Below are 103,222 nucleotides of genomic sequence, written 5' to 3'. Positions count from 1 at the left end.
GGTTTGTCAGGATGTATTTTGTTAGCTTGCTCCCCTCAATTGAACACTGATTGTTGTCATTCAAAGTCTAGTTAAAGTGAAATCCTAATCCATGTCACACACCTATTTCATGTCTATTGTGCAGTCAAAGAAGAAATTACAGACTTCTGGGGACTGGGATACAAAATAGCCTTAAAAAATTGAGTTTTGCAACTCCCGCATCCAAGAGTAGTGTCTTAGACCATTCAGCCATCCTGACTTGTTTGGATGCACAGAGAGCTTACTTGCAATTTTGCTACCCTGAATTTGAATAAGTCATCTGTAAAACTATTACTGGTAACATGTTTGGATGACGTGTACCATCCGTCAAACCATCTGGAAGGTTGTTAAGGGCACAGTGCACTTCTACATTATCTAGGCAACGTCAGTGAAACAGTTGTCATTCATACAATCACATCCAAACTAAGTTTAGAACATCTCACAAGGAAAGGGGTTATAAAATAAGAGGCACATATTATATAAAATTAGTTTTATTAATATTATAAAAAAGATGACTACTAAATATCGCTCATTTAGTTTCTTATACGCAAAAACCACTCCGAAACACTCTCTGACTAAATCATAATTTAGCAAATCTAATGTCTTTGGGAAAATCTACTAAATTGCAAAAGAATTCTTAAGTTAATGACTAAGTAATTTCACAAGGGCATTTACTGCTTACATCACAACCTAGCAACTGGTGATAGTTTGCATTTACCATTTACAATTTTAATTCTTCTTTCACAGCTATTCTACAAATAAATAATTTTAAGTATTTACTATACAATACAAATCATGGGAATTTAAAATATATTATAGAATAAATTATTGATACTTCAAACAGAGGTTATAAAAAACAAATTATAAACTATTAATAAACAACTAAATTTCTTAGATGGAATTAATATGCTTTTTGAGATATACAAAGAGAAGTGCAAATAAGATTAGAACTCGCCTGGACTTAATAAATTAACGATTGTACACAAAAATTCCACACGTTCAAACACACACTTTTAGCCATACCATAGATTTCTTTACAGTTATGAATAATTATCATATCTTGTTGAATTAAAAAAAATACTTTGAATTCAACTACATATATTTTATCACAAAAATTAATTTAAAATATTTGCCTTTAAATTACTGTTGTTGAAAAAAAGAAACTATTTCATAACCAGTTATAAAAAATAAACTAATTTACTGTGTAGTTAAACTGATTGTTGTAACTAACAGCTGAAATTACTTATTGATTATTGGCATTGTTGAATAATTTTATTAAATTTGCTTGGTTGCATTATATACTGTATTGTCACCAAATACCAGTTTACATACCTTTCATTAACTGAGTTTTCAGTTGATTATTACATTTAAAAGCTTAAATTAATAACTATCTAATTAATCTAAATTAATTAACAATCTCATTAACAATAAGAACATCATACAATAATGAAACTATGTTAATTAGTTAATTCTATGTAATAACTGGTATTTAGTTGAAGCACATAAACAAAACTAAATTTAAAGATCAATTCAGGAAAACTACACTACTGCATCCAAACAAATTTCATAACGAGTGTACAAATTGCCAACATTGAGTAAGAAATTTCAGCTGTTAACTGCAAAAGTTAGTTGATTATTAATCAGCAGTTATATAACATTAAGAACTCCATAAGTGTATTAAGTGAGGGATGGCGCTCAGTAAAATCTTTTCTATTCCATTATTATTTATCATCACAGAACAAACTTGGTATCAAAACGTTCACATGGAAGTAACCCCTATTTTACAATCTTTATTAATTTTTAATAGAACACCCGCTTTGAATTATTACAAATTGACATGGCCGCCATTAAAACCTGATACCATAATTTTCAGATTTTTTAAAAACAGGTTTTAATTAGACTTAACATTTTGAAAACTTTCAACTTTATATTTTGTATTCAATATAAAGATATAATTCTTTCCTAAAAAACACAAACAAACAGACAGACGGTAAGCTAAGCAAGATAGAACTATACTTTATATGACACTTCTTACTTATTTTGACTTGACAAATAACATTGTGAAGTTTAATAGAATAATTTGAGGGCACCTTGTATAGTGGACATTGTTGAATTTAAATTGTCAAAAAAAGTATAAAAGTTTGAAACAATGTTTTCGCAGTTGAAAAAATAAATTTTTAGTGATATTGTTATTTTTATTATTGAGTACATACAATTTTTTACTAAAAATTGAATAATAATTAGATTTATGTAATACAAATTCCAAATACTTTTTGTTTAATGATTTTTTTATAGTCCAAGTGATGAATTTTTTGAGCAGATGCCATATTGAAACTGTCTGAGAGTTTCTTTTAAATATTACAATGATTTGAAATAGTTTTACTACCCTGTACAACACAAAGTTTATTATTTTTTATTTTATTATTATTTTTATTATTCACCAGATCCTGAATAATTTTGAAATGTTTGCCTTTGCATCTTTTTTTGTAGCAATGATGATTTCATTGTTGATAATAGTTAAATAACTAACCAAGTAACCCATGTTTTGTTTATTTTGCTGTTGGCTAAAAGGTTAAACCTCACTATTCTTTTTGACAATTATTGGGATATTGCAATTAATTGTTATTAAGGATCTTATTACTCAATACGATACGAGATGCTGCATGCGGATATAACCATACACACGTGAACGATTCTTCTAATTTTTAAATCTGTAGGCATTAACATTTTTTAAATTTATTCTTCCAAGAAACATAAATAAATTTAACTATGGGAAAACAGAATTTAAACAAAATCTCTAATGAATGATAGTTGAATCGAGAACAAAATTTCTTCAGCGATTTATAGGTTTGGTTTTTTTTAAGGAGAACCATTTTATGCTTATTTTACCCATCCTCATGGTTCACTCTCATGAGGGAAGACTAAGTACAGTTCAATGTCAATGGTACTGACAAAAAGTGCTTTCGTCACAGATCTCAAACTCACTGACGTCTTTTTAATGTGGCTACCTGTTCTCCCAATATTTTAAAAATGTATTCAGTAATAGAAATTTTAAAAATAATCAATAATGCCCTTCAATTGAAAACACACCCCGTGCCTTCTCTCCATATTATGTAACAACAGAAAAACTATCTGTGTAAATTAATTTAGGTTTGGGTAGGTAATGACTATTTAAAATATATTATTGACATACTACATAAACAAACAGTTTGAGATAGCAGCATTATTTTACTAGCATAAAATCTAAAAAGTTAATATTTATTTCTATAAGTGGCAACCAATATATTTTTTCGGTAATGCATTGCATTTTTCTGTTTAAGATGGGATGTTCAAACTGTTCCTAACTAACTGCAAACTCCTGACAAAATGAGATTCTGAGTTTTTATTTTCATACATAAAGCTACTAAGCGGATTTTCATAGGTTTTAATCATAAGTAAAAATAAAAAATTGTTGAGCATTTTCCAAAAACCCGACAAAAATTATCATTTTGGTTTTTGGGATGAAATTTACAACAAAATGAAAATTTTGATACAAAGGTAATTGAATATTAATTATTATTGTAAAACACATTTTCAGTTCTTAGCCTTACTTTTTATGTTACTATAAAATCATTCTAACATTGTTCTAATAAATCTTTACATACCCCACATTACATATAGATGAAACTGTCAACCATAGTTAAAAAAACAAGAATAATAAATAAAGATACTCAACACAACAAAATATGCATGTATGCTTTTTATATTTTCTTAATAAATTATTTATTAACTGTTATTACAGTGTATTAATAAATAACCAAATATATTCCCACCACAAAACTTTGAAACTAGTTAAAAATATATTTTATGGTACTAAAATCAGTATCTATTTGGAAGTACAATTAAATGTAATTTACAGACTACTTCTACAAAACATTATCCTTCTGAAATTTGCCAATTAAGCACAGCGAATTGAAGGCTAAGCCAAAGGCAAAAAGACTTGGAACTGCTACATACTTGAATAATTTCTTTTGTTTACAATTTTTTCAAAAAGAAGTTTTTACATCTATTTATAGCTAAAAGTTTGTGAGATATAAGCAGAAAAGAGTTATTTTCAACTGGCCAAGTATGTTAGTAGTGACAGTTAAATTATTAACTATACTTGAATAAATTTGTAAAGATATTATGCCAGCTTAGGATTCCATGACTTCTTCTAGATTTATAATCTTAATTAAATAATAACAATAAATGACAACAGAGAGTATCAAAGATTTAAAATGCAGGATATCGAGACCCCTATCACACTGATGAAACTAACCATAAGTAACAAGTGGATCCATTAACAGCATAACCTCACTTAATTCAGAGAACAGTGCAAATTTGTAATTTTATCATTGGGTGAGAATAACAATATTACTTATGTACCCATCAAAAGTTAATCTACACTTTCAGTATTACATTAATCTTGGAAATTTATTGTGAACAAAGTATCCTGCATAAAACCTACACATCCTTTATCTTATAGACAAAGCTACAGAAAAAACCCTATAAATATCCAGGAAGAGCACATCACTAACCGCAAATGTCCTTGAATGTATAGAGTCCACTATCCCTCCTCATGGGATCTAAACAAGAGGCAACTGTTAGATCCCAAATTTACTCACCCTGAAAATCCTATGACTTCGGGAGCAAACACAAAGATACTTGTAGGATAAGTGCAATGAGGTGATTCCTCAGTTTCTTGTCAAACGAAAAAATCCCTGGCACTGAGACATCACTTTCAATGTGTTTGTAATTAATTTCAAATAGAGTGTAATTAGAGTGAATTGTAAGTGTTTTACCCATTACTGAAAACACTATAAAAATGTAATGTATTATTTCATTTAATAGTGCCCTTTGTTACCTTGCTTCCTTACAATTCATTGTGCAAATTTATTAACCAATTGTTATCTACTACAGCCAGAAACGTTTCACATTGTTGTTGACAAGCTCCACATAATTAATAGTTACTATGAGAACCCTTGGCCTGCTTCGAATTCTAACTCTGGCTTCCCGTGATTACTTGTTTCTCTACTTTCAACATTGCAAAATTTCTTACTTGAAGGTTGCTATACAATTTTTATTCTGAGGTCATAAACATATCACACAAGAAGACTAAAGACATATTAATATCATTCCTAGATTAGAGTCCGAGCTTTGTTAAAACTTGTGTGAATCAATATATTACAAAATCTGTTCATCACCAAAAGTTCAGGAAATTTTATAAGCATTTCAAACCACTTTTTATTTTTTCCCTACGTCATCATGTCAAACTGTCCAATTGAACTTAGAAGAGATATTTTATAAGATCAATTTTTGTACTAAGTTTCAACCTGTTTGGCTTTTGTTAGTTATTTATATTTTCCACAAGCCGAATTATACAGCACAGGTACATTACAGATATATAAAACAGGGATGGAACAGGGCATGGTTTTGGGCTCTGGGATTTCTGTTTGGTGGAGTTATGTAACATTTTTCCTTAAGAGCTACCATGTAAACAATTGAAATTGGCTGATTTTCTAAACAAAATCTACCTAAGAATAATGATCACGTGTTTGAGGTTAAAGCGAACAAGGTCAATGTTATATGTTTTATATGTATGATCATTAATTCCCTCAATATTAATTTACAGATCTCTATCAATTTGGTATTAGTAAAAGTTTGATTACATTGTACATTCTACTATAAATACTTTGTGAATATTATTATAAGAAAGCATGGAGTTATTGAGAAATTTGATATCAAAGCTTACGAGAATCACAAATAGCATTCTCTGAGATACTCATATGAACTTTAGTTTACAACACAAGTTCACAAAACTACAGAAATCTCATACTTATAAGTATTTACTTCACTTTCCCCATTTATTACTGTTAATATTGCTTGTAACAAAACAAACCTCATGCTAACTAAATTCTGTAAACTGTGATATGTAAGTTTAAATTTGCAAAGGTTTTGATCCCTTCATTAGTTTTGATACTTTCATGACTAGATGACATCAAACCGTTTCATGGTCACTTAATATCAATTATTCATCATACCAAGTCACGCAGAATTGATCACTACTTGCTGGTTTATACCTTCTAGTTGAACCCACCACTAGGCACAGTAAAAACTGATGTGTCACTTAAATCTGGGCAACCTTATAGATGTCCAGGAGCGGTATGTCACTGACCGCAAATGTTGAGATTCTGGGGTTCATGGGCAATTTGATAGGTCTAGTCTACTGTGGGAGATCATTGTTGAAGTTGGTTCAGGTTTATTCCCTAACCTCAAGAGGTTCTTGCTAGCCTCAACAAGGGAGTGCGACCCTCTGCCTACTTTGACTGGAGAAGCTGGCCTCCCCTTCTTCCGGGGAGACATGACTTTGAGATGTAGTGCCCTAATTCTTCCTCATGGATCTAGATAGGAGGCGGCCCCTACTCTCTAACCTTACCCATCCTGAATATCCTGTCACTCCGGAAGCAGCGCAAAGGTTCTTACAGGACTAAGTGCAATTTATAAGCTTCCTGCCCTGAGAAAAAAAACAAAAAAAAAAACAATGGTACCAAGTCTACTAACATCTGACAGGTGTGATGTTACTTTCTAAAGAAAGACAATAAAATAGTTAAAACTCGAAAGTTGATTTTCAATGTAAATATTGAGTTTAGCTTCTTCAGATCATCTTCCTCTTAGTGTAGTGTCTGGAATCTGACTGATGAGTCCATCCTTCCCACCATATCTATGTTATGTATAGAAAACTTGGTTATTTAACCGTGGTTAGAGATTGTGTATAAAAAATCGTAGTTCACTCAACTGTGCACCCGATGAGACAATGAAAACACCTCTTCACCTAGATTACACTATATTTTGTTGTTTTGGTGTTTCTAAAGATGAAATGATGTAAAAAGTTCATTCTGAGCTTCTTCGTCACCAAGTTTTTTAATCTCTTCAGACGAACATGACTCCAGATTCCAAGAATTAAGTCAGTGTTCTGTGTCAAGTTCTAAGAGGAAGGTGAACTGGAGCTAAACTCAACATTCACATTGATTTTTAATTCCAAACATTTACGTAAACACAACCCACAAACAAGTATACTTGTTGGCTGAGTGTTTGCGAAGGTTGTCACTTGACGGACTAGAACAAAAATTAATTTCTGTCTATCTGCACGATATCTCAAGAACTATATAGACTTGAAATTTTGTATGAAGCTAAATTTCTATATAAGCAACATTAAGTTCATGGTAGGTGGTGCATGTCACTCTATGGGATTTGGCTGAGCATTAGCGAACACTGGTCTTATGGGCAACAAGAAAATTGTAGAAAAAATAAATTTGTAAACAGTCTGAGTAAAATCAAATGACATTTTAACATGTGGCAAATTAATCCATGTAGGCTAAATATCCGTAACATATCTAGAGAAAGATTTCACTGGTAGACTTTAAATTTTGCAAAAAACTTGATTTCTGTGTATGCAAGAGTTCTATGGTGGTACATTTCCATCCATAGACTAGGAGCATCATTGAAGCCTATCAGTCAGTAGACTGCCACAATTTCTGTTGTGTCCATCAGGAGTGATGTAAAAATCTATTTTCTGAATGACTGACTGTCTGTCTATCTGTCTGCAAGACATCTTAAGAATGATATGACCTAGGATTCACAAAATATTGACCTAAAATTTTGCATACAACCTCAGTGACACCTGGTGTGTTGTACTCCTACCTTATATTCCAACAGGAGTCTTAGTTGGCTGATTGTACTGAAATTAAGTTTAGAACAGTGGATATGTAGAAGTAACTGAAGGAATGTCATCCAGGTAAGAGGAAGTTCATCAAGTCCTATGTTGTTATTGTGTTCCATATCTGAGTATAATTGATAATGTTCACTAACTGTAAAAGACCAAAGATTCCTCTGTTTTTAAAGTTGGTAAGAGCGGCTTCCCTTTTTCTAAAACACGCTTTATGCCTATCTCTTCTTTCTGAAGAGTTGCAAATCAGAAATCTGTCCCAGAGGAAAAAGTGCAGTAGTAATCTTACATTCCAATTTACAACTGTATTCTGTGTTGTAATAATTATACAGATAAATATAACATAAAAACTTATCCACTTTCCACCAGTAGTTATTAATTATACTATACACACAACATCTCGGTTTACAATACACAACAGATCGAGAGGTGAGTTGTTTTTACGTTGTTTAGCAACACTATTCAATAAATAACTCCATGGGCATATCTGGTGTACATGAATTTTTAACTTAATTGTTTATGCGTTTTTTTTTTTTTAAATAATATACTACTATGGCTTTCCAAGTATTTCGTTTATCAGCGCGTACAATAATACATCTGAAAGTAAGTCGTAATATTCTTCATATAAGTCTTACTGCAATTCATTAGCCTCACCAGTACACAATTTTGGAAACACAATTCATGCACTAATTTATAATTTATCTATAACATTTTATAGTACAGTATAATGCTAAACATTACTTAATCTTACTTGGAAATGTGTAATGCAGTATGAGTTCATGTAAGTTATAATTTAAACGTTCATACATAAATAAAGGATGAATGGATAAAAAAGAAGAGCATCAATGTTTACACAAATGAGCTCGCTTGTCAGCTGTGAGATTCCACAACTCAATAATCAAATCCAAATCTCTGTCTTCGTTCAAGACACAATTATATATACAAGTTCAGAAAAACATTTAGATTTGGGTTCAGTTTGCATCAATCTCACCCGGTTAGATTCATAACTAGATATAAACTGGTAATATTACGGCTTTTTCTTAAATCTAAAATAATATTGTTTGTTTGGATTTGATTATTTTACAGTAGAAGACACAATTTTTTATTTAATTTGAAACTAATTTAGAAGTTACTTATTTATTCCTATTTTGTATACATTTCATTTGTATCTGTTATACATAATGGATGTAGATTCAAATGGAAAAATCAAACAATTCTCACAGACTTTTGTTGTTTTGCAAGAAAGATTAATTTGGATTTGATTCCTCCTTTGGGTGTAGCTATGAGTTACTTATTACAATTTTACTGGAACTTTCAGGTAATGATGTTCTCAAAACTGGCTTTAACGTTTATATATCAGTCAAATGCTTTATGCCACTCCAGACTGACAAGTCATTGCATGCTTTCAGACCTTTACAAATTCTATGACTGTGACAGCTAATAACTTTTGCTGAGACATTTTTTATGAAGTATTTTACTAATACAGTATACTTTCCTTGCCTTATGTTTGCATGTAAGCAGCACAGACAGAAGACTTAATTTGTTAAAAGGTTACATACCTTTACTTGCTGAAATAGAACAGATTTGTATGCATACATTCTATATTACATATTTGTTGATAGGTATTTGGTCTTAAAACCAAACATTACAGTTTTAAAAATATCTCTATTTTGGCACTCAAAACCAAAATAAAAATATTGCATACACTCTAGGTGTCCTTGTACTGATTACTTGATGCACAGAATGACACACCTAGGTCAAAGGTAGTTACAATTGATTAAGAAATTTTCAGGAAAAGTTCATATAAGTATACACATTTGAGAGATATATTATAAATTAGCCACTGTTCATAAATACAAGCGGGCACTCTCTAGGTCTGTCAAGGGTTCAAAATTCTAACGTCACAATTATTTGCACACTCCAAACTGAACTATGTATATACTTTTTAAATTAGATAATAAATTTGAATAGGAAAATATTTTAATAAAAGTAGAAAATTGGCCATTGACAGCTACAAATATTAATTCTCTGCTTTAAGTATCCATTAAGGATACTTTTATGAAAATCTTTAAAATTTCATTTAAATATCTTTGGGTAAATATTTAATGTTTTACACAAATTCAACACTTTTGGTGCCTTTGGAGTCCATAAGATCTTTTTTAATTCCTTAAAACCTATTTTGACTATCACCACAGAGATTTCAACAAAAACCTTAACAGTATTTAAAATTTTGAAGTAATTTCAGAAATTAATGTCACATCAAAGTGTCAGAAAAGTTAAGTTTTTGGTTAAATATTGAAAAAATGAGTAAATTGAAACACTCTCAGAACAACTTAATTCCGAAACATAGCTAACAATTAAAACTAATTCATAATGTATATAAATGCATGTCATGGTTTAACTCATAGCCAAACAATTTTAGAATTTTAATATGTGGCTGTTAAAATTTGTGACTTTCCAAAGTGTTTTTAAGTTTTTTACATATTTAATAAAAAATCCAAATTTATGAAAGAGAAATATATAAACCACTATAAAGAAATTACTATTCACTATTCCTATTACTATAGGATATAATAGTTTGAATAGCAGCATTTTTCACTTTAAAATAATAATTTCTAGGATTAAATTCAAAAATATTATTTTTTATTAACAAGGAGTGTTTGAAAAATTGTTTGAAGCATAGGGAAATGAAACAGTCAAAGAATAAAAACAAATAAGAAAAAATAATGCATACAAAACTGTTTCAACTTCCTAAATAATTCCATATAATATTATTGCAACATTTATTTACCAAACTATAAGAGATAGGAAACGTTTAACCTTACAAAAATAAAAACTGATTGTTACACTATTAAAAAATCAAAAGCTTTAACACAGTGTCATCAACATAGTGTATTGGATACTTTGGTTTTTATGGATAAAATCCATCAACACAGCCATCGACAATCTCCATACAAAAACATTATAATCATATAACACAACTAGCAACAACAAGCAGACCGTAACAAATATATGTACGTATTCCTTTGTACAGTACCTAATGATAATAATATTTACATGATATTTGATTACTGATCTCTATTAACTATTACTAAATCAGTCTGTTGACGATAAGGCATTCAGTACATGTGGACGCTTGACGTATTGTATCTGTAACAAAACAATTATGTTACTTTACACAATTGCACAACCTGACTGAAGGAATAAATAATATAAGATATAAATACTTAGACATGAGAGGTCACACAAAGGCAATTTGCTCAGCCTTACTTTTTCATTATATTTGATTTTCCTTCAATAGGAATTTTCTAAAAAAAGAACCTGTTATTAGTTTCACTAACTGTGTCTCAGAATATACTACTTTAAATTATCTGCAAGTAAAACTGTCAGTGTAAAAAATATCAACTACTGTATAATTTGCCATAAAACGTTAACCACACAGGATGTTGCACATACTGTATAAGCAAATTACTCCATTTAATTTTTTAAGCATGTAAATAAAAAGTTTGTTTGTACTTCACTTTTTATTAACCCTGGAAATGGCAATCAACATTATAAGGTAGATCTGAATTGATTCTCAAGTGGCAGACGACGTTATAATGTTGATCTGACACGCACCCGTTTTGACAGTTCATACAGTACATAAGTCAACACTATCACCACTATTTATATACCATTTCAAACAAAAGAATTGTGTATTTAAATGCTTAAATTTGTTTTGCTGTTTTAGCAACATTGATGTCACAGTGACGCCATAAACTTTTCAGAACGATTGACTTCATTTAGCCATTTTGAAGCACGTGTCTATTTGTGTGGATATTTTAAAATCAATACGAAGTGTTTTTTTAAGTCATTTCATGGTTTTATATGTTGTAATAAATAAACCTAGGCTATTGTGCAAAGCAGTGAAAGTGTTTAGGAGCTACAATATTAGTGATATATCATGGGTATGGCTTATTATATTGATTTATAGTTTGTTATAGCTTCCTTTCAGGCTCTCATTTCAATAATGTCCCAAAATTTTACTAATTTTTGACATAAGAGAACTTGTTGACCTGTCAGACTCAAACAAACCTAAGCCTTGGCAGTAACACCTAGATTTCACTTTAAGCTTTCTGGAATCCCAAACTAAGCCAATATTTTAGCAAAAGTTCAGAATTATTATTTATTGTAAAATTAATGTAATCAATAAAATATTTCCATATCAAACGAACCTTTTTAATTTTAATTGCTTTTTAAATGATCAACAATATAGTAACAAATCAAGGTACAACACACCACTTTTCAAATCTAAAAATTAAAGAATTAATAAATTGGTTAATTTATTTATTGTTTTGGAGTGAATGTAGTAATTCTCTAAATTTTGGTATATTTTGGAAACATTATTAGTGTAATAATTATATTTTTGTAGTACAAAAAATTGCCATAATTAATAATAAGAAATAATTACCATAGTTACAAATTTAGCTTTTCGCTTACCATTTGTGATTTTTACAATATATTTTATTTTTCTTCAACACAGCCTGGATACCTTTATATATATTCTGGAACTAGTTAAAATTAAGAATAAATTGGTTATCTCAGATGCTAATATTTATTACATAATCACACCTTACCCGATGCACTGAACTTTTGCCTTAATAAAAAATTAGACTTTTGTTTGGTAGTCATATTGTTTTAATGGTTTATGCACAGAGTTTTTACAACATAGTTATCTGTACATTCTCCTGAAAAAATAATGTATAACACATACATTAGAGGTTTATAGTAAAAATCTATTTCTTACCAAAGTTTTTAAGGGTACAAAACACTAAAAAATGGCCTGCCATATGAAGAAAAAATTAGTGCCAGTTCCTGGGTTAAAAGTAAATATAGTGCTTCAAGACATCAAAAATGAATAAATTCATCACCATAAATTAACTCTTCCAGTAAAATATTCATTTTGAGCATTTTTTGTCTCCTGAATACTTCAAGGGATGCTTTATTTAGAATGACGAAATGTAACTTGAATTTATAACAAGTGAGTGATTGTATTTATAAATTTAAATGTTTGTACCAGGGAATATTCACACATTGGGTGCAGGAGAAAACAAGATTTTCATTATTTTAAAAACAAAGTGAGTAAAAGATTAACATGACATGGATTTTGTGAAGAAATATATGAGAAAATATAAGACGAGTTCCCATATGCTGCTGATATTGTTAATCATTATAATACTACTAAATTTAGAAAATTACGTGAAACTGGAGTGGGTGCAACCTCTTACACGTTAAGAGTGATTTCTAAATGAGATTATTGGTATTTTAGCTCAGGTTCAAGTAATTTTAAAATCTTAACTAAATAATGACTACCTCATTGATAAAATTAATTCCTGGCTATACATATAATCAAAACTTTCTTTACCTAAACCTCTATTTGCCTTTACCTAAACCTCATGACAACCTGATGGAAAATTGTCTAGTGATAAGAGAACACCTGCTGTCTACATTCCCAATATTCTGATGGCATCAGTTGAGTAATGCATGTGACGACCTACCGTGTTATACTTCAGCACCCAAATCCACGACTCCCGCCTCAGCAATCGGCACGTATCTGTCCTCTATCTTTACTAACAAGATAGTCCGGTCAACGTGCGACCTCCTGTTGGGGTCTCGATGAGACGGCACCCACCGGTGAACTACCTACAATCACAATTTCACCAATTTTTTATGTTCAAAATTAAGTGACTTACAATACTCAAACACAATTAGTTACAAGAAAAATCAACTAAAATTGTTTTAAATAATTTTAACATCAAATTACAACAGAAAAATTTGACCTATGTAATTATTCCTCTATATCGTAATAATGGCTATATGCCTCTCTCTTGTATTTGTTAAAGTATGAAATACAAACTTTTCAACATGATTGTGGAACCATTGGAAACATCAGATTATAAGCTATTGCTTGCTACATTTTTCTTCTCTGTTGGCGTTCATGTTATGATGGCACCAGCCAACAAAATTCAACTTTGTTCTTGTCATGCACAGCTTGGTTGCCAGCAAGTATTGTATAATTTCTAGTAACACAAAGAGTAATCCATTAATACTAGTTGTAATGATTCATTGGGAAGGTAATTTCTCTTTTTCTCCCTTTTCTTTATGTCTCTATGACACAGAAGAGAAATACCTTCCAGTCTGGTAAAGCCTGCCCTTCCTTTTCTATATAAATTGTTAAGTTATTACATAATAATTAATAATATTAAGTTATTATTTGTACACAAATCAGTATCGAAATTAGAATCAAGAATCGTAACCACAATTATATTAGTATCAGAAACGGAATTGGTGTTAACCCATCATTAGTTATTATTGTTGAAAAATTATTATTTTTACTCATTGTTGTGTATGCAACAATAAAGAAAAAGAAACTAACATAAAAGATATGTAATTTCTAAAGAGAATTTTTTTCAAGTTTATATGAACAGTATTAACTAATTAACTATACAGTATTATATTGAAAACAAAATCTTGTAAATAATTTATTTAAAGATTATATATAACTGTTCTAGTACCTGGCCTTCCATGCCTTTCTCCGGCAGCCAGTCCCGCCAGTGGGAGCGACCGCCACGAGCTCTCATCCGCTCATCTGGCCAACTCACGTCGATGCGGCGTCCCAGATTGATGGCATCATACACTTGGTTAGGGTCCACTATCTGAACACAAAACCATAATAAGTTACAAACAAATGGATAAAACACGACTCTTACATATCTACATATTGAAAAATACTAACACTGATATATTTTTAATTGAATAAGAAATCCATAAAACCGATTTTGAAATAGTTCATAAAGTACAGTATAAGAACTACTTTATGTATAACACTTATTGTAAACCTATTATAAACAAAATTTATTGTAACCTAAAATCATTTAATTATTACTTTTTTTAGGGAAATAATTGGAGTAGAAACATGTTCTTTTAAATAAGGACAGAAGGAATCTTTTTATTATCCCTTTTTAAGTAAGAAAGCTCAAAACCACGGATATCCCCAAAAACTTTGTACAGTGCCTCAAACCAAAAACAATGTTACCGAACCAGAACCTTTCTGTGCATGATAAACCACAATATAAATATATACTGTGAGAGGTATAAGGAAATACAAAGATTTAATCATCTCTTAAGCAGCCTCCAGCTTACAACATTAAAACTGACTGAACAAGGGTAAAGCTCAGAAACTCTGCTCTTAACAAAAGTTAATGGTTACAACATACTAACAGAGTTTAACAGAGAACGAGATAAACTAGGAGAGGTTACTATCTACACCATTGAAACAACAGATAACAATTTAGAAATGTTGGACATAGAAACCGACTGCATAGAACTTCTTTGTGGGGCTGTACAAAGCAATGTTCCTTAAATTTACTTGACTTTTATTGATCACCAGGAGGAAACACCAAATAAGCTGTAGAGAGCATATCATTATTTATGTCTACACATCAGGCAGATGTAGAACGACCCAGTGTAATGGATGATGTTAATTTTAAACTATTGACAGGAAACCATGATAACATGTTTTTGAGGAAAACTATCAACATTTGGCATCAGACGTTGACTCCCTTTTCCAAGAATAACCAGTACCTCTGTAACATCAATTGATAGACTGCATCTGCACTAATGTACCTGAGGACAATAAAATAATAATAATAACTAATAATAATAAAATAAATAATAATAACAATATAATATAATATTCCATAATTTCACTATTGTACAATGTGGAATATCTGACTAAACAGGTAAACTTTACAATGAGCAATATTAAGGGAACAAGGATAAAAAATTGGATAGCACATTCAGGGGATTCAGTAAAAAAATCTAGACCATCTAAAAATGGAACTTGTCACAAAGAGCTGGAACAGTGTATACAACGCCTCAGATATCAAAGAAATACATAACTCATTTCAATCTATTATAAAGAGAACTTTAGATATCATATGTTCTCTCTCAAAATCAATGGCATACCAATGGATAACAAAATCAACCTGAGATAACTTCCTCCCTTCATCAGGCTAACAGTTTCTTATAGATATAGAATACAGTACTCAATACAGTACCAACAGGTTACACAGTGTCTAGAAAAAGTGAATTGGCAACCCTGCTTCCCGTATTGACTCTGGAATCCAAAGTTGACAGATAACTAGAATTCTCTCTACTGGTTGAGAAGATTGCAGTGAATTGAAAATTTCTAAATATGTGTAGTTTTATTATGTCTTCCTTTCAGATCAGTCGACCGTAGAAGGAAGTTTTCAAGGTAAGCCTGCTGATTTACCAATCCATTAATAATAGTACGTAGACGTTTCTTTTATAAATGTTGATGCCGGACCCTAGTTGTAGTTGTTTTGATTTATTCATTGTTTATTGGAAGTATGATGCCAAAAAAACCATACGATACATAAAAGACCCTTACTTAAAAACACCACTTGTATATTTAATAATAGACTTACATTTTATTCAAACAACAAAAAAGATGTTAACAATACTTAATTGGAAAAAATACAATAAATGGAGTATATTTATATATAGATAATTTAGACTTACATTTTAATCAATTAACTGTCAACAGAGCTGGCAATGAATAACAGAGTAACACTCGGTTGGGTACCGGGTCATGAAGGCATTCATGGAAATGAAAAAGCAGACATCCTCGCCAAAAAGGGAGTGGAATCCACAATGGTGGGACCTGAGCCAGGTTGCGGGATAGCCTTCTCCAACATTAAAGCTCTGGTCAAAGATTGGGAAAATAGGCTAAGAAGCATTAATTGGAGTAGAGCCTCGGATTAAGACTATCCAAAATGTTGATCTCTCCTTACGTTAAAGGGTGGACAGCTCTCTTAGATCAGAGTAAGGAGGATATAAGACTAATATTAGGAATGTTGACAAGACATTGCCCCCTAAGGAAACATCTTATGAAGGTGAGCCTTAGCCAGACTAACGAATGTAGACTCTGTGAAGAAGAGGAGGGATCAATCAGCAGAGCACATTTGGTTAGATTGTCCTGCCATCTTAGAAACTCGGAAAAGATATCTGGGAAGTAACTCATGCTTATACATAATACTTACCCTAACCCTCTGCAGCACCTGCTCTTTCTCTTCCTGTTTTTCTGCTGCGGTGAGAAGTCCTGCCAGGGAAGCGAGTGTGGATGACGACGGCTTGCCCGCACTCGCTATACTACCTCGGTTGCCACTCCTGCCTAGTGAGCCACCTCGCCCCATTGTCCCCTCAATGGATTGGCTGCCCGTATGTCCATAACCTACAGTTTAATCCATTTCGATTTTAGAAAGCAGCATAAGGACTATTTTAGTAGTAAATTTCAAAGACCTAATACTAAAAGCGATCTAATTGTCGATTCATATATTGATTACAGAGTGCTATTTATTTCACTTTTTACTGAATCATGATCGATAAGAGTTCTCATGGTGTTGTTTGATCATTCCTATTATCAGAGTTTTGTTATTCATAACTAATATATCACCTACTACATTATTCAAATTCTATGTATATAAGAAAACTTTAATACCTAGAATCAAGTGCAAATGTTAAGTATATAGGATAGTACCAGAGTGAATGTTGTACGTTGTCATCGCGTAAACTCCCTCATGGCCAAAGCCTCCCTCATCATGAGGTACTGAACCACCACTTGAGCAGCCTTCCACACACCTCCGCCTCACCCTGTACAAACATTATATGAATAATTATTTACAATTCCAGCTCTATTTCTTGATGATTTATCTGATATTAAATTCGTACACAGAGCGAGAAATATTCTTCTTTACATTCTCAGAGCTCACTATATTTGACTATCTGATCACAGTTTTGAGTGAGACAGAATAGTAATGAAACAAACAGTTGGTTTAACTACTGTAATGGTAATTTGAAGTTCTAGAATTTTAAACACAATAGTGTATTATGTTTGCTGGATTTAATACACATGGATTATCATAAAATGCACACACAAAAATCATTTTTCAATAGTAATAGCTAAGAGTGATTTTACAAAGATTATGTTTACAATCTTTTGGGGAGAAGAGGTCCAGTATATTAGATCAAACAATAATATATAATATTTAGATCTATTTAATAGTTCTTAATTCATTTTTTGAATCAGACTTGTTAGTTGTAATTAAAAATAATGTAACTTGTTATTATCTAGTATTCAAATTAAAAAAAGCCATTTATTACACTTTTAAAATATTTTTTTCTGCAAGTGTTTCACAAAAAGTTTACTTGGTAAATTAAGAAGTATTGATTACTAAATTATTTTAGCTTTTCTTGATACGTACAAGTTTTTAAGTGACATACAATTAGCTTCCATTTCCATATTTACCAGAGGTATGTAGCAATTTAGAGACCAATTCCGCTATTCTGCCTTTTCCTTTTTTGTTAAAGTGTTCCTTTTTTGTAATCAGAGGCATAAAGATGTTTGGGAAGAAGATGAAGAGGGAGAAGTTTTAGATTTGGGAGTTTCGCTACTATTTCTTCAATTTTTGAATTAACTGTGGAAATTTTGAGGTCAAGGTTTGGCTGGTCATATCTCATGGGTATTGTGCTCTAATTCTGAGCAAAAAATTGAAGAAATAGTAGCGAAACTCCCAAATCTAAAACTACTCCCTCTTCATCTTCTTCCCAAACATCTTTATGCTTCTGATAGTATCCACTTTAACAAAAAAGGAAAAGGCAGAATAGCGGAATTGGTCACTAAATTGCTACATACCAATAAAGGTCATTTGAAGAAAACAGTTCTTACTACAAAAGATGTATCTGCTAGTGGATCTTCTGTTTTTCAGACTGCTATTACTGTTGTTGAAGACAATATGAGTAAAATCTTTGAACAATACAAGAATAATACAACAGTTGGCTTGGCACATACTGTGTCCCGTGACTTCCATATGTCGGCAGGTGTGGCGGTTAAATTTCGTGATAAATTTGGCCGCCCATGTGAATCTGACCTCATCTACAAAAACTTAGCACACCAGAAAATCAACAATGGCCCATCTGTGTACAGCTTGGTGACTAAGGAGGTGTACTGGGGCAAACCAACTAAGGAAGACTATAATGAAGCTTTCCGTCAACTAGAATTGGACTTTCAAACCAAGAACTTAAAAATATTGGTGTGCTCTGCAATGGGCTGTGTTAGAGACTTAATCCAGCCACATCACTTTGTAGAAAATATAACTAAGTTTCAGAAAGCCACAGGAGCAAAAGTGTACGTAGTGTCCTATGATCAAACAGCAAGACGGAAGCTCTGGAGTGGACTAACTCACAATGAATTTGTTAGGCTACTAAGGGACTTGATAGCAGCTGCTCAACTCCAACCACAAGAGGACAGCATAGCAGTGCAAGAAACTCGGCAGGAGGACCAGTCAACAAGATCTGACACCTACACCCCCACTACCAGTGTTGAGCTGCAATCACCTGCTGCCCTCTCTGGGTGTGCAAACAGTGTTGTGCAGTGTGAAAATGGTCATTCTGTTATCGAAAGTGCTACCCAAGAAAATAGTGTCCAGGAGGAAAGTTTGTCTTTGCATGATTGCCCTAAAAATAATACTAATGTTCAACTATATGTAACACAACAAAAATCACTTATACAAAATTTAAACTCCAACAAATGTAACCTTAATGTTAATGACCCCAGTTTTTTAGAATAATAGACAACACAACTGTAAAAAAACCTTTAAAAATCCTTCAACTCAATATACAAAGCATTAGAAATAAACTTTTAGAATTAGAAAAATTTTGCAACATTGAAAATATTGATATTATTTGTATTTCTGAACACTGGTTGCTTTCTGATGAGGTATATCTGTACACACCACAGGAATTTGTGTCAGCTAGCTTTTACTGTAGGAGTAATAAAAAAAATGGGGGTACGGGGATTTTTATCAGACCAAACATTAAATTTAAAGTAGTACAGTTTGAAAAATTTAGCAATGAAGTAGATTGTGAAATTTGCTGTATAAAATTGGTGGAACAAAATATTGTTATTGTTAGTTTGTACAGATCACCTCAAGGTAATATTGATATATTTTTTCAAAAATTTGAACAGGCAATAAAACACGTATCAAGTAATGATACACTGATAACTGTTTCAGGAGACTTTAATAATGGAAAGATACCGATGACAAGCATTTTGAGGACTCCAATGCCAGACAAATCCCAACCACAACACTGCACCAACACTGTACCATTCCTACTCCTCACACTATAAATGAAGCCATTGACGACATAACTATTCACTATCCACAGGCAAGCTCTCATAATACAATACCTCAAGCAAACTACAAACAACCACCAATAACTGCCACTAAATGGGAAGAAGGACAAACATATGAAAACTTGTTACCCCCAACTTCCACGATTGGAAACTTCACGGCGACAGATACCAAAGCCTTACAGCAAAGTTACAGGCGAAACAAGATCTACAATGACACACAAAAACCAAATTCACAGGCAACCAAGACTAGAGAACTTTTTTTAGGCCAGGTCAACCAAAAAATAAGCAAGTTCAAAACCAGAATATTCATAAACTCGACTTTAAAAAAATCACAAATACTCAGCTAACAGTTCTACATCAAAACATCTGTGGTTTAGGAAAAAAGGTAGACCGCCTAAACCATATCCTTAATGAAACACAACCAAACTTAGTCATATTAACGGAGCACGGACTAAAAAAGGAGCATCTGAGGAGCACCCAAATTGAAAACTACTCATTAATAGCGGAATTCAGTCGGCAAAACCACAAACTAGGTGGGGTCGCTATCTATGTCAAACAGCCCCTGGTACAAAGTGCCCTAGCCATTGATGTCTCCCACTTATGTCAGGAGCTCTGTTGTGAAGCGGCAATGACCAAAGTTAAATGCATGGAGGAAACCATTTACTTTCTTGGAATCTATCGTTCCCCAAAAGAGAGTGCCAAATCCTGTATAAACAGCCTATCAAATATCCTTGACCACATAGAAGCCCATAACAAACCTGTAGTGATCATGGGAGATATAAATATAGACGACATGAAAGACACCACAGAAAACACCCTACTTAAGGATGAACTAATTACACACAACATCCGAAGGCTTCTCCTACCTGCAACACGCATTACGCATGAAACAGCCACTTCCATTGACTTCATATGTACTAATCTACCTGACGGCAATGACACAAACATTATTATGACAGGTCTATCAGATCACACGGCACAAGTACTTAAAATAAACATTTGCAAAATTAACAACAGTTCACAGACCACGTTTAGAAGAGTTTTTAGCCAAGCCAACCTAAACAATCTGAAATCCCTCTTGTCAAACAAAAACTGGGACAACATCCACTATGCCCCTAATACAGACGTAGCCTACAACATTTTTACCAATACCCTTCAAATAGCTCTTGACATTGCCTGTCCCAAGAAAAAAATAGAGCAGAGAAAGAAACAGGTAAAATCACACTATGACTCCGAGGCTAAAGAGCTAAAAGACATTTTTCTCAGAGCCTTGAGTAAATTTATAATGACAGGGAATAACTTAGACAAAGAAGACATGGCAAGAAAGAAAAAGAACTACGATATCAAACTTCGAGATCTAAAAAAACAAGCGAATTCAAAACTAATTGACTCAGCTAGTAACAAAAGTAAAGCCCTATGGCACATTATAAACAAAGAGAGGAAAATTAAAAAGGATCACCCAGATGAACTCTGCATATCAATAAATGAAGAGAATACAAACAACCCCTCTATAGTTGCAGGACACTTAAATAAATTTTTCACTGAAATAGCTGAGCTGACACTAAAACAAAACAACAACCGCCAACCAACCAACGACAATAACCAAGCAGACCACACTTCAAGAAAAAACATAAACAACCCACTAATTCTACAACTGACTAATAACAAAGAGGTAACATCCATTATAAATTCCCTTAAGGTAAAGTCCTCCAGTGGAGTAGACGAGTACTCTTCAAAAATAGTGAAGCACTGTGTAAATGAACTCACACCACCACTAGTCAGTATAATTAATAAATCTTTCACCCTTGGTGAATTCCCGTCAGCACTAAAACTATCAAAAGTATACCCTAAACATAAAAAAGGACAAACTACAGATGTGAAAAACTACCGCCCCATTTCTTTGATCTCGACATTCTCAAAAATTATAGAAAAAGTAGTCCTAAATAGACTCATGGCACATCTAAACCACCAAAAGCTCATAAATAACAGCCAACACGGGTTTCTAAAAGAAAGGTCAACTTCGTCTGCTATAATCAGCCTTGTTGAATTTATTACTACTCAAATTGACAAAGAACAATATGTTACTGCCCTGCTACTTGACTACAGCAAGGCATTCGATTGCTTAGGACATGACATAATTGCAAGAAAGCTAACATCTTTGGGTATAGTAGGAGGAGCAAAAAACTGGTTCATGAACTATTTAACAGGCCGCTCTCAGATTGTCGAGGTGCAAACCACAAGCTGCGGTGTAAAAACCACAGTCAAGTCCAACCCACTGCCTGTCAACCGTGGTGTACCTCAGGGATCGGTCCTTGGCCCCGTCCTCTTTGTGCTCTTTGTTAACGATTTCCCCGAACATGTTCAAGACCAACACACCACCTGTGTTATGTATGCAGATGACACAACACTCCTGGTCAAAAATGACACCGCCAGGGGAATCCACGCAACAGCTACAAACGCACTTAATAAAGCACTCAATTATTGTAACAGTAACGACCTAGCAATAAACCCCTCCAAAACAATTCAAGTAAATTTCAGCAGAAAAAAAGACCCTATCCCTAACATACTTGATATATCAACAAAAAATTCTGTTACATTTTTGGGAGTTGTTCTGGATAACAAACTTACGTGGACAGAACATGTGGATAATCTATGCAAGAGAATCAGTACTGGAATCTATGCCTTAAGGCGAATCAAATGGGTTAGTGATCTGGAAGCTGCCAAAACAACGTACCACGCTCTTGTAGAATCGCATTTAAGGTATGGAATTGCTGTGTGGGGTGGATCCTCAGCCAATAACAATAACAGACTTCTTCTTCTACAGAAAAAAGCTATACGAATTCTTGCTGAGCTCGGACCTCAAGAAAGCTGCAGACAAGCTTTTAAAACTCTAGGAATCTTAACAGTCACATCATTATACATTTTACACATTATCTTATACGTTGACAAGCTAAATCTACAGACCAATGAAGACTACCACAAATATAACACAAGAAACTCCAAAAACTATGTCCTGCCAATACATCGCACAACCCTGTATGGAAAAAGTCCAAGCTACAATGGCCGTAAACTGTGGAACATTCTTCCAACACCAATAAAGCAACTCAAAGGAGCAGCTCTCAAGAAGCGACTCCATGACTTCCTTGTGAGCAGGCCAACCTACACGCTGGAAGAATTTATAACTGCAAGAGAAGATGACCTGAGGCGCAGCCATGTTCATTGACACTGACAACATAATATTTGTTGTACTTGTATTTCATGACCCTATTTCTGTTCTTAATGAACACGTAATAAAGAAATTTGTCTATTGTCTATTGTCTAATATTGAAATGGTTTTATTACGGGATCATAAAGCTATAACCTTTTCCAACTTACTTAAGTCACTAAATTTAAAATGTACTGTTCAGGTTCCCACACACTGTACATCTTGTATAGACAATATCTTAGTTAATTTTACAGAGAATTTGTATACAATTGAGTCTTTTCAAGGATGTTTTGCTGACCATAACTCTCATGTGCTAGAGGTTTATTCTAATAAATATCGCCATAAATCTTCAAATATTAGTGCAGGCAATAAAACTTTTGTGCGCAAGCAGTCAGAAAATGAAATTAATTTATTTATTGATCTTTTAAAAACTGAAAATTGGGAAATGGTTGATGACTTTAATTGTGATAGAATAACAGTAGAAGAACTATGCAACAACTTTTTAAAATGCTATATAAATCTTTGGCATTTCTGTTCTCCACTTATTAGTAAAAAAAGTAAAGGTAAAATTAAAAAAGTGCAATGGTACAACCAGAGTTTAGCACAAGAGAGAAATTATATGCTTAATTTATACAATATTTATAAAAGTTTAAGAAACAGTAGCTCAGAGGGTTGGGAATTAGCTTATAGGACCTACCGTCAATGTAAAGGAAATTATAGAAATAATTTAAAGCGTGCCAAGAGACGAGCATGTGAAAGATACATAGAAAAAGCCCTAATAAATGTAAAGCCGCCTGGGATATCATCAAGCAAGAAAGTAATTCCAGTACACAACACACAGTTACACTTGAACCAACAGAATTGAACAACTTTTTCCTAAATTCTGTCTCTGAACTTTCAAACAGCATCCCATCCACTAACGTTTTATTCTCTGACCTTCTAAGAAATAATCCAGCCCCTCCTAACACTTTTAATTGGCAAACCGTTACTGTGGACCAGGTAGTAAATGTTGAATCAAATTTCTCCAACTCCAAAAGTACGGATTTATATTGGATTTCAAATTTTTTAGTAAAAAAAACTATTCATATTATCAAAGAACCATTAGCATTTATTCTTAGCAAATGTTTCGAGTTTGGTTACTTTCCTGAGTTGCTTAAAACCTCAAAAATTGTTCCAGTTTATAAGAAGGGCGATAGGCTATTGCCTCAAAATTATCGACCCATATCCATTGTTCCAATATTTTCTAAAATATTAGAGTCACTAATGCATAAACAGCTATCCCATTACTTTGAACGATTCAATCTTCTATCTGATTCCCAATTTGGTTTCCGGGAAGGTCGCTCAACTATAAACGCGGTCATGGAAGTAGTAAATTACTCTCTTAATGCCTTTGAAAATAAAGAATCAGTAGCCCTTTCGATGATGGATTTAAGTAAAGCATTTGACTGTGTCCCCTTTAATATTATCATAGAGAAATTGAAATTTTATGGAATTATCTAATCTAATTCAGTCTTACTTAACTAATAGAAAGCAATATGTTTCAATTGGGGGTAATAATGCTTCTGTAAAACCAGTGAAAATGGGTGTCCCCCAAGGCTCAGTACTTGGCCCCTTTTTCTTTACTATTATAATAAATGATCTACCAAATAATTTGAATGTTAGTTCAGTAGTCTACGCAGACGACACTTCCCTTTTTGCAAGTAATAAGAACCTCCCTTATTTACTCACTAAAATGAAACAAGCTGAAAATGAAGCTTTAAAATGGTTTTCCTCTAACAAATTGCTATGTAACCAAGAAAAAACTCAAAATATTATTCTTAGCTTATCCAATAACACTCAAGATGTCCAATCCGCAAAATTACTCGGTATTCACATTGATTCTAAACTAAACTGGTCCCATCACATTAATAACTTATGCAGTAGACTCTCGCGAGTAAGTTATCTTTTTTGGAAACTAAGAGTTGTTGTTTCTATTGAATACTTGAGGACAGCATACTTTGGTTTATTTCAGTCTCATATTTCTTATGGATTTATACTTTGGGGTCATTCTTCTCACGTTAAAGATATTTTGATAATACAAAAGAGGGTTTTACGAACAATCTGTAGAGCTGAATTCTTAGAACATTGTAAACCACTTTTTATTAGTTTAAAAATTCTCACAATTATAAACCTATACATCTTCCATCTATTATTACATGTAAAAACTAATCTGCACTCGTTCACACTTAGAGAGAATTTGCATTCGTATAATACTAGAAATCGTGATAAGCTTGATATACCCCAGCACAGGCTGGCCAAAACAGGTTCATCTCACATGGTGAACAGCATTGTTTTCTTTAATAAACTTAATGTAACAGCTTGGACTGCCTCAACTGGGGTGTTTAAGAGTAAGGTATTGCATTGGTTACAACAAAATCCATTTTATAATCTAGAGGATTTTCTAAATCATGATGTGGATGTAGAATTTTAATTCTGAATAACTAAATAGTGCCAGAGTAGTAATTAAACTCATACATTGTAAAACCGCAATTGTAAAATTGTACTGTAAATTTTACGTGTCTAATTTTAAACATATTTTATCTATTATGTCTATTATTATTAATACATGACTATGCCTATTTCATTATATGTAAAATGTGATCAATGGCAATAAAAATTATGATTATGATTATGAGGGGCTTTCACGATTCACAATTAGTTGCATGCTTAACTATATACTACTATATTCTATTAATACCTGAAATGGATAAAACTACATTGTTTATGAGCTTACCGAGTCCAGAACTGAAGGACAGCACGTTTGATTGTGCCGAGACTTATGGGCCCACCCACAATTCCACACAACTGCTCGTTAGTGTCCGCGTACGACGTGGTCAGTGGTGAGACGAAGATGGGGTAGCCAATAGGCTGATCACATGAAGAGTTGATTATGTTTCTCAGAGCCTAACAGTTCAACATTATTGTTAACTACTGTATACTATCATTGGCATCACACCATTGTCATCACTATGACTAATATATAGGCTAATTATACAAGAGAGTATTATTTTTTACAGGTTGTAAATACATTATCTGTACAACTGTGTATATAGTATTGCGACTGTAACGACTAAAGACATTTAATACACAATACCAAACTGTTGTCATACACTATTTTAACTGACTAGACATGGTGTATTAACTCACCATACATGCACAAGTATGATTATTTTATCAAACTTCACCATCTGATTTGTCAAAATAAGAAAGAAATTTATGTATAGACTAATCTTGCTTAGTTTACTGTCTGTTTTTCTTGTTTTTTTTTCAAGTCTTTGAATTGAATAAAGGTATAAAATTCATAACAGAACTATTGTTATTAATTTAATTAAACAACAAGACACATCAGTATGAATTATAATCATGGTGCACCACAATAGTCTCACTGCTTCCACTATAACAGGAATTGTTCTCGTTGCTGTACCTGCTTGGCATTCTGTATGCTGCCTCGCTCCGGGTTCCGGTTCCTGAGGTAAACCAGCTCCTGTTGCTGGCCAGCCCACAGACCTCGCACACATTCCCGGTTCATCTTGATCACTCGGAAACTCAGGTACCGTTTGTTCAGCATGATAATCTTGTACTCGTCTCCACTGTCGTCCAGTACATGCCTAGACCAATAATGATTATACAATAAATATATGTGGTTTATCAATATTTATCCTGTTATATACCAACTAATAATGACTAATCATGTACAACTAAACGTAGTAATGAAACACTCATGTTACATTACTGTACTGTTACTGCCCATTAAAAATTCCAAATTAATCCACCTTACAAATGAGGTTCCTTTTAGGGAGTTTTTTAAATCAATAAAATAATCTGTCTTTTTCGGCTCCTTTAACATTGAGTTTCGGAGCTTCAAGGCCGAATAATATGTTTCCTGTTCATACAATTTCAGTCGATGAATGGGTTATTGAAAAAATAATATGTCTTGTCTGATAAGCAGTTTAAATTAATTTATAATTCTTTGCTGAATTTAAAAACATGCTTTGAATCAACTAAGTTGCCTAAAACACCACCCCATATATCACGTATGAAAATGTGTACACATCTTGTAATAGACTGATGCTGCTACAATTTTAATAGCAAAAGAAGCAGAACTTAACTTGCCAGCCAAATACAAGGTACGATCTTTCCATTTTAGACCATTATACAACATCACGCATAAAAATCTTGCAGACATTACCTTTTCTATGTCTCCATATACTCACAACACAATTTACTTTATATAAAAACCAATGATTAAATTCTTTTGTAGTTAACTCTAAATTAACATTTAGTTCAATACATTAAAATTGGTACTGCTTATATGATTTGTGTATACAGAACTTAAAATACACTCCAGTTCTAATACTTCAGTAGAAGAAAAAGAAGCAAATGCTATTTACCTGAGTGCTAGGAGTGAAGGAGTGCCGGCGAGGACAGCATTGCGCCATACAGGGTCGCCCTCATGGGAGATGACCAACTTTTGGTGGTGTAGAGAGATGGCATTGTACAATGCTGAGAGATCTTCGTACTCATCAGGAGACATGAAGTGATCCTAAACATCAACTGATACTTTAGCCCTTTTCAGGCAAATATCGGAAGTTTATTAGTTATTAGTGTCAATTGTTTCTAACTACCAACTTACTGATGAATATGTCAAACATTTACAATATTTTACATGTAACGTAGCTATGGTGGGAAAGGTTTATTCAATGCGAATGTTGAGTTCTCCATTTTGGGAAAACGTAGTGCACTCAATTGTGCACCTGGTGAGACAATGAGAATACCTCTCCATCCAGATTACAGTTAATATTGTAGCAGTTTTATATGCCAAATGACTTTGCTTGGCTTTTCAACAATCCTAGATATTATTGTTACTGCTTCTGTCCAAATTACTGGTAGATTATAGTTGTATGAAACACACCCCAGCTATGACCAGCCTCAGGCAAAATGACTTTGCTGGGCAGTTCAACCATCCTAGATATTACTGTTCTAATACAATTGCAATATTGCAATACAGGAATGTGCCTCAATAATCCTAGAGAAGGAGGTGAGTGTTTGTAAATCAATATCATGTCAGACAGTCAAGCAGTGTTAAAGTCTATTATGTACCTGTGAGTCGAAAACTGTGTTGGATTACATGAACACGGAAAATGCTGGTAAGAGACAAACATATAAACATAGCATGTGTTCCAGGTCATGTAGATATAGAAGGGAACGAGAAGGCTAAAGCTTTAGTCAAGCTTTCTAAAGCTAGATCTTTTCTCCCATTAATAGGCCAAGAGCTGTTTCTTGGTATATCTAAAAGCCATCTAATGATGGAAATTAGACAGTGAGAAGATAATAACAAGAACAAGGTCTAGAAAAATACACCAGGCAACAGACAAGCAAAACTGTTCATCAGGTACTTGCACAAAAGAACCCTGCAACTCCCAGTGCCTGACAATCCTCTTCACTGGACATTGTGGTCTCAATCATCATCAATATAAGATAGAAAGTGCTGAGAATAACATATGCCACACCTGTGAGGAGGCAGCAGCACACATTCTTTGCTCATGCAAAACGACCTCTCGTAAAAGGTTCAGGACTCTGGTAAAGTTACTATGCTATCTAAAGAAATTGCAAGCCTGAGCCTTAAAAGTATCTTGCTCTATTTTGAGTCATAAACTCTTTTAGAAAGTTTAGTAGGGTTATATTACAATAGACCAATATTGGTCGCAGTGATGGGCAAGTTGTAGAGCTTCGTGATCCCTTTTTCATAATAATATTTGAGACTATGTATTTGAAATTAAAGAAATATGTTTATTTGATTCTTGCCTTGTAATTAATAGACTAATACAACATGAAAAATAAATTAAAACAAATAACAGCTTGAACGAGAGTGTGTTATTTGAACTTAGGACCAATTTAATTTAATTAATTTTTTTTATCATACAGACAAATAGAAATCTTCAAAACAATTAAATTTTAAAGACTACAATATTCTATGGTTCTTTGGGTATTAAGTTCAAGGTCTACAAAAGCTGCTACAAATAGTACCTGGTGAAGTTTGAGAGACATCCTAACTCCAGGAGCAACCACTTTTTTCAGCAAATCCATGTCAGAGAAAATCCATTCATCCCGTACTGAAGTGATGCGAAAATCCCCCTTGAAGAGTGCATGTAGTCCATACAGGAAGAAGTCTACACTGCATTCCAAAATCAAAATAACATCACCACATATATTCTTTGATGATTTAAAAGTTTTATAGATTTAGAGAAAAACCTGTTTTTAGTATAAAGAATAAAAAAAAGAAAGCATTTTACAGAGAAAATGTATTCAAAGAGTCAGGGGAAAGTTTAATCAATGACTCAGCCTTAGGAGAAAATTAACTCGAATTCTTTAAGATGAGCAATAAATTACGAGAATACTACGTAAGTATGCAGGGTAGTTACTCAAAACCCTTTTTCAAATTCCTGGTTTTTTCCGGTTGAAAATTTCCAATTTTCTTGTCCATTATCAGAGCCAATTATAAACAACTGTAATAGTATATATTTAGCTCTTACGCATCAGTAACGGTTTCTCATTGCAAGCTGTATTTAGAGAAAATGCCACAAGTTATGGTTGCTTAGCAAATTTCGTTGTTAGCGGTATAAGTGAGACATTCGGTGACGATTCATCGCTATTACTTATTCTAAGCTCCTTTGTTTAAATCTGTCTTTAAATGTGTTGACATAACATTATGTATATACCTAATAATTTTTTTCTGTGATGTTTGGAAAAGGGTCAATCCATTTCAAATCACCCAATAAAAATAAAATTTGTTGCTCAACATTTTTAATTTGCCTAATTTTTTTATTATGAGTTCCCTATGGGTAGACAATCACAAAACACTATTTGAAAAAATTTTACAAGCCATAGTTTTTTCCTGGCGGCCATTTTAAAATGGCGGTTTTGCACATTTTAGTAAAATACGCGGTTTGCAAAAAGTTAAATTGCCAAGCTATTTTAAAATATTCCTCAGATACTAACATATATTTTTACATCATGTATTTTATAAAATGTATTTAATAATATTATATTTTAGAACATAAATTGAAATGCATATACATTTTGACAGTATAATAGATCTAAGCAAATTATTTTTCCTAAAGTGCGCAAGTGGTATTTTGTGGTTATGAGTATTGTTTATTTATACCATTATTTTCTGGTTTTAAATAATTTTTATTGTAAATCCTAAGTAGGTTTAAATAAGGAATATAATTTTTTGAGCATTAAATATAAGTTTATTGTTAACATAATGATTTAAACAAGCCCTTGTTTGCTAACTTGGTACCGCAAAAGCAAGAAAAAGGGTAGCGCTTTTAACTGAAATTCAATGCTGTATATCTCTAAATGTAGTTAAGTCTCAGTCATAATTTTTTTAGGAGATATTCCTATTTGTATAAAGAACATTCTGTAAAATTTTCATTTATTTTCATTCAGTCCCTTTTTAGTTATTAACCCTAGAAAATTGACATTATTAGGCTTTCGGCCATTTTTGAAAAGCTCTAGAAAAAAAAGGAGAGCATTCTCAGGGCTAAAACTTTTTCAGTAGGTAGTTATATTAGTTTTCAACAAAGAAATAAAATATTAGTAGCAAGTCTCTTTTCCTTCTTAAACTTTTATGGTCTTAAAAAGTAACAATTGATGATTTTCTTCCGAGATTTTGCAGAACAACTTTGACTGACCTTCTTGCACAAAAGAAACATTATTATAATGTCAAATTGAAGTTCATTTTATGCTGAACACACTGGTTTTTGGATTATTCTGATATCTTTAAAAATAGCTTGGCAATTTAACTTTTTGCAAACCGCGTATTTTACTAAAATCTGCAAAACCGCCATTTTAAAATGGCCGCCATGAAAAAACTATGGCTTGTAAAATTTTTTCAAATAGTGTTTTGTGATTGTCTACCCATAGGGAACTCATAATAAAAAAATTAGGCAAATTAAAAATGTTGAGCAACATGACCTGGGTGATTTGAAATGGATTGACCCAAAATGCATGTACCCAATTTGTAAAAATAAAAAGAACAAATACCAACCAGCACTACCATGGGCCCAGACAGTCTATTATTGCGGGTCAGAGGTCTGCGGTGCAAAAAACTTTCAGTATAAGACCACAAGTTTGCCGGCACACAAGGTCGATTCGATACAACCAAAAATAAACCAAGTAACTTTTATCTGAATTCTACTTTTAACTTTGTTTATCCTTTTGGAAAAATAAAAGAATAAGAATGCCAAACTATTTCGAAAAAATGTACATGAATAGATGTGGCAAACTTGCAACGATGCACAAAAATAAATATAGAATATACAAATTATAACAAAAATTTTATTTGTTGAACTACAGTAATTTGTTTATATATCTAAATCTTTTCATACAGAAAGTACAACATATTTTATATGTTAGAAATTGGTAGTTTCCATACTAACGAGTTGCTGTCACCCACGAATAGACTATTTCGATTTGAGATTCAGAGCCATAGCATAGAGTATTGGAATCGATCAATCCCTAGTAAACATTCCGGTTGCCCGTCATGTTGCAGGGAAGTAATTTGACAATTAGTTGATTAGAGAAATGGTGGGATTTCCACCAGTCATCATCTAACCAATGCTGTTTAATATTATATTAAATATATTAAATAATAAATATAATATTTATTAAATTTAATAATATATTAAATTTAATAAATTTAATGTGGAAGTATATAAAAAATGTCTTTTCCATTATAACCAATGCTGCTCTAACAAAGAAAGGTGACTGTGTGGGAAATTCGGCCACCAATCGTCTGCAGACTGGCAAAAATAATAGTTCAGACGAGGTTTCGACATGACCCTGATATCAATACAAAACCTCACTTACTTGGTTTTAATCTATGTAATCTGACGACCAATCAGACTATGATGAGGAGCAACTGGTCACAGGCCAAACTAAAGCGATCGGTCGGCCGACTACAATCATCCAATGGCTCATTACATATTATGCGACATAGATAGAACTAACCAAGATAAACTCCACTACACTAGTGGAGTTAACCTTGGATTAACCGGTGTCAGGTAGGATTCGTGTACACATCATCAATCACACACACACACACACAGTTCACTTACTCTGTAAACAAATCGGAGACATCATCATCCACATGTCGTAGATTTTCATTCATAGTTTCACAGATAATGTCACATGAAAAACAATCTTTGGGATTACTCAACTTCAAATTCATGGAGCTGTTAAATTATTTCTTGATTAAGTTTTAATAAGTTCTAATAGAGAAAAATATTGTTTTCAAGACTTTTCCTGTTCTACAAAAAATTCCAATTTTTAACAGATGTGTAAAATTCCTGGCTTATTCTCAGTTTTTCCAGTTGGGTGGCCACCCGGGCATCATAATAAGTACCCTGCCAAAATACTGATTGAATCAAACATTGAACATTGAATCAAAGTTACTTCTAGTAAGAAATATCAAAGTGCATTGATCAAGTAATTTTAACATTTATTATCAATTTACAATGGATTAAAAATAAGACATTGAACGTTAATATATTTTAAATAAAAACAAATCTTGGATGGGTAATAAATTTAATTGGTCTCAATATTAAAAAAGAGTAAAATTAATTGACCGTTTTAAGAACAATGCCTGATCTCTCAGATGTTTTTAGAATATTTACATTTAACTAACAATATTTTTGTAATAATTATAATATCTATGTGTTATTTAATAACAATCGTATCTCTATATATGAATATATTCAATTAATATACAGCTGATTATGGGATATATAAATAACTTCACTCATCATCAGCTGTTGTCAAAAATTATGGTTCTGTTCCAGTTAACGATGTTGGTTGTTTGTGGCTTAATAAGTTGCTTATTTGTTAGTTTAGTTATGTTCTAATGCTGATACATTATGTGTTTACTTTACAATGAGTAACCAAACCATGCAAAATGTCTCAAAGAGCCTAGTTTCTTTTACTACCAAGTCAAATTTTTGGACGATTTCCTAAATTCATGCACTCTTACGTTCTTATTGTTTATCTCAACAATATGGGATATGACGCATTTTAAAGATAAACCAACACAAGTTTTTAGGTAAATTTTGCATATAAATTTATAAATAATAATAAAAATAATACAATCGCTCTCACGGTAGCAGAAATATTTTTTAACTGAGCTAAACACAGTTCGACAGGCAGTAGCAGGTATAAAGGGACGGGTCTCGGAACATCTGCCAGTGGAGGTCATTTGTATTATATATAGTAGAAAACCTCTATAATATAAGTATATTTGTCACAAAACACCCGAGTAGAAGTTAGAAGTTTTAAGAAAACTTAAATACATTGATAAAAAGCAATAGAGTTGACGCCTTATATGTTTACGGTATATGATACCCTATGTGAGTGCATTCTACTCGCTTTCTCAGCACTCTAGTCCAAAAACGGTTGACTTTACAGAAAAATGCAGGAGACAGTTTTTGTAGATAATCGTATGAGGAATAATCTTTATACTGATCTTTATTGACCTCCAAGCCATAGGTCGCGAGATATTTGCGAAAAACTTATTTTCGTGAACTTTTTGACCCTTATAACATTTTTAGCCGGCACGATATCAATGTTGATTTTTCACATCTTCATTAAAACGCCATAATGTATCTCATACAGTTTTCTACATGTTGAGTATATGTAAATCTTATAAGAATACATTAATAATAAGGTTGTCACAAAATGTACCTACTTCTGACTGAGCTGGAAGGCCTATTTAATTTTTGTGTGTGTCCTACTTCTGACTGAGCTGGAAGGACTATTTAATTTTTGTGTGTGTATGTTTTCTGAATTTTTAAACAATGAAGTACAAAAGAGTTTGTGATTTTGTGTGTGAATAAGCTGTAAAAACATATAAAAATTAAAAAGCATTTGCATGTGTATAAATGGTATATCTTCAAAATGAGACCATAATTTACTATTAACAAGATTTTGTAAAAGTGCATGAGATTTAACACTGTTCTTATGGAGGTACAATCAAGATGGCTTGCCAGTAGAGTCGGCTCTTAAAAGGAGTCTGATCTATTGTTGGTATGTGTTAGTTAGGAATTGAGGAAACTTGTAATGATGTGTAACAATTAATTGGAATACTTCTTTTATCATGACTTCAAAAGAAACCTTGTAACAGGAGCTGAGATTCCCCACTTATTTGCAGTGCATGTGGGTTCCATTGTAACAGAATCCAGATATTGAAGATAAGTTGTAAAAGAGACTAATTTTGGGGAGAAAAAGGATCGTACATTACCTTGCCAAATATCAAGAATAGATGAAGTACTAACTACCAAGTGCTGTGACACAAATAAATACAAAACAAACAATACATTGCAAGGTATGGCTAACAAAGTTGCTTAGTCTATTATGAACAAGTTTTCTGTTGGTTTTTAGAGAAAATTAAGTCATAAAAAGCTTGGACTCTCCCTTAAAATGTAATTAAACAGAAAGGAAAATTTATCTGATTTATATTTAACAACAAATAAACTGAAAACTATACTAGGAAGAATATGTTACCTGGAGAGAGTATTGTGCGAGGCTGCCCCAAGAGTGCGCCTTCCAAGTAAACTCAGAGCAAAACAAAGAGAGACAACAGCTGACTCCTTGCTTTTGTCACTTATTGCCTGTTTGGACACACCATTCATTTAGCGATAAGATTAACACTAAACAATAAATTTCTGAAAATAAAAATGTACACAATTATTAACTAACTATTATTTATGTAATTAAAAGCTTTATGTATCAGTTTAAGAGTCTACAATTAATTTATGCTTTTGCTATGTAATAAAATATAATATTAATCTTCCAGAACTCACATCGCAGAAGTTACCTCTATGTTTAAGTGCATTTCTTAATTTTTCTAAGAAGCCTGCGTTCAGCCGTGCTGATTTTCTAGTCACTTCACGAGCCTTTTTCCTACAATAATATTTCTCCCTCCTGTTATGTTACCCCGCTTTGTGTTAGCCTGGCAGAAGGTTCCATATGCCAGTCTTTACATGGCATGAAACCTGAAGTTTGCTTCCATGTGCAAGTGTCCGTGTCATTCAAATTACAAATGTGCAAGTTTGTATTAGTTTTTTTTTTTTTTTTGCTTCTTTAAAATATTTTATTGGACTTGCTAAAATAAACATATACAGTGATCGTACAGCAAGGCTATTAGCCAATGTTAAAAGGGGAAGAGTTAGCCACGATTCAACAACATGGAACAATAAGAGACACTTATTTTTTATGAAGGAGGAGACAGCAAAAACATTAATGGCAAAGAAGATATGGGGAAGACTACAGATGAAGCTTGTTGCCAAAATGACGGAGGGGAAGAAAATGGAGAATCAGACAATGAGAATTATGAAGAAATCCCAGTAGGTATTTCAATAAATGAATTTGAAGATTTGGAAAATATGCCTTTAATTGTCAAATAACATAGCAAATTGGGAGATGCTCCAGAAGACTCATACAAATAAGGACAACAGGATTAAAATACTTGATACTTTCTGATAGTCAGGCTGCACTAAAGGTACTTGATGCCTGTTCGTTTGACTTGAAAGCAGTCTGGGAATGTAAGAATGCTCTAGCTGAGCTGGCAACGAATAACACAGTAACACTTGGTTGAGTGCTGGGTCATGAGGGCATTCATGGAAATGAAAAAGCAGACATCCTCGCCAAAAAGGGAACAGAGTCCATAATGGTGGGGCCTGTGCCAGGTTGCAGGATAGCTTTCTCTAATGGCAAAGCTCTTGTTAAAGATTGGGAAAAGAGGATAAGAAACATTAATTGGAGTAGAGCCTAAGGATTAAGACTATCAAAAATGTTTATCTCTTCTTATGCTAAAGGGTGGGCAGCTCTCTTGGATAAGATATTTATTTACTTGTTAATTCATTTATTTATTTGTTAATTTGTATATTTAAATTTCTTATTAACTGATCATTGTTATTATAATATATTTAAATTTCATATTGAATAACATTGGTTGGTTCTTAGTTGTACTATGCTATTTGTAATTAGTTGTTATAATTCTGTGAAGATACATTTAAGAACATTTGTAAATTGTGTTAGCTGTAGAGAAAAATAGCTACATAGGTATTCACATAATCAAATGCCAACTGATTATTTCATAAGTATGTTTTATTATAACAATTATTCCACGCAAGTTCAACAGAACTCACGGAATATGTATTTTTTTCTGTATTTCAATAAAATAAAAGTTTTTTTAACTTTGAACTTTGAACATTGTTCCATTCACATTTTAGCCAAAACATTGAGAGAATATTTTTCAACTTATATTTCTTCATAGTATAACTAAAAGTGCTGAACATAGACTACCTTGTCTCGCTTGTCAGCACAGAACTGTATCCAGTCCAAATAGATGTGACAGAAGGAGTTGCGAGTTATGCCTGCAGCTCGGAAATCATAATCCTCGTCAATGTTCATATTGAAGACAGGATCCAGGTCAACAAAGTTACGGTCACAGTAGGGCTGCAATGCCTCCATGATCACAGGTGATGACAGCCACGTCTCCAGGCATGGAGAGCCCACCGCATAGAATATGATACTCTGGAATGTTTAGTCACATAGTACAATAAACGATTCAAAGACAGAAAGGAAAATTGAACTTAAAATAAATAAATATTATTCATATATAATGTAATTTTTTTTAATTAACGAAATGGATAAAAAAAATAATAATATTATAAATTATGCCGCTAGCCAAAAAATGGCATCGAGGTTATATAACTTATGTTCGAATTATATAAACATACAGAAACAATTACAGAGAAATTCTGGTAAAAGAGAGCAAAATTTTATGGACACTTACTTACACAGGATGAAGGATAACAGATTAACTACTATAACAGGAAAAGATATAGAACATAGAAAGAAATTCAGACTCATGAATAAAGAAAGGAAACTTAAACAGCAAATGGAGAAAAAATGAATGAAATGGACAGAAGAGAGAAAGGAAGAACACAGTTAGTTGAAGAATTTTTGTAAATGAAGAAAAAGGAAAAGAGAATAAAACCATAATAAATTTTATGTTAGCATGCTCTTTAAATGGAGAATAATTTGAAATAAAAATAGTACATAAACAGCGTTAGAAAATATTTGTAACGCTTTAGTAAACTTTAAACCATGTCAGATAAAATCAATACGTTTTGCAGTGTCATACAGCTGTCATAAATAGGATGCAATACATTTTTTAATGTAATTCTCCTACACTAAGAGGGAGGTATATAGAAAGTATCACAGAAATCTTAAATTTGAGTATGGATACCTTATCTTAAAAGTTGAGTTGAATTAAATGCTGCAAATCAAAGGTTGATCCAATCAGAAGTAGCAACAATTAGAAAAAAAATAATTAACATAAAATTATCATGGAAAACTTTTTTATCCCTAGATTTTAGTGGCAATGAGACCCAGTGAATGGTTAAATGAAATAAATAATCTAAATTTTGCCGCTTAAAAAAGTTAGTGTAAAATTAAGTATTATTGCTTAAGACCAGCCAACGCTGTGAGAATATATAATTCAGGATGAGCGTGTTGATGTTCTTACCTTGACATAGTAGGTGACTAAAACCTTCCTGAAGTCAAAGACCTGCAGCATTGAGACTGCCGAGTTGTCTGATATGCTGTAACCTTCCAGGACATACTTGGTGGCTGTGACCTCCCAGGCCAGCCAACGCTGTGAGAATGCAGAGTTCAGACTGAGCATGTTAGGCAGGTGTCCTGGCTCACAGCAGCAACATCCTAAAGCACAAAGAACTTTGTCTCAAGTTAAACACTATATCATGTAACAGGCCAGGAGATAAGTAAATAAATAAAAAAAGACACAGCACATAGAATCTAGGTGTATGTAGGAGTTCTTTAGACAAATCTTTTAGTTAGCTACTAAAACTACTCTTGGTATACAAAAGGTAACTGCCAAACTCTCTCATACAAATTTTGTTTTATACTGATTATTACATATTGTATTCTATGCTGCCAAAAAAGCACACTTTGCTTGTGATAAAGCACATTTTCACAAATGTGTTTTTACAAAGTACTGTATTTTATTCTATTCACTAGTTACAGTATATAAGGTGTATTAAAAATTTTCTTCTAATGACTTCTAATAAAATTGCATAGAAGTTAACATTAAAATTGTGGATTTCTTTATTTCCAGCTTCAATAATAAAACAACATTTTAATATAATCCATAATAAACTATATTAAAATAAAAAATGAACTTACCCTCGTTATCTTCCACACCTTCAGAGATGGCCTCCACCTCTCTCTGCTGACAATAGGTGCCACGGAACTCTAGTCCTCGCATCTGGAAGGTGACCAGGCCATTGCCAAGCTCGATGATGTGGACCAAACAATTGAGATAGTCTGAGGCCAATACGAAACAGTCCCCTTGTGCCACAGCTCCCCACCGACCTGAACAGATATATTAATCAGAAGAATTCAACCAAGTATAGAGATCAAAGCTACTATAGAACGAGACATATCAATGCAAGCCTGGGTTGTGGCATAATGTTGCCAGCTGTAACAGAACAATAACTAGTGATGAGGTAATCAATTGAATTGAACAATAGAGCAATCATTACTACTTATTTTTAATTCCCATCCGTCTTCCTGAAACCTTTACCTTCATGATTTAAATCAACATGAGTTTACACTATGACACAGAATGTGAGCATGAATGACATAATAAAGTAAACACGTGCAGAATAATCGAATGCTGAGGAACAAAATGGATGTACACCACCAGATCGAAGTCGTCGTGTCACCTCGTATTGCGAATCAGCTGATATGACAATGTTGCAAGGTGAGGGGGAAGTGGAGACTAGTAACTGCCCATACAGCCAGGTTTGTAATGATGTGTCTCGTACAAGATGATGTGGACCATACAACTGAGATAGTCAGGAGCCAACATGAATACCACATGCAGTCCCCTATGCCACAGCTCCCTACCAACCTGACCAGATGTATACAGTCAGAAATCTGTTATAAAGATCTGTTATAAAGATCAAAGCTACTAAAATCATGTGGATCAGTCTAAGATGATAAGAGGTGATTGATGACCCACATTATATGTCCTTGTCTCCCCAGTAATGTTTTTGGGACCAGCATAGTTGGGTTGGTCACTATAGTCCTGCCAGATGACTACCCTACACAAAACAGCAAATTAAATGCTTAACCCCACTTTTTTCCTTCTATAGTCTTCTTTCGATGTACATACTATGCTGTTCGAATTAATTGGGACAAACATGTTTTTCTGGTCTTTGTTAGTTTGTGATAACTGGTGATGTCCCAGACCGCTTCAAACCGGTTATAACTGCATAGAAGTAGTGTGCTGGGTTGACCTTGACTGTAAAAAAACTTGTTTGACTGGTTTTGGAGTGTCATTCCTTCAGTTGTGAGCCTTTCTTTGTGGCGGTCGGTGGTTGTGGTACTGTGTTCCGTTTATTACGTGCTTCTTCAAAGATGGATATAACACCTAGGAAGCGTGCTAAAGTTGTTGCTCTTAATGAACACACGTCTATGACTGTGAGAGATATAGCTACAGCAGTTGGTGTGGGAAAATCTAGTGTTTCCAGAATTTTAAAAACATATCAAGATTCCGGATCATTGTCTCCAAAAAGAAAAGGAAAATGTGGGCGCAAACGTAAAACAACTCCAAGAACTGACAAAATTCTAATAAGAAATAGCAAAATAAATCCAAGAAAGACAAGCACAGACCTTCGAAGGGATTTGTTGGATTCTGGTATTGAAGTGAGTACTTCAACTGTAAGGAAAAGAGACTTCTGGAAGTTGGTCGAAAGGCAAGAAAACCGAAGAAAAAACAATTTCTTACTAAGAAAATGATGCAAAAACGTTTAGTATGGGCTAAGAAATACCGATCATGGACTGTAGATGACTGGAAAAAAGTTATTTTCAGTGATGAATCACATTTATTTGTGCAGGGATATCTATCAAGTGTTGTTAGGCGGAGTGAAGGTGAACCTTTGCGAGAAGGTCATATCCAACAGACTGTTAAACATCCTTCTAAACAGATGTTTTGGGGTTTTTTTACCACAAATGGTACTGGGAGCTTAGTTCCCATCAATGGGATGATGAATTCAGCCAAATACATCGACATACTACGCAGTCGGATAGTTCCATTTATGGAAACATTTGATGGAACATTTCAACATGACTTAGCCCCTTGCCACAATTCAAAATTGGTCAAGACTTTTATGCGGGAAAACAAAGTAAAAGTGCTTGATTGGCCTGGTAACTCACCCGACCTAAATCCGATTGAGAACTTATGGCATATTCTCAAGAAACGTTTAGCTAAGATGGATTGCACTACAAAAGAAAAAAATGATAACAAGTGCTATACAAGTTTGGTTTCACGATGATGAAGTCAAGAACATGTGTGCTAAACTAGTGGAGTCAATGCCAAGACGTGTAGGTGAGGTCATTTCTGCTAAAGGAGGACATACTTCATACTAATGTATTGATTGTTCAATCTAAATAAGGTATCTAATGATTAAAAACTAATGTTTTAGGAAAAAATTGGTTTTTTTCATTTGTCCCAATTAATTCGAACAGCATAGTACTTTGTCTTAACAAAAGTAATGAATTGATTTTGTAAAAAGGTTTACAAAATTAAAAACATGAAATACATAAATAAAAAAATACTATCTTAAAAAATAAATAAACAAATCTATAAAAATGACTTCTCAGACACGATCACTGTACCAGATGAAGTGGACATCAGACGTAATGTGCTGCGACTGGCAAGTCACTGTTTTCCAACCTTGTGCTGAATAAGACCCTCGCAATGAGCTTGTGGTCTGTTACTAATTTATTACATTGTTATTTAGGTTACCATTCTCTAAAAGTTTAAGGTACATAAAAGCTTAAAAAGAGAATACAAAATGTGATGTAATCATAGTTTATTGATGATAATGGCTTTTTACACTATTTTATTTATGACGTCTACCATGTCCTTAGCTTGGAGAGGATACATACTGTTTTTTTATTAATTCAATTTTAAACACGATTCCACTGAAAAAGCCAATTTCACTTAATAATGACAAAAATATCCTACCAGTTTAGCTTAATACTTAATATCAAATTGATTTAGAAGCAGCTGCAAACAATGTTTAAATAGTTGAAAATGTGAGATTATCTGATGCTCTAAGTGCTCACCTAGTATAAGATCTCCACACAAAGAGTGCTGCAAGGACCGAGTGAGGTGTTCATAGAAGATTGAGTTGAGGTTGTTGTCGTCAGCCCCGAGGTTGCGCTCCAGGTGACTTGAGAGTCGAGTGTTGGAGTGGTCCACACGACGAGTGTTATAGTCCCGCTCCCAGAACTTGACTGGCCTGACGTATGATGTCAAAAACACAGCACTCCCTACATAAAAAAAAACATTTCATTACACCAAGTAAATTCAAATTTTACAGTTATTTTTACATTTTATGTTTATGATAAATTTTAAGGCAATTAAATTGGAATAAAAATAGGTAGTTAGTAAAATTGCTGTCTGTACATAGAGATTACTTGTTTTGGAATCTTACTTGAAATTTTTAATAACTATAAATATATTTTTAATTTTATTTGAGTTGAAATCAATGTGACATCTAACTATTTTACATAAATTATCGATTTAAATATATGTAGTAATTCATATACTTACAAAATGCAAAGTTCAGAAAAATTTTGATTAACACAGAATCTGATTAGTTTGAATCTTGAATGACTCTCAACAATTTTTTAGGACCAATCAATAATCTATCTAAATTGCTTATTGTTGTTCCTCCCTATATAATAATTTCATAAGCTAAATGTGATTGGCTCAAAAGGAAATATATTAGGAAATGTATTATATTACTCTTCTTGTCAAAAGAATCCTTAACCCTACATAAACCAATATATGATGAAATTTCAATATTTTCATACCTCTAACCAGAAAACAAAACATTGCTGTAAGTGAAATCTAATTTTTATTTTATAGAAAACAGGTGCATGATACATTATTATTGCTAATTCTTTCTGTATACAATTTTCAATTAATAATTATTGAATGAATTAGTTTTAATGAAGAGAATTCAAAGTGAATCATAATAATTCAATTCGTTCCTTTGTAAAACACAATCCTATTATTATGGATAACACAAACATAGTAAATTTCAGGTAAGCATAAATACTCAGTGAATCATTCTTAGCATCACTATACACTTTGCATGCTCATTAGTTTGATCATTTATAAGATGGAATATTTGAGGTGTTAATAAATAGCATTACTTCTACATGAAACAATGTAAATTAAGGCGTTTTGAAAAGATTATTCACAATGGAATCTTGGATTTTTAAAAATAAATAGAAAGATGGTTTTTTTTTTGTTTGTTTTAAAAAAAAGGAGAGACCGATCCCCTTTTAAGCCTTATTCTGTCCGTCCTCATGGGCCACTGGCCTGTGCGAGGATCTTATCAAACAGAATAAGGGGGAGAGTCGATACAGTACAAGGTTGATGGTACTGATAAAAAGTGCAACGGTCACAGACAGGATTTGAACCTGCGCTATCTCTAACTCAGACCCAAAGTCCAACGACTTAGACCGCTCGGCCATCGACACTCCCTGAATGGAATGGAATCATCACTGAGAATTACCAAGGAAAGGGTTGAGTGGAGCGGAGAGCGCGGCAGAGATAGCTGCTTGCAGGAACATCATGGCAGAGTGAGGCACGGAGAACGGCTGAGCGAAGGCATGGAATGCAGAGCCCCAGGTTATCTGCCAGGGAGCGATGTAGGTCACAACAAACTGTACCTGAACCAAAAATAAATTTTGTTAGTTTATATGAAAAATTATTTTACTTGCGTAAAACTTTACAGTAGTATGTCACCTAGAGGAATTTGGAACACTTTGACCGTAGCTCACTTAAAAATTAACTGGAAAGGAAGGTATGATATTTTTAACCCTTTAAGTGCCAACGTCCGTATATACGGACGTCAGCAATTTGTGCATAGAGTGCCAACGTCCGTATATACGGACGCCGGCCGTTTGTGCATAGAGTGCCAACGTCCGTATATACGGACGCCGGCCGTTTGTGCATAAAGTGCCAACGTCCGTATATACGGACGTCTCGTTTTAGGTTTTTTTCTTGCCTTGTGTATCAACCAATCAGGTTATACTTTTCCTTGTTGTAAAGCGGAACATCTGTTTTACAATGAGGACATATCGATTTTATTCGATATATCGAATGTTATATCGGTAATTACATCTGAACGTCTGTGCTGTGAAGAGAAGCAGGACAGCTGACAGCACTGGTGCGTCTAATACATCAGTTGGTTTTCATGGTTATGTTTGTTGTCAGTTTGCGTTTATTTTACTTAGACGTGTTTTTCATTAGTTTAATTTGTTTGTAATTGTTTATTTTTTCATTTGAAAATGAACAGAGAAACACCGAAATCGCCAGTAAGTGAAGGGACAGTTAGGCAACTTCTTGAAGAGGATTATATAAGTGATGATTTCGTGTCTGATGTTGAAAACATTGAGAGTGACGATAACAGCAGTGATATTTTTGCTGATGACACTGATGTTGACCCGGACTATGTCCCTGAAGATTCATTTGATCAACCCGGCCCTTCCCACACCGTATTAGGTAATCCTAGACTAACACTTAAGCCGCTTTACCCGACCCCCTGTGTCGTCATCTAGCGATGATGAGGCTGATCCTAGGCCTAGTCCTACTCCACCACAATCTAGGCCTAGGGGAAGACCTAGGAAAAGACCTAGGAAATGTACCAACTGATCAATCCAGTTCTGAAAGTGACTCAGAGGATGGTTCTGGGTGGGTAGATGTCGATGAAATAAATGACCAAGGATTCCAAAAGCCATTTGCCTTCGGAGAGGTTCCTGGGATCAAACATGCACCCCCAAGAAACTCTTCTCCCATGACATACTGGCAATTATTTTTCACTGTAGGATTGTTAGATATTTTTGTAAAATACACAAATCAATATGCAAAAAAATTTTTTAGCCTACCATCAACAGTCCCCTAAAACCCCACAGTCGTGCCCAAAAACTGGAAACCCGTTAGCTTATTGGAAATTCAGGCTTTCATTGCTGTTTTGATAAATATGGGCCTAAAGAAACAACCAACAATTTATAGTTACTGGTGGACAAGCTCTTTGCAATACATACCATATTTTTCAAGGATGTTCAAACGAAACAGATTTCAGGCAATTTTACAGTTTTTCCATATGGTTGACACAACTAATCTCGCTAAACCTGGCCAACCAAATTACAATCCTTGTGCTAGATTCGACCCCTTAGTTGACCATGTAAACCGTTTATTCAAAACATTATTTTACCCCTGATAAAAATATTTCTATTGATGAAAGCATCATTGCTTCTAAAGGCTCACACACAACTTAGACAATACATGCCGAAAAAACACCACAGATGGGGTATTAAACTTTGGATGCTTTGTGACGCAATGACATACTATTGCTACAATTTTTTTGTTTACAGAGGATCGAAAGGAAGTGACAAAGACACTATTATGGAGAAAGGTTTAGGTTATTATGTTGCGGTGAAATTGTTGGAAATGGGAAATTTATTGAAACAAGGGCTATCACATATTTATAGACAATTTTTTCACCTCACTCAAACTTGCAAAGTATTTATATACAAAATGTACAGCCCTAACAGGAACTGTTCGTTCCAACCGAAAAGGAATACCAAAAGATTTACTGCTAAAATTTGAAGTAGGAAAAACTAAATATAAGAGGAAAGATCATATGCTGATGGTTGGGTTTAGAGAAAAGCAGTCGCAAAAAAAAAACAAGTGATTCTATTGTCTACAGATGACAAAGCAGGAAAAAAACTCAAAAAACCAAGAGGCGCGGCACAACATTAGTTATTAGCAATAAACCAAACATAATCAGGAACTACAATGCATTCATGGGAGGTGTAGATGGCAATGACCAAATGTTATATGTTCCTATATGGATGACCGTAAGTCAATAAAGTACTGGAAAAAAGTTACCTTCAGTATTTTCAACCGTATTATTTTAAATGCATATATTTTATACAAGTTGAATACCGATAAACCATTGACCAGAATTTTATTTACTGTAAAATTAGTTGAAGAGTTATCGAAAGATTGGCTTCTACAGAAGGAAGGGAGAAAATTTCACACCTCCTGAAACTCCAAGAACGGCCCAAGGTGGTGGTGGTGGTGACGCAAGCACACTGACCCCAGAGTCTTTTTTGAAAAACTACCTCAAAAAAAAAGAAAAAAACTGTTGTATATGCAGTAAAGCCAGTACGCAAGTTGGTGGCAAAAGGAAAAAAAGTACTTTTATTTGTAAAAAATGTAAAAAGGGGGTGCACCCTTTGGCTACCCGTTGCACTCCTGCTAAAGCTTGCAGTTTTGAAACTTTTGTATATACTGTACATAGACCTGAAAATATATATATTAGATATTTTTCTTCTCTAAAGTAACAATAAATATCACAAAACCAGCTGAAAAAAATATTTTTGGTTGCTACAGAAAAAAAATTGTTTACATAGTGGCTCAGTGATTGTGAAAACCAAAAAAAACTTATGAAACGGAGACTTTTAAAAAAATAATTATAATTTCTTTGTTTACGAATCAAATTGAGTGTGTGTTTTTTTTAATTGTTCACAAATAGATAGACTTTGATATAAAGTGATTTACAACTGTTCTGAGATTTTTTTTGTGAGGAGTTTTTTCAGACCAAAGTTGGGAAAATTCGAAAAAAAAATAAACCAAATTTCTAAAGGTGAGTTTTTTCAAAAGTTTAATAAAAAGATAATTAGGCCCGGCACTTCTAACATACACATATGAAAAATACCCTGGCACTCTATGCATGGCAAAAAAATAAAGACCTGGCACTGAAAGGGTTAAGACAAATTTTGTACATCTTGTCATAACTTTAAAACATAAATATTTTTGTATTACATAAATAAACTGTCAAAAATTTACAGATAATAAATAAATAATGTTGCTAGAGAGAGAAAAAGTAAAAAGTGCATTTTTGGACAGTATATCAAAGCATTAGTTTATGTTTCAAATAGTACATGTTTGAACAGCCTACATAATTGAACAATAAAATATATATATAACAATTTATTAAACAATATGTGTTAAGAAGAACATACAGTTGTATTACTTGTAAATTCCATTTAACAGTTTTGATGAAATATGAGGTATGATGGGAAAGGTAACTCTGTTAAATAAAGGAGATCGAGGAAAAGTACCTACCTTCAAAAGAAATTCATGGGTTTTACTGAATGCGATGGCGGTAACAAAATAATCAATGAGGAAGGTTTCGCTGGCAGCAGCATAGTCTAGTTGAAAGAAGAGACAGGCAAAGGCGAGAATAAGATACTGTGAAGGAGGGTGAGAGAACGCACAGCGCAGACACTTGAGGGCACAGATAGTGATGACGATGGATGCCGCGTATGGGCCAACCTTGCGTACTATGGCAGGAGACTCTGATGTCAGGCATGCCAGAAACACCACAGGATAAAGGATGTTCCTCTCAAAACAACACAGGTACACATACAACTGCAACAAAAATACACTAATTAATAATACTCAACACATAATTAATTAACTTAAATATTTTGCATTCATGTGTTTTAATAACGGAACTCTCCTTCCATATTGAACTTCAGCCAATGACATCTGACCAGTAAAACTAACTAAATTATGTGTCAAGATCCAAGTATGCTTACTTGACAAAAAATACGTCTAAGTATACAGACGCATACATTAACAGATATATATATATATATATATATATATATATATATATATATACACATACCAACAGACATATGTGAGATTAAATACAAGTAGCAACAAAATGTAAGTTACATTAAATTTAAATTAGCAATATTTATAATACGTGTTGTAAGTTAATTATTAACAATGACATCCAAACTTAGAATTTAAAAATATTTTACTGTCCTTTTATGGATTTCAAGAGTTTTGGTGAAGAAATACAAAGAATAGATCAATTATTATTATTATTGTCAATGGATGATTTGAAAGAATAACTATGAATGGAATGAATGAATGGAACATTGGATATCCATACCATTTATTTATCCTAAACATTCACCGAGATAAATTTTAAAAACTAATTCTAAATATTTAAATTTAAGAAAATTGCTGTAACAATTTAATTTACCTTTTCAAACCACATGACCCTTGCAGCACCTTTTACTTCATACTGAGAATGTTCATGAGAGCGCAGCACAGGTCTGGCGATGCACAGCCAAGGCAATTGTTTTCGTAGCTGCGGCATAATGTAGTGCAGCAGTAGACCCACACAACCCGCTACACTCCACAGAACCTAGGTAACAATAGTTCTTACAACTTTATACCACCATATTCTGATCTTACACATAGTGAGAATTCCGTTACAATGATAGGCTACTAGAGAAATTGACAAGTAGGAATAGAACATTTTCCGATACTGATTAGATCATATTCACAACTGAAATGTGTGATTAGGGTCACAATATTATAGGGGCATACACATCTCTTGTAGCACGCAAATGAGATAAACATAATCGCACAATATGACTTTAAAAAAATACATAAGATGGACACTGCTCACTGAAGTGATGGAAGGTAGCATATCATTATAGAAAATATGTTTTGGTTCTAGAATATTAACAGCGTATTGAAGTTATGACACTTTCATTTCCTTAACTATAATAAAGGGATAGAATAGCATGGAGGCTGTATCTGAAAATTACTGATGCTGTGTGATAAAGTGACATCTTGGCTGGTGGTAAACATCCTACACATTGTTTTAATTTATATTTTTTAACATGCTTTAAACTTATATGTTATTACTTTCAAACTGAAACACTGGCAAAGCTGAAAAATTTTGCGAGTAATATGGTGAAACAAAGAATAAAAATTTAAGATATAAACTTTGGTATCAGCTGGTTTAATTTTATCTAAATTTAAATTTTATACTCCTTGATATATTATAACAAGTTGCTAGACTTACAGGATTGATCTCGGGTTGAAGTGCGGTGAACACTGTACTGCAATGGATTCCAAAGACAAACACTGCTGTCACCATGCAGATGATGAGGTCAGATTTGAGGCGACAGTTGACTGTGCGCTGGAGCTTAGTCGGCAGTGGATCTACCAAATCTGTCTCTTGGTCCCCATTGGTTCCTTCTGGGGTTTCTTTCTTTTCCGTTGGTGCGATGTTAACAGTATGAGATTGACTCTTAATCTCTTGCTTTTTCTCGTGTTTATCACGCATACATTGTTTTCTTTTTTCACTTTTCCGCATCTGTGCCTCTTGCAGCTCCTCCTCTACCGGCCACAAATGAGTCTTAAGGATGTTCCAAATCGGCACTGGATCACTACAACTCCGACTCAGATGATAAGAAGTGGCTATTAAGAGTCCACAGTAAATTGAAAATAAAATGTGTTGAGTGGATTTTGTTTCACTCAGTCCTCCATACGCAAAACCGTGTAGGACGATTACGGCAAGACAACTGCGAAATACACAATACACAGCTGCTGTAAGTGACGAGGCCGCATTACCCCCGAACAGGTGCATGTCTACTTGTTCCAAAAGATACATTGAAAATGTATTCACTTGGGGAAATAATCCTAAACTGAACAGCAACGGAAACCAGAGAATGAGAGTCACAAAACAGTCCCTCATAAAGTTGAGCAAGTCATTACTTTTGACATAAACACCATAGAGAGTGAACTCTCTCTTCGTAGACAATGCTGAATAGTGAAGCAAAAGCACCAAGGCACTACACAAACAAAAGTAAACAGGCCTCGAGAACGCCACGATCCTGTTAAACCCATGCGTAGGTGAGGCAGCATCAGGTTGGACACTCTTGATCAGAGAGTACTGACAACTAGCGATAACAAAACAAAATATAAATGCGGGTATATCTCTATAAAATCCTAAGTTTAACAAAATTGATCCTAAGCATGAAACTAGAATGGCAAGGAACAGAGAGAGTAACGTTTCAGTCATTGTTAAATTTCTATCTAAAAGAGCTAAGAGAGCTAACCGATCTAGTCTTATTTTAAAGTACGAACAAGGAGATATTTTATATTTGTAATATCTTCTAGGAGTCTTTGGACACTCGGGTAGGCCTATATCAACAGAGTCCATAAACCTAAACCTATTTCTTGTTAGAGTAATATCAGTATCTGTTTCTCCTTGAGAACTAGAAGGTGGAGGCACAGGAATAATAGGGTTGGGTTCATCGAATGAATTCATTCCTGGATCATAGTAAGGATTCATCGACAGTGTCATCGCACCAATGTTGTAATGGTGCATACCAGTTCGTGGCGGAACATTCCGTTCAGCCATTGCCTCGGAAAACATCTGATGGAAAGCTCTTCGGTTTGGATTGTTCAGGATGTGTGTCGCAACAGTCTCTAACAAGTACATTCCGTTACTGTTCTGCTGCAGTTGATGAAGTTGAGAATGTGAGGCGGAGGACTGTGAGGGTATCAAAGTCAGCGGTAAAGGTCTGACAGGAGAAGGGCCTGACTGAGTCGTAGCAGGACTTGACACGTTCTGTTGACCACAGTCAACTGAAGCGGTAGAGTTGCTGAGAGACTCCGGACACTGCCACTCCCAGTTGTCCAGCCAGTTGTTCTCCGACTGACTGTTATGTCTACGGAGGATAGAGTGCAGGAGTTTTCTAGTCCCCGGTGCTGGCCGACTCGAGTTAGCAGTCCCGAGACCCTTCTCGTCGAATGTGTAGGTCATCCAGTGGCCATTCTCATCTCTGAACACGTGGACCGCACCGTCTGAGGTGTCGTCATGGGATGAGGCCAGGTGTGTGCCTCCGATGAGAGCCGCTAGCTGGATAGACGTGCTGGCCGGCGGCTGAGTTGATGAAGTGGACGGTAGACTCTGTCTCTCCCTCAATCGAGACATCCTGTACAATGTATCCACATACAAATCAGCAACATAAATTTGATTGTTAAGGAAGCATGAGTCAAACTGCCTAGAAGTACTAAAATTCTGTCACAACTTACTCATAACGGACATGGTACTAACAGATTATTTTTTTATCCAAATCTAGCTTTTAGCAAAAGCCCTCAGTTGAGGTTTTTTGAGCTTAGCTAAAGATTTAAGATTTTTGTTATAGTTTACTCTACATTTAAATCTTTGTAGTTATATAATAAAACATTATAATCTATTATATACTCCCTTGGAATCCATTTATTATATTTGGTAAAATGTACTAAGACAAAACCTTCAAAAAATTAGGGGGTTTCTATTGATCCAAGGAACAACACAACTGATTTTTTGGTGAAAATGTCAATATTAAAGATAAAAAAATATAATTCTAACTTTTCTACATTAGCTTTGTAGTTAACGATGTTAGCAACAAGAAAGTTGCGGACTATGAATAAATAAGGTTACATAATGTTTCCGTTGTAAATCTAACTTTTTTAACTAAATGGCTACTTTTGGGAATGCTGCATTACTGTTAAACCAGGTATTCAAACTATTCTAAACTGAATATATAGTCAAGATTAAAAGAACAATACAGCACAAATAAATAAACACACACCTACAAAAACACTCCACTTGAATAGAATCACCCTCACTGCAAGTCTATACTGAGTGAGACCGATTACTCTCACTCTGACCTTGTGCCATCATGCATCTGCCACAGTTAACATGTTTAACTACTGTACAATAACACTCTCTTGCTATAATAGATGTAGCTAACAACCTCACTGTAGACTTATTCCCCTATTTTCTGCTTTAGTTGTCCTGAGGTTGTCAACCACAGGAGGGGAGACAGAACCCCTCCCAGGGGGTAACTTTTCTGGGCCGTACAAGTGACTGATTCATCCCTGATCTTGGCTATAAATTGACTACTTTATAGGACCACTATCCACTTGACAGCATCTGGGGGAACTCCAAACCATTCCAGAACTGCCTACATGGATTGATATGCTACTCGGTTGAAAGCTACTTCAATATCCATGAAGACTAGAACTTCCTTTTCCTTGAAGGTGTCCTCCACCTCTTCCATCTTCCACTAAGCTATGGAAAACGGTGGTAGATGACTTACCTTCCATGTATGCATGTTGATATAGACCGAGTGGGTGTACCTGTAAGGTTTCGTCTCTTGTATGTCTATTAATTATTTTTTTCCATAGTTTTTACCATGAAGGAGGTTAAGCTTATAGGTCTATACGAGTTGGGCTGAGAAGGATCCCTGTTCTTTTTTCCGCACAAACACCACAAGTGCCATCCTCCAGTTCTTTTGAAAAAGTCCTAGGGCATAAATACTCAAGTGTTTAGTTGAATATCAAACCTTTCTTGGAGAAGAGCCGGAAAACTCCATCCACTCCAGGAGATTTAAATAGCTTATAGGATATTATTGCCAGTTTAATCCTTTTAGATGAAAATATTCTTTTGACCGTTGTCTGGATTTAATAACCTCCTAACCAGTTCTCTCTCCAGATAGAGAATAAAAATCCTCATTTCGAGCCAAGAAACTCTCCAGCAACAGTTCTATACTCTCTTTCTTGTTTACCCTAAGGCCTCCATTGGCCTTTACTGAGGACCCTAATGGGTTAGAAGTCTACAATTCAATGCTGATGACCTGATGCTTATGGTCAAAGGGAAAAATAAAGGCACGCTGGAATGCCTCATTCAAGAAGCCATAAAGCAATGGTGTCATGGGGAAGGTCTACGAATTAACCCATCAAAAACAAATATGATTATTTTTAAAAAGTAAAAGAAAGTTCTAGCTTGTATAAGCTGTTCTGGATGATATCAGGATAAAACACTCTGCACAGTCAAGTATCTAGGTGTTGTCCTGGATGGGAGGTTGACTTGGAATCCACATATTGAGAACAATATCTAAAGTAACAAAGGCCCTTGGAGCTTGTAAAAGACTCTTTGGATTGAAATGAGGACTGAAACCCAAAATGATTTATTAGAAGTTATTATAAAACCAATGGTCACATATGCTGCATTAATGTGGTGGCCAAAAGTAGAACAAAAAACAGCTGCCAAGAGGCTACAGAGTCTTCAAAGGCTAGCTTGCATAAGCATCACAGGAGCAATGAGCTCCTGTCCAACCCTGGGAAAAACTTGCCAGTCTTCCAAACAGAAGTCATGGCAATAGAATCATGTGCCAGAAGACATACAAATGAGGCCAAAATGAGCATAATACTTAATAATCTCTGACAGCCAGGCTGCACTAAAGGCACCTGTTCTTTTGATTCAAAAGCAGTTTGGGAAATGTTATTTTTTAAGATAACTTAGAAAGTAAGTGATTAGTATTTTGAAATTATTATCAAAAGTATGTTTTTAAATGACAAATGTAATTACATTTCATATCACGATAAAAACAAAAAATTTATATATTTGTGTACTGATCTTTTATAATAGATTTTGCCGATATACAAACTATAGTAACATTCCTTACCGATATCGGTGGGTGTGGCTGGAGCGTTTAAATCTACGATGGCGGTTGCGGCTGCTACGGCCGTCGGCTCGACTGGGAGTGTCAGGGTCAGGTGGAAGGGGAGGTGGGGGTGGAGGCGGCGGTACCGACTGTCGTGTGGACAGGAACAGAGCCAATAGAGGAGTGGCAGGAGGAGGTAGCAGAGAGCTAAGTTCTGTGTTGGACCCGGATGAGGAGCTGTTCTGTCGCCCGAACTGGTTTTCCTTGTTGTTGTTAATATCATCTGGCTTCGTACTGCCAGATGCCACATCTAGACCCTCCCCTAAGCCAAAATCAATTTGTAACATATTACATCTTAAAGTCACTGTATTTCTCATTTAGTCATTTACTCACTTGCTCAAAATTTCAAAATAAAACAATTTATGCACATTAATTAAATACATATTTCTATCAGAATATAAATCCATATACAGATGTATAAAAGTAAACAGAGAAAGAATTACTCTTTCTTAATATTTTAAACTTTGTTAGAGCATTAAATTTAACAAGCACTGGACAAAACCTTCAAACAATTTTTATACTGATCGATATTGATACCATAAAATTGGTACAATACTCTAATGTAAATTGAAGTTTTAAGAGTAATGTACCCATCTCATTATTATTTTCTCAATTTACGGAGATATATATATATGGAAACTTATAATAATTGGATAATTTTCATAAATGTTATTATTTATATCTGGATTACATTTATTGGTGACAGGAAATTGGAAGGATTTAAAATACTAGTCTTATTGAACTAATTATCTTACTGAGTTTCAAATCTACACTTGAAAATTGATTGATGAGTACATATATGTTAAATTCAATCTTTCAAAAACATTTATACAACTTATGCCATTAAGTAGATTAATAGAATATACATACATACTTATACAAATCTTAAACACACACATACAATTTTGAACAATTACACAAATTTTTACAAAAAGATATTTTTATAAGCCAATTTTGTACTTGAAGTAAAAACGCAGATTAATCTAAACAACCCCATCATATAATGAAAATGACATCAGGTCTAAAAAATTTACAATTACCTTTTTCCATGTCCTGGCTTCGTTTAGATCTTCTTTTATCTTCTCCTCTGGCAGTATCTCCACTGTGTTTCCTCTTCTCACAACCATCCTCTAAAAATGGTATAAATTGCATTACTAAAAGAATCATTGATTAGGATGGATGATGGTATATGTACTCACTTCATCATCATCATCATACGCAAAGATGCATATTTGTCTTAAACCTCAACGTCTTGAGTGTTGACTATATTGCATAGATACATGCGAGAAATGCCACTATTTTTTGCCACAACATATGGCTTTACTCAAAATACTATACATTTTTATTTTTTAAGATATCAAGTGAATTTTTTGTCATGTGACTTCAATTTGACTGTATATCCATGAGTGAACTCAAAACTATATTTTCTTTACAAAAATAAATAAATAAATAAAAATTTATTAATGTTTTCTTTGCATTATCTAAAAATCTTCAGTAAAAAAAATCTAGTACAAGTCTAATTAGTATACTATTCTACATCTACTTTTAAATATATACAAAGATATTTACAACCTATCTTTCTTTTAAAAGTGAAGATACAGCAAATTTAAATGTTTTATAACATTTTGTTATAATATGGCTTGGTTTTGTTTTATATATACATATTATGTTGATGTATAAGTACTTAGACATTTAAAATATTTGTTTTATATATATTTGCACAAAAAGTAACTCAAACACTATACATAAATAGTGTTTACATAGTCTATAAAATGAAAAACATCAATTATGAGCACACAAGCAAGTTGGGTATACTCCCTTTTCACATTTCCTGCAGATGTACCTAGCTTTCCTCCCAATTTTTAGATATTAATTATTGAATATAACATAACATAATAAAAAAATAGTGTGTAATTGTAACCTAGAATCAGGTTATAATTACACAAAACGCAAACAAACACAGACCATATGCAGTGATGCTAGATAGAATTACTTGAGCTTTATTATGCAAGGCTACAGAAATATGAAATGAAAACAAACAATACATCAATAAAAAATAAGACTATCAAACGTTGCATCATCCAAATATGAGACATTTTGGTTAACCATACAGCTTGTAAGCTTGATAAAACTAAGAGTCCATACTTTATGGATGATAGTATTTCTAGGAAATCTGCTGAATTTCATACTTTACTGCATGTCAGTTTATGGAGAATACTGACTCAGTGATTTCAGTATAAATTTAATTTTGATAGTGTCAACATTAATAGCACATTTATATGCAATAACAACTTTATAACACAGAGTTTTAGTATGAAAAAGATCATTTCCTTTCATACCTGATTTCTTGTTATGTTTCTCTAACAGTTTGGCCCCTTCATTCTCTACACTAGCTGTTGTATTTGTAGAACTGCCCGAGTCATCTCTCCTCTTGGATCTAGACTCTACAAGAGAGCAAATCATATTCAAATTAGAAGACTTTTAATGTCACACTTTTACAATTGATATATGATATCATATAAACAATTAAATATTATAAAACAACAAATATAGTGAAATTAAACCTTAAATTTCAAGCTGAGCTGACTCTTGTCTGATCTAAGATTAAATATTTCAAGATTTGTGTCAATAATGTTTTAATTATAAATCACCTTTTAGTCAATTTATGAAAATAGTATTGGTTAATCCAAACCAAAAATTCTGTAGTAGTCAAAGTTACAATTATTAGTTTAATAATGACATGAATGAAAATAAATTATATATTCACTTAACCAAAAGATAAAAAATATAAAATAATTACGAATATAAATTGAATAGTGTCATCAAATTTGCAGCTAGAAAAAATCATTGTTTTGCAATTAATTATTAGTACATGAATATTGTTGTTGAATTAATTAGTAGATTGTTCTGTTTTGTAAATGAAAAATATGTTCACTATGCAATGAACATAATGTAAGGATGACTGTTGGATTTATGACAAGTGGTAGGTTAATGTGTTTATATGTAAGCTGACCAATATACAGTGGACTAACGGTAAGGATGACTGTTGGATGTGTGACACAGTGGAAGGTAAATGTTTGTATGTATATTTTGACCAGTATACAGTAGACTTACGGTAAGGATGACTGTTGGGGGTTTGACACAGTGGAAGGTAAATGTTTGTATGAAGGATCTGACCAGTATGAAATTGACTTACGGTAAGGTGGACTGTTGGAGGTGTCTGACGTGGTGTCGTCTGACAGTGTTTCTGATACCCCAAGGGTGTAGTGCCAGTGAGAGACAGGAGCAGGTACTACTTCATTCAGCAGTCCTGTCAAAATGTATTTATTCAGATGTAAACATTCACTTAATATTGAACTGATTAGTTAAAAAAGGTGTATGTTGATTTCAACACATGAAATTCTAATGCAATACCTGACTTTAACTAATAGGTTAAAATAAAAAGGAGATTAAAAACAGTTAACTAAGCTAATTACAAAATTTCATAACACAGATTAACTGTGATTTTAAGAAATTACAAAATTTGTATTCCATACAAACTTAATATTGTAGATATTATCTCAAGGCTTGTCAATAACTCTGTATTCAATACTACAATAACTCATTACTTGCGGCAGCCTTGGAGTTCTCTGTATCACTGTCTGTGTGCTCAAACAGCCAGTTAAGCCCTAGTAGGCTCGGGACCTCCGGGGAGGGTTGGCTGTCACTTCCACCCTCCTTATCTGGACTTCTCTCATTTGGTTGTTGCTTCATTCCTGCACAGAGAGACAACTCTGTTATGACAGTCCTTCGGAAATTATCATTTCATCACTCACTTCGCCATTCGATGATACACCCTACATTTGAGACATAATACATCAAAATGCAAATTAAGTTCACCAAAATAAATATATCATTGTGCAAATACCACATGAATAGTAGGAGTATTAGTCTCAGGAGTATTAAAATCTAAAATACCAATCCACTTTTAGAATAAACAGCAATATCTACTGCAAGAAATTTGCTAAAGTAAACCACGTTAAAAATTAGATTTAATAAATAAATACAATACAAATTATTATTTTATTTATTTTGTTTCTAAAACTATAAATTATTTACTTTTTATGTTAGTTGAAATGAACAAAAATCTATGCCAAAAACTTGTACTTTGTAAAAAAGTGGAAGTAATACAGCAGTTTACACATCCTGAGTAAGCACAACACGTTCAGATACTGCCATAACAATATTATAACACTGAAAACATCAATGATGCTCTAGAATGTGTTATACATGTAGAATAGAGAAATTGGTAGAGTGCACTATATCTATCATTCTACGAGGTGTGTCGAAAAAGTATCCGACCTTGACGTCTGGCATGAACTGACGTTACTCGGCGGCAACGGCAATCTGGTCTCCTTCAAAGTACTCCCCTCCACAAGCCACTACCTTATTCCAACGCTCCTTCCACTTCCGGAAACACTCCTTAAATTCATTTTGCGGAATGGCTAACAGGTCCTTCGTCGCATTTTGTTTTATTTGTTCAACATCGTCAAATCTTTTCCCTTTCAAAGGAGTTTTTATTTCGGAAATAGCCAGAAGTCACAAGGAGCTATGTCAGGACTGTAGGGAGGCTGTCGTAGTTGGTTGATGTTGTGTTTGACCAAAAAACGCTGAATAAGATTTGAGGAATGAGTTGGCGCGTTGTCGTGGTGCAGGATCCAGTCACGGCTTGTCCACAGTTCATGTCATTTCCTTCGCACTGCATCTCGTAGCTGCCTTAGGACCTCAAGATAATACTCCTTATTCACTGTCTGGCCTCTTGGAGCATATTCGTGATGAACAACGCTGTCGTGGTCAAAAAAACTGTCATCATTGTCTTGACATTGCTTCGACTTTGACTTGCTTTTTTCGGTCGTTGCTCTTCACGAGTTTTCCACTGTGAAGATTGAGCCTTTGTTTCAGGGTCGTAGCCATAAACCCATGACTCATCACCAGTAATAACTTTTTTTAAAAGCCCTGGGTCAGTTTTTATCAAATCCAGATTGTCCTGTGCGATTTCAAGTTGACAGTTCTTTTGGTCTTCTGTCAGCAGCCAAGGAACCAATTTTGCTGAAAACACGGTTCATTTTTTAATCTTTGTGTAAAATGTTACAAACTGACGATTTTGGAATTCCTAAATCTTCTTCCAGCTCTCAGACAGTCAATCGACGGTTTTCATTACTTGCTGCAAGAACACGTTCAACATTTTCAGTGTTTCTGGCCGTTGAAGGCCTGCCAGATCGGTCATTACTCTCCACTGATATGCGGCCATTTTTAAACCGCCTAAACCACTCTTTTATTTGTGTATCGCCCATAGACACGTGACCATAAACTTTCCGTATCATAGTAATCATCTTTGATGCTGAATTGCCAAGTTTTTGGCAAAATTTAATACAAATGCTGCTCAACTCGTTCAGTAATATTGAAATGCGACGCACATACACGGCAGTACTGTACGGAACAGAGCGCTGTGACTCAGTAAGTGACTGGATCGTATTCAATGCCTAATATGGGAAGGAGTAGGCTCGCCCCTCCCTTCCAATAACCAGTTCGAGCCGGTCGGTTACGTAAAAAAAGATTGGACTTAAGATCTGAGTTAGAGAAAGCACAGGTTCAAATCTTGTCTGTGACTGCAACACTTTTATCAGTACCATCAGCCTTGAACTTTATTAATTCTCTCCTTTATTCTGTTTGATAAGATCCTCACACAGGCCAGTGGTCCATAAGTGGCCATAAGACTTAAAAGTGAATCAGCGCCTTAAAAAATCATTATTTTAAAAAACATCTTCTGGTTTTTTCCTGAACATCTACAACCTCAGATTTATAAATAAAATTTAAAAAGTATTTGTGGAATTTGCACACTTTACGATTGTCAAATGTTAAGAAAAATATTTTGCTTTGAATAAAAATGCTTTTGAAAGTAAATAAGTCTTCATTTTTTTAGTGCAGGTCAATTTTAAAGGTGGGATTACAGAGGTAGAGTTGACGTGATAGTACTTTAGTATGTAATTATTCACCCATATAAACATCAAGTAGATTAGCCAGTAGAGTTGACAGTAAGTGGAAGAATGTGTGTGATTTTTTTGTGGCAGAGAAAGTGTAAAAAATTAACGAATGCTTGAACGATTAGCCTTACCATAACAAAATGAACAAGTGTGAGGCTCTCTGACAGGGTGATTCCTGAAGGCGTACCCGCTAAATTGTGCTTTGTGTTAATAAATAGGCTAATGGTCTTATTGTAAGTAGACTAAATTAATCAACAAAGTATCGAGATTTTGTGAACAGTACTTCACTTGCAGTTTGTATTTTCTATGTTTATGTTTGTGCAATGCCACGCATCTGCTATGTCTATGCGCAGATGTTAGCCGCTTGCCAGAAGCAGAGAGACAATTCCTAATTTCTATTACTTCACAATTTTTGGAGTTGTATAAATATTTCCACTATAGAATATATTATTTTAATATTTTTTATCATGATCAGGAGTGTTTTGAAATGTTTAAAAGTTTTACGATTAAAATATATTTTATAAGTAAAATAAATATACACCTATTGAAACTTAAAGGCATAGATTCTGGAAGTTCATATTAAGGTATTCTTGGATTACTTTTTTTATTACTGGACAGTCTCCAAAGGGATAAGGTTTACAGAAATTGGATTGGTGAAGATAAAAAAACCATACTTAGGCTAAAAAATCTATTTCTCAAAAATTGTTTCTGGTTCTCATTCTTCTCATAACAACATATAGAAAAACACAACATTTATAAATTATAGTAACTGTTTCTAAAACTACACTTCATATGAAAACGTGATTTGCTACAATATCTATATTAAAAAGGTTTAGTATTTTTTACAGATTTTTTAAAAAAACCTTACAACAAGCACAAAAACTGGACCCCATCTTAAAGGTTTAGCATGGCTGAAATGCTACGGTTAATTCGATTTAACAATAGCAAAAAGATAAATCTGTTGACCTACATTTTCATATTTCTTTTAAAGCCCAGTGTATTTCTAACCAGATAGTTAAATTGGATTAAAAAATAGAGATACCACAGAATTTTTCCTAAAACTTTACAGTTTGCAATAGATTGGCACGGTACTTTTTGCACAGAAATTGTGATGAAATGGGAAGGCACAAAAAAGGTATTCCATATTAAAAACTGCAAAAACCGAACTAGAAGGGAGAGGTGAGGAGGACAGGGTACAGGTAAGGAGTATATTACAATGATTTTTGACTGTAAAAAGAAAATTTACATTTTTACCGACAAAAATCATGCAATAGAAAAATAATTCCAAATAAAAATTATAACCCATCTATGAAATACTAAATATTTACCATCCTCTGTTGCCTGACCAAACAAAGACAATTTGGAGGGAGACAATTTGTAAAGGACAAAGGCTACCTGAAAGATTTTTGCACCCTCCTTCCAGCCGTCTTTTCTTGCTCCTAGTCCGATGTGCCCCGTCCCACTCCCCCTCACTGCTCACTATATCCTCCTCCCTCTCTCTAGTCCTGTCACATTCACTCTCGCTCACTTGTACCTCTCCCTCACTACCAAAGTGCTTCTGGAACACCGTCTGGTACACCTTCTCCAGGCTGCTGGTGCTACTAGGTCCACGTACTAGCAGTGGTGACTGGCTACCTGTAACAACACAACAAATATGTTAAACACCATACCATACATTAGTATCACTCTTTTAATTTTTGTCTCAAGAAATGGAAAATTGATATGAAAATTATTCTTCCAACATGGGATAACAAATCACATAGTGAAAGTAATGTAGATCTGGTGGTCACTCATTCTGCAGCAAATTTTTAGAAATACTATGCCACGTTGATATACAAAACTGTTAAGTATCAGTACCATTTTATGCATACATTGTCACAAGAATATATGAGCAAATAGCGTGCTCACAATAAGCGTGAGCAAATAGCCTCATTTGTACGACCTCTTGTGTCCAGAAAATGGGGGCAATCTTTCAAGTGTTAATTTTAACATTTAAATCATAAGAGAGAGTAACACATCTGATGGTACATCCTTACCTGCTGGTTCGTCCTCACTATCCATAGCATGTGAAGGCTCGTCACTTTGTTCTGCAATAGGATATACAATCTCACTGCCGTATCCGTAGTATGGGCAGAGCAGACGGTTACGCAAAACCATACTGTTTCCTTCCCCATTGTTGCGCCAGCCGTTACCACTCGGCCGCTGTTTCCAATACACTAATCCTGGCAACAGTAAACAATACAAGCTTAGTGCCATACCCGTCTTGTGGGCAAAGCAGATGGTTGCGCAAAACCATATTGTTCCCTTTCTCATTGTTGCACCAGCCATTGCTAATTGGTCATTTTAAAATCTGGTGTATTTATAACTTAAGAGAACACTCTTTAGTTATAAATATTCAAAGTAAAATTCAAAATAAAAATGTATTTATTTTCAGAAAAGAATTGAATAAATTGCAGTATATGTATAACTATATCTAATCCTCTTTATTTGAGAGAGAAAATTTGATTAAAGCAATGATTTTTTATTATATTAAACATACTTTACATGCATATTGTTTTACATAAATACATCTACATTAATGTTAATTCCGTTAATTCAGAAATAAATAATTCTTATAATAATAAACAAGTTTAAATAATTTATAGGTATTAAACATATTTCTTCTTACAATAAAAAATACAGAAATTCATTTTCTTTGAAATTGAAGAAAAAATTGGAGTGGTAGATTAATATTAAAAAATGACTATAAAATTATTAGAAATAAAATTGGACATTTTAAATTTTAATAGAGTGGAAATTCGTTCTCCAAAACCATTGTGAGTGACCTTTGCCTGCCTGTACTTTTAAAGAGAAAGTTGCCTATGGTTGTATAGTTGTATATTAACTAACAATCTAATATACAGAGTGTCCATAAAGTCTCGCACTGGCTCAATATTTTCTGAATGATTACAGATAAAGCTTCAGTTCACCTTCCTTTTATTGCAGTACCTGGTATTTGACGCTGTCTCAGACTTCACTCCTGGATTCTGGAGTCATGTTCATGTGAAGAGATCCAAACAAAGTCGGCGACAAATAAGCTCAAAATGAACCTTTACATCGTTTTAACGCCTATAAATAGGTGAAGTGGCAGTCTCATTGTCTTATCAGGAGCATAATTATACTTTCTTAGGATCCATTCATACAAACATAACTCCAGATTCCAGGAGTAAGGTCTGAGACAGCGCTACAATAAAAGCATGGTGAACTGGAGCTAAATTCAACATTCAAATTGAATCAACCCTTCCCACCATAACTACATTATGTACAGATAAAGCTTGGTATATCATTACTACACCTAAAATTATACTTTTTGAAGTAAATATCAGTTTTCTGTCATATGAAGGAGACAGACAGGCTTGCATGGGGTCAGAACAAAATCTAAAATGAGAGCAAAGGTCAAGTAGTAAATCTAAATAGGAGAACAAAATACCACCAATCTGACCTTAAACGTCACCCTTTAAAAATGGTGCTGGTTTACAGTTTCAAAAAGTTACAATGGAGGTCCTGTTATAGTCAGCTTAATATTTTTTACTTGGCCCAAGTTAGGACAGTTAACCTTAATAAATGCATACTAGACCTAAGATATTTTTTAGGGTAGTTAGTGACTTCACATCCAATGGAGGATGTACCACAATGAGTTTGACGAAGATATTAAACATAAGGATAAGTTAAGATGTTCATAATAATTTTAATGGATTTGTTGAGCAGAAATGAATACTGCAGACAGTACTTAAAAATTTGATTCAGTAAAAGGTGGTAGATGATCTAAGATTTAACTTGGTGTAGGAAGAAACTTTATAGTAGCCATCTGCGATCATGTCAACACACGCATATTCATTGAAAATACCACAGACGATTTATATTTAAGTGTTGACAGCAAAGATTAAGTTGCTAGAACAAAAATTGAGAACAATTAAAGAACTGAAAAGTCATTTAAAATTAGTTTTGATGACTCTAAAATACATCCAAGTTTTCTTTATCTAGTAATTTCCAATCTTGTTACATGGTTTCAGATGCATTCTGTATATAACAGCATATTTGTCACTGAACAAAAATTGTATTTTAACAAAGACTTTCACTTTTAACTTCATACAAACACGTCCCGTTTGTAGTTAATTATTAACTCACTATTTGGCTACATACAAATCTTACCTTTATGGATAGTGGGGAGAGAGTCATTATGTGTGAGACCCAGTTCGAGGGAACCGGTGGGTTTGATCGGTCCGCTGCCAGAAGCCTCATTCTCCACCGCTCCTAGTAGGAAACCAGCTCCCGAACTGTTGGAGTAGTGACGCCGGTTTGAGAGTCGTCCCCGCACACATTCCTACAACACATTAATCAAAGCAATATAATTTAATTCTAGGAGTGAAAGTAGCGCTAAGAAAACTGCTTAACAGCATTCAAATTCCATTTCCTCTAACCCTCTCCCGCTCACAAGGCATGAATCGGCACGGCCACCACATAGCCACTGCAGCTTAAACGGCACAGATCGGCACACACTGCTTTATCTACTAGAGCCAATAAGTGCTGCTCTCGAGTAGCAATATGTTGTACTACTACGGGTTGTTTGCTATCAGGAGACCATTCACTTTACTTTTACAGTAGATTTATTCCATTATTTTGCTCATTGTATTAGTTTTGCAGAAACAATGGCGGGTTGTAGTCGTACACTTTGTGACAGTGAAATCGATCTCGTTATTAGTAGTGATTGCGACGATTCAAGTGAGTGTAGTGATGTACCAGAGCCTTGTGAAATGGTTGGTGGCATTGAGAATGTAGTTCGGAGTGATCACAGTGGCAGTGACGGCGAGCCAGACAATGACCTTCACCAAGTAACTGTGCAACAAACAATCCCGTGCCACCGGCGCCCAGCTGTCCGTGTGCCCCCTCCCTGGTCTCGTACAGTCAACTTCATTGAACCAATATATAGTAAAATAATTAATATATATAATAATTATAGTTAATTACAATGACAGAACGTGTGTAAGTTAAGGCGCCGCATAAGTCTTTTTACCGAACGTGACCGGCAGAGCGAATTAATTGAGGTTAGAAGCACCATGAGCGCCTGGAAACAATGCGAGCGGGAGAGGGTTAATTGAATTTAAATTTTAAAATTTTAGGAAAATTAGAGTTAATGCATTACTGTATACATAAAAATGTATGAGATTGTTCATAATATAACAATTAACAACTCTATAGCATAGATTAACCTATATATTTATCAATTTTTCTAATAATTTAAATTTATAAATATTTCAACATTCTAAAATTGCACAAATTAAAATGTATCAAACTCTAATTATTATTTTTATATACAATAATTAGCATATGAAATAATTTTATATGTAAGAGTTTATTTTACAATTGATTTAGATTGCCATCAGACATAACACTTTATTTAGAAACATACAAGTATAAAAATATTACATTATTATGAAGAAATAGGTTAACGTTTTTGTGTATGCACACCGCATTTGTCAAGTATTGAAGAGGCCACAACTTATAATATCTGCTGATAAAAGTTACAAACGCTAAATTGTGCCTCAAGTCACATTATATCAGTAAGAATGTTAGTTCTCAGTGCAAGCTTGCGTGTTCCCTCATATGGAACCAAAGAACAATAATTGTTATATGCACTCATTTAGTTATCCTTGGACACACTAGTTAACAGGTTACGTAGAAATTGCTATAATTGATAATTCTATTTTATGTGACTCTGCCTGAAGTATGCTCACTCAACAATGTCTGAAGACATAGTGAAACAATTTAACAGTAGAATGCATGCTCTGTATTACTTCTTATACGTTCTTTAAAACTTATAAGCTTTTAATTTTTAACATTGTTTGCCTTTGTTAGCTCGTTGACTGAGCATTAACGAAAACTATTACTTAAGAAGCTGGAAAAGTTTCAATTCTGTCTCTGTTTGTTCTCATGATATCTCAAAGGAGAACTTACTGATAGACTTGAAATTTTGCATGCAGTTTCATTTCTATACGACGGATATCGAGTTTAATGTTGGTGCATGTCACTCAATGGGATTCGGCTGAGTACTAACGAATATTTTTGCATTGCTCTTATGGGTAACCACAATCCTAACAAGAATATCATAGAATAAACAAATTTGTAAACTGACTTCAGTACAATAATATAAAATGTTAACATGTGATATTGATGGAATGGTTGGTAAGACTTTTGTTGCATTATAATAATGGGTTGATATTATACTACTTTATTTGTGTATAAACTAGATAAACTTTCCCCCCCATGGAATTTGGGTTACCGGTTAGCAAAGCCTATGACTCAAGAGTGATACCTCGAAAATGAATTGAGCTATAAACTTAACATTTAGTATATTTTTCTTAACTATAACTAAGGGTTCTAACAAAATTCCTATTCTGTCTGTCTGTCTGTCTAGGGTTCAGAGTTTACTGAAAAGGACTACTTTGATAAGCAGTATAACACCAAAGTCTTCACAATCAGAACTGACCACAGCTGCTAGTGTTGTGTCTCCTGGTGAATCTATAGAGTTGTGTCTGGAAGTGCGACGTCTCACACCTCCACTGGGGGCCTCGGCAGCTGTGTTTATTGCTTCCACTTTATTCTCCCGCTGGCTCCCCCGTCTACTCTCTGTCACCAACCAAACATTTATTACATCAACAGGAGCATAACATTTTAAAAAATAAACAAAATTTACTTTGAAAATCCATTGATTCTACAAATTTAGCTGAATATGTTCCACATATACATAAAAATCAACTAATAACTAAAATCTATTATTGCAGGATAATAGTGTAATTACAATTTCTGTCTCTTTGCAGATAAAATATGAAAATAGGAAATGTTTCCAATTCTTCACAATCCAATTTTTGGCATAATCCAACTCTCAGGAGATTGTCTCTCTCACCTCCTGAAGCAGGAAGAGTCTACAACAATTTTTAAATAGTAATATACCTCTTTGTGATACATTTTTGAAAATGACAAATAAAAAACCATAATCTTTGTGAAAACTATAGGTTTTATCATTAATTATTTTTTATATATTTGAGGCAAAATTTAGAGTTGAACCTATTTAGAAAATTATGGAAGGTCTTACTTATAATCAATTTATGTTCACAACTTTAGAAGCAATATAAGTAAAAGATACATTTTGAAAAACCTAAAACAAGCTGCTCCCGATAGAAATGGCAATCTCCATGCTACTCAAATTGTTAAAAACAGAATATAGTTCTTACACTCAAAAGATTTAAAATTCTAATTATCTTCAACTCATAATAATATAACTTTTCAGTTGGTTTGAGATGGAGGGCTAAAGGTTAAATCCAAAAAGGATATCCTGCCTGTTTATTCTGTCTAAGCACATGTAATGCTTATAATAAATTGAAAGTTAAGAAAAACACTATGTTTAGGTTTCTGCTAATCTCCCATATGACATTCATCAATATATTTTTCCCCAATAAAAATGCCTTAGCTGGGGCCAAACTTTGTGGCACTCAAAGCTTTGAATAAATTGTCAAATTGAAATTATATTTTAAATGCTAGTTCCTTGATTTTATTACTACAATTGTAACAGGATTTAGAAGTGGGTTTATTTTTATTTGAAATGATATATTTTTTTACTTTTTAGTGGCTTAGCTTTTTTAACGTATACTGTAATTAGGAAAAGAGATGAAGATGTTCAGGCACTAGCACCTGAAGTTTAGTGACTCCAATTAGTAGATATTATTTCATAGGAGCCCATGCCAATTCCACTGGGTCATTCCTTTCCTTCATTGGCCTTCTTTGATGAAACCATCTTGCCATTAGCTCTATGCACTGTGAAATACTTTGATAAGACCATCTCACCACCAAGTAGTTAGCCATTTTCTCGCAAGATATCGGCACTATTCAATATTACTTTCTTTTCTATGTTTTATGGAATAATGGGAATGGATTAAAAGGATAACAGGATTTCTGACATTTATCATTGTTACATGTTACAAAGGTATAACACAACACAAGAATTGGAATCTATTCTTTTCATTAGTTGGGGGTGGGGGAGTATAAATAAATACAAAAATAAAGACCAAAAAGAAGAAAATAAGGGAAAGAAAAGGGTTCATACTCAAAAGCTGATTGGATTTCAGTCCCTTTCATGAATGTTTGAACCATTTTCTTTCCCTCCTTTTCTTCTTTCTGTTCTTTATTTTTGTATGTATGTATACTTCCCCTACCTGACGAAGAGGACAGATTCCAATCCTTCAATTTACAATCCTTGAAACATTGTGTTATACCTATTGTAACAAATAACGATGCCAAATGTCCGAAATCCTGTTATCTTTTTTGAACTTTCTATTGTCAATAACTAACTTTAAACAAAGGGAATGGAATAATTTTACTTTACAAACTGGCAACACTGCAGTTGGGGAAGGGGATAACAAATAGATGAACAAAACAACTGGATGAGGCTGAGAAACAAACTGTGGCGAAATCATCTGACGAGACACCATCTGCAATGCTATCAACTCTTTCAACAGGAACAAACAGCAGTGAGACGCAAGTACTAACAACTCACTGGAAAGGCAATGAAGAGGAAACTTAATTCGTGGTTATTGGAACATCCTATCTACACTGTTCAAGAATTCACTGAAGAGATCAGCCAGACTTTAGACTAAAACTCAATCAACCATAAATGACAATCATGTATTATGACATATGTATATTCTGACGCATAACTGTTCTCAATGTCCATGTTAATAGAGAGATTGTGATTCTGATTCTATCATAAAAAGTGAAATATTTCTTGGCATTGATGGCCCTTGCTAGAAAATTACATCTTAGTAAGTTATTCTGTTTCATTACCCCTTGTCATGTTTCGTAGGCATCGTAGAGAAATCCTGACACAAATTTAAAAATGTCCTGTAGTGACCCTGGAGTAAGCTGTGTTAATTTATGCCCTCGCTTTCATTTGACTGCTTTATGATAGATTCAACAATAACAGGAACATAATTCGGAACATGAAAGCAAACAATGAAATGTTTCCTATCATCTGTGAGGTAAGTCACTACCTTGAAAAAACTACATCTTGGCAATGTAATGTCTCGTCACTCCATGTATATCTCAAACACTCTACAGAATCATCATCTGGAACTCAGATGTAAACTAGGAAGCTTCCCACAGCACATCTGAGTTAACTTAATTTGAAAATTTCTAATCTCTGCTTTCTGCCATATCCTGTTGCTCCAGGATGGATTTTTTATATAGCCTCCAATATAAAACAGAATCCCGAAGCAAAACATATAATTCAAACCTAACAACAGAAATCTGTGAACAACTGTGATACCTTTCATGACACACACATTTATCACACACACAGAATTTTTATTAATACTAAAATTACCATTAGGGTCCCACATGAGTCCTATACATATGCTCAAGACAAGTTTTTGTATTTGTTTTCAAAATCAGACATGAGAACTCTGGAAAACCACCTTACTATCCATGTTAACTCAACACACTTTTCAAATATTAGACACCAAAGGCTTGAAATATGGATTGAAAATATTTGCTTACAATGATGAATGTAATGGTGCTTAATATATCCATATCTGAACACAAGATTACAGGCCTGGTGTAGTGGGGAGAGTTACCGTGCAAAAACAGCATATTATTCTAATGACTACAGATTTTACCAATGTTTGGAAACAGGTTGATGCCAATGTAAATACTTAAATCCTACAGGAACAGCAATGGGTCTTACCTAAACATGTTATTAATTTTGAATCTTGATTGAAAGAAAGTAAAACTCTGCAGTGGTTCTCCTAGTCCTCAAAAGGATTGGTAGAACAAATTTACAGCTACTCATTGTAACAAATTTTTTGTAACCAAACAAACTCATGTTATGATAAACTACCTTTAGTTTCGGCTGGTAGACTGGGCTGTTGTTTCTCCACTACAGCGCTTACACCTTCACTGCTCTCAGAACTATTCTTACGATGTACATCCACTTTTAAGTCTACAACAAAAACAATAAACTTCAACTAACACCCTTTATAAATTCATATTAAAGTTTGATTTCAATACAGAGGTGTTATTTTAGGGAAAGAATTTATAGTGACATAGTGACTATTTAGTAACTTCACTTTAAAAAAACTATGAAATACTGTGTATATGTTTTTTTTTACATTACAATTATTTAAAGTAATTCTTTGTTTGAAGATTATTTTTGACGATGGAAGGATTGTGAAGGAAACAGGATTTTTCTGAACTGCCATTGTTCAGTGAAACAAGAAATCAGTAGGCCTAACACTTGTTCCATTTGAAGTAACTTAATCTAAACACTAATACCAGTTAAACACATTAGATTCCTATGCAAATATATCATAAAGAATCAAGTTATATTTGAAGAGATGGACTAAGTAGCTGATAGGAAGTACCAAAGTCTGATTTGTTGTATGGATAAATGTCTCAGGGAACCTGATTCCTTAAAGTTCTTAGATATGCATCAAGATCAATAAGAAATTCATGTTGACAATGTCTCTGTAATGGTTACTTCTTATATTGATCACTTGCTTATTCTTTCTAAATTCTACTTCCCAGAAATGTTTAAATAGTTTCTTATGATTTAATAAGAAGCAGTTTTTAAGTATCATTTTGAAATCCCATCACTGCAGCGCTGTGGTAACACTTATATTGCATCTGTTATACAGCAATAGCTACAATTACAGAAACAGTTAACTGTTTAAATGAAAATTTGGTGCAGAAACCTGATAAAAAAATAAAAAAAAGAACAGACAAATGTCAAGATGTGTTTGCTCACACTGAGGACAAAACTGACTTACTAGTGCACAAATACACATGTTTTGTACATTGAGTTTCTTTTGAGTATTGCATCAACGGATGTGATGATTTTTTTCTAAGTTAAAGATGTTGTGATAAAAGGCAAGCATGCAGAGTGTGCAGAGTGAGGGGATTACTTTGCTCAAAGGCAATGATACGAGCTCGTCAAGCAAAGAAAATCTTGCCAGTTCCAAGCTAGTGCCCAGTGTATATCACTTGAAATAAAATTTAAATCATCTTTATTCAGAGTTGCAGGCACTTACAAAGAATGGTATAAGTATTAAATTTACTTAATCTAATTAAATTAATCTCAAGATGTGTATAGTAGCAGTTGAAAAATGTTATTAAACAATTTTAAAGTTAAATTAATTACAAAATGGTTAAACATTTTTTTCAGACACACACATACACATAAAGACATTATATATAAACAAATTGTCAAATCAGCACATAAATAATGTATTATATATATATATCTTATAAATAAAAATGAATCACAAAATGTGTTGGTAAGCGCTATCTCTAAAACGGCTGGACCAATTCAGTTAATTCCTTTTGTAAAATGTTCGTTGAAATCGATGGAAGGTTTTTATGAAGCAAAATATAAGAAAAGTTACCTTGAATATTTTCAAACTCAGAAAAGAAATAGTTTTTACATTTCATAATCCAAATTAAACTGGCACTAAACAGCTGTTCACACCTTCAGTTTTATGTTGACAAATTGGCTGAAACATCTGTTTACATTTAAAATTGATCAAATATTAAGTAAACAAGTGCTTGATCAGTAGTGCAATGGAGATAGTAAATATGAAGTTAATATATAAATTTTAATCCAGATTGCGCCAGTGATGGATTTAAATAATCTAATGCATTTTAAATATTATTTAAACACTGTTATGTAACCAACCTTAATGAACAAAGTTATGAATGTTTTCACATGAGTTACTTTAAACTGATGGGCTTCCTTGAAATTGTGATATGGCATTTTAACAGTGGCTTATGAAAAAAAGAATGTGAACACTAACATGCCTCAACGATTTTTTCTTTCCCGACTTAAGTAAAAAAGAAACAAGACTTATATGACACAAAACCTTGATAATGATTATTTCGGAATGTTGCATAACCTTAATAAGGATTTCCCCCTTACAGGTATACCTAAAGTACATAGGAAGTAGGTAGGACTTCCTCCTATGCGGTAATATGCTTCTTGGTCCTACTTATGTGTGTATATTTTCTTCATCAGGACAAGGCAAACTCAACTATGTCTCTGGGAATATTTTAGACTGAAAGTACATTAGAAGCCGATAGTAGACGATTTTGATGAAAGCAGATTTCCGAGAACTGCATAATCAAACTTACATAGTATTTTGATCGAGGCAATATGGGAAGCTAAACTGTGACATAGTAAGTGAATTGAAACGGTCTGAAGTAGGCACTTTTTAACAGAAGTATCCTTCTCGACTATACGTAAGTATATATTTTTGCTTCGTAAGGACAACAAGGCAAATTCTACCATAGTACTGGAAATATCTTAGACCTGAAATATATGTACCACACTAGGCAACCTGCAACGGGTCCTAATACACCAAAAGAGAGCAATTCGGATCCTTGCAAGCCTACGCACAAGAGAATCATGCAGGCAAGCCTTTCAAGAACTGAAGATTCTCACTGTGATCAACCTATACATCCTAGAAGCTGTGACCTACGTACACCTGAAATCACCCGATGAAGTGATGACTGGAGCACAGCAACATGACTACAACACTCGGCATGCTGCAAACTACCATCTTCCAGCTCACCGCCTAGCGCCCACGGAGAAGAAGCCAACATATGTCGGAGCAAAGCTGTGGAACGCCCTCCCACTAGAACTGAAGAGGAGAGACCGGCTGCAGTTTGGACACAAACTAAAACTCTGGCTTCAAGACCATCCATTTTACACGATAAATGAATTTTTAAATTGTACTGTTCTCTAAGAATATGTTCAATAAAGAATTTACAATTTATGATAAAGGCTAGAAATATACGCTTTTTAACCTTTTTGATCAGGGTAACAATGCAGACTCAGCTGGGACGTATACATATATGTATTATAATTATACGTATATAATTAGAACCAGAAATGCTCCTACACGTACAGAACATGATATACGAATTAAGTTAAACTCTGTTACTATTTACATTGAACGTAAATAATATCTGCCATCAGCATGCCTACTTACATTTTAAAATTTCCATTGGACTCCCATCATATTACATCATAAGTGCTTTTATTAAGTAATATAAGGACTTCGGTTTTGAAAATTGTGTGCGAAGCCGCGGGTAACAGTTAGTATATATAATAGTTATTACACATAACACTTATTGCTAGAGTAAAATTCGGGCTTGATTGGTGGTGATGGCAACCCTTTAGGGCAACCTGGAAAGTTATCACCAATTTTAATTTGTAATCTTCGTCATCTAAGCGTGAGATTGATGAATTTAAACTCAATGGGATTGTTATACACAATCTCAAAGAAATTTTTATAGTTTTAAATACTAATTTTATCCACAACTCTGCTACATTATAATCTAAATCATTTTATTCCAGTAAACAGATCAGTCTTACCAATATTCAACGTAAATCTTTAAACTTTCCAATTTTTAATATATTTCATTCAATTGAACTTCCACAAAATCCAGTTATTTGAATCTCTGGATGCATTCAGCTCTTTAAATACAGTATTACAACTGATTTTTGTATGTGTCTTCCTCACTAGTCAAACAATATGTTTTTGAGCTTTTCCCTTACTTGACTGTTTTGTTCAAAACCTCAAACACTCAGGTATTTTCACAACTGATTTAAAGATTATTAAAGTTATACTAATCCTAAATAGTTGAAATTTTAACCTTGATGATTGAGGCCAATATAAATTACTCCAATTTTGTGAAAATATTTTAGAAAATAATACATTTCTGCACAAAATAAATTAACTGTGCATTACTGTAATGTAATACTTTCTTGCAACCAGTAACAGAGTGCCCAGTGATGACCAAATCTAAAATTCAAGTACATTTCAAGGTTTTCAAGGCTCAAAATTATAAAATTCAAGGCTATAGTTGTGGTTTACTTTTGGCTCTTTATCGGTAACTAACAACTTTACAAGCCAAAATCATGTCACGAAACAGTGTTCACTTTCCATGTAAAAATAAAGATTTCTCAAATATTTAAGGCTTAATAACAACATTGTGATATTTTTAAATAACTGTTTAAAAGAATACATACCTTTATTTTAGATGATGCTCAAAGATAGTAGGCCCTCTGTTTAAATTATTAATGTCCTTATACATTATTAACAACATTTTATAATTCGTTGTTGAAAAATCTACAGTAAATGAGGTTTTTTCATATGCTATAACTTATAATTGAACTTCCATGTGTTCAAAAAACTTTAACACATTCGAGTCTACGCTCGAGCCAGACTCGAGCGCCATTGTTTAAACCCCCGGCCGGCGCTCGAGCGTGACTCGAGCACAGCTTTTGCCGATTGATATACGGAGTTGCTCGAGTGATATTCGAGTGCCGTCTGCTGCATTAGAAAGCCAGCGTTAATGGTTAGTTCAGAACAATTCCGCTAGGCGCTACTACGTCATACCCGCTTGAGGCTTTTGTTTATCCACTGACGTGGCCTGGCGCGTCGTCAGTCTGTCTACGACAACAATAATTTTTTTAGCATTTGAAATTTTTTTGGCAATTAAAATAATTATTTGTAAATATGTATATAGTAAATGCCTTTAAAAAAATTGAAATTACTTGTTTTATTTATTCAAAAGTTAGTTTTCAAGTAACACCAGACATGCGGGAGTTTTTATTTTTCTTCAAAAAATGTAAGTTTTGAAATTTTTTAAAAAATTAATTAGATTTTATAGGAATACAGTTTAACATATCATTTTAAAAAGGAAAGATAGAACTTTCAAGAAAATATAATATTTTATACATAATATTTAACAGTTTTCTAAAAAAAAAATCTGAAAACCAATTAATTTATGCAGACCGGGTTATAAAAACAGCAAATAGCGAGCCAGACTCCAATGTGTTAAACTGTTAATCGTACCTATAAAATATGTTAATTTAATTATTTAAATAATACTAAGCTATTTATGTGGCATTTAATTTGGTTCAAAAATGAATTTCAGTGTAATGTTACTATTAAAAAAATAGCAAAAAAACATTGTAGACCTATACAAAATTATGATGAAGCACCAAAGCCTAATTTAATGTTTATATTGTGACAGTTTGTTACAAATACATTTTAATATCCAAATAGGTAAATGATTTAGATTTTTTATTTGAAGTCTGAAAAAACCCTCAAAAACACAGGATAGTAAAGAAACAGTTTTACTTTAAAAGATCAAGAACAATCTTTTATTGATAGAAATACACAAATAATATTTACATATATACATGGAACAGCTTTTAGTAAATTATTTGATCAAATTTTCAATTTCTTGACCAATGCTTTCACATTCCTTTAGGGCATCTTCAAGAATTTTCCTTTTCTTTAGTTCCAATTCCAGTACTAAGATTTGATTCCTTTTCCTACTTTCCTTTTCTGCAGTCTCTTGTGTGGTCTTCTTCATTTCCTCTAACAAGTGTTCTTTGTACATGGAGTATGAATTAGAGGCAGAGAGAAGAATCTTCTTTCAAATGGGCACCTTCTCCACCCCACCATATACACTTACAGCATTAAAAATTGTTCTTGCTGCTACTAATGAGTCTTCATTCATATTTTCAATCAAACACTCATTGTTGATTGAAAACCCTCGCTCTACCTCAGCGTTGCCATGCGAGAGGATCAAAACAAGTTTTATAATAGTCTTAATAGACTGATAGTCAGAACAATATTTCCTGACCAATCTGATCCAGAAATGGTCTAGTCTTCTGAGTTCCTTTTTCTGGCACCCACTCCTTTCCTGTACGTCTTCAACTCTCTTGAAACTTTTCATTTCTTGGATGACATCTTTATTTAAGCACAACTTTTAAAACTCTTCTTGAGCTCTCTCTGCCGTTTGTGTGCTAATCAGATTGTTCTGAGTCAGAAGGATTATTAATTTTTCAAACCTCTCCTGCCCTACTTTATTATGTGCTATGTTGGGGTCAAGCGAAGTAAGAAATCTTGTGGCTTCATGAATAAGTGGGGATCGATCCAATAATCTTTCCAACAGGCATTTCAGTGCTTTTCAGCAGTCATCCTTGAACAGAGTCACTTCTTTTAAACTAATCTTCTCATGACATTTCCCCAATTCACATTTTGCTCCAATTCCAATGTTTATCTTGGAAAGTGGAAGTAAATTTTCAGATTTCATGAAGATTTTAATAGATGGAGAAACTTTCTCTGGTAGAACAAAGCGTTCCATCTCTTTCATCACTAAGTTTCTGAGACAAGTGTACAAAAAAGGGGCAAGGGGCAAATTGCTTTCGAACTCTGTAAGAAGGAGTTGTAAATCAGAGGACAGAGTTTAAAAGAAAGCTAGCTGAGCACCCAATAAGTGGTTTTTAAGACACTCTTCTATGATAGAAAAACTTCTGGTGTTGGGTTTAGACTTCACTTGGTCCAGAGATTGAACATATTTCCTTAAATCAGGTAGAATGTTTATGGCTCTTTCTGCCACATCTACATTTTCCAGCCATCTAACAGCACAAAACTTTAGAGGAAATTTCGTTGAACCCGTGTGTTTGGTAAAATTACCACGGCGAGCTGGCTGGTCCTTGAAAAAGTTGTAAAGGGCACGCAGAAAGGGAACTATATTCCAGCCAATAGAATTCACTGCAGCCTTGAATGCACAATGAAGGGTATGCAATCCACAGGTACCCAAATCTATCATTTTTGTTTCTAGACACAAATATGTTTCAAGATAATCTCTTAGATCAAAGACAAACTTCTTATTTATGTTTGGACCATCTATCGAAACTTGAATGAGCTTTTTCATTTTAACGCAGTTCAAGGCAGCAAGAAATGCTCTCAGAAGATCTGCACCAGTAGTCTTCTTTAAAAAAATCTGATGTTAGATATCGAGTACAAACTTCGTTTTTCTCTGCACTCCAAAATCTTACAACTAAATCCATTTGTTGGCTCTGGCTGATTTTATTTAAAGATTCATCAAAGCTTATAACCAAATGGCTAGATTGATTTAGTTCTTTTAACAATTCATTTTTTTTAAACGGAGCAAGCCCAAAGACTGAAAGATATCCAACTTTGGTCCTTTCAAGTTTCATTTTACTTAAAACTTCATTTTCAGGAAACACGTGCCTTAAAATATGAATATCTTTGGCTGCTGCCCTATTGGAGCGATGACTGAAAACACTGTTCAAACACAATATTATTTCAGCCCTTGAATCTTTTTCATTTAAAATGATTTTGTTCGTGATAAGAGTTTTTTTTATCAACTAACATTGGCACTGAAGACTTTGGAAGAGAAACTTGAGGTAAGTTAGGTCCACTTTCATTAATCATTGATGACTTTGAAGTTGTAGGCACATCTTCATTACTCACTGATGACTTTAAAGTTGTAGGCACATTTGGATTGATCATTGATGACTTTGAATTAGTGGCTAACTCAGATTCCCTTACCTTAGTTCTTAAATAAGCTCCAATGTTGGGCTGTTTCATCTCTGCATTGGCCTTTGACATATGTTTTTTTTGACTTTGAATGACTCACAAGAGCCTGTCTTCCCACTGTAGATACGGATATTAGCGTCCCAGGACAAAATAAGCATGTAGCTGAATAGATGTCTCCTGCAGCTCTTCTAACCCAATTCTTGCAGTGCGGGTCCAAAAGCCAGTGATCCTGGAAACTCGTCTTCCCATGCCTCACCATCTTGAAAAAAATAACTGTGTTAATTGTTTTCCCAAAACATTTGATTTAGACCAACCTTAATTTAACTTTAAAATTTCTGAAAAAATTATATTTAACAATAACAACTTTACATATAGTGTTAAGTGGACTGGCAAGGATATGGTCTAAAATAACTTACTCCACATTTAACAAAATCAATGATATCCGTATTACATTGTACTTAAAAGTTTATAATAATTTAAGGTACATTATTATTAAATAGAACCAAGTTTTAATAAATTAATTCATTGCCTGTGATTCTGACCTATATAATTTAATTTACTGTTTTAATGTAATGTAATTTTTTACATTAAAGTTATACATTGTAAAGTTATTTGTTTTTATTTATTTATATAATTGTCCATACTTTTAAAAACTGTGACATAATAAAAATAAAGTTAGGTCTAAGTATTGACAGCTAAGCAGCAGGTTTAGATAAGATTTATAATGACAACAGGTACTTTTTTTAACACAGTGAGAAGAAAAGAAAACAATCCAATAAAAATTTGTTTAACTGGCCAAGGCCTTTCAATGTCCATAACATTATTATCATATGTCGTCTTTAATGGTGTCATGGACATCCAAAGACCTCTGCAAATTAAAAATAATTTTTTATTGTATTATTTTTTCCTTTTCCATTATAAAATGAATCTCCTTAAAAGAAAATAAACGGTTTTTTAACTCATTTGTCATCATCAGTCACCATATCAATTTGATTTCAGCCCCTTAAAGAAAAATACATAGGCCTACTAGAACTAAATATTTTTTACAAGCTCGGCACATCAATTTATATTTAGTAAATGTTGTAAAAAATAAATACGGTAGGCCTAAATATTTTTTTAGGTTGCCCAGGTTAACCACAGTTATGCCAAACCTATAACTAATAAGGTTAACCCTCGAGAGGTTTCTTATTATAACACGAGAGGGCGCATACGGAGGTTTATTCCACATCACATAATTACAAAAATGTATTCTATTTGCTTGGTTTTGTTACGTAACTTTTCAGGTAAGTGCTACCTGAAGTTATTAGGAACTAATTTTATTGTTAATTTTGTACATTTTTTAACAGCTTACAAGCAATATTAAAAAAAATCATGAGTAATTTAATAGGTAAAACCAGTTATATTTAATAGGTAAACTATTCATTAAGCAGTTTTATTTTAATAAAAAGTTAACGTGCGGAGATAACCTCCGCCTGCAACTAGCAAATCCCCGAAGGTTAAGATAAAATAAATTATATACTTTTCTGGTGGCAAAAAATATAGCCTAATTAAAAAACTTAATACTTAAACAAAAAGTTTGTAAAAAATATATATTTTTCCTATTTGTTAACAAAAAAAAGTAAAAAATGTTAGTATTAAGCTTTATTAGAAAACTAAACCCAATACTATTCTAAACCAGTTGAGGGTTAGGTTAGTTTTAGATTAATTAAGTTTCATAATAACAAAATAACTGTTAAAATAAATAAAAATATAGTAATATTCATTTTGTAAAAAAAGGATTAAACTCAAAAAGTCGAAAACATAAGACTATTAATATTAAAATGTTGAACCCTTTTTACAATTTATTTTGTGTTAAAAAAAATTGTCACAGAAAGTTTTACTCTCTTTAGAAAACATGTGTGAAAGTAATAAAACTCTTTGAATTACTAACAATGTACTGCACCTTTACTCATAGCATAAATTAATTTAAACAAATAAGAAGGCTATTAACAATAAGTTCAATGATAACAACCATTAATAGTATAGCACGGGTAAATAAACACCTAGATTACTAAAAAATGTGTTGTTTTAATTAGATATCTCAAACAAATTTAAAATGAATCCTATAGGCATCCATTTGTACACCAGAATTGATCACATGACCACGTTTTTGGATGGGCATGTTAATGTAAACAATTACCTTAAATTGAAACATTTAATATTCATCACCATATTTCAAAGAATTGGGGAACCTCTTCAACAGGTGAATATTATAAACACAATATATAGTCGCATAGGTTGTTCGCTTCTCTTGGGTTGAGAACGGAAGAAAATTTTAATAAACATTTATTTCAAAAGACAAGAATAAAATTAGTTTTATAATACGTAAAATTGTATATAACTTACCTTACACTTGTTCAAAACTTGACAAATGTCCACAATAACCAACTACTAACCAACAACTGACCGGCACTGAAAACAAATTACTTTAAGTAATCATCAAATCAACATCAACTTTCTCTCGTCACTGAGTCACGTCCACATCTATGCCTATTGTTCATGAATTGCACGAAAATGAAACAAAGATAAAATGGAGTAAACGGTTTTAGTTCAAGATATTTATAAAAATACGTTGTCTAAAAAAATCAAAACTCCTGATTTTCTACAAAATACAAGCATAATTCCCGCCCTATTCAAGGCAGGTAAAATTCAAGCATAATTCCCGCTCTTCCCGATTTTCTAGGCTGCTGGACACCTGAGTAATACAGCATGTTCATCTCAATCTGGGTTCCATTATAGTCTCTCTACAATTTCTACTGTTTTTGTATTTGTTCACAAAGCAGTGAACTCTGTTTGGTCAATGAGAACAGTTTTACTTTTGTTCGATTTTATAATGTTTTTGACTTTATAGACCATGAGACTCTCAGGGTGGTATAAGGGGAAATATTTAAGCCTGTGCAGAGGTACCTCTTCACCTAGATTACACTATATATTGTAGTCTAGGTGTCTCTGATGTAGAAACAGTGCAAAGAGTTCATTTTCAGCTTCTTCATCATTGACCTTTCTATAGGATCTCTTCAGATGAATTCCAGATTCCACGAATCAAATCTGTGACAGCGTCAGGTTCCAGACGTTGCAATAAGAGGAAGGTGAACTGGAGCTAATCTTAATATTCATAACAACCAAATATTCTCACCGTTAGTCATAGACCTCACTTAACAGTGATATTCACTACAAATGTAATTTGAGTGAGACAAGATTTGCTAGTGAGCAGCATTGCATAGATCTGATAGGTTGTCTGTGGTGTATAAGTTTTATTAATTTTATAAAATATTGGCTATTGAAACTACAGTAGTATTATAACAAACAAACCAATAGTTGGAGGATCTGTGCCAGTCGCCTGGTTGTAATCTGTAGACTCGTTGCTATCTTCGGAGCCAATGGTAGCCTCAATAGAAGAGGTGCGAGGACTACCGTGAGATGTCTTTAACACCTGCAGTTCTATGTTTTCTTCTGGCCTGCCACTGCTGTAACATAATATTCAGTATTACAAAAACAAACCATAAGAAATGTATTATTTAAGAACAATTTTCTTGATTCATTGAATAAACTTGTGTTTGAAAACCCTATACCCAATTTATTGAGACTGAGTACAGAGATTAAGCAGTATCCCTAAATAAAACATTATACAACCATTGTAGAGGTTATAGTTCATTATTCAGGATGAACCAAAGTGGTATCACTGAGTCAGTGCAAGGATGTTGAAAATAAATCCTGAATAAGAACCTGTATTTAACTAGAGATAAATTTCAAATGCGAACCAATTTTCTGCAGCATTCTAGAGATTACAAATTAGCATCAAATATTTCAATTATTATCAGTCAGCAAGAGCTGTCTATACAATATTACAGACATGTGTAACTATGTATTTCTTGAAGTTATGATGCCTTATTTCAATTATACAACACTTGACACATGAAGTTTGGCCATTGTGGGCAGTAAAAAAATCAATTTTGCTAGTATTTCAAATAAAATACACAACATAAAATAAAATTATTGTATCTATTCAAAATTGCTTTTATCTTTCATTAAAGGGACTCCTTAATTTGTGCAGATTAAAATGTTTCTAGCTATAGTCAAGACATTACAGAGTGCATATGACAGTCAACAGTTGTACTTTAAGTATGAAAATACATGAATCACATAACTGACATCGGTCATATTATAACCATTAACTAATGGATAAAACTATCTATCAAACAAACGTTTCAGACAGTACACCTTACTCTGAAATATTCTGTAGTACAAATGTAATATCAGTGCAAGCTAAAGTACTGGATAGAGATAGACTACCTGGCACTGCTGAGCGGTTGTCTCCTTCGCTCACATTCTGGCCTGTCATCCTCCTCTTCCACGATATACTCTGAGGTGTCATACATGTGATGTAGAGACAGATTGACACACTTGAGTATCGTGAAGAACACACCCACGGTGACACAATACGCTGTCCAGACATATACGCTAGATGCCACATACTGTAACAACAGATGTCACATCAATTGAAGAAATAAATTAAAAGTTTAAAAAATGTAAAACATTACAGAAAAATAAAGGAATACAAACATGAACTTTTGGTTGTGCCATGTATATTACAAAATATTATAATAATTATTTTTAGTCATTTTATGTTTATACCAATAAAATGTAATTACACACACATGCACGCACATACGCCAGAAAAATGTGCGGTTGTCATAGAAATGCTTCTTGCGCAATATATTAATACAGACAACAGAATAAAACAGGTACAATATAATGATGTATAATATTACATCAGTAGCACAATTTTTAAGCGATAGCAATGAACATAATATTTCGTCACAACCGTGAAGACATCATAACACCTTCCTGTTGTCCTCAAGGACAACACCGCACAGGACACCAGATAGTGTTTTATTTGGGCTTGGAACATTTTTTTATTTATTCATAAATTTAGTGTTTCTGGGAGGCTATTAATGAGCTTGATCCCAGCCTGAGAAGCAAATGCTGCTGTTGAGCTTGAAAGCACTCCCAAGCTCTTTCCTTGTATATATTCCTTGTATATCACTGTCCTGTGTCAATATACATTTAAATCGACAAGTGCAATTTCTAAAATATACAAGCTGGATAGAGTTAGCAAGATTAAGTCCCTGAATGCAATCTTACAAGAATCTCTATTATTCAATTTTATGATGATTTGAATAGCTTTTTCTGTATTCTGAATACTCTTTCTAAGTTTCCTATCCTACAGAAAAATTATGTGGAACACATATTGAAATATTAATCCATTAAGTCATCATTAAAATACCTGAGCTACAAAGCATTCATGAAGTTCGAAGGACAAAATTTTTATACACTTTCAATGTGTATGACTTGACAGGTTAACTCCTTATTGGCTGAGCTTTAGCGAAGCCTATCACTTGAGAGGCTGAAAAGATTTCATTTCTGTCTGTCTATCTGCATATCTTGAAAATGAAGTGACCTACAGACTTTAAATTTTCCATGAAACTTCATTTCTACATAGACAAGAATGTGATCTATAATGGTGAATTTCCAACCATGCATAAATTTGGCTGAGCATAATATTTTGTGTCAATTTCTTTTGTCTGCCTATCTACACGCATAATATCTTGAGAATTATATGAGTTATAGATTAGGAATTTGCATGTAACCTCAGCAAAGCATGTAATGGTGTACTCCTACATTGTCTAGGTGTATTCTTAGACATTTATTAGAATAAGTTTCTTCCGGAACAATGTCATCCGTTATTACTGTTTTTTATCATTAGAATTCAATCCACGTACAGAAAGATTGATGTAATTTGTCATGGTTTGTTTTGCAATTATTTACCAAGAAATTAAATGCACAAATTAAGATTGATGAAGAGTTGAACCTTAAAAGAAGTCAGATATTTAACCCGGAAATAGAGAGTAGTATCATCAGCGTACTAAATAATTTCCCCATTTAAGGCTGACACACAGGTTTTATTCACATCTGTGTATGAGTGGAGCCACTGGTATGACATCCCATGTACACTACAGCCTTCAAAATTTTGTAGTAGTATACCAGGTCAGTTAAAAAAATATCGTGACTTTTTCATTTCCGCGGGTTACGTATATTTGTTTTTTAAATTTGTTTGTGAAGTTATGTTGGTGCACATGCCTCTGACTTATACCAACAAGTTCGGCCAAGTTCAATGTTCAGTTAATTATTGTTAACAACTGATTTGCTTGCATGTTTCTTGGCTTGTCTTCGATTTGGGCCTCTTAAAAAATCCATCAAAGATCTGTACCAAATTTTGTGTTAAAAACTAAATTAAGTGCGCGTACGCATTCCGAATGTTAACTGTGGCTTATGGAGAAGCAACAACCTTGGACCAAAGCAACGTTTATCGGTGGTACAAAACGTTCTCACAAGGCCAAGACCTGAATGACAAAGAATGTGCCAGACGCCTGAGCACACCAAGAATAGATAAAAACACTGATAAAGTGAAGAAAATAGTATTGACAAATCGTCAAATCACCATTACAGAAGTTGCAGAGAACCTGAATATATCGATTGGCTCGTGCCATTCAATTTTTACCAATGATTTGGGCATGAGACGGGTTACCACGGAATTTGTATTAAAATTAGTTAGTTGTGACCAAAAATAGTAGTGCATTACCATTGCTAATGAGCTGTTGGACTCTGTCCGCGATGACACAAATTCGCTCCAGAGGGTCATAACCGGTGATGAATCATGGGTTTATGGTTATGACGTAGAAACCAAAGCTCAATCCACCCAATGGAAGCTGCCATACGAGCTAAGACCGAAAAAAGCACACCAAGTTCGGTTGAGTGTGAAAGTTGTGCTTACAGTTTTTTTTATTGCAGGGGTGTGGGCATCATGAGTTCCTGCCACAGAGTTTAACTGTCAATGAGGAAAAACTGGCTGTTGCACCACAATAACGCCCCTGCTCACACATTGATACTTGTGCACAATTTTTTGGCAAAAACAAACACACTAATGATGACGCAGCAACTGTATTACCCAGATATGGCCCCATGTGACTTTTTCTTGTTCCCGATGACTTTTTCTTGTTCCTGAGACTGAAGAGACCCTTATAAGGACGACACTATACTATGATTGACGAGAAAAGACAGCATCGAAGGATAAGCTGAACAGGATCACAAAAAATGACTTATTGAAGTGCTACAAGGATTGGAAGAATCGTTGGCACAGGTGTATAATATCTAATTGGGATTACTTTGAAGGAGACAAAATTAAGATTGATAAAATAATAAATAATTTTGGATAAAACTAAACTTGCGATATTTTTTGAACGGACCATGAGTAACAGAACCAAATCCTTTTGAAAGATCAAGAAAGATATTGAGTGTCCGTAAATGAGTCTTTACTATATAAAAGCTTTCTATAGTCAGATATAAAAGTTGTTTGATTGATGCAACAATTAAACCTTTGACAGGTGGGGTTTTTCTCTGTAAGAGTGCCCTGAGAAGTGAGATTATTGTTTTAACATTTTTTTAGTGTTTCTTGTGTTTGCTGAAGAAGTATTATAAAGACACTAAATTTAATATTTTTGGGGTAGTTTTACAGAAATTATTATAATTATGTATAACAGTTATTCTATTTACAAAATAAAAATGTATAATACAATGTTTTCTTAAAAACAATACTAAGGTGAACCAGAAATGTAAAAATATGGTTACAACATAATATCAGATATATAACAACAGAACTATACACAAACAGAAATAGAATCAGCTGATTCCTTGAAACAACTGACTGAATACCATTATACGGAGATAAAATAGAATGGAAAAAAATAAACAAAAGAGTAACAGGGATGTAGTGGGAATGATGGAAACTACTTGAAAGTGTTTCATATCTATTCTGCTAGATCGCATACATATTCAGGTGAGAGGTTATTCGTCAAGAGACATTATTGTAAAAACTGTTTATCACCATAGCACTTCCCTCACGGCTATCAGGATTACTGCAGTTAGCTCGTAGTGGGCTCCTGAACTTGTTGGGATTACTATTCAAAGGGTTAATTTTCCTTGTCTGAAACCAAATTTTTCATCACACAAAATTTTGTTTTTGAAAAAAAATTCAGAAGTCTGACCAGAAATAGTTTTTTCAACAATTAATTATGCTGAAAGCAAGTAAAATATTGATTGTTGATAGTTACTGGCAACGATTAAATTACCATTTTTGGAAATGGCCACGACTTTTCCCGATTGAAGTACAGACGGGAAAGTGCCAGTTTCAAAAGAAACATTTATGATTTTTGTCAAAGGTGCTGATAACATTGTTTTATACATTGATATATATGTTTATACATTCACGTCATTACAAGATTTAGCAGAAAAACTTCATATAATATGTCCCAAGCTTCGTCTTCACACACTGGAACCAAAACTATAGATGAAGCAGAGGTAGGTGTGGTGATGATTTCAAGTTCTAATCTATAACCAGAATTAAGAGGTTACCTGCTGAAGAAAAAATTTTGTTAAGTTGTTAAAATATTACATTTGGATTAATTAGTTTTATACTATCAAATTCACGCTAAATCAATTTTAAAAAAAATTATTTGTTGAGTTTTTAATAAGTAATGATAATAATATATAGTAAAAACGAATCACTTTAAACTTTTACACCTAAGCACTTTACACATTTGCTGTTTTTACATTGGCTAATTTGTAATAAGACTAATAACTTTGGAGAGTATAAATATAAGGTACAAAAGTACAATACAAAAGGCCAAACAAAATAGGATATACAGTATACTATTAGTCCAATGTGGTACAAGACTAGGCCAATTACTGTACTAACTGATGTGGCATAGGGATGATACAGTCAGAACAATAACCTTGACACAACCAAAATAGATTTGTAAAACAAAGGAGCACACAAGGAAATGCCAAATACATTCTCCTCCACCTAACCATCACAATAAGCATTCCTACCTCTCTGTGTTACTGCACATATTACGCTTATACTTGTGCTCATTTCAAGTAGGCTACACTATACTGACATACAGTATTGTTTAACATCAAGATAAGCATCGCTCAAACTTATTGATTTTTGGCCTTTACAACCAATTACAAAGATTCAAAGTTTTAAGTAATTTAAAACTAACCTTCTTAAGAACATTTTTGTATATTTTTTCATGAATTAACATTCCCTAAGGATTTTTATGAACACCATGTATTACATTTTTATATTGTCATATTACAATTTTACACTTCTAGCAAAGCTATAAAACAATGCAGACATTGTCTACTGAACTAAAAACCTAATACCAAAACTTAACTTAAGATAATACAACAAATTAGTTAATATCAAGCAATACTGTCTCAAAAATGTATTATATTACATTTTTATACAGTAAAATAACAAGTACATCAATAAAGAAACTAAATATGCAAATTAAAAACTTGTTATACTAAAACTAAATTTAAATTATTAAAATTAATCATTTAATAAACATCTCAAAAGCATATTACAGCTTTACATTTTTATTCAATACAACGTTGTATAACCTGTCATTTCCACTGTGCGCGACCTCTCGCGGTATCTAAAATTGTGATTGTTCTGTGTAGTGTATTATTGTTCGTTATTTTCATTTTGATGTCAATATTAATAGAAATGAAGAAGAGAGACTTGTGAATTTGTTAAACAGTGTCGAAAGGGAAGAAAAACAAGAGGAGGAAAGACTTGTAAATCCAGGTGCTATAAGAAGACAACTTTTTCTTGATGAGCCCGTTGTAGCTCCTATTGATGAACTGGATTCCGATGATGAAGATGAAGATCATGTATCAGTGCAGGAAGAAGACACAGCGTCAGAACAATCAGGAAAGGAAGCGGAAGTACCGTTTTTGGAAGCATCTCCAGAATATACAGGTAAAGATGGAGTAACTAAATGGAGTGTTCACTGTTCTAGACAGAATGTGCGAACACATGCTGCTAATTTAGTTCGGCGATTACCAGGTGTAAGACAAAACTTTGATGTTCAAAACCCTGTTGCTGCTTGGAGGTTGTTTTTTACCGATGAGGTGATAGATAGCATTGGAACCTGCACCAACCTGCGTATACGAAAAGTTCGTCCTGGTTACACTCGTGAGCGTGATGCAGCTGACACATCCAGAGATGAAATAGAAGCATTCACAGGACTTCTTTATATGGCAGGAATCCTTCGTGCTTCTCATTTGAATCTATATGATTTATGGGCAACAGATGGTACAGGCGTGGAGTTTTTCCGCAACTGTATGAACTTGAGAAGGTTCAAGTTCATGATCAGAGTGTTGAGATTTGACGATGCTGATACTAGGAGGCGTCGGAAGAGGCTTGATAGGCTTGCAAACATTCGAGATCTGTTTGAATTATTGGTAGAAAAGTGCAAAACAAATTTTTCTGTTTCTGAGTATCTTACAGTTGACGAGATGCTCGAATCTTTTCGAGGTCGTTGTAAGTTTCGGCAGTTTATAAAAAACAAGCCTGCAAATATGGTCTGAAAATTCATGCTATGACCTGTGCAAAAACATTTTATACCATGAATTTAGAGGTTTATGCTGGCAAGCAACCACAGGGTCCCTTTCAAATACAAAATTCTGGTCTTGCTGTAGTTTCCAGACTCGTCCAGCCTGTGAGTGGTACTGGAAGAAACATTACCATGGATAATTGGTATACATCCATACCCCTCGCCGAGACTCTCAAGAACGATTACAATTTGACATTAGTGGGTACCCTGCAAAAAAATAAAAAAGAGAAATACCACTTGATGTAATAGATACAATGAATCGTCCTATATCCAGCAGCATGTTTGCCTTCAAAGATGGAAAAACTCTGCTATCGTACTGCCCGAAGAAAAAAAAAGTTGTTCTCTACTGTCTACCATGCACCACAGTGACGAAATTGACCCTCAGTCTGGAGATGCTAAAAAGCCTTTCATTTTGACCTTTTATATTCAAGATTCAAGATTCAAACATTCTTTATTCATATTATGTACAAAGGTACAATAAATAGCGTCAAATTACAAATGGTCAAGACTTAATACTAGATAGGACTTTAATATAGATTTTATTTATATTAAAATATATTATGTTATACCAAACATAGAATGGGCTACAGTACTTTGCCAATTGTCTCAGAGCAAATAAGCCTGTTGACATTTTGCCTACCACATGATCAGTGTGCTTGTCCCAACTTAGGTTTTCGTCAATTAAAAGCCCTAAAAATTTTGTTACTTCAACTTGTTCTATTATTTCGTTATTTATAGCTACTTGTGGGTTTATTTTATTCCTTGTTTGTTTTGTACAAAATGATATAAAATTAGATTTACTTGAGTTTAGTAGAAGATTTTTATGATCCAAAAATTCTTTGACAATTGACAAAGTAATAAATGATGAAACTTCAACATTTTCTTTAGTGTCTCCTGATATTGTTATATTCGAAACGTCAGCAAACAAACAAATAGTACTACCAACAGGGATCGCTCCAGGTAAACCCTTCAAGTAGCAAAGAAACAAGAGAGGTCCCAGGACAGACCCCTGCGGCACACACCATGTTTAATTATTCGTCTCTGGGAATTGAACTTGCGGATGTAATTGTATTTTTCTGAAAATTCTGATATTGAATGTTCAATCTATAATTCAACTAAAGGAGGGGTGGATGTTGTTGATGAGTATAAGGCACGGTATTCAGTTGCGAGAACAAGCAATCGTTGGCCGCTTACTATCTTTTTCAGTCTTCTAAATACCATTGGGCTAAATAGTTATATTGTGTACAAACACAAAAGAGGAGACTTTGACATTGTCCGAAGGGAATTCCTGAAGGATCTCGCCAAAGATCTTTGTATTAATTATTTGGTAGCTCGTCATGGGGAAAAAAAGACTTTCAAGGCAGCTAAAAAGAAGCATCACACAAATGCTGGGACTTCAAGAGGAGGAGAGGCCGCAGCCTGCAGCAAATCTTGAGGGACGTTGTGGTATCTGCAACTGGAGAAAAAACCGGAAAAGTAAAACTATGTGTCACATCTGTCACAAGTACATTTGCAGGGAGCACACCGTGTTTACTTGTTCTCAGTGTGCAGAAGAAGATGGTGATGATTCCACAAGTGACTAATAGCAACTAATATAAAGCTAATTTCTTACAGGTTGTAAGATTTTTTTACAATATTTTCATATAATAAAATATCATTTATTACATTATTTTTATACTAGAAGTACATGTTTCTATACTTAAATTACATTATTTAAGTATTGTTACCTAATATTAATGTACAAGTATTTTTACCACAGTACTTCATTCTGTTACAATTTTGAAGTTTGTTTTGATAAATACAATACTTTTACAAATATTTTTACGATTTTACAATAGTAATAATACTTTAAAATAAAGTTTACATATTACTCAACATGTTAAATGTAAGTTTGTACAATAAAACTGTAAAATGGGTTCGTTTCATATTTTTTTTATGAACCTGATGGAATCCACCATGCACGACCTCTTACGTAACTGTTAGTGACGCGACCTCTGTAGGGTTAAATATCAATAAAGGACACTAAACATACAAATTTCTACATTTTTATCACTTAGAAATGTATTACAGAATAATACATTATCTCTCAAATAAATTTCTTTTTTTAGCGGTTTGTCACACTTGAATAGTTTTATTCCTATGTATTGAGGTATTTTCTTGTAGAGTTGCAAACAATATTTTGAACATTTGAAATTAAAGTTATACAAGATTGAATTATCATGATTAATTTGTGTATTACACATAAAGAATCAAAATTTTATTTACTAACAGTAACATTTAAAAATGTAAATACAAAGTACTGTTAATATTTGTAAATCCTGGAAAGGAGTTTACAAGACTTTTTCAGTAAATAAAATGTTGTTGATCTAATATATTTCTTTTTAAAAACTGTTTGCTTCTGAGATGATGTCCCATAGTTAAATACTATTTTACATAAAAGATATAAATAAACCATATCAAAACACTAATTTAGTTTTTGAACTACAAATTATGTACAATTATTATTTGGAAACATGCTGAATGTAGTTCTATAAATTTTATTAATGTAATTTTACATTTCACAAACAATCAGCAAATGTTTTTTTTTATGTCACACCAAATTTGTTTTAACTATACTCCAGCAAGCTTCCCTTTTTCATCAACTTTTTTTATTACATATTATATACAAGAATCAAAAATGTTCTTAGGACAATTACACATAGTTAAAACAAGTTATTGTGTAATCTAACATACATAAGAAAATTCTTATATTGAGACTGTTTAAACCAGCTTAACAGGTTCTCTTTTTTCCTATTAGAAACTTTAACTCCTTAAGTAATCCAATTTTAGAATTTGTTAAAATTGAAAAAGATTTTTAGAATGAAACTTCATTGGTAAAAGTACTAAAACAACGTTTTATATTCATCTAAAAAATGAATTGAAATTTGATTGACATTTTTGCGTGTAAATAATAAACGAACATACGTTTTTTTTTTTTATTGTTCTTGTCTACAAGGAGTACATGGTAGAATAAATATTAATACATTTTTTATCTCGTAAGTTTATTTAATTGTTCATTTATCTGTGATCTGAAATTACACTTTCCATATTTATTTAATATTTGTTGTAATATTTTTTATTCAAACCTTTAGTAAGAATGTTATCAATGCAGGTTTTGATTGTTCGAGAGAAACTTTTTGGTCTAAAGAAAATCAGCAGAAAAGCCATAAGGTTATTATTAAACTTATAAATATATTCTTCTGTCCCAGTTTCTTTGGCATTTTCAGATATATCAAAAATTAAAGTCTCCTACTATATAAATGTTCTTAAATCTAGTTTTCTTCTTTATATAATCAAGATAATTAACATTCAACCTTTAATATAAAGCGATGATAGCTTTTTCATTAGGTGGCCAATAGTTTAAGACAACTGTAATATTTAAATTATAGTAACTCGACATACGGAACCCCAAAAACAGGATATTTATTAGAAACACATAAATAATAAATTGTAGAAAATGGTATTTAAACTATTGTTTAACAATATACAGAAATTTCAATATCCATTTTCTTCTCCCTATACTAATATGCAGCAAATAACAACTATAAATGCCTTAAAGTACAAATATATTACCTTTAGTAAGCCAGTGCCTAATTAACACGTTCGCTGCTAAAAATTAAGTAATGTATGTTGCTAGAGGCTAATTTTTTTTTATTAGTATTCACTTACCAATTTAGTTGTTGTGACACGGGTTGGTACAGAAAGGTCATCAAACACCAAAAGAGCCGAATTTCGCCATTTTGAAAACGTGCAGTAGATCTACCGCACACGCCCACACGCTCCTGGGGCCAGTCTCTCTTCGAAGCGCGCACCGTTTTCCTTATTGTTTTTGAAAAACAGACCACTAACGATTGTTTATAATAATACTGGGAACAAATCACTTAGTATAACTAAAAATATATTGATAAAAAACACTAAAAACTACTATTTACAACCCAACCATCCTCCCCAAGGTACGCTTCATTAGTCATGGAATTGGTCAAAACAATGTGGGACACACAACCCAGGCTGTCCATCACATTCTAAACACTGCCACATCACGTATTTCTTTCTGCCATTTGCATAGCAAACTCTGCACCTCTTTTTGTATACTTCTCTTTCCCACAAGCCACTTTTTTCTGTAATCCGTGAGGGTACATGGGGGGACGCGGGCGGCGCTTCAGAGGTCGAGGTGGCTCGGGAACGTCCGGGAGTAGCTTGTCAATAACCTCCAGACGGAAGTCGTACAATGGCATTTTGTTTTCTCCACTTGATGTGCGAACTTCGTTATAGAGATAGTGTGCATTCACTAACATCATCTGAATTACGTGGACAAAATTCTTTTTATACCACCGCAGTGTTTTTCCTTTCGCAAGGATAATATGACATCATTTGGTCACTGCGGTCCACGCCTTTCATAACATGGTTGTATTGAACAATTGGTAGTGGTTTTAGTCTCTCCAAACCACCCTCGATTAATTGAATTCACCATGTCATTTTTCAAATTCAGTGGATATGTAAGAGACAACGCGTTTGTCTTTCCATTTGGCGACAACACACACTTTCGGCGTAGCGGGCGATGGTTTCACCCTTTTTCAGGGTTGCCGATTTGACTTCAGGAGATACGTATTTTCTGTCCAGCCGAAGAGTTCCAGTTGCAATATGTATTCCTACGGAGCAGGCTTGAGGCAAGAGTAAAACTATTATAATAATTATCCATAAAATAAACTGTGGCCACAATTGAGTTTCCCTTGCATCAGCTTCAATACAACATTGGCTGCATGCCCCTTACCACCGTAATCATCTAAAACTCCTCCGCAATACATAAAAAAAAAACGAAGTATTAGGCCATGGGGGTCACACAAACTGTACAGTTTGATGCCGTACTTATGGCGTTTCCCTTTTATATATTGCCTAAAGTACAACCGTCCCTCCATAAAACCATTCCCTCGTCAATGCACAACTTTTTTTGAGGATAATAAATTGAGTCCATTTTATTGTTGAAGTAGTCAATTAGAAACTGTACTTTAGAAGCTCTGTTGTTTGGGTTAGGGTACCTTTCAAAATTAATGCATCGCAAAATAAGCATGAATTTGTCCCTGGCCATGAATTTGGGGAAGCACGTTGAAAACAGCTTACAAGTTTTCCAATAGTCCTGGTAATATATATGGTATTCGGGGTAATTGTAATATTCCCATGTGCAGCAATAGACCAATTAAAACATTTGAGATCCTCCACGGTAATGTCTTTCCATTTATGGATTCGTGAGCCTGGGTTGTAGTAGGTCCACAGAATAACTCCAACGCGTATCTATTCGTAGTAGCCACAATGCCCTCCAAAAAAATCACATCCACCAGCAACAAGAAAAAATTGATTGGTGGTAATCTCATTAGGCAAAGGGACTAAAAACTTTTCCTCTTTTGTAAAACGGTACATCTTTCATACCTATAGTTTGAGGACTCCATTGTGTGGTGGTCTTACGTCATAGTCTGGGTCTTCGACCTCTGACTCATCAGTCTCGTATTGTTCATCGTCGAGGTCCGGAGCATAACCAGGGACACCAGGGTCGTCTTCATAATCAGAATTCACTATTAGCCACAAACTGACGTCTATTCTGGATTCCACTAGTTCCAGGAGGCAAATCCATGTCTATTGTATTATAAGAATAACACTAAACACACAACAAAAACGGTAAAATTTGAAGTAGTCTAAAAACTAACCACAAAACGCTAACTGAGAACGGCGACCACAAAAACGCGGGAAAAGTATATCCCCGACGAGCGGCAAAACGGGACAACCATACACGACGAGTGCTGAGAGCACACTGCCTGGGTTTCTAAACAATGGCGCTGTGCAGTAGATCTACGTCATGCGCGCCTGGCGCGAGGCAGCCGTGCAGTAGATCTACCGCAACCGCATTGAACGTGTTAAGTAAACAACCAACATTTTCATTCAAAAACAACTAAAAATCTTTAATTTTTTATAATTAATCCTTGTTGGATGTTGAGGTACATTATTAATTCAAAATATTTACAATAATCAAGCTCCCTACCCACTGTGCTAAAGTGTGATATTATTCATGAGTTGATTAGATTAGGATACAATGAATGAATGGTTGATTACTTTTTTTGAGAATAAAAAATAACATAATGAAAACATTATATTTGTGAATCCCCACTATAGTGGAGAAAAGGAGGTGGATAAAGAGTAACAAAAAATAATAATTGAGTAAAAAGAATGAAACATGATAAGTCACAAATGAAAAAGTTAGATATCAAGGGATAGATTTTAAACTGATAGCCATGAGTGAATCATTTACAAGATCAGTGAATGAGTTGTTCCAATATTTAGTTTGAAAACAACCTATAAAAATATATTCAACTCTACAACACACGAGGGGATACCAAAAAAAAAACCGGAATTCTGTTTTAAATATACATGTATTTATTTTATTTACAAAACAAACTTATCACCTTCAAAGTACTCTCCATTGCACTTTATACACTTATCCCATCGTTGTTTCCCGTGTTTGAAACATGTTCTGTACTCCTCGTCAGTGATGCCTGCCAGTTCCCCTGTTTTTTTTATTGACGTCATCCACGCTGTCAAATTGGAGACCTTTCATGCCCCTTTTCATTTGTGGGAATAAAAACAAGTCGCATGGAGCAAGATCTGGTGAGTAAGGTGCGTGTGGTAGCGAAACCATGCCATTTTTGGCCAAAAACTGGGAGACAGAGGTTGCTGTGTGCGCAGGCGCGTTGTCGTGGTGAAAAAACCAGTCCCCTGTTTCCCTCAAATCAGGTCTTTAGCGATGAATGCTATGGTTCTTAAGACTTCAAGATACCTCATTTACTGTCTGGCCTGGTGGAATGAATTCTGAATGGACAATCCCCTTTACATCAAAAAAACAAATGAGCATTGTTTTGACACTCGATCTGACTTGACGGCATTATTTTGGTCTGGGTGATAATGCCGACTTCCATTGGCTGGATTGTTGTTTGGTTTCTAGGTCGTACCCATAGCACCAGATTCGTCACTTCTGTACTTATTTTTGACAAGAAATCTGGATCGGCTTCAAGTTGCTGCTTCAAATCACGGCAGGCTTCAATTCTACGTTCCTTTTGAAAGTCAGTGAGAGCACGAGGCACAAACTTAGCGGCAACCCTTTTCATGTTCAAGTCTTCGGTTAAGATCCGTTGAACTGAGCTCCATGACAGCCTACTAGCCTCTGATATTTGCTCGATAGTCTGTCGTCGGTCTGCAAGCACAATTTCTTTCACTTTCACAAGATTTTCATGTGTTCGGGAAGTCGATGGTTGTCCAGAACGAGGTTTGTCCTGAATTGACATGTCACCTTTTTTTAAACCGAGAAAACCATTCATACACTTGGGTTTTCCCCATAGTGTCGTCTTTGAAGGCTGTCTTCAACATTTCAACCTGTTTTATAACCAGATTATCATATTTCAAAAATAAAACAATTTTAAGAACACTTGTGAGTACAACTGTCTACATTTTACACAATATGATACATATTTCTATTTTTACAAAAAATAAAATAAATACTGGAAAAAGTGTTGCAATTTACTAGTGATATTAAGTGAAAATATTTCCAATGCTCCAAAAATCTTCAATAAGTGTAATGTTCATGCAATACGAGTACTGTATTTTAATTTCCTTCTTATTTGATGTACAGTGTGTTTATATAAAATGAAATCTGGTTCAATATGAATGTAAACAACAAAATATACTCTTGTATAACAACCAAATAACAGTTGGTGAAAACAATGTAAACTGTCATCTAATTTCAGCAACAGCAAAGAGCCCTAAGTACAAAAAACAACTCACTATCTTTTTCGATCAGTATAACATAAATGCCATTTTTATTGGTAAAAGCAGAATCAAATTATTTTCACAGTCAGTGAATATCGTCACAATTTTGTACCAAATGTACTTAATAAAAGAAATCTAAGGACATGTCAAACCTTTATATAAATGAATGTATTAATATAAAGGAGGAAAGCATGAACTGTTAGTTTTAATAATTGACTATGATTTAAACTGGAACAAATTGATTATGATTTAAACTGGAATGATAATATGCTATTAGTATGAAATTAAATGTCGCGCTTAGGATAATGTTCGAAAACACCCAGTATAGAAACGCTAACATTTGTTTATTGTGCATAATCACACATCTCTTACAAGCTGTATTAGTATGGATGCACATTGGTTAGCAATCTAAATAGAATTCTCCAACTTCAAAAAATCCTGTATGAGTGGTGCTAAAATTTAGATGGCATAATTCACTGAAATATTATTTAAAAATGTGTAGTATTATGACTGTATAAAATTTGTAAGGTTATAAACTGATTTGATACATCAAATTAGGATTTAAAATTAATTTATTAGTCTTTAAATATATAATGTATCTCACGAAACCATAAAAACTATAACTATATATATAAATATAAATCAATGTTAACTATATCATTTTGTCCCAAACATCACCTGAATATATAAAGATTTATTATACTAATATGTATAATAACAACAATTAATAATCAAGGTAATAGATAATAACAACAACAAACTTTTTCATATGCCTTATCTACAATATTATGTCCAAATGAAAAGATTATGAACATCTTTAATCAGCTACAGTATAAGTGGCCACCACAACTGAATCATAAAACCAGATTATCGTTTACTATAAAAAATTCTAACTATAGATACTTACAATTAATTATTGCCAGCACTTTTTAATGTATTAAGAATACTACTTATAATTAATTCAGCCATTTGTGTGGTATATTTGAGTGATGGCAGCAAATACAATGGATATAAGCCATGTGTTATTTGTCTCACACGCTGCCAGATACAATTATCAGGTAGAGTAAGGTAAATAGACGCGGTTTTATATATAGAAATTATCAAACTATATTTAATTATTATACCCATCGATATATTCAATCAATAGTAATTAATTTGAACAATAACTAAATCATCTGCACTGACTGTACTCGAACACTAAACACAATTTGTATTATAAGTAACATTTAAAAAATAATAAAATGTAGTTAAATAAAATTTATAAAACTACATAAAATAGCACTAAAAGATTATTTACAGCTTTTTCTCAGTTTCAAGATGTTTGTTACGATTCCTTTATTATTTAAATGACATTTTTTTTTCTTGTTATCTGTCTTAATTTTTTGTTTGATTAATGGTCATAGTATTTTTATTATTTATTAAATTATGTAATCGTTTAAACTATTTCTATTAATTTGAAACATGTGACTTTAATGTAGTATTTTTTATATGTTGATATCGATTCATAGCTGTTATTCGATATATGAAGTACCGATCATTGTAATAAGCGATGTAAAAACCGTGTCGGCTTATCGTACTCTGCCCCAATTATCCTCTACAACAGTAAGACTTAAGAAGTGAATTTTACATTGCTTTGTTTGTTAGATTCATTAAATACAAATATATAGTTGGGTAGGGTACGATAAGCGGACCCGGTTTTTTATATAGAAATTGGCAAACAATATTACTTAATCATAACCATCAATATAATCAATCGATACTGATTAATTATTTTGAACAATTAACTTAAATAATCTATATTAACAGCTGTAAACACTTTCAAATAATACTCGTAATGTAATATTTCAATTTTATATAAGTAGCCTAACATTGATTACTACTAAAAATGGCAGTCAATTTTAGAAAACTATATGACAATGCTTTGAAAGATGATGACATATTTTTCGTGACTTCAACATGTTGGGCTCGTACCAAAAAACGTATGTAAAATTTGTGGGAAAGAAACAACTGTAACTGTGAGAGGAGCAAATATGGTCGTCTTCAGTTTTTCTAATTTTGGTTATAATAATTTGTTTGATCATTGTAAATATTAAATTCATATTTTAATTTAAAACACATGATTGTTATTGAGGACTATAGATACTTTTATATCGATTCATAGTCTAGGATTTGAGATGTGAATATTAGGTATCGATAATTACGTTCTTCGATGTAAAAAACCGGGTCTGCTTATCGTACCCAACCCATATAGTTTTTAATTCATCATTTAATTATTACTTTTTAAGATATAACGTACCTGAACAATACTGTAATATGAAATACTAATAACACAATAAAGTTCAAAATTTTTGTTTTTTAATGTTTAGTAGGTCTATAGTTTAAATAATCATAAATATATACTCGTTTCATATACTCCAGCCCTTTAATCTTACTCGCCAGAAGCTAAATCAGAATAGTCTAGGCCTAACAGATTATTGCTCCTTGTTTTAGAAGTACTTACAGTTTTAAAAATAAAATGTAGACCTAGGTCTAACAATACTTTACAGCTTACTGAAATTAAATACGCATATTGGTGATAGAGACTGATTGACCTATTTCATTTCCTATAAACACCTATTAGGGCTACTAGCAATAATATGATTATTGCTACAGAAACAAGTTACTTGTTTCTGTATTCAGTCACTAAATTTGGCTGATGACCTATATTTGAGTTGCTGAGTAACTTACTATAATTATTTAATTATTATCAGTCTGTTGATGAACTTATTTTATTTATTTTAGTTGTACTTTAATTTATTTATTTTAATATAAGTAATATATAAATCTCGCCACTTACCAGAAATATAGTAAATGGGAGACAAAGAAGGAAAAGCCAAATGTAGAGATGGAATGTGTTGTGGAACATATTCTGATGGGGGTCATAAAACCATCCTCCCGTCAAGGAAGCCCATATTCCTTGACGTAAAATTTCTAATAATTGAGAGCCCATGATTATGGGTTCTCATTTACTTAAATACTAGAATGAATTTCCCATTTCACTCCTCAAAGTTCAGTAACTTTATCCACACCACAACTCACAATATCGTATATGGATGTTTTGACATCACAGTAGACAAGACAGAACTCTTCTTGCTGCTGCTATCTCTATCAGCCTTCTATATATTGTCACTTCAAATATAAAATTAAAAACCACATATGGTTTAAAACCCACTAAAATGTTTTAAATTTATTTTGTCTAATGTATAGTATTTTATATGCCTATAAAGAATTACTCTCAGTTTTCTTTTTGACAAACATCAACTAACATTGAACAACTATATTTTTTTTTAATTAGTGTCGATGTGCTTCCTGAGATTTTTATTAATTTATTTAGAGACTGTATCCTGAGAAACACTCACTTAAAGAAATGTGGTCATTCCAAATTTCTGATTTAATTCTCACGTGAATTAGAGCACAGGAAAATAGAAAATTCATAAACGTTACATGGAACGCTCCAACTATCGTTTCGCCATTGTTAGAGTACAGTGTAAAAATGTTTCCTTTGTGAATATACAATTACTCGTGTACAAAAACTTCTCTCGTCCTCAAAGTATCGTGGTCCTTCTTAGAGCCTTTAACTGCATGCGACATCTCGTGTCCCACTATTGTAATCCCTGGCGACATAATTTCAACTACGAATAATGATCAGTCTACTGACAACAGTGCCAATTTGTTTGCTAACTTCTCCTCTTCTGTTTTCGGAAATAGCGAGCGAATTAATGATTATGTGTTTGAGCCTATAACATACTGTCCTAATGTACAACATTCGTATTTTTTTTAACGGTGTGGATGTTCGCCGTGTCCTGAATAGCATTGATATTTTCAAAGAATGTGGCTCAAACTCCAGTGTTACCAAGTGCCGCACAATCATGAAACTCCCTATTACTCAACTATTTTACAGATAACTATCATATTGAATTATTCTCAATATTCTCAAGATAACATTTATAGTTAATGTGCATACAAAGTGTCTATCAATGGTGTCAGGAACTACCGAACTCCTCCCTGCGATCATTAATATTTTGAGCCTTTTTTTATGATAGTGTTTGTTTTACAATCTCATAATGCTTCTCTGCTTGAGAATATGGTTTTATGAGGGAACACTCTTTCTGCTCCACATATTTCTTACTTCCAGACTGATATTTTTGAAGCCTTTCGTGATACAAGCAGGTGAATATGATACATCTTGACTTTGAGAAAGTCTTTGGCCGTGTGAATCGTAAATTAATTAGTCTAAAATTTGTGCCTAGTGGTGTTAATTTTCATAATATTGCCTTTCTCGTGTTTTCATAGCTACTACAGGAGTTTCTCAAATAGCTATATTTGGTCCTTGCTATTTAAAATATTTGTTAGTTAATTAATTACACATCCACATTGTAATGTACTAACTTGTGCCAATGATTTTATGTTGTATACAAAAATATCATTAAATCTTGATCTTTATCTTCTTTAAGACGAGTCTTCACAGTCGTCCAAGGTGCGAGAAAACCGAATGTCAATAAGTTTATCTTCATTAGCTTCTGCAGAACATTGAACCCCTTTACAACGTATCTACTTGGTAAACGGCTCACGCTTTGTTTTCTAATATGGCGTATTAATTTGTTGATTACTGTCTATTATTAATTGTTGCAGCTGAGGTCACAGGTTCCTACTCCCCACCCACCAATATATAACCTGAACAATAATTTTTGTGAGCGAGTGATCTTTAGGCGCATAACCTTTTGCAATGGATGTTGAAAACAAAGGTTACATAATAAATTTATCACAAATAATATATGAAACAAGTTAGATCACGTGGATCGAAAAGTTTACAATGTGTGGTTACATGTAATTAGACTTTGAGAAGCTTAAGAAAACATACAATTACATTTTATAATTTTTATATTGAATTTCTCTGTATCATCATTACTTTACATTTTATACGGAGTTTACCTACTTCTGTTTGTGCGGGACCAGCAGGCTATTCCCCCACCTGCTATCACTGCTATGTCACGAACGATGGTTGAATTTTCGGCCATGTGTCTGGACCACGCTTGCATATATTCACAAATTAAAACCCAATTTACTAGCTTCGATAGCAAGTTTATCGATTAGTTTCTGAACGAGTAAACTATTGGTTATTGTCTATCGTGGAAGCAATTAATTATTTTAAAGTGCCGTACGGTAAGTAAATACTAGTATTCAATTAAATACATTACGAAAGTGTAGTGTTCTAGGCTGCGATTCTAATTCTGCAAATATGAGTTAGATCTAATATTCATTGGGACAATTTTGAACCTATTGAAAGTTACGTATTTTGTGAAGATAATTTTCTTCATTGTGCTAAAGTTAGAGAATATTGGGTAAAAAGAACATATAGAACAGATATTACCAGCAAAGGCACATTGATTTAAGACAAACTCCAATAATATACTTGTGAGGCCTTTCGTACTCAATGAGCACATCATCAGACCCACATAACTGAATAAAAGTGGTTAAAATTGTAACCACTTTTAAAAATTGTAAATTATTGGAGTGTTTGTCTTAAATTAATTACTAATTCCATTACGAACAGAGCTTCTGAATGTAGTAAAAGGCAGAAGAAAATTGAGATATGGAAAGTTTCCTACATTATTCAAAAAAAATTAACCCAGTTACATGTCACAGACTTAAAACTAAAAAGTAGAAAACGCCTTAAGAAAATACACACGAAATTGACGTCATAAATAAAAGAATGTGAAGAGATGAAACAAGATAAAATAAATAGTTTTCTGTATTTTTAATACAAGTTTTACAATAAGAAGCTTGGTTATATTGCAACAAAAAATGACAATTGTACAACCTTTTACAAAATCCACACACTTATAAAGGGGCATCCCAAAGTAAGTTTGTCCGTTTGCGTTAGTGCACTTTTAGAAGTAAACTTTATATTTATTTGAAGGATGTTGGCATTACACACAACTTGTTTAGCTTGATAAGCAATAAAAGTGATTTCTCGTGAAAGTTACATGTGAAGTATTCAAATTAGAAGACTCTTAAATCACACTTCACATCATGACTTGGTCTTCTTTTATTTGAACGCGGACAAAGTTTTCGAAAGCGGGAGAGTTTCCTATTAAAGACTTGAGTTAAAAGAAAGCAATTGGGAAATATGCCAAAATGAATGCGATGATTTTGTATTTAACAGCATGCATAACGTTTATGATAAAGAATTAACTATTGAAGAAACGCCAATCAAGGATGTAGACCAATATTTATCTATCATATGTCGCGGTAAACTAAACAAACCTAAACTTGAAGTAGTGTGTCTCTTTGTGTACATTTTAAAATGCTTTAAGTATGTTACAAAAGTACACGAATAAATTTCCTTCAAAAAAAGTCTGGAAATAAAATAAGTGTACATAAATTAATTAGGCATGTTTAAAGAATTCTGTAATTAATATTTAACTACATGTGTTCAGTGTGAAATATCTAGTTTTGTTTCAGTAAAAAAATGTTTGTCTAATTTTGCAAGATACTACAAAACAATTAATTATTCAATAAATATTATAACGTCATACTACATATTTGAGAGACAAAGTAAAAAATTGTAAGTAAAAAACACACAAAGAAACTTTGTTATGACCTTAATTGTTCTGTGAAGTATTTAAGTGTAGTAGGCTGTACGATAAAAATGTAAAAATAATGAAAAACGAAAATTTTGGCGTGAGAAACACTAACCTTCGTTGAAACTGGAAGTAACGGAGGGTGCACCCTTTCTCTGTAGAGCAGATTGATACGGCGATGACTAAAAACACTCGCCTTGTAATTAATTGTTTAAAAATATCAATATAGAAATTCAAATAGAAAAATAAAATATTACTGAGACTGTGAGCGGTGATTAAGCGTAGGTGCTGAGTTCCTGGATGGCGGAACGGGAATCACCGATTTTACTAGATAAGTAGTTATTGGCGCTTCTGGTGGGTTTGTACAAAATTATAGTTATTGAATCATGACGATATATAGCGTGATCAGTAATAATTGGAAGGCATCAGTTAGGCGTATGCTATGATGTGAGTGGATTTGTAAAGAAAAATTTAAGATTAAAAATAAGAAATATATATAAACTGAAATTCATTTTGAAGTCTTCCTCGAGGATGACTAGTAGATTTTTCTCATTTTTGTAGCTGCTACAAGTTGTAAATATATAATATACAATATGTACACATATTTAAATTCAATTTATTTATTTCTTCGACATTTACAAATAATAACCTTTTAAGGCCAAGAAAATCATCTTACGAGACCACATTCATAGCATAGTAAGTTATGAGTTTTAATTTAAAATGTGTTTAATGTAATAAAACTAGATTATTACTTTATGTATTTACAAGCTGTGAGTGGGAAATCGAACAAACTAACAATGTTATATGAGTAGCCCAGTTTCAAATCTCGTTATGTCCATACAAACAAAATTTTCAGAAAGGGAAAAAAAACTGTGGCTATTTTATTTTAATACCCTAAAATTGGATCTATTTTTTTAACTGTAAAAATCATACTTTCATTAGGTTATCAATGGCAAAAATCTTGACATTGATAGTTTACTGGAAAAATTAAAAAAAACGTTTAACGATGTTTGCAGCAGTTTTGGGAACTTAACGAGTTTTGCATCAGTATTGGACATAATAAGTTTTAGTTTTGTTTATTTGCTCTGATATTTTTGCAATATTTAAATGATTTTATGACAATAATTATATTTTTATTGTTTTTGAAACACTAAAATACATTTATCTATGTATAACAAAATGTTTTTAGTGAAAATAGGGTTAAATAGACCAGAGAACGGGTTTTATTTAATAAAAGTACAGTAAAAGTGACTTTTTAAAAATTGAGTTTTATTTTACATTTTTAAATGTATTACACAAGAAGCATTTAACTAACAATGAATTAATGATTTTCAAAAGTAGTTAGAATACAAAATTATAGTGGAACTTGTGTGGCTTCTTGTACTATGTCACCAGTATCAGAGTCTTCATCAAAATCTTCTCCACATGGGTGCTGCAGCTCTTCTTGTTGCTGAAAGAGTTCTTTGAAAAAAAGAAGCTGCTCCTTTTCCCTCCAGTGCGGCATGAAGTGTTTCGATAGCAATTTGTTCAAGTCTGTCAACTTTGCTGGTTTGAGCTGAACTCCTTTTGGAATGAGATTGGGATTTATTGAGGTAATTTTCTTCCCTCGCTTTAGCAAACTTTTCCCTTCACCGATGTTTTCGTTGTAATGAAGTTCTCCCCTAACAACACAATTCCCAGTTTTCTTTGTTTTTGAAACAACTATTCTCTTGCACGGCTGTAATTTGAAATGCCAGCTGGAAGGCTTTTTCAGTACTTCAAACACAGCCTTTTTCCAGTTATATACAGGACAGTAGTAGTTGTCTCCTAGTCTTATGGCAGTAGCATGTTTCTTAAAAACCGTTATGTAGTCCTGGTCGGTTAAAAGGGTACTGTGCTTTTTAACATCCTTCTCGATTTGC

At 33.4% G+C, this 103,222-nt stretch overlaps 1 protein-coding gene across 1 annotated transcript; it reads right to left on the bottom strand.

The window, feature by feature from the left end:
- Positions 1-8,052: 8,052 nt before the first annotated feature.
- LOC124357224 (pecanex-like protein 1) lies at positions 8,053-97,820 on the bottom strand. The gene is made up of 31 exons (XM_046808773.1): positions 97,535-97,820; positions 80,621-80,802; positions 79,640-79,794; positions 68,767-68,868; positions 65,365-65,504; positions 63,030-63,201; positions 60,875-61,060; positions 60,234-60,473; positions 56,424-56,570; positions 56,012-56,125; positions 55,155-55,259; positions 53,856-53,945; positions 52,777-53,077; positions 48,336-50,256; positions 47,502-47,666; positions 46,568-46,873; positions 42,945-43,101; positions 41,482-41,688; positions 38,530-38,718; positions 37,853-38,046; positions 36,625-36,855; positions 34,822-34,928; positions 29,290-29,437; positions 27,654-27,805; positions 26,687-26,870; positions 25,997-26,166; positions 17,364-17,476; positions 16,867-17,057; positions 14,317-14,457; positions 13,300-13,444; positions 8,053-10,912 (listed from the first exon to the last, which is right to left on the bottom strand). Exons 1-30 carry the CDS (start codon positions 97,685-97,687, stop codon positions 13,304-13,306), a joined length of 6,804 nt encoding a protein of 2,267 aa, XP_046664729.1. The 5' UTR covers positions 97,688-97,820; the 3' UTR covers positions 8,053-10,912; positions 13,300-13,303.
- Between the last annotated feature and the right edge of the window lie 5,402 nt (positions 97,821-103,222).

Source organism: Homalodisca vitripennis, chromosome 3 (assembly GCF_021130785.1).
Source record: "Homalodisca vitripennis isolate AUS2020 chromosome 3, UT_GWSS_2.1, whole genome shotgun sequence".
Taxonomy (NCBI): domain Eukaryota; kingdom Metazoa; phylum Arthropoda; class Insecta; order Hemiptera; family Cicadellidae; genus Homalodisca; species Homalodisca vitripennis.
Note: the sequence above shows the minus strand (reverse complement) of the source record. Positions and strands in the feature narration are given on the sequence as shown.

Bases quoted from the DNA above. Each gene is read 5' to 3' on its own strand.
- LOC124357224 (XM_046808773.1), bottom strand. From the start codon at position 97,687: ATGGGCTCTCAATTATTAGAAATTTTACGTCAAGGAATATGGGCTTCC. The intron at 63,202-65,364 runs GTCAGTTCTGAT...AATGTGTTGTAG, and splicing joins ACACAACACTAGCAGCTGTG to GAATGTGTGCGGGGACGACT. The intron at 46,874-47,501 runs GTAAATTAAATT...TTTTTGTTGCAG, and splicing joins GGGTCATGTGGTTTGAAAAG to TTGTATGTGTACCTGTGTTG.